At 47.5% G+C, this 122132-nt stretch overlaps 3 protein-coding genes and 2 pseudogenes across 5 annotated transcripts; 4 read left to right on the top strand and 1 right to left on the bottom strand.

Moving 5' to 3' along the window:
• Positions 1–12888: 12888 nt before the first annotated feature.
• On the top strand, positions 12889–16213 carry LOC129704355 (zinc finger protein 239-like; the record flags this gene model as incomplete). The annotated part of the gene is made up of 1 exon (XM_055647444.1): positions 12889–16213. A coding segment is annotated over one exon (549 nt), but the record flags the coding sequence as incomplete, so codon positions are not given.
• Positions 16214–19949: 3736 nt separating this feature from the next.
• Positions 19950–46499, top strand: LOC129703872 (zinc finger protein 850-like; annotated as a pseudogene).
• A 10477-nt stretch (positions 46500–56976) lies between these two features.
• Positions 56977–116027, bottom strand: LOC129704358 (zinc finger protein 271-like). The gene is made up of 3 exons (XM_055647447.1): positions 111497–116027; positions 72865–72878; positions 56977–59772 (listed from the first exon to the last, which is right to left on the bottom strand). The coding sequence occupies exons 1-3, from the start codon at positions 112572–112574 to the stop codon at positions 58594–58596; spliced, it is 2271 nt and encodes a 756-aa protein (XP_055503422.1). The 5' UTR covers positions 112575–116027; the 3' UTR covers positions 56977–58593.
• LOC129704349 (uncharacterized) lies at positions 79064–84480 on the top strand. 3 transcript variants are annotated; one of them, XR_008724714.1, is made up of 3 exons: positions 79064–80767; positions 82116–82243; positions 84225–84480. XR_008724714.1 is itself a non-coding variant. In XM_055647434.1 (3 exons), the coding sequence occupies exons 1-3, from the start codon at positions 80545–80547 to the stop codon at positions 83725–83727; spliced, it is 639 nt and encodes a 212-aa protein (XP_055503409.1). In that variant the 5' UTR covers positions 79064–80544; the 3' UTR covers positions 83728–83972. The 3 variants fall into 3 exon arrangements, 1 of the variants encoding a protein (XP_055503409.1); XM_055647434.1 differs by lacking the exon at positions 84225–84480 and adding an exon at positions 83363–83972 and having other exon boundaries at positions 82116–82166; XR_008724715.1 differs by lacking the exon at positions 82116–82243.
• Positions 100493–102623, top strand: LOC129704340 (zinc finger protein 239-like; annotated as a pseudogene).
• Positions 116028–122132: the final 6105 nt, after the last annotated feature.

Genomic DNA, 122132 nt, shown 5'->3' on the forward strand with positions numbered 1-122132 from the left:
GGCCTCAACTACCTTCTGTGGCAGAGAATTCCAGAGATTCACCACTATCTGTGTGAAAAATGTTTTTCTCATCTCGGTCTTAAAAGACTTCCCCCCCCCTATCCTTAAACTGTGACCCCTTGTTCTGAGATCTAAGATACCCCCTCAATCTTCTAAATTCTAGCGAGTACAAGCCGAGTCTATCCGGTCTTTCTTCATATGAAAGTCCTGCCATCCCAGAAGCTTTCAGACGCGTAGAGGTTTGATCGGTCGTAGAGAGAGACTATACAAAAATACGAACGAGGCAACACCTTAAAATTATAGGAAAACTCGAGGCCTAATGAGCTGTGCATGTAAAAAGTCGTAGAGTCGGGAACCCCCTCCACCTGAACGCAAAGACGCTGGAACAATTGAACTTTGGTGCGGCACAGCGGTAGAGTTGCTGCCTTGCAGCACCAGAGATCCGGGTTCCATCAAACCTCGGGTGCGCTCTGTGTGGAATTTGTACGTTCTTCCTGTGACTGAGTGGGTTTCCTCAGGGTGCTCCGGTTACCTCCCTCATTCTAAAGACGCGCAGGTCTGTGGATTAACTGGGGGATTCTGTAAATTGTTCCTACTCTGAGCGATGCTAAATTGGGATAGCATAGAACTAGTGTGAACGGGTGATCGTTGATCGGCGCGGGCTCAGTACGCCGAAGGGCCTGCTGTTACGCTGTACCCCTAAAACAAAAACGAAATACTAAAATTGTCAGTACCCGACTGATAAACGTAAGCTAAATAATAGAACATAGAGCAAAATAGTCCAAGACCTGGAGCATCGCCCCACAATGGCCGGCCATACACGATGCCAAGTTAATCATCTCTTCCTGCACATGATCCACATATTTTCCATTCCCTACATCTCTACAGTGCGCTCCATAATGTTTGGGACAAAGACCCATCATTTAGTTATTTGCCTCTGCACTCCACAATTTGAGATTTGTAATAGAAAAAAATCACATGTGGTCAAAGTGGACATTGTCAGATTTTGTTAATGGACATATTTATACATGTTGGTTTCACCATGTAGAAATGACAGCTGTGTTTATACATAGTCCCCCATTTCAAGGGATAATTGGGTTTGTCAAATTACAAATTGTCCATAGTGTATAGGACAGTACTACGGGGATCGCTGGTCGGCGCGGACGATTTGCGAAAGGGCCTGTTTCTGCGCTGTTTCTCTAACTTAAATCAAACTAATAATATCTCTGGTTACGCAAAATAACAAAGTGTCCAATAGACCTAGTCAGTAATTATCCCGTTTCAAACATACAATGTATTATCCAACGGGACCCGTTAAGTTATCAGAAAGCAAGAACATCCATTCCACAATTAAAGTACTTCATAGTACAATAAACACATCTTTCTCAACTGACGGAACATATATGGTAGGGAATTGAAGAATACAGTTGAACAGAGGGATCTGGGAATAACCGTGCATAGTTCCTTGAAGGTGGAATCTCATATAGATAGGGTCGTAAAAAAAACCTTTTGGTATGCTAGCCTTTATAAATCAGAGCATTGAGTATAGAAGTTCAAGATTCAAGATTCAAGATTCAAGATTCAAGAAATTTATTGCCATGTCAACAAGTTGATAGGAATGTGTCTTGGTTCGCTCTCAGACAGATACAATACAGTACAATACAACCACCACATACACCACAATAAATAATACAGACAATACCGTACGAAGGACAATATATACAGGAAGGACAGTACCCAGCAGCGTCATGTTAAGCGTAAGTGCAAGTGCAAAAGAAAGTGCAAATGTGATTAGTGCAAATTCAAATATCTGATGGCTTGGAGGTAGGTGCTGTCTCTGAAGCGAGATGTTTTACTTTTAATGCTTCTATATCTCCTTCCTGATGGGAGGAGATTAACGAGGTAATGTGCCGGGTGAAAGTGGTCTGCTATGATTTTTTTGGCCTTTCTGGTGAGTCTTGTTGAGTAAAGTGATGTCACTGAGGGAAGTCTGCTGCAACCGATGATCTTGGAAGCTCGGCGCACTATTCTCTCCAGCCGAGTCTTATCCTGCGAGGTTGTGTGACCATACCAGACAAGCATAGAGAATGTGAGTATGCTTTCTATGGTAGACCTATAGAAGTGGGTCATGGCTGGTCGACTGACCCTGAATTTTTTGAGCTGCCGCAGGAAGTAGAGTCGCTGGTGGCACTTACTGATTATGAGACTGGTGTTGAGCTCCCATGATAGGGATTGATGTATGGTGGTCCCGAGGAACTTAAAGGAGGTGACCCTCTCAACCACCTCTCCATTGATGAAGAGAGGGAGGAGGGGGATGGCCCTCTTTCTGAAATCAACAACCAGCTCCTTAGTTTTTGAGATGTTAAGTATGAGGTTGTTGTTCTCACACCACCTTACTAGCTCCTCTACTTCACTACGGTAAACGGTTTCGATGTTACTGGTAATAAGACCTGCCACAGATGTGTCATCTGTGGCAGGTCTTGTAATGTTAAAATTGTACAAGGCATTGGTGAGACCAAATCTGGAGTATGGTGTACAATTTTGGTCGCCCAATTTTAGGAAGGATGTCAACAAAATAGAGAGAGTACAGAGGAGATTTACTAGAATGGTGCCTGGGTTTCAACAACTAAGTTACAAAGAAAGGTTGAATAAGTTAGGTATTTGTTCTCTGGAGCGCAGAAGGTTAAGGGGGGACTTGATAGAGGTCTTTAAAATGATGAGAGGGATAGACAGAGTTGATGTGGATCAGCTTTTCCCTTTGAGAATAGGGAAGATTCAAACAAGAGGACACGACTTCAGAATTAAGGGACAGATGTTTAGGGGTAACATGAGGAGGAACTTCTTTACTCAGACTTGTAGGGCCGAGATGGCCTGTTTCCGTGCTGTAATTGTTATATGGTTATATGGTTATATGTTATATGGTTATACCTACATTTTGAGTGGTTTAAATGATCCGTGGTTGTAAATATGATTCAGTTAGCCGAGTTTAGTCACTACTCCAAGGACGGGAGTATGTAAGTTCCTATCCCTTAAAATATTAATGCTTTATGTTTTGTTTGGTTGCAATGTTCTCCTGAAACTGCATTTTGTATCTATCTCTCTCTCTCTCTCTCTCTGTGTCTATTTGTATGCTTGTGTGCGTCTCTGTGTGTGTGTGTGCAGGTGTGTGTGTGTGTGTGTGTGTGTGTGTGTGTGTGTGTGTGTGTGTGTGTGTGTGTGTGTGTGTGTGGGTGTGTGTGTGTGTGTGTGTATGTGTGTGTGTGCGTGTGTGTGTTTGTGTGTGTGTGTGTGTGTGTGTGTGTGTGTGTGTGTATGTGTGTGTGTGTGTGTGTGTGTGTGTGTGTGTGTGCGTGTGTGTGTGTGTGTGTGTGTATGTGTGTGTGTGTGTGTGTGTGTGTGTTTGCGTGTTGTTGTCTGCAGCGAATTTGGTGGCGATCGTGATCCTGCATCGAGGCAAATGCGGTCTCTCCAAGTGCATCACTCGCTACCTGCTGGCCATGTCAGCGACGGATCTACTGGTCATTATCACCGCTGTGATAATCAATAGGATCGGTGGGATTTATTTTCCGGGCAGTTTCCTGTCCATAACCCCAGTCTGTAGTCTCAGCCTCACATTGACATATGCAGCCAGGGTCAGTTCCGTCTGGTTAACGGTAACTTTCACCTTTGACCGGTTTGTAGCTATTTCCTGCCAGAAACTGAAAGCTGCGTATTGCACCGAGAAGACGGCAGCTGCCGTCATAGGAACGGTGTGTGTGTTGGGGTGTGTGATAAATATCCCGTGGTATTTTGTACTGGAACCAATGTATATCATCAACGACGTTCCATGGTATTGTAAACTGAAGGAAATCCGTTACACTTCGCCAGTGTGGACAGCACTGGACTGGTTTGACAGAATTGCAACCCCGTGTTTCCCGTTCGTCCTCATTTTGCTGCTGAACGCGCTGACGGTCAGACACATCCTGGCGGCCAGCAGAGCCCGCAGGAGGCTCTGGGCCCAGAGCAATGGACAGACTCAGAGCGACCCAGAGATGGAAAGTCGAAGGAAGTCCATCATTTTGCTCTTCACCATCTCCGGAAGTTTCATCCTCTTGTGGATGATGTATGTTGTACTTTTCCTGTACATCCGCATCACGAACGACTACACCTTCCAAAGCTACAGTGACCCCAAGTTTATTCTCCAGGAAGCAGGAAACATGCTTCAACTTCTGAGTTCTTGCACCAACACGTTTATTTATGCTGCGACTCAGAGGAAATTCAGAGACGAGTTAAAGAATGTGGTTCAGTGTCCATTTAGTACGCTCGCCAAATTATATACTGCAAAAATAAATTGAAATAATCAGCAAATAATGATTATGGCCTTCAATTAAATTGGCACAGAACTAGAAATTTAGAAGTTTAGAAGTATCAGTGCACTGGAGTTTGGAAGGATGAGGTGGGGGGGTCTTATAGAAACATATACAATTATAAATGGACAGGCCAAGCTACATGTAGGAAAAATGTTCCCAATGTTGGGCGAGACCAGAACCAGGGGCCACAATCTTAGAATAAAGGGGAGGTCATTTAAGACTGAGGTGAGAAAATACTTTGTGGCCAAGTCACTGGATGGATTTAAGAGAGAGTTAGAAGGAGCTCCCGGGGCTAGTGGAGTTAAGGGATATGGGGAGAAGGCAGGCACGGGTTATTGATAGGAGACGATCAGCCATGATCACAATGAATGGCGGTGCTGGCTCGAAGGGCCGAATGGCCTCCTCCTGCACCTATTTTCTATGTTTCTATGTACATTTACTTTATAAACAGTGATTATTTTTTTTGCGGGATGGAAGTATTTCCACGTTTTGTAGCATCTATAAGCATTTCACCATCTGTAAGTCCAGGAACAGTGCAGTGATTTCAAATGTATGGTGTCAATATCCCCGCTCCATCCGCCTTGTCCAACAACACATTTTGTTTCATTTTACTTGCATTTTATTATATTTGCATTGAATATTTTGCGAGAAAGATACGGCCCACCCTGTCCACGCCGCACACACCGGTTCTAGTTATTCCATTCTCTCATCCATCCTCTGCACAAACGGAACAATTTACAGAGGCCAATTCATCTACAACACTACACATCTTTGGGGTGCGGGAGGAAATCGAAGCATTCGGAGGAAACCCACGCGGTCACAGGGAACACGTACAAACTCCATGCAGAGAGCAGCCGAGCTCAGGATCGACCCCGGGTCTCTGGCGCTGTGAGGCAGCACCCCTACCCGCCGCGCCACTTTGTCCCTCTAACCACCACCTTCTTAAATGCGTTCATCAACTTGTTTCCTTTCTCCTGCGCGTTATCAGTACACTGATTTCGACAAAAAAATCGTTCGTTCAGTCCCAGTGTGGAATTCAAACGGGTGCTCACCATGTAGACACCAGCGGCCAGCGGAACCCATGGTACCCCGGCCCCGGGAGAGTCTCCAAGATGGAGAGACGGGAAAAGCCCACTGTCCGGGCACAGTTACCCGTGACCGGCTGTTGCGTCCAGTTATGAATGATGTACGGCATCTGAATCTCTGCCCTGAATGCAACTGCCTTATTTATCAGATTCCTGTCGTTCAGTGCATCAATTTTAATGAAGCAGACCTGCCCCCCCCCCCCCCCCCCCCCCCCACTGTTCTGCTGATCCGACCTGCTTGCTTTAACTATATTTGTCTCCATTTTATCATCTGTCATTCCAGTACTTTGGGTCTCATCCGCCGTTCGATTTGATTAAACACTCCGAAAGAGATGTAAGAAAGCTCCCTGAAAGGATATCAGTCATATTGTGGTATTCCTGCCCTCACTAGCACTAAGCACCTCGAGTAATCCATAGATCACAGCTCTTGCGGTCATGCTTTTAATCTCACGTCTAACATCCTCAACCCTTTTTCTACCTATGACATGGCTAGCAACGTGCACAGCGACCCGTAGCTGCTTTCCCCACACGACCCCCCACTAAGGTTTTTGCGCAGAAGCTTGTTTTTTAGTTTAGTTTCGGACCAGCATGGAGAATGAGATTAACGGAGACAACGAGGAGTTTTCTAATGTTTAATGCTGGAGTTCGATGAAGATTATAGGAACGAGTCAGAAGAAGTTTGGATGTACCTTATTGTTTTTCATCAACAATAAAGAATCTATTAATCAAAAGACTGTGTTTTGGAAGATTTGTCTGTGAAGAAGCTCTAAAGGTCTCTGACGGTGAGCTCGCGTGCGTATAAAGACATTCCCCTTAACCATGCAATCCATTTAGCGGCTGGAGTAACCTCTTAAACGATATAAAAATCTGCCGCTACATAGCCAGTCATTACAACTGTATTGTCTTGACCATCCCCTTCTGTCTATCTGAGTCAGTCATGGTGCAACAGACGTGACTGCTGTTGTTCCTCTCTGAAAGGCCATCCCTCCAACAGTATGGAAAACTATGTACCGGCTACCGAGGGAAACAGTCATAGGTAAATCCTGCATTCCCTATCCACCCCTTCTGCCTTTCTCGGTGGGCTCCCGACAACTCGCTGCTTGTACCTTCGAAGTCACCACGTCATTGAAGCAACGAAATTCAATGATTGCAACATTTTTTCCTTCGATCAAGGGAACTGCGATCTGATAATTACCCGATTTCTATGCCCTCTTCTCTTAGCCAAACATATTATCGAAATAGCGGGAGATTCAAAATCGACAGGGATGTTGCCAGGACTCGAGGGCCTGAACTACAGGGAGGGGTTACGTGGGCTAAGACTTTATTTCTTGGGGCGTAGTAGGAGGATGGGTGATCTTATAGAGTTGTATGAGAGGATTAAATAGGGTAAATGCACGGACCCTCTTACCCGGAGTTGGGGAATCGAGAACCAGAGGGTATGGGTTTAAGGTGAGGGAGGGGGGGGGGGGGGGGTAGGAGGGGGGAGGTAATAGGAACCGGAGGACAACTTTTTTACACAAAAGGTAGCAATGTTACAAAATTTTGAGATTTGAAACATCAAGTCTTCAATTTATCCCATCAGATAAAGCATAACAATAAGTTTAATTTGACACCTAATTCACTGTCATATCTCAAGTAATAAAAACGTTATGGCCATTTTCATACTCGGAAATTAGCATCTTGTTCCCTATTGATTTTCTATGGACATAACAAAAAAGCTGTGATCATGGACAGTCAAAAGCCCATAACCTTCTTAAAAATTAAGAGAACTGAATGAAATTTTCAGTTATCATAGATTGAACCATTCTGAAACAAATATAAAATAATCTTACTTGGATTACCTGAAATTAAAGCATATAATTAGTTAGTTACCCAATTGCAGCTAATTTCAAACTTCAATTACTAGATCTAAACATCTATCCATTTTTTAATAAATGATTAACATTTTAAATAGCCTAAGTGTCCAAATAATATTCACAAATAATTCACAATAAAACATGATTTTTAAATCTCATTTACATCAATTTATAGGCCAAATGGAAGGAATTTAGTGTTCAATTGCTGTAAGTCCATTTTAAATCGGCTTTCTAGTGGGATCCTGTGAACGCGCTGGTTTAGAACGTTCACATTGCGCTGGATTTGTGCCCTCAAATGCCCAGAAAAATACTGCGGGATATAAAGAGCCCAAAATGAGCTACTCGCTCATTTATACAGGGTTTATATACAGGGTTCTTAAGAAGCCCCTTTTAATGTAAAAATAAGGTACATACCTTTAATTGTTTGCTTTATAAAACCCTGGGGCTGCGAGAGGTCGCGGGTTTAGAGAGTGATTTTTAAACTACTATAACTATTATACAAGGGTAGTACCATAAAAACTAATAATACCTTTTGCGACGGGGTCTTTCAGCGATTTTTCGTTAATGATTTACTAGGCTGAACATTTTCGATTGCAACAGCCTAATAAAAATCGCGTTTTAAACCCGCCCCCTCTAAACAGCGCCAAAATCGCGCACACGGCCTGGGGCAGATTCTCAATGACGATTCAGGTAGGTTTTGTAACATACCTACAAAAGGGAGGTGGGCATATGGAACGAACTGCCAAAGGAGGGTAGTTGAGGCGGTTACTATCACAACATTAAAAAAATGTTTTACAGGTTTGGAGAGCTATGGGCCAAATGCAGGCAAACAGGTGGGGTTAGTATAGAAGGGGCACCTTGGTCGACGTGGGCTAATTGGGCAGAATGGCTTCTTTCGGCGTTGTATGACCCTATGACTTTATGAATCTACTCGACCAAGTGGAAACCGTTGGGTCCCCGTTCCCCCCCCCAGTAACCCCCCCCCCCCCCCCCCCCCCCCCCCCCCCCCCTATTCCTCTCACGACTGTCCACTTCTATATGATCCCCACCCATCCCCACCCCAACCCCACCCCTCTGCGCTCCAAGTAATAACGCTCTAGCTTGCTCAAACTTTCCCTATACCTCAGTCTTAGGAGTCCTGACGACATTGTGATAAATCTTCTCTGCGCCCTTTCCAGCTTGTTTTGCACATTTGCAGAAAAGCTGAGGAATAATCCAAACTAAGTTACATAATTCAAAAGGGTTACACTGGCAGAGGGTGCACACGCATAGACGCTCGCTTATAAAATGGAATACTAGGAGAGTGATTACAGTAGAGCATTTGTAAAACGCTACTAGAGATATAGATCACAAACTCAGCGAAGAAATAAGCCAAAGTGCTGGAGTTACTCTGAAGAAGGGTTTCGGCCCGAAACGTTGCCTATTTCCTTCGCTCCATAGATGCTGCTGCACCCGCTGAGTTTCTCCAGCTTTTTTGTGTAACCTGCTGGAGTTACTCATCGGGTCAAACAGCGTCTCTGGAGAACATCGATAGGTGGCGTTCCGGATCTGAACCCTTCCTCACAGACCAGTCTGAATAAGATCGTGACCTGAAACGTCACCTATCCAATGATTCAAAGATACTTTATTGTCACGTGTATCGAGGTACAGTAAAATGATTTGTTTTACATGGAACCCGATAACATCATAGAGCAGCCCTCACCTAGGCAGTACCAAAGATACTAGAAGAGCCTTTGGGCAGTACACACGTTCACCACGTGTCCAGTGCCCACAACGTTGCAAACGGTACAAAAGGCATAGAAAGTTGCATGTTCCGCAGAGATTAAATGGAAACAGATTTCGTGAAGAGTTCTTCCATTTTTTTGTGGTCTTGTCCCCATTTTGTGCAGAGAAAATGTGTCATGGCTGCAGAACACTCGATTCCTTTTGTGTCAGAAAAGTAAAAGGCAGTAAGTGATTATCACAATTACCTCCCAGAATAATATTACTATAGATTATACTATTATTTGTCTCATTTATGGTCACCTCGGTACATGGCTTAACAGGGATAAATTCAGAGAATGTTTCGACCTGAAACATTTCATTCTCTTTGTTTGTCCTGCGGATTATATCTCACTAGGTTAATTCCCAGGATGGCGGGACTTGAGTATCATGACAGAATGGGTCGACTGGGCTTGTATTCGCTTGAATTCAGAAGGAAGAAAGGGGATCTTATAGAAACATATAAAATTCTTAGAGGATTGGACAGGGTAAATGCAAGAAAAAATGTTCCCGATGTTTGGGGGAGTCCAGAACCAGGGGGTCACAGTATAAGAATAAGGCGTGGGCCATTTGGACTGCAGCAGGCAGTGAAGAAAGCGAATGGTATGTTAGCATTCATAGCCAAAGGATTTGAGTATAGGAGCAGGGAGGTTCTACTGCAGTTGTACAGGGTCTTGGTGAGACCACACCTGGAGTATTGCGTACAGTTTTGGTCTCCTAATCTGAGGAAAGAGATTCTTGCCATAGAGGGAGTACAGAGAAGGTTCACCAGACTGATTCCTGGGATGTCAGGACTTCCACATGAAGAAAGACTGGATAGACTCGGCTTGTACTCGTTAGAATTTAGAAGATTGAGGGGGGATCTTATAGAAACTTATAAAATTCTTAAGGGGTTGGACAGGCTAGATGCAGGAAGATTGTTCCCGATGTTGGGGAGGTCCAGAACAAGGGGTCACAGTTTAAGGATAAGGGGGAAATCTTTTAGGACCGAGATGAGAAAAACATTTTTCACACGGTGAATCTCTGGAAATCTCTGCCACAGAAGGTAGTTGAGGCCAGTTCATTGGCTATATTTAAGAGGGAGTTAGATGTGGCCCTTGAGGCTAAATGGATCAGGGGGTATGAGGAATGAGAGAAGGCATGCAACTGTAGTCAGGGCCAGGAGTAGTACCCGGTGTGCAGTGAGACCCAGGTTAGTCAACATGGGCCGTGTTTGATTATAATCCGATTTCCATACATGAATACACTAAGATCAGTCGTGCTGCGCGTGTTGACCAGAGCCTAGGCTCTACTGTGGAATGTAATTAGAAATGTAATTTAGTTTAACCTTATTCATAGCTAATCCAATTTAAAGCATATATATTGCATTCAAGTGCAAGTTAAAATACTCGCTACAGTATGCACCATATTGCACAATTTCAAGCTGCAAATGCAAAAGTCCAGTACCAATGGGAGGGGGGACACCCTCCTCCCACCCCCCCCCCCCCCCCCCCCCCCCGTCCCCGGTCGCTACGCTCCCTCGGGCTTGATCTCGCAATTTCTCACCCCCAACTCGCACCCAATCTTGGCAGCCTTGTAAATATCTGAATGAATTAAGTCATTCAACTGTCTAGTTTTATTCATCCCAAAAATAATTTTCATTCGCCCTTGGGTGAACCATTCACCAGTTTAAGAAGCACTGGCGTAAACTATTCCGTATGGGCGGCCATCTTGGTAGTGGCGGAACGAAGCTTCTGCGCGGCCATCTCGGTAGAGGCGAAACGTAGCTGACGCACGGCCATCCTGGTAGAGGACGCTCAAGGCGCATGTGCGTCCGCCCTGGCCGCGGCCCAAGTGGAGGTTGGATGTCGGGCGAGGTTTTGGGTCCCGGGGACTCGGGACATCGCGGACCGAACAAGTCTCAGCTTGCACACACACACAGTGAGTAATGGTACATTTCCGTTTTTTTGCAAGCAATTAACCCACACACACACACACAGCAACGCGATATGGATTAGGTAACGTATTAAAAATAAATATTAATGGTGGGATAAACGTATGCGACAAACAATCACAGAATTGTTGCGGCACGGGAGAAGGACCCTGGTTTTACAATTTTCAAAACGGTAATTCTGCCCCTCGAGCCTATTTTGCCTCATCGAGCAATTCTATTCCCCCATTGATTTCCCTATCGTCACATACGCGTCTATCAACATCAACCTGGCCCTCCCACTTGCCGCCTATCCACATTTACAATGGCTAACTATCCTCCCATCCATCATATATTCAGGATGTGGGAGGAAACCGGATCAGGCAGGAAAACAAACACGGTCACAGCCAGGGGGTAGGACAAAGTGCACCAGTGGTCAGGTTTGAACCCGGGTCTCTGGAGTACGAGACAGCTACACTACCCCACATTTGCTGTTCTTCCCCTGGTCAAGCTGATTCAGTCAGTCCTGTGCCCCCACTATTTTTTCCGTACTCTGACAAATTATTTTCCCCTAAAGCACCTCCCAAAGCCATTCTGCAGGCACTGGTCATTTCCATTTACTTTGCCCGAATAGGCTGAGAATTTCAGGTTGTGAAAGACACCTTATCTTTGTCCTAAAGTTGTAAATCTATGCCCCTTTGCCCTTGAACAGAAGGTAACAACATCCTATCTATTCTGAGACCAGAGTGTTTACATCAAACTGAGGGAGAGGTGGGGCCTTGTTTATTTTCTCCAAAACATACCACATCCAACACATCACATCACATGAGTGGTGCAGCTGCTAAAGCTGTTACCTCACAGCTTTAGGGATGTTTCAGGGTTCAATCCTGACCTTGGGTGCTGTCTTTGTGTGGAATTTGCACGTTCTCCCTGTGACTGCGTAGGCTTCCTCCCACAGACACGCAGGTTTGTAGGTTAATTGAAAAAGTACCCTGAGTGTGTAGGGAGTGGGTGTGAAAGATGGATGAACAGATGATTTGTGTGGGAAGGAACAGCAGATGCTGGTTTAAACTGAAGATAGACAAAAAAAAAAAGCTGGAGTAACTCAGCGGGACAAGCAGCATCTCTGGAGAGAAGGAAAGGGTGACATTTCGGGTCGAGACCCTTCTTCAGAATGGTTAGGGATAAGGGAAACGAGAGATATATAGACGGTGATGTGGAGAGATAAAGAACAATGAATGGATGATATGCAAAAAAGTAACAATGATGGTCGGCATTGATTCGCTGGGCTAAGGGCCTGTTTCCATGCTGTATCCCTAAACTATAGACTGAACTCATACAGCTTAATCACATGTTTCGTGTGGTGCGGCAACCAGACTAGGTTTAATAATACAATTCCAAGGAACTGCAGATGCTAGTTTATGTCAAAGATAGACACAAAATGCTGGAGTAACTCAGCAGGTCAGGCAGCATCTCTGGAGCAAATGGATGGGTGACGTTTCAGGTCGGGTCCCTTCTTCAGACTTGGGGGTCATAATAGATAAGACACCTGTTAAACATATCGACCTGTTTTCTGTGTGAAAATACCTGATTAGGACCTTCAAATTGTAACCTCATGCGCAAAGGCACAACAATGACAGCTGACACCAAGAAAGGAAATAATCCATCGTCAAACTCAAAACCGTGCTTGACTTCTGTATTCCCTTTGTAGGTTATTTTAAAAAGGAAACTTTGAAGACACAGAACTCAAACCAAACACTAATTTTGCCAAGATGCATTAAAGTCATGAATGTCGTCGGCCTTCGAATGTGGAGGACGGCGTGCTGGTCCGTGGCAAAGGATTCCAGTAAGTGAAACTGGGGGAGACTCTTGCGGAATAGTGAAGCCTCCCCTGAGCTCTCGGTGTGGAGAGCCATTTATATTATTAACCCTGTTTGAAAGCCTCTGCACCGTTCCCAGCGGAGGGGTGCCCCTCGGGGTCATCGTCCAACCTGGAGCCGCGCAAGGACTCTGACTCCACCGAGAAGCCGTACCAATGCAGGGACTGCGGGAAGGGATTCAACTGCCCGTCCCAGCTGGAAACGCACCGACGCATTCACACTGGGGAGAAGCCCTTCATCTGCCCCGTGTGCGAGAAGGGCTTCGCTCAGCTGTGCAACCTGCTGACCCACCGGCGGCTTCACACCGGGGAGAGGCCGTTCACCTGCTCCGATTGTGGAAGGGGCTTCACGCAGTCGTCCAACCTGCTGAGACACCGGCGCACTCATACGGACATGAGGCCCTTTCGATGCCCAGACTGTGACAAGAGCTTCAAGACCACCAGGGACCTGATGACGCACCTGGGCACACACACCGGGGAGAGGCCGTTCACCTGCTCTGTGTGTGCCAAGGGATTCACTCGGCCCTCTCACTTGCTGAGGCACCAGCAGGTTCACCTGCGATTGCTGGGATTTCATTCGCGGAACATGGTTCCCTGAAAGCGGCGCCTCCCAGTGGACAGGGTGATAAAGAAGGCTTTTGGCACGTTGGCCTTCATCAGTCAGGATATTGAGTACAGATTTTGGGACATTATGTTGCAGTTCTACAAGAGACGTTGGTGAGGCCATATTTGGTGTACAGGCACCTCGTGTTATACACAGTGGTTACGCACTTCAAAAGAGGTGGCACAGTCTCACAGCTGGCGGAATGACTGCCTCACAGCGCCAGAGACCCGGCCTCGATTCCGACCTCGGGTGCAGTCTGTGCACTTTTTGCATTTTCTTCCTGTGATCACGTGGGTTGCTCCAGTGTCCAGTGTCCTCCCCCATCCCAAAGGCGTGCGGGTTAGTAGGTTAATTGGCCCCTGTAAATTGCCCCCTAGTGTGCAAGATGTGAAAATGGGATAACCTAGGGCTAGTGTACCGGTGATAGATGGTCAGTGTGGACTCGATGGGCTGAAGGCCCTATTCCCATGCTGTATCCCTTAAAGCTAAAACTAAAAAACCAAAAAAAACTAATACAAAACCAGCGCGTATTTCAAATACAAGTAAATTAATGCATAACTGAAAGAACAGGCTTTGGTATTAATAAAATAAGCGTGTTATTCCAAAAATGCATAAATCAAATAAGCAAAATGTGAGGTGCCTGTATTGTGTTCAGTATCGGTTCATCCTGTTGCAGGAACGATGTTGTCAAGCTAGTGAGAGTGCAGAGAAATTTAACGGGGATGTTGCCAGGACTTGAGAACCTGAGTTATCGGGGGAGGTTGCGCAGGCATGAAGTTTATATCATGGCTGAAGGGTGATCTTGTAGAGGTGTATAAATAGGATGATTGCACAGTCTTTTACCCAGGTTAGGGGAATCTTGAGGTTGTAGGTTTAAGGTGAATGGGGTAAGATTTAATAGGAACGTGAAGGGCAACTTTGTCACCCATATGGTGGTGCATATATAGTATGAGCTGCCAGAGGTGATAGTTGAGCCGGGTGCTTTTAACAGCATTTAAAAGACATTTGAACAAGTACATGGATAGTAGAGGTTTAGAGGGATAGTGGTCGAACGCGTGCTAAGGCAACTAGTTTAGATGGGGCATCTTAGGTAGGCAACAGTGCTGGAGAAACTCAGCGGGGGCAGCAGCATCTATGGAGCGAAGGAAATCTTGGTCGGTATAGACAAGTTGGGCCTGTTTCCGTGATCTATGACTATGAGCCAAAAATACAGAACATTAAAGAAAGTACAGCATAGCAACAGGCCCTTCAGTCCACAACGTATGCTGTACATAATGCCAAGAGAAATTAATCTGGTCTGCTGCTTACAGTCAGAACTGATGTACATTTGTTCAGGAAGTGTACAAATGTATTCTTAATAACCATTATACAAGTAATTCTGCTGTAACATGTGTTTCCATAACGTTATTTGGATAAGTGGGGTACCACGAGGCTTGGTGCTGGGACTACAGCTATTTGCAGTATGCATTAATGATTTAGATGAAGGGATTAAAAGTGACATTAGCAATGACACAAAGCTGGGTGGCAGTGTGAACTGTGAAGAGGATGCTATGAGGATGCAGGGCGACTTGGACAGGTTGGGTGAGTGGGCAGATGCATGGCAGATGCTGTTTAATGTGGATAAATGTGAGGTTATCCGCTTTGGTGGCAAAAACAGGAAGGCAGATTATTATCTGAATGGTGTCAAGTTAGGAAAAGGGGAAGTACAACAAGATCTGGGGGGTCCTTGTTCATCAGTCACTGAAAGTAAGCATGCAGGTGCAGCAGGCAGTGAAGAAAGCTAATGACATGTTGGCCTTCATAACAAGAGGAATTGAGTATAGGAGCAAAGAGGTCCTTCTGCAGTTGTACAGGACTCTAATGAGACCACAGGTGGAGCATTGTATTCAGTTTCGGTCTCCAAATTTGAGGAAGGATATTCTTGCTATTGAGGCAGTGTAGCGTAGTTTCACGATGTTAATTCCCGGGATGGCAGGACTGTCATATGTTGATAGAATGGAGCAACTGGGCTTGTATACACCGGAAATTAGAAGGATGAGAGGACATCTTATCGACACGTATCAAATTATTAAGGGATTGGACACGCTAGAGGCAGGAAACATGTTCCCAATGTTGGGGGAGTCCAGAACCATGGGCCACATTTAAGAATAAGGGGTAGGCCAATGAGAACGGAGATGACGAAAAACGTTTTCACCCGGAGAGTTGTGAATCTGTGGAATTCTCTGCCTCAGAAGGCAGTTGAGGCCAATTCTCTGGATGCTTTCAAGAGAGAGTTAGATAGAGCTCTTAAAGATAGCGGAGTCAAGGGATACGGGGGGAAGGCAGGAACGGGGTACTGAATGTGGATGATCAGCCATGATCACAGTGAATGGCGGCTCGATGGCCCAAATGGTCTACTCCTGCACCTATAGTCTATTGTCTAAAACATGATTAATATATTAGGGAACATTATTTGGATTAAACTGACCAAATGGATCATTGTGTAATTTAGAATAGGAACTGGCAAACCAATTAAAAGTTACTTGAAAATTGACATGCAGAACAAAATGTCTGTCTTGTAGAGAGAACAGTCTTGGGGGGGAAAAGAGTTTCCTGGCAAAAATCAAACGCATTGTCTCTTAACACAGCTTGTCAGTTTCACCGCAAGTGATCATGGAAATTGACAAGCAATTGATTCTATTGATACTTGAGCTCTGATACTCGGTTAACAATGTAACATAGCTGATAGTGTTTATACCTTCAGTAATACAAATAAACTTCTAGCTCTTAACAAGATCTTTTGTATTTGAAAATCATGTTGCAGGAAAAATAACTCTCATTGCAAGTCTGAAACCCTCCGTCCCCAACCCCCTTTTCCCCATGGACTGGTGTTTTTGTGATGCCATGTGGCCTTTCTAAGGAAGGCAACCATTGAGCTATTGCAGTACTACCTATATGTGGGGCTAGATTTCCAAAAGTACATCAACTAAATTAGAATTGTATTTTGAAGAGAGACACAAAGAACTGCAGATGCTGGATTCTTTAGCACAATACAAAGTCTGGAGAAGGGTCCTGACCCAAAACGTCACCTATCCATGATCTCCAGAGATGTTGCCTGACCTGACAGGAATGTAATGCTGAGGCTCTATAAGGTGCTGGTCAGGCAGTGTGTGGAGTATTATGAGCAATGTTGGGCACCATTTCTGAGGAAGGATGTGCTGGCTCTGGGGAGGATGCAGAGGTGGTTTACAAGAATGATCCCAGGAATGATCCCAGGAATGAGTGGGTTAACATACGATGAACGTTTGACGGCACTGGGCCTGTTCTCGCTGGAGTTTAGAAGGATGAGGGGAGACCTCATTGAAACCGAATAGTGAAAGGCTTGGATAGGGTGGATGTGGAGAGGATGTTACCACAAGTGGGAGAGTCTAGGACTAGAGATCTTAACCTCAGTGTTAAAGGACGTTCTTTTAGGAAGGAGATGAGGAGAAATTTCTTTAGTCACAGAGGCTGTCGAGGACGTCAATTGATATTTTTAAGGCAGAGATAGATTCCTGATTTGTATGGGTGTCGGGTCACGGGGAGAAGGCAGGAGAATGGGGTTAGGAGTGAGAGATAGATCAGCCATGATTGAATGGCAGAGTAGACTAGATGGGCCAAATGGCCTAATTCTGCTGCTATCACTTATGACTTTATGATTCCAGCATTTTGCATCTTTCTTTGGTATAATCCAGCATCTGCAGTTCCAAGCTATTACAAAATACAAAGTGCTGGAGTAACTCAGCAGATCAGGCAATATCTCCGGAGGGAATGGACAGGTGACATTTCAAGGAGGGACCCTTCTTCAGACTGATTGCAGTAGGGGGAGAAAGCTTGAAGACGGGGAAGGTGGGGACAGTGATAGATGCAGGTGGGAGGGTTGAATGTTTCAACTTCACTTATGTGGACATTTAGTTCAGCTGGAACAGTCATTCAGGGCCATACAGAGTCAAATGGCTCCATCTCATCTCCCGTCACTGAAGTCCAAGCAGGAATCCTTCGTCCATGGTTCACTACTCCTTGCCTCAGGAGCAGAAGGCTGGTCGGGAGTCAGAAAGAAGGATGAGTGAAGCTGTAACTGTTGTTACATCGAAGAACAATCTGTCCCTCATTGAATGTGAAATGACAGCTTTAATTTTTCAGTCTGAAAATGACTGCTGATTATTCCGCAAATAGTATTCGGTTGACATTCCTGAGTCTACAAATTAAATACAAATATTAGTCCATTTGAAAAAAAGATAAATTCTTTTTTTTTCTCTTAAAAAAGGGGTTCAAGTTACTATCAAATGAGGAGAATATGGTAGGACCCTTTTAAAAGTGTACAACAGTCATTTAGCCATTGATCGAGTAAGTTCCTGGCACGTTTGCAAGAAAGGCTTCCTTTTCATAGGAAGATGCTGGTGAGCTGCCTCATGCCCAACAGTTCACTCGGTGAAATTCTGAATAGTTTCCGATACATCTAATGACACAAAATTCTGGAGTAACTCAGCAGGTCAGGGAGCATTTCTGGAGAACATGGATAGGTGATGTTTCGGGTCGAGACCCATTGGACTGATTGCATGGGGCAACCAGCCAATACTTTGGTCCCAGAGGCTTGTTGCCTGCAGTGAGTGACTCACCTCCTGATACCCCCACAGCTTATGTACCAACCACGAGGTACAATTTGTGGAGAATATTTACCTGGATAACTACAGCTTGAAGAAAATTCTTATAACACCATTTTCAGTGCAACAGTGGTGCTATGGTTGAGTTGCTGCCTTACAGCACCAGAGACCCGGGTACAAACCTGACTGCAGGTGCTGTCTGTCCAGAGTTTGAACATTCTCCCTTTGACCACGTCAGTTTTATCCGGGTACTCTGCTGTCCTCCCACATTGCAACAGACTACAGGTTTGTAAGTTAATTGGCTTCTGTAAATTGTCCCTCATGGATAGGATGCGAAACTGGGATAACAGTACTAGTGTACGGGTGATCGTTAGTCAGCGTGGACTCCGTGACCAAAGAGTCTGTTTCCATGCTAAAATCTCGAAACAAAATTGTCCAGGGAAAAAAAGCCTGACTGGTTGGCATCCAAAGTTTTCATTTCCTCCTATCACCAGAGCATCAGTCTGAAGAGGGCTCCCGACTCGAAACATCACCTATCCATGTCCCCCAGCGATTCTGCCTGACCCACTGAATTACTCCTGCATTGATTGTTTTTTTTTAATGTAAACCAGCATCTGCATTTCCTTGTTTCACCAGAGCACAATGGTTCTTATATTTCCTCTCGACAAATTGCGTTACAGTCACAAGCGTAGAGTATTACAGCATCACCTCACATCAAGAAGGGTAAACTTCATAAGTGATAGGAGCAGAATTAGGCAATACAACCCATCAAGTCTACTCCTCCATTCAATCATGGCTGATCAATCTTTTCCTCTCAACCCAATTTCTCCTGCCTTCTCCTCATAATCCTTGACACACTTATTAATCAAGAATCTGTCAATCTCTGCAAAAAATATCCATTGACCTGCCCTCCACAGCCATATGTGGCTGTGCATTTCACCACTCAGGGGGCTAGGGGGGAATATACCGAGGGAGGGGGGGAGAAAACTGATGATATCCCCGTACACTAGTTCCCCAGCAACACTGTGGAAAAATCTTCACCATACGTGTTACATCAGGTGAGGAGGACTGCTCATCACCACCTCCTGAAGGGCATTCGGGCAGATGTAGCAAATCCTGTCAAGATTCTGAAAAAAAAGCATGTTTTTTTACCTCAAGGCAGATGAGTTTATGACAATCATTTCACTTTGTGGTCATCACTCTGGAGCAGTTAAAACAAAACAGCCTGATCTACTTAGGTTACACAAAAAAGCTGGAGAAACTCAGCGGGTGCAGCAGCATCTATGGAGCGAAGGAAATAGGCAACGTTTCGGGCCGAAACCCTTCTTCAGACCCGAAACGTTGCCTATTTCCTTCGCTCCATAGATGCTGCTGCACCCGCTGAGTTTCTCCAGCTTTTTTGTGTAACCTTCGCTTCTCCAGCATCTGCAGTTCCTTCTTAAAGCCTGATCTACTTCATTTCTTGAATTTAAATATCCCAGTTGACATGATGGGATTGGGTCTCACATGCTCGTGTCAATATTGGGCAACTGGACACTCGCTTCAAAACTATTCTAATGTGATGATCAGGCACCCTTGAACATTCCGACAATGGCGTACACAGCAACCCAGAATGCATTGCGCCCAGGAAAGTCCTCTATTCGCAGCGTGGTACAGAGTGCGTCGGCGCGGAGAAGCGGCAGGACCGGAGCATGCGCAGGCGGTGTGTCCGTTCAGACGTCGACCTGGGCCGAGGTGAGTCTGGGAAGAGTTGGCGGGATAACCCTCGGGCTCTTTGGTTCGATGCAGGAGCGGACGCCCCGCGTAGAGCGGGCGCCTCTCAGGCCCGGGGAGTGAAGGTGATTCATCGGCGGCCGCTGCTCCGTGTCACCGGAGGAGCCAGGCATGCGCATGCGCAGCGCTTCGTCAGGTCACATCTCTGACGTAAGTGAAGCTTCCGGCCGAGAGGTGGCGCTGCGGAGCGAGGTCCCAACCAAAGATCTTTGGTCCCAACCAGAGATACCAGAGGGTCTTTGGTCCCAAACCAGAGAGAAGAGGAGTCAAGTGTTTCGTTGTCACACAACATAGTACTATGTGAACACCATAATAAACAGGAATTGTGGACGCAGCCCAGAGACCATCACACCGTCTGAAGAAGGGTCTCGACCCGAAACGTCACCCATTCCTTTCTCTCCAGAGATGCTGCCTGTCCCATTGAGTTCCTCCAGCTTTTTGTGTCTTCTGTTTAAATCAGCATCTGCAGTTCCTTCTTGCACATCATCACATAAACCAATCTCCTTCCATTGACTATATTTCACATTGCCTCGGCAAAGCCACCAACATAATCAAGGACGAGTCTCAACCCGGTCACCCCTTTCCCATCAGGCAAGAGGTATAGAAATGCGAAAACGCACACATCCAGATTCAGGGACAGTTTGTTCCCAGCTGTTATCAAACAACTGAACCAACATAGAACATAGAAAAATAGGTGCAGGAGTAGGCCATTCGGCCCTTCGAGCCCCCTCCGCCATTCAATATGATCATGGCTGATCATCTAAAATCAGTACCCCGTTCCTGCTTTCCCCCATATCCCTTGATTCCTTTAACCCCAAGCTAAATCTAACTCTCTTGAAAACATTCAGAGAATTGGCCATCGCTGCTTTCTGTGGCAGAGAATTCCACAGATTCACAACTCTCTGGGTAAAAAGGTCTTTCCTCATCTCAGTCCTAAATGGCCTACCCCTTATCCTTAAACTGTGACCCCTGGTTCTAGACTCCCCCAACATCTGGATCAATGTTCCTGCCTCTAGCCTGTCTAATCTAAGAATTTTATGTTTCCATAAGATTCTCTCAGAAGGGCCTCGACCCAAAATGTCACCCATTCCTTCTACCCAGAGATGCTGCCTGCCCATTGGAGTTACATCAGCATTTTGTGTCTGCCTACTATTTACCTCATTGGAGACTCTTGAACTATCTTTGATCAGACTTCACTGGCTTTTATCTTGCTCTAAACTTTAACCTCTTTATCATGTATATGTACACTGTTGATGGCTCTATTGCAATCAGGTAGTCTTTCAACTGACTGGTTGGCACTCAACAAAAGCTTTTCACTGTACCTTGGTACACATGACAATAAACTAAACTAAACTGAAAAAACACTGAAATAAAAGTGCAAAGACCAAAAATAATGCCCCCAAATATGTAGTTCAGAGCTTATTTGAAGGTTGTAGTGTATGACAGCCTGATGGTGGTTGGGTAGAAGGCAGGAACGGGGTTCTGATTGTGGATGATCAGCCATGATCACATTGAATGGTGTTGCTGGCTCGAAGGACCGAATGGCCTACTCCTGCACCTAATGTCTAGTGTCTAGTGACTTTATACACCACTGTAAGATCACCCAGCATCCTCCTACACTCCAAGGAATAAAGTCCTCGCCTGCCCAACCTCTCCCTATAGCTTTGGCCGTCAAGTCCTGAGAACATCATAAATTCTGTCTGCAATCCTTCTAGCTCATTACATCTTGCAGAAAAGTAGATGGCTGGTAGATGTTACCAGTAGCAAGAGTCTAGGACCAGTGAATACAGCCTCAGAATAAAAATACGTACTTTGAGGAGGAATTTCTTTGGCCAGAGCGTAGTGAATTTGTGGAATTCATTGCCACAGTCGGTGGTATCATTGTCATTGGGTATTTTTAAAGTGGCGATTGATAGGTTCCTGATTAGTGAGGGAGTCAAAGGTTACAGGGAGAAGGCAGGAGAATGGGGTTGAGAGGGAGAAATAGATCAGCCATGATGGAATAGCAGATCAAATTCGATGGGCTGAATGGCCTAATTCTTCTCATATGTCGTATGGTCTCGTGTGCATTCATAACTATTGGAATTTTATGTTCCAAAGGAAAATGGAAAGCTACTGCTTTATTTCTTACACTGTTCACTTGTTTTATAGGGCATCAGAAGGTGGAGGATTGGCTGGCACGAAGTCTAAACCGAGCATCGGAGGAAGATCAACGGAAAGGTGTAAAAATATTGTTGAACTTTGAGCGGTGGGAGGAGACATGTATATTGGTTCCGACTCGGAGGAGGAATTTCAAAGGTGTGTGTGTGAATGCCATAGATTCAAGTGGGAGACAGATTCTCTTCTGAGGTGTCTCAGAGTGCAGCAGGTGGAAGAAATAGTGAGCGATTACACAGCCGGAGGAGAGAACGCAACACCCGCGAGAGGGGGAATCATTCCTGTTGTTCTGCTTCCCGCGTTTTTGCTTCCCGCTGACGGTCCATCCTGGAGGAGCAGAGAGGAACCCATACCACGGAGAAACCCTGCAAGTGTGAGGACTGTGGGAAGGGGTTCAATTACCCGTACCAGCTGGAAACTCACCGCCGCACACACACTGGGGAGAGGCCGTTCACCTGCTCCGTCTGCGGGAAGGGGTTCACTCAGTCGTCCCACCTCTTAACGCACAAGCGGGTCCACACCGGGGAGAGGCCGTTCACCTGCCCCGTCTGTGGGAAGGGATTCACTCACTCATCCCCGCTCCGAACCCACCAGCTGATTCACACGGGGGAGAAGCCTTTCAAATGCTCCGACTGTGCGGACAGCTTTAAAAGCTCGGCGGAGCTGGTGAGGCACCAGCGGGTCCACACCGGGGAGAGGCCGTTCACCTGCTCCTTGTGCGGGAAGGGCTTCACCCAGTCGTCGGACCTGCTGACCCATCACCGGGTCCACACCGGGGAGAGGCCGTTCACCTGCTCCGTATGCGAGAAGGGCTTCACGCTGGTGGGCAACCTGCTGAGGCACCAGCGGGTCCACACCGGGGAGAGGCCATTCATCTGCTCCGTATGCGGGAAAAGGATTCACTCAGCACTCCAGCCTGCTGACGCACCGGCGTCTTCACACCGGGGAAAGGCCATTCACCTGCCCTGTGTGCGGGAAGGGATTCACTCAGTCGTCCAACCTCTTGACACACAAGAGAGTCCACACGTGACTGCAGAACCCTAAGTGTTGCTGGATCCAAGACTGAACCATGTTCCTTAGCAAAAGGATTTGAGTATAGGAGCAGGGAGGTTCTACTGCAGTTGTACAGGGTCTTGGGTGAGACCACACCTGGAGTATTGCGTACAGTTTTGGTCCCCTAATCTGAGGAAAGACATTCTTGCCACAGAGGGAGTACAGAAAAGGTTCACCAGACTGATTCCTGGGATGTCAGGACTTTCATATGAAGAAAGACTGGATAGACTCGGCTTGTACTTGCTAGAATTTAGAAGATTGAGGGGGGATCTTATAGAAACTTGAAACATTCTTAAGGGGTTGGACAGGCTAGATACAGGAAGATTGTTCCCGATGTTGGGGAAGTCCAGAACAAGGGGTCACAGTTTAAGGATAAGGGGGAAATCTTTTAGGACCTAGATGAGAAAAACATTTTTCACACAGAGAGTGGTGAATCTCTGGAATTCTCTGCCACAGAAGGTAGTTGAGGCCAGTTCATTGGCTATATTTAAGAGGGAGTTAGATATGGCCCTTGTGGCTAAATGTATCAGGGGGTACGGAGAGAAGGCAGGTACAGGATACTGAGTTGGATGATCAGCCATGATCATATTGAATGGCGGTTTGGCTCAAAGGGCCGAATGGCCTATTCCTGCACCTATTTTCTATGTTTCCTTCCAGTTTAGTGTATTATTGTTACGTGTACCAAGGTACAGCGAAAAGCTTTTTTATTGTGTGCTAAATCACCAAAAAAAAACTATACATGATTACAATCAACCCGTCCACAGTGTATACATACTGGATAAAGGACCTGAGAGGAGATTTTAGAAGGACATAAAAAGGCACAAAATGCTGGTGTAACAGCGGGCCATGCAGCATCTCTGGAGAAATAGGATGGGTGACGTTTCGGGTCGGAACCCTGCTCTCCCTCAGTATTGCATTATTATAGTAGGAAATGCTGCTGTTGAAATAAAGATTTAAAAGTGTGGAGCAATTGTAATAAAAGATAGCAGATTCACTTCTGGGACCAGCATGCAAAGAGTCGCCTGGCTTAGGTACCAACTTGGAGCTATCAAGTGTGACTAACTTCCAATGTCAGTTTTTCCATTTAACTATGGCAGGGATTCATATTTTTGAATGTACAGTGACCAAATGAACATGATTTTAACGGGTTTTTGTAAATTTTCATCTTTTCCCATCCAAATGATTACCTATCGGAAAGCAAAAAAAACTGCAGATGCTGCAAATACTTGGTAGATCAGGCAGCATCAGTGAAGAGAGAAACAGAGATGGCCTTGCATCAGATTATTAGACGGCACAGTGGCGCAACAATAGAATCACGGCCTTACTGCGCTAGAAACACGTTCGATACTGACCATGGGTGCTGTCTGTATGGAGTTTGTCCGTTCTCCCTGTGATTGCGTGGTTTTTCCCCGGGTGCTCCAGTTTCCTCCCACACTACAAAGACATACAGGTTTGTAGGTTAATTTGGCTTTGGTAAAAATTGTAAATTGTCCTTAGTGTGTGGGATATTGATAAACACGTTATTCGCACAACACATAAATCAAGCACGCTTTAAATGTGAGTTGCCTGTATTTATGATTGTGCTTGTGTACAGTATGATTTTACTGGATTGTATGCAAAATAAAGCATTTCACTGTATCTGGGTACACATGGCAATCAAGTACTGTGGCATTGAATTGAATTGCTTTCTTTTTAATTATGCTCCACAATTAAGATCCCAACCCTGCAATTATTAACAGTTTCTGCAGAGATTGTTTGGTAGGCTGGTTTAACGTGTTCCATAACCAGCCCCTCAAAGCACTGCAGATGCTGGTTTACACAAAAGGACACAAAGTTCTGGAATAACTCAACGGTTCACACAGTTGAAGAAGGGTTCTGACCCGAAATGTCACCTATCCGTGTGCTCAGTATATGCTGTCTGACCTGCTGAATTACTCCAGCACTTTATGTCCTCATTTAGCATCATGTTCAGCACAGACATTGTGGGCCAAAGGGCCTGTTCCTGTGCAGTACTGGTACATGTCTCCTGTCCCCATCTGCCCATCACCCCCCTCAGCTGGTTCCACCCACCTTGTTTCACCCCTTCCTTTGACCTCCCTATATTGGCTATCTGTCAATATATACATTATTATCTCTGCACTCTCAGTAAAACCCCGGCAGCCCCTTTACCCCCACAGAACCGCTAACAGGGACAAACCCCAACATCGACATTCTCTTGCATCACCTGCAACAGGTAAGCTCCCGCGGTTGCGCACCTGTGGCCCATAATCACACATAGGATGCTTTCTGGCGCGCTGCGCATTCTGGGTAAGAGCGCCGCCATTGTGGCAACCTGACAACCAGAGGTAAGAGAGAGAGAGAGAGACGGAGCACATGGTAGAGAAGGATCTGAAATAGGGTTTCGGCCCGAAACGTCGCCTATTTCATTCGCTCCATAGATGCTGCTGCACCCGTTGAGTTTCTCCAGCATTTTTGTGTACCACATGGTAGAGAAAGCTGGGTACCGGAAATCTTATGTCACATCCTGCCCCTGTCCTGGAGTGTATCGCCATTTTATTGCACTTTAAGGAAGATTTGAAGTTGGGAAGTTGTTTCCATTTATTCTTCCCTCCGTGTACAGTAGATCATCTGCATTCAGTCGGAGTTCTCAGCCGCGCGAATCGCGAAATTTGGGTGAGGGGCTAAATGCCCGCGAGGTGGTGTGATTGAACCCCATACCGTAAATCAGAGCAAGAGCAACGCTCCTGGGCCCACTGAGTTATTCCAGCTTTTGGTGTTTCTATCAGGCGTCAGAGGTTCTCCTACCAACGAGTGCAGGGGGAAGATGGGGGCTTGCAGCCGTCTGACACAAGACGGAAGAGGGAGAGAGGCGAGGATGTCTCAGAATCAGGATGAGTGGTTGTGAATGGGATATCTTGAAATATATCTCAATCAGGAACTAAGTGAGTAAAAACAAAGGCGGGATTTAAAGTTTAAGAAGGAACTGCAGATGCTGGAAAAATCGGAGGTAGACAAAAAATGCTGGAGAAGCTCAGCGGGTGAGGCAGCATCTATGGAGCGAAGGAATAGGTGAAGTTTTTTGGGTCGAGATCCTTCTTCAGATATTACTTATTACTTTTACTTGTATTACTTGACTTGCAGGAATACCAGGTTCAATGGCTTTTGGTGCAAACGGTTACACACGGCGAAATCGTTGTTGGGCTTGAGAAGGGACAATGCATATTTCCCCCTGGTCTTTCGGTAAAAGGAATTGGAAATAATGGTATCTCCTTCACTGGGACCTTGATCTACTTCGAAAGCCAACAAGCTCAGCATTTATCTTGCTTTGAAATCAGCAGGAACTGTGGCCCTATTGCCCTCAAGTGGAGAGCGTCCTGTTTAGGCCTGAAGAAGGGTTTCGGCCTGAAACGTCGCCTGTTTTCTTCGCTCCATAGATGCTGCTGCACACGCTGAGTTTCTTCAGCAATTTTGTTTACCTTCGATCTTCCAGCATCTGCAGTTCCTTCTTGAACAAACAACGTCCTGTTTAGGTTTCCTGTTTTGCCCTTGCCGGCAACTCCCCCTTGCCCAGAGTGCCAGGAATAGATTAAGCCACGTGTAGGTGTAGCCTGGATCAGTTAAGGACAGAGGATTTTGCTTCCCTGAAGGACATTAGTAAAAAATATTTAAAAGACGTTTGGACAGGTACATGGATACAGAGGGCTATGGGCCCAACGCAGGCAGGTGGGACTAGTGAAGATGGGGCATCTTGGTCAGCATTGGCAAAGTCGACCAAAGAGCCTGTTTCTAGACTGTTTCACTATGACTAGAATATCAGTCTGAAAAAGGATCTCGACCGGAAGTGTAGTCTGTCCAATTTCCCTGAGACACCCCCCTCCCCCTGCATTTAGTTTTTGTTCAAGATTCCAGGATCTGTAGTTCTTTGTGTCACATTAGTATATCAGGTGTTTTTTCAAGAATTCAAATGTGTTCCCATGACCACACAGAACACTAGCCTTTTTTTTGCATGTTGTTTTAAATTTGGTGATTTTAAACTCTGGTTGCTGAGGTGAGAATTTAAGTTGTATCTGCAGGACAACAATGTGATTCCTTGGGTCTGGGTTTCTATTTTTGTTGGAAAAAAGATCATAAACAGACATGTCTGTAGAATAATCATGGGAAGAGATAGGGTAAATGCACAGAGCCTCTTACCCAGAGTGTGAGAATCAAGAACCAGGCATAAGGTGAGGGGAGGGGGGAGGGGGTTATGGAATGAACCTCAAAACCAATGAGTTTGAGGCAGGTACTATCTTAAGAAATATTTGGACAGGTACGTGGATAGGAAAGGTTTAGGGAGATAGGGACCAAACGCAGGCAGGTGGGTCAAGCGTGGGATGGGTATGTTGGGCGGGTCCACACTGCGGAGAGGCCGTCCACCTGCTCCCTGATCGGGAAGGGCTTCATCCATTCCTCTCACCTGGTCAGGCACCAGTGCAGCCACACAGGCGAGTGACCCTTCCCCTACTCCGAGTGGCTGGACTATCTCTCCCTCCTAACCCCATTCTCCTGCCTTCTCCCATAATCTCTGACACCCGTACTAATCAAAAATCTATCTATCTCTGCCTTGAAAATATTAGTAGGGGTGACAAAGGTTACAGGGAGAAGGCCGGAGAATGGAGTTGACAGGGAGAAAAATAGATCAGCCATGATCGAATGGCAGAGCAGACTCGATGGGCCGAACGGCCTAATTCTGCTCCTATGTCCTACGGTGACGGTCAGCAGAGAAGCTGTGGCCAGAAGGGCCTGTTTCTATTCTGTACAACTCTGTGAATAAGTGCAGTTCACCAGTGATAATGTCTGACAGCATTGTCCCCATTTCGTCCACACAGGGAGAAGCCAAGCGTGTGTTGTGCCGAGGGAGAGGAACCAACCGAGTGTCGAACCTGGAGAGCCTCGAGGACCCTCGCACCCCGTGGAAACCGCACCAATGTGGGGACTGCGGGAAAGGGTTCAACTACCCGTCGCAGCTGGCGGTCCACCGCCGCATCCACACGGGGGAGAGGCCGTTCCCCTGCACCTTGTGCAAGAAGAGGTTTGCCTCGGTCTCGGCCCTGCTGATCCACCAGCGGGTCCACACCGGGGAGAGGCCGTTCACCTGCCCCCTGTGCGGGAAGGGTTTCATCCATTCCTCCCACCTGGTCAGGCACCAGCGCTGCCACACGGGCGAGCGGCCCTTCCCCTGCCCCGAGTGCGGCAAGGACTTCACCCAGTCGTCCCACCTGCTGATCCACCAGCGAGTCCACTCCGACGAGAGGTCCGTCAAGTACCCAGACTGCGGGAAGAGCTTTAACAGCCCCGGAGAGGTGAGGATCCAATGGCCAGGCACTTGCCGTCAGGGTCGGCAAGATCGGCACTGCCAACCCGACTAAAATTATGAAATGGCAATTATTAAATATAAATAGTAACGGCATGGGAGAATTATGCCTATCTAAGAGATCGATCTCTTAGGTGGGCATAATTCTCCGTGCCTTTCAACCGCAGCACTTGTAACACGCGAGGGTCTGTGCAGCCCACGTGCCGTCAGTGCTGCTTCAAGCCGTCAATTTCAAGCGGGGCTGTACTGCGCATGCGCAGCGCAAGTTTCTTGGCGGGTTTTTCACATATGGATTGACGTTATTTAAGTAAGTAAGTAAGTTTATTGGCCAAGTATTCACATACAAGGAATTTGCCTTGCTGATCCGCCCACAAGTAACAACATGACATACAGTGACTGTTACGAATGACTCAGAAAACACTAAACATTAATAATAATAAAACATTAATGATAAAACACCATCGATCAGGCATGTGAACCAACAAAATAACAGATCAAAGGGAGGCTACAGATTTTTGGCTGTTGAGTAGAGCAACTACTCGTGGATAAAAACTGTTTTTATGTCCGGCTGTGGCAGCTTTGACAATCCGGAGTCGCCTTCCAGAGGGAAGTGATTCAAAGAGTTTGTGGCCAGGGTGAGAGGGGTCAGAGATGATCTTGCCCGCTCGCTTCCTGGCCCTTGCAGTGTACAGTTCATCAGTGGAGGGAATTTTAAGAGTATCTTAGGAAACAAAGAGTGAAGAATGGAGCTTGTGTACCAATAACGTGGTAAGTACATATCTTGGTGCTTTATGTTTTTAAATACCGTATTTCCCGGAGTGGAGGTAGAGCTCCTTTCACAGTGTTTGGAGAGTCTGGCCCGGGGTAAAGTTGCAGGGAGGGCAGGGGCGTTGTGAAGGGGAGGGGATCGGGGCCAGTAACCCACTTGCGACGCTCCGGGCACGGAGCCACCGCATTGTGGCCGGGGAGCGAATTAGCTCGGGTGGCTGCGAGTGGCCACCTGGACCAGACAGCCCAGCCCCTCCTGCCGGTCCCCGCTCGCCTCTGGCAGTGTTCTCCGTCTGAAAACCTCTCCTGCCGCTCGCCGGCCTCACCCATGTCAGCCGCTTCCCGCAAATCCTTAAATTACGACAGCGCGCTTAAGGGACTAATTGAGGTTACGTGGCTGTCGGAATTTAGGGATTTGCCGGAAGCGGCTGACATGAGCGTAGCCGGCGAGCGGCAGGTGAGAGGTGTTCAGTCGGAGAGCATTGCCAGAGGTGAGCGGGCTGGCAGAAGGCGCTGAAGTGGCAGCCAGTTCTGCTGTCGGGTCCCGGAGGCCGCTCGCAGTCACCCGAGTTGCTTCCTTCCCCGGAAGTGGCGGCCAGTTCTGCCGTCCGTGCCCGGAGCGCTGCGGCAGCGGTGAGTGAGTCTGACATGATCTCCGACCCCCTCCTCCTCAACACTCCTGCTCTCCCCGCATCTTTAACCCCTGGCACAGACTCTCCACACGCCGTGAAAGGAACTCTCCCTCCAATTGGTTCCTTGAATTATTATTGTCATTCAATAAGATGACAACTGATTCAACGTCCCGCTGTGCTCCTGTTTTTCCCACCATCTCTCCACCTGCTTTCATCCTCCGTCCCCCCCCACCCATTCAGTAATTAAAAAATGAAGATTTAGAAGCCTTGGGGAAAATTGAATTGTTGCTTATTTTTATTTTTTACGGAGAGAACAATCTGCGCATGCGTGGTATAAGATTTTTTTTTTTAAAAGCCGACTGACTGCCTACCTTGAGTAATTTATCACTGCCACCGGCAGACCCACACCGGTGAGAAGCCCTTCGGCTGCTCGCACTGCGGCAACCGCTTCGGACAGTCGAGCGACCTGCTGATGCACCAAACCTGCTGAAGCACCAGAGAGGAAATGTACAGTTTAAGTAATACAAGAAATAAATGAATAGTATGAAGGGTCCTGACCTGAGATGTCGACAGCCCAGGCCCTCCACTATGCTGCCGGACACTCTGAGGGCCTCTGATAGACCCCCTACCCTGGGAGAAAGACTCTTAATTGTAAGCCCATTCTAGGCCCCTCATAATCCTTTATAGTTTTATCTGGGCACCCTCAGCCTCTTGTGTTCCAGTGAGAAAAAAAAAACAGTCTTAACTAAGGGTCCCAATCCGTACCATCTCCAATACATAGAGTCGTACAGCACAGAAACAGGCCCTTCGGTCCAACCTCCCCATACCGACCAAGATGCCCCATCTACACTAGTCCCACCTGCCCACTGTGTACTTTTGTAGAGTATTATCTGATTTGATTGGGCAGCATGGAGAACAAAGCTTTTCACTGTACCCCGTTACGCATGACAATAATAAACCTATTTGGTCTCCTAATCTGAGGAAAGACATTCTTGCCATAGAGGGAGTACAGAGAAGGTTCACCAGACTGATTCCTGGGATGTCAGGACTTTCATATGAAGAAAGACTGGATAGACTCGGCCTCCGTCCCCCTTTGTTTAATCATTCTGTATTTCCTGATTATTCAGTATCTTCTCTCTTTCTACTTTTTTCTTGTCTTTTCTCTTTATTTACAACTACTACGGTCTGACGCAAAACTGCATTTCGTTGTACTGCTACTTGTATTTGTGCGATGACATTAAAGTTGAATTGAATTGAATTGAATTGAATTGTATACGCTAGAATTTAGAAGATTGAGGGAGGATCTTATAGAAACTTACAAAATTCTTAACGGGTTGGACAGGCTAGATGTAGGAAGATTGTTCCCGATGTTGGGGAAGTCCAGAACAAAGGGTCACAGTTTAAGAATAAGGAGGAAATCTTTTAGGACCGAGATGAGGAAAACATTTTTCACACAGAGAGTGGTGAATCTGTGGAATTCTCTGGCACAGAAGGTAGTTGAGGCCAGTTCATTGGCTATATTTAAGAGGGCGTTAGATGTGGCCATTGTGGCTAAAGGGATCAGGGGGTATGGAGAGAAGGCAGGTACAGTATACTGAGTTGGATGATCAGCCATGATCATATTGAATGGCGGTGCAGGCTCGAGGGGCTGAATGGCCTACTCCTGCACCTATTTTCTATGTTTCTATATATTTAAGATGAGAAGGATGAGCTTTAAAGGATCTGTGGGTATTTTTTTTACGCAAAGAATGCTTATGGTATAAAATGAGCTGTCTAGGAAGTGGTGAATGAACAGTAACATTTGAGAGGCAGAATGTAAAAATAAGGAACTGAAGGTGCTGGTTTAAAATGAAAATAGACACAAAGTGCTAATTTATGGAGTTCCCTAGCCTGGAACTGTGTCTGGATCCCAGGTGAGTCGATGGTTCCGGTCCCTTTCTGAGGAGAGGGTCCCGATTTGAAATATCACCAATCCATATTCCCCAGGCATGTAACCTAACCTGCTGAGTTACTCTAGCATTTTGTGTATTGTTTTTACATTTAAGAGGCATCTAGGCTTCAATTAGCAGGTTAAAGGAGGGTATGGAATTAATCCAGGCAAGTTGGATTGGTATAGATAGGTAATTAGACGATTGATATTAGAATATAAAAGAAAGGATGTACTTTAAATTTACTAGAATGTTGCCTGGGTTTCATCAACTAAGTTACAGAGAAAGGTTGAACAAGTTAGGGCTTTATTCTTTGGAGCGCAGAAGGTAAAGGGGGGACTTGATAGAGGTTTTTAAAATAATGAGAGGGATAGACAGAGTTGACGTGGAAAAGCTTTTCCCACTGAGAGTAGGGAAGATTCAAACAAGGGGACATGACTTGAGAATTAAGGGACTGAAGTTTAGGGTAACATGAGGGGGAACTTCTTTACTCAGAGAGTGGTGGCTGTGTGGAATGAGCTTCCAGTGAAGGTGGTGGAGGCAGGTTTCTTTTTTTATCATTTAAAAATAAATTGGATAGTTATATGGACGGGAAGGGAATGGAAGGTTATGATCTGAGCGCAGGTATATGGGACTAGGGGAGAATATGTGTTCGGCATGGACTAGAAGGGTCGAGATGGCCTGTTTCCGTGCTGTAATTGTTATATGGTTATATTATATGGATGTAATGCTAAGGGTTTATAATGTGCTGGTCAGGCCACATTTAAGGTCATAATGTCATAAGGGATTGTAGTAGAAATAGGCCATTCGGCCCATTAAGTCTGCTCCACCATTCAGTCAAGGCTGATCTATCTCTCCCTCCTAATCCCATTCTCCTGCCTTCACCCATAACCTCTGACACCCGTCCTAATCAAAAATCTATCTATCTATCTATCTATCTCTGCCTTTAAAATATTCACTGACATCTGTGGCAAAGAATACCACAGATTTACCACCCTCTAACTAAAGATCACCACACTCTGACTGAAGACGGTGCAATTAATTTGGAGTATTGTGAGAATTCTAAGAAAGGATGTGCTGGTGTTGGAGAGGGTCCAGAGGAGGTTTACAAGAATGATCCCGGCGATGCTTGAGTTAATGTATGATGAGCGTTTAACGGCCCTGGGCCTGTACTTGGTGGAGTTTAGAAGGATGAGGGTGGATCTCGTTGAAACCTACCGAATAGCGAAAAGCCAAGATTGAGTGGATGTGTAGAGGATGTTTTCAGTAGTGGGAGAATCTAGGACCCGAGGGCACAGCCTCAATAAAGAATGTACCGTTAGAATGCATATGAGGAGGAATTTCATCAGCCAATGGGTGGTGAAACTGGAATTTATTGCAACAGATGGCAGTGGAGGCCAGGTCAGTGGGTATTTTCAAACCTGAGTGATAGATACGTTATTAGTTGGGGAGACAAAGGTTACAGGGAGAAGGCAGGAGAATGGTGTTAAGTGGGAGAAAAACTATGATCGAATGGCAGAGCAGACGCGACGGGCCGAACGGCTTAATTCTGCTCCTATGTCTTATGGTGACGGTCAGCAGAGAAGCTGTGGCCAGAAGGGCCTGTTTCTATTCTGTACAACACTGTGAATAAGTGCAGTTCACCAGTGATACTGTCTGACAGTATGTGTCCCCATTCCGTCCACACAGGGAGAATCCAAGCCGGTGTTGTGCCGAGGGACAGGGTCGAACCTGGAGAGCCTCGAGGACCCTGGCACCTCGCCGAAACCGTACCTATGTGGGGACTGCGGGAAAGGGTTCAACTACCCGTCGCAGCTGGACGTCCACCTCCGCACCCACACGGGGGAGAGGCCGTTCCCCTGCACCGTGTGTAAGAAGGGGTTTGGCTCGGTCTCGGCCCTGGTGACCCACCAGCGGGTCCACACCGGGGAGAGGCCGTTCACCTGCCCCCTGTGCGGGAAGGGTTTCATCTATTCCTCCCACCTGGTCAGGCACCAGCGCTGCCACAGAGGCGAGTGGCCCTTCCCCCGCTCCGAGTGCGGCAAGGACTTCACCCAGTCGTCCCACCTGCTGAAGCACCAGCGGGTCCACGCCGACGAGGAGCCCGCCAAGTGCCACGACTGCGGGAAGAGCTTTAAGAGCCGCGAGGAGGTAAGGAACCACCGGCGAGAAGCCCTTCGGCTGCTCACACTGCAGCAACAGCTTCAGACAGTCGAGCGACCTGCTGAAGCACCAAACCTGCTGAACCACCAGAGAGGAAATGTACAGTTTAAGTAAACCAAGAAATAAATAAATAGTACGAAGGGCCCTGACCCGAGATGTCGACAGTCCAGGCCTCCACTCTGAGGGCCTCCAGCACTTTGTTTTTATGGTTTAGATAGACTCCTACGCTGGGAGAAAGACTCTAATTATATGCCCAATCTAGGCCCTTTATACTTGTATCTTTGCACCCTCAGCCTCTTGTGAGAAACAAAATAACACACTCTAACAAAGGGTCCCAATCCATACCATCTCCAATACAGAGAGTCGCACGGCACATTAACAGGCCCTTCGGTCCAACCTGCCCATACCGACCAAGATGCCCCATCTACATTAGTCCTACCTGCCCGCTAATAGCATTTATGTGTAGTATTATCTGATTTGATTGGGCAGCAAAGCTTTTCACTGTATCCCGTTACACATGACAATAATAAACTTAAATCTTTAAGATGAGAAGGATGAGCTTTAAAGGGGGTCTAATTCTTTATCAGTTGGGGTGACAAAGGTTACAGGGAGAAGGCAGGAGAACGGTGTTGAGTGGGAGAAAAATAGATCAGCCATGATCGAATGGCAGAGCAGACTCGACGGGCCGAACGGCCTAATTCTGCTCCTATGTCTTATGGTGTCAGAGAAGCTGTGGCCAGAAGGGCCTGTTTCTATTCTGTACAACTCTGTGAATAAGTGCAGTTCACCAGTGATACTGTCTGACAGTATGTGTCCACATTCCGTCCACACAGTTAGAATCCAAGCACGTGTTGTGCAGAGGGACAGGGTCGAACCTGGAGAGCCTCGAGGACCCTGGCACCTCGCCGAAACAGTACCTGTGTGGGGACTGCGGGAAAGGGTTCAAGTACCCGTATCAGCTGGACGTCCACCTCCGCACCCACACGGGGGAGAGGCCGTTCCCCTGCACCGTGTGTAAGAAGGGGTTTCCCTCGACCTCTGGCCTGCTGACCCACCAGCGGGTCCACACCGGGGAGAGGCCGTTCACCTGCCCCCTGTGCGGGAAGGGTTTCATCCATTCCTCCCACCTGGTCAGGCACCAGCGCAGCCACACGGGCGAGCGGCCCTTCCCCTGCTCCGAGTGCGGCAAGGAATTCACCCAGTCGTCCCACCTGCTGAACCACCAGCGGGTCCATGCCGACGAGAAGCCCTTCATGCGCCCCGACTTCTGGAAGAGCTTTAAGAGCCCTGGGGAGGTAAGGATCCGCTGGGCAGCAAAGCTTTTCCCTGTACCCCGTTACACACGACAATAACAAACGAGAAGGATGAGCTTTAAAGGGTCTGTGGGTATTTTATTTACACAAAAAATGGTTATGGTACAAAATGAACTGTCAGTGAATGAACAGTAACATTTGAGAGGCAGAATGTAAAAATAAGGAACTGCAGGTGCTGGTTTCAAATAAAAATAGACACAAAGTGCTAATTTTTGGAGTTCCCGAGCCTGGAACTGTGTCTGCATCCCAGGTGTGTTGACGGTTCCTGCCCATTTCCTAGGAAGGGTCCCGATCTAAAACATCACCTATCCATATTCTCCAGGGGTGTAGACTAACCTGCTGAGTTACTCTAGAATTTGGGGTATTGTTTTTACATTTAAGAGGCATATAGGCTTGAATTAACAGGTTGGAGAGGGATATGGAATTAATCCAGGCAAGTGGAATTGGTATAGATAGGTATTAGTCGATTGATATTAGAATATAAAAAGAAAGGATGTAATGCTAAGGGTTTATAATGTGCTGGTCAGGCCACATTTGAGGTCATAATGTCAAAAGGAATTAGGCCATTCGGCCCATCAAGTCTACTCCACCATTCAGTCATGGCTGAACCATCTCTCCCTCCTAACCCCATTCTCCTGCCTTCTCCCCATAGCCTCTGACACCCGTACTAATCTATCTATCTCTGCCTTAAAAATATGCACTGACCTGGCCTCCACAGCCTTCATGTGGCAAAGAATTCCACAGATTTACCACCCTATATCTAAAGATCACCACCCTCCGACGAAAGGTGGTGGAGTTAATTTGGAATATTGTGAGCCCTCATATCTCAGAAAGGATGTGTTGGTGTTGGAGAGGGTCGAGAGGAGATTTACAAGATGTTCCCGGGGTGCTTGAGTTAATGTACGATGAGCGTGGGCCTGTACTAGGTGGCGTTTAGAAGGGTGAGGGTGGATCTCGTTGAATCCTACTGAATAATGAAAGGCCAAGATCGAGTGGATGTGGATGTGGAGAGGATGTTTCCAGTAGTGGGAGAATCTAGGACCCGAGGGCACAGCCTCAATAAAGGATGTTCCTTTAAAACGCTTTCTCACGGGGCGACTTGACGCAAGATGTAACCAGAGTGAAGTGGTCGTGGTCTAGCACGATATCACACGATATAACGGGGGGTAGATAAAGAGCTCCCACGTTACTCGGCATATCTGTTATTTGTGCGAGTGACTTGTCCGTCTCCCGAGCTTTCCCGTTAAATCTTGAATGAACATTGTGAACTGTGAAGTGTGACGTGGCACAAATGATGTCACTTTTTTTTTCACACACTATAAATATCCTCCCTTGGTTGAATTGGCTCATTTGGAGACATGCCTGTACTAATGCCGTGACTTTACTGCAGGAAGACGCCACATTACTTAGACGATGTTAGTTGCGCCCAAGTTTAAATTTCCAACGTGTGTTTCAGAAGTACCACAGATCCCCACCTTTATAAATTTCTATCTGGCAGTGTTTTCTGTCTCAGAAATTTCAGCCCTTTGTCTATATTTGATGACAGTAACTACAGACAAAGGGCTGAAATTCCTGAGACAGAAAACACTGCCAGATAGAAAGTTATAAAGGTGGGGATCTGTGGTACTTGTAAAGAGTCAGCGCAGAATCCTTGATAATCAAAAACTGTCTGAATCAGCAAGTTAGACACAAAATGCTGGACTCACTGTAACTCAGCGGGCCAAGCAGCATCTCTGGAGAAAAGGAATAGATTCCATTTTTGGTCGGGACCCTTCTTCGGGATGATTGTAGGAGGGAACTGGAAGCAAGAAAAGACCGGGACAAATCAGGGCCAACAACAGATGACCTCAGCAGGGTATTTTGAAGAGTGGTCCCGACCCGAAATGTCGCCTAACCCTTTCCTCCAGAGATGCTGCCTGACCCACTGACAGATGGCGCAATGGGCTAAGTGTTCGGCTGGCGACCGGAAGGTAGCCGGTCCGAATCCCGCTTGGAGTGCATACTGTCGTTGTGTCCTTGGGGCAAGACACTTCACCCACCTTTGCCTGTGTGTAAATGTAATGTAATTATGTGAAGCACTTTGGGGTCAATGCAAGTTGACTAAAAATGTGCTATATAAATAAGATTATTATTATTATTATTATTACTGAGTCACTCCAGCACTTTATGTCTATATTTGGTTCCCTGATAGGTCAATTGTTGGCTAGGGATAGTGTGATCCCAAGAGGGGACCATCGTTGCAAACTTGGCCTGGTTAACCGACATTTACTGCATGGGGGAGGGGGGGGGGCAGGAGGGGGTGGGGGCGGGGGAGAGAGAGAGAGTGTAAGTTACCTAAAATCAAATAAAACAGTGGAGGCCAGGTCAGTGGGTATTTTCAAACCTGAGTGATAGATACGTTATTAGTTGGGGAGACAAAGGTTACAGGGAGAAGGCAGGAGAATGGTGTTGAGTGGGAGAAAAACTATGATCGAATGGCAGAGCAGACTCGACGGGCCGAACGGCCTAATTCTGCTCCTATGTCTTATGGTGACGGTCAGCAGAGAAGCTGTGGGTAGAAGGGCCTGTTTCTATTCTGTACAACTCTGTGAATAAGTGCAGTTCACCAGTGATACTGTCTGACAGTATGTGTCCCCATTCCGTCCACACAGGGAGAATCCAAGCCGGTGTTGTGCCGAGGGACAGGGTCGAACCTGGAGAGCCTCGAGGACCCTGGCACCTCGCCGAAACCGTACCAGTGTGGGGACTGCGGGAAAGGGTTCAACTACCCGTCGCAGCTGGACGTCCACCTCCGCACCCACACGGGGGAGAGGCCGTTCCCCTGCACCGTGTGCAAGAAGGGGTTTGGCTCGGTCTCGGCCCTGGTGACCCACCAGCGGGTCCACACCGGGGAGAGGCCGTTCACCTGCCCCCTGTGCGGGAAGGGTTTCATCCATTCCTCCAACCTGGTCAGGCACCAGCGCAGCCGCGCATGCGAGCCGCTCATCCCCCGCTCCGAGTGCGGCAAGGACTTCACCCAGTCGTCCCACCTGCTGAAGCACCAGCGGGTCCACGCCGACGAGGAGCCCACCAAGTGCCACGACTGCGGGAAGAGCTTTACGAGCCGCGAGGAGGTAAGGAACCACCGGCGAGAAGCCCTTCGGCTGCTCACACTGCGGCAACAGCTTCGGACAGTCGAGCGACCTGCTGAAGCACCAAACCTGCTGAACCACCAGAGAGGAAATGTACAGTTTAAGTAAACCAAGAAATAAATAAATAGTACGAAGGGCCCTGACCTGAGATGTCGACAATCCAGGCCTCCACTATGCTGCCTGACACTCTGAGGGCCTCCAGCACTTTGTTTTTATGGTTTAGATAGACTCCTACGCTGGGAGAAAGACTCTAATTATATGCCCAATCTAGGCCCTTTATACTTGTATCTTTGCACCCTCAGCCTCTTGTGAGAAACAAAATAACACACTCTAACAAAGGGTCCCAATCCATACCATCTCCAATACAGAGAGTCGCACGGCACATTAACAGGCCCTTCGGTCCAACCTGCCCATACCGACCAAGATGCCCCATCTACATTAGTCCTACCTGCCCGCTAATAGCATTTATGTGTAGTATTATCTGATTTGATTGGGCAACAAAGCTTTTCACTGTATCCCGTTACACATGACAATAATAAACTTAAATCTTTAAGATGAGAAGGATGAGCTTTAAAGGGGGTCTAATTCTTTATCAGTTGGGGTGACAAAGGTTACAGGGAGAAGGCAGGAGAACGGTGTTGAGTGGGAGAAAAATAGATCAGCCATGATCGAATGGCAGAGCAGACTCGACGGGCCGAACGGTCTAAATCTGCTCCTATGTCTTATGGTGACGGTCAGCAGAGAAGCTGTGGCCAGAAGGGCCTGTTTCTATTCTGTACAACTCTGTGAATAAGTGCAGTTCACCAGTGATACTGTCTGACAGCATGTGTCCACATTCCGTCCACACAGGGAGAATCCAAGCACGTGTTGTGCAGAGGGACAGGGTCGAACCTGGAGAGCCTCGAGGAACCTGGCACCTCGCCGAAACAGTACCTGTGTGGGGACTGCGGGAAAGGGTTCGACTACCCGTCGCAGCTGGACGTCCACCTCCGCACCCACACGGGGGAGAGGCCGTTCCCCTGCACCGTGTGTAAGAAGGAGTTTCCCTCGACCTCGGGCCTGCTGACCCACCAGCGGGTCCACACCAGGGAGAGGCCGTTCACCTGCCCCCTGTGCGGGAAGGGTTTCATCCATTCCTCCCACCTGGTCAGGCACCAGCGCAGCCACACGGGCGAGCGGCCCTTCCCCTGCTCCGAGTGCGGCAAGGAATTCACCCAGTCGTCCCACCTGCTGAAGCACCAGCGGGTCCACGCCGACGAGAAGCCCTTCATGCACCCCGACTTCTGGAAGAGCTTTAAGAGCCCTGGGGAGGTAAGGATCCACTCGGCAGCAAAGCTTTTCCCTGTACCCCGTTACGCACGACAATTACAAACAAGAAGGATGAGCTTTAAAGGGTCTGTGGGTATTTGTTTTACACAAAAAATGGTTATGGTATAAAATGAATTGTCATAGGAATTTAAGAGGCATATAGGCTTGAATTAACAGGTTGGAGAGGGATATGGAATTAATCCAGGCAAGTGGAATTGGTACAGATAGGTATTAGTCGATTGATATTAGAATATAAAAAGAAAGGATGTAATGCTAAGGGTTTATAATGTGCTGGTCAGGCCACATTTGAGGTCATAATGTCAAAAGGAATTAGGCCATTCGGCTCATCAAGTCTACTCCACCATTCAGTCATGGCTGAACCATCTCTCCCTCCTAACCCCATTCTCCTGCCTTCTCCCCATAGCCTCTGACACCCGTACTAATCTATCTATCTTTGCCTTAAAAATATGCACTGACTTGGCCTCCACAGCCTTCATGTGGCAAAGAATTCCACAGATTTACCACCATATATCTAAAGATCACCACCCTCTGACGAAAGGTGGTGGAATTAATTTGGAATATTGTGAGCCCTCATATCTCAGAAAGGATGTGTTGGTGTTGGAGAGGGTCCAGAGGAGATTTACAAGATGATCCCGGGGTGCTTGAGTTAATGTACGATGAGCGTGGGCCTGTAGTAGGTGGCGTTTAGAAGGGTGAGGGTGGACCTCGTTGAAACCTACTGAATAATGAAAGGCCAAGATCGAGTGGATGTGGAGAGGATGTTTCCAGTAGTGGGAGAATCTAGGACCCGAGGGCACAGCATCAATAAAGGGTGTTCTTTTAAAGCGCTTTCTCACGGGGCGACTTGACGCAAGATGTAACCAGAGTGAAGTGGTCGTGGTCTAGCACGATATCACACGATATAACGGGGGGTAGATAAAGTTCCCACGTTACTCGACATTTCTGTTATTTGTGCGAGTGACTTGTCCGTCTCCCGAGCTTTCCCGTTAAATCTTGAATGAACATTGTGAACTGTGAAGTGTCGTGGCACAAATTATGTCACTTTTTTTTCACACACTATAAATATCCTCCCTTGGTTGAATTGGCTCATTTGGAGACATGCCTGGACTGATGCCGTGACTTTACTGCAGGAAGATGCCACATTACTTAGACGATGTTAGTTGCGCCCAAGTTTAAATTTCCAACGTGTGTTTCAGAAGTACCACAGATCCCCACCTTTATAAATTTCTATCTGGCAGTGTTTTCTGTCTGAGGAATTTCAGCCCTTTGTCTATAGTTACTGTCATCAAATAGAGACAAAGGGCTGAAATTCCTGAGACCGAAAACACTGCCAGATAGAAAGTTATAAAGGTGGGGATCTGTGGTACTTGTAAAGAGTCAGCGCAGAATCGTTGATAATCAAAAACTGTCTGAATCAGCAAGTTAGACACAAAATGCTGGACTCACTGTAACTCAGCGGGCCAAGCAGCATCTCTGGAGAAAAGGAATAGATTCCATTTTTGGTCGGGACCCTTCTTCGGGATGATTGTAGGGGGGAACTGGAAGCAAGAAAAGACCGGGACAAATCAGGGCCAACAACAGATGACCTCAGCAGGGTATTTTGAAGAGGGGTCCCGACCCGAAATGTCGCCTAACCCTTTCCTCCAGAGATGCTGCCTGACCCACTGACAGTTGGCGCAATGGGCTAAGTGTTCGGCTGGCGACCGGAAGGTAGCCGGTTCGAATCCCGCTTGGAGTGCATACTGTCGTTGTGTCCTTGGGGCAAGACACTTCACCCACCTTTGCCTGTGTGTAAATGTAATGTAATTATGTGAAGCACTTTGGGGTCAATGCAAGTTGACTAAAAATGTGCTATATAAATAAGATTATTATTATTATTATTATTATTACTGAGTCACTCCAGCACTTTATGTCTATATTTGGTTCCCTGATAGGCCAATTGTTGGCTAGGGATAGTGTGATCCCAAGAGGGGACCATCGTTGCAAACTTGGCCTGGTTAACCGACATTTACTGCATGGGGGAGGGGGGGGGCAGAGGGGGTGGGGGCGGGGGAGAGAGAGAGAGTGTAAGTTACCTAAAATCAAATAATACAATGTTCATAATGAACACAGACACAAAATGTTGGAGTAACTCAATGGGTCGGGCAACATATCTGGAGAAAATGAACAGGTGGCGTTTGTGTCTATCTTCGGTAAAAACCAACATCCGCAGTTCCTTCCTGCACAATGGATCTCAGTGTCAGTCTCTGACTCCCGTTGGCAGGCCATTCGGCCCACAGCCCGCCCAGCGATGACTAACCCATGTCACAGGGGGATGGTGTGAAGGCGGAGTTAGACAGAGCTTGATTAATGTTACGGTTGGGGAATGGGCCATAATATGGCCAGGGAAACGCTGTTATTCGTGACGCCCCCTCCGCCCTTTCCCAGCTGTTCTCAATCGCACCCCTGGCCACACAAAAATTTATACTTTAAGAAGGACTACACGGAACATTTAAACTCCGAACGCTTCTAACAGAGTGAGCCATGCGAGCACTTTGATCATTCTCCCTGTATTTGCATTTGACAAAATAGTCGGAAAAAAATGTTTAAAAGTGTTCATACCATTTGCTATGCCTAATTGGCCCTTCCTTCTGCGAAAATAGTCTGATATTCGTAGGTGAAATGTCACCAACAATAATTGATTCTATTATTAATTGACTAATAATTGATTCTATTAGCGGAAAGATGCAATTCTGATCTAATATTATCAATGCCTCTGTCTTTGGAAGCAACACCAGCAATTTATTAAATCTGACTACATGCGGCACAGTGGTAGAGTTGCTGCCTCACAGCCCCAGAGACCGGGGTTCGATCCTGACCATGGGGGAGAGAGAGAGAGTGTAAGTTACCTAAGTTACCTAAGTCAGATCTGGGAAAAAAAACATAAAAAGCTGGAGTAAGTCAGCGGGTCAGGCAGCATCTCTGGAGAAAAAGAATAGGTGGCGATTCGAATCGGAACCCTTCTTCAGACATCCTAATCGGAATTGAGTCTGAAGATGCGTCTCGTCCCGAAACACCACCTATTTTTCTCCAGAGATGCTGCTTGACTCGCTGAGTTACTCCAGCTTTTTGTGTCCGTCTTCGGTTTAAACCAGCATGTGCAGTTCACTCCTTACACGGGTCTCTGGAGAACATTGATTGGTAGCGTTCCGGACCCTGCTTCGGAAAGGCATCGATCGCTAGTCGGCGAGGACTCCGAGCTGTATCTCTCAAAGAAGTACATGTAAAAAATTTCTCACGAACCATAAAACTGCGGGACCTTTCAGTAAAGTCCCTTTTAAAGATTATAGTTATTTTCTTAACATAACTCATGAATAAGTTGATGTCCATATGCGGATGCAAATCTTTATTTTTTAAATTCAATCCCACAGAAGACAATTTTTACTCACCTTCTGTCCCCTCTGTCCAGCTTCCGGGTTTGCCGTTCGCAGGAGTTCCCACGGTAACCGCAAGAGTTATATCGCACGGTTCATATAATGTTGCAATGCTCAACCACAAGTGTACAAGTCACTCTTGGAGAAATTCAAGCTGGCTTGAATTTTCTCCCGAGTCGCCAAGTTACACGATTACCTGCCGTTAGCGCCACGGTGGTCCACGAATGCCGTACTGTTATCGCACGAGGTTCCCACGATGTTAAGCTCTGGTTAACTCTTGGGTATCGTTGCCCCGTGAGAAAGGCCTATTAGAATGGAGATGAGGAGGAATTTCATCAGCCAGGGGGTGGTGAATCTGTGGAATTTATTGCCACAGGTGGCGGTGGAGGCCAGGTCAGTGGGTATTTTCAAAGCAGAGGTTGACAGGTTCTTTATTAGTTGGGGTGACAAAGGTTACAGGGAGAAGGCAGGAGAATGGTGTTGCGTGGGAGAAAAATAGATCAGCCATGATCGAATGGCACAGCAGACTCGATAGGCCGAACGGCCTAATTCTGCTCCTATGTCTTATGGTGACGGTTAGCAGAGAAGCTGTGGGTAGAAGGGCCTGTTTCTATTCAGTTGAACTCTGTGAATCAGTGCAGTTCACCAGTGATACTGTCTGACAGGATGTGTCCCCATTCCGTCCACACAGGATGAACCCAAGCACGTGTTGTGCCGAGGGAGAGGGTCGAAACTGGAGAGCCTCGAGGACCCTTGCACCTCGCCAAAACCGTACCAGTGTGGGGACTGCGGGAAAGGGTTCAACTACCCGTCGCAGCTGGATGTCCACCTCCGCACCCACACGGGGGAGAGGCCGTTCCCCTGCACCGTGTGCGGCAAGGACTTCACCCAGTCGGCCCACCTGCTGAAGCACCAGCGGGTCCACGCCGGGGAGATGCCCTTCAAATGCCCCGGCTACGGGAAGAGCTTTAAGAGCCCCGGGGAGGTAAGGATCCACCGGCAGACCCACACCGGCGAGGTGCCCTTCGGCTGCTCACACTGCGGCAAGAGCTTCGGACAGTCGAGCGACCTGCTGAAGCACCAGAGAGGAAATGTACAATCAATAATTAAAAATCTATCTATCTCTTCCTTTAAAATATTCACTGACTTCTGTGGCAAAGGATTCCACAGATTTACCACCCTCTAACTAAACATCACCACACTCTGACTAAAGACAGCGCAATTAATTTGGAATATTGTGAGCCCTCCGAACTAAGAAAGGATGTGCTGGTGTTGGAGAGGGTTCAGAGGAGGTTTACAAGAATGATCGCGGGGATGCCTGAGTTGATGTTTGATCAGCGTTTAACGGTCCTGGGCCTGTACTCGGAGGAGTTTAGAAGGATGACGGTGGATCTCGTTGAAAACTACTGCATAACGAAAAGGCCAAGATCGAGTGGGTGTGGAGAGGATGTTTCCAGTAGTGGGAGAATCTAGGACCCGAGGGCACAGCCTCAATAAAGGATGTACCTTTAGAATGGAGATGAGAAGGAATTTCATCAGCCAGGGAGTGGTATTTTCAAAGCTTAGATTGGTACATTCTTTATTAGTTGGGGTGACAAAGGTTACAGGGAGAAGGCAGGAGAATGGTGTTGAGTGGGAGAAAAATAGATCAGCCATAATCGAATGGCAGAGCAGACTCGACGGGCCGAGCGGCCTAATTCTGCTCCTATGTCTTATGGTGACGGTCAGCAGAGAAGCTGTGGCCAGAAGGGCCTGTTTCTATTCTGTACAGCTCTGTGAATAAATGCAGTTCACCAGTGATACTGTCTGACAGTATGTGTCCCCATTCCGTCCACACAGGGAGAATCCAAGCTCGTGTTGTGCCGAGGGACAGGGTCGAACCTGGAGAGCCTCGAGGACCCTCGCACCTCGCGGACACTGTACCTATGTGGGGACTGCGGGAAAGGGTTCAACTACCCGTCGCAGCTGGACGTCCACCTCCGCACCCACACGGGGGAGAGGCCGTTCCCCTGCACCGTGTGCAAGAAGGGGTTTGCCTCGGCCTCGGGCCTGCTGACCCACCAGCGGGTCCACACCGGGGAGAGGCCGTTCACCTGCTCCCTGTGCGGGAAGGGTTTCATCCATTCCTCCCACCTGGTCAGGCACCAGCGCAGCCGCGCATGCGAGCCGCTCATCGCCCGCTCCGAGTGCGGCAAGGACTTCACCCAGTCGTCCCACCTGCTGAAGCACCAGCGTCTCCACAACAACAACAACAAGCCCGCCCAGTGCCCCGACTTCGGGAAGAGCTTTACGAGCCCTGAGGAGGTAAGGAACCACCGGCGAGAAGCCCTTCGGCTGCTCACACTGCGGCAACAGCTTCGGACAGTCGAGCGACCTGCTGAAGCACCAAACCTGCTGAAGCACCAGAGAGGAAATGTACAGTTTAAGTAAAACCAAGAAATAAATAAATAGTACAAAGGGTCCTGACCTGAGATGTCGACAATCTGCCCTGACACTCTGAGGGCCTCCAGCACTTTGTTATTATGCTTTAGATAGATCCCTAACCTGGAAGAAGGACTCTAACTGTATGCCCAATCTAGTTCCCACATAATCCTTTATACTTGCATCAGTGCACCCTCAGCCTCTTGTGTTCCAGTGGGGGAAAGAATAACAATCTAACAAAGGATCCCAATCCGTACCATCTCCAATACAGAGAGTCGTACCGCACAGTAACAGGCCCTTCGGTCCAACCTGCCCATACCGACCAAGATGCCCCATCTCCACTAGTCCTCCCTACCCGCTGATTGCATTTGTGTATAGTATTATCTGATTTGAGTGGGCAGTAAAGCTTTTCACTGTACCCCGTTAGGCATGACAATAATAAACCTACATTTGTAAGATGAGAAGGATGAGCTTTAAAGGGGGTATGAGGGTATTTTTTATGAAAGAATGGTTATGGTATAAAATGAACTGGCATAGGTAGTGGTGAATGAACAGTAATATTTGAGAGGCAGAATGTAAAAATAAGGAACTGCAGGTTCTGGTTTAAAATAAAAATAGACAGCAAGTGCTAATTTATGGAGTTCCCTAGTCTGGAACTGTGTCTGGATCCCAGGTGTGTCGAAGTTTCCGGCCCCTTTCCTAGGAAGGGTCCCGATCTGAAACATCATCTATCCATAGTCTCCAGGGGTGTAGCCTAACCTGCTGAGTTACTCTAGCATTTGGGGTATTGTTTTTACATTTAAGAGGCATCTCGGCTAGAATTAACAGGTTGGAGAGGGGTATGGTATTAATCCAGGCAAATGTGATTGGTATAGATACGTAATTAGACGATTGATATTAGAATATAAAAAGAAAGGATGTAATGCCAAGGGTTTATAATGTGCTGGTCAGGCCACATTTAAGGTCATAATGTCATAAGGAATTGGAGTAGAAATAGGCCATTTGGAGAGGGAGTTTAATGTCCTGGGCCTATGAAACATCATTCAATGGCTGATTGAACTACTCTCCCTCCTAACCCCATTCTGGGACAAGCACACACCAGGCATCACACAGGCGGATCAGAGGAGACCTGACAGTAAAAGTTAAAAAAATGATGAGCGATGAGCGGCAACAATAGGCTAGGCAGTCACAACCTTTTTCCTCGGGGTGGAAATGTCAAAGCCCAGAGGCTTCATGCCCCTGTCCCACTTAGGAAACCTGAACGGAAACCTCTGGAGACTTTGCGCCCCACCCAAGGTTTCCGTGCGGTTCCCGGAGGTTTTTGTCAGTCTCCCGACCTGCTTCCACTACCTGCAACCTCCGGCAACCACCTGCAACCTCCGGGAACCGCACAGAAAAACTTGGGTGCGGCGCAAAGTCTCCAGAGGTTTCTGTTCAGGTTTCCTAAGTGGGACAGGGGCATTAAGGTTAGAGGGGCAAAGTTCTACTTTTAAACAGAGGGCGGTGGGTGCCTGGGGTGGTGAGGTAGATATGGTAGTGGCACATGAGGCTGCTTTAGATAGGCATATGGATTATGCAGGGACTGAAGGGATGTATATCACGTGCAGGCAGAGGAGATTAGTTTAACTAGGCATCGTGTTCATTAAAGGACATTCTGTTCCTGTGTTGCACAGTGGTTCTATACAAAAGGACACAAAGTGCTGGAATAACTCAGAGGGTCAGGCAGCATCTCTGGAGAACATGGATAGATGCTGTTTTGGGGCCAGAGTCTTCTTTCGACTGATGAAGCCGACCGATGATTGAATCAGTCTGAAGAAGTGTCCTGATCCGAAACGTCACCTGTCTACATTCTCCAGGGATGTTGCCCGTCCCGCTGACTTACTCTAGCATTTTGTGTCTTACATATTTTTTTCCAAGATTCCAGCCTCTGCTGTCTCATGTCATAAATAGAAACATAGAAAATAGGTGCAGGAGGAGGCCATTCAGCCCTTCGAGCCAGCGCCGCCATTCATTGTGATCATGGCTGATCGTCCCCTATCAATAACCCGTGCCTGCCTTCTCCCCATATCCCTTGACTCCACTAGCCCCTAGAGCTCTATCTAACTCTCTCTTAAATCCATCCAGTGACTTGGCCTCCACTGCCCTCTGTGGCAGGGAATTCCATAAATTCACAACTCTCTGGGTGAAAAAGTTTTTTCTCACCTCAGTCTTAAATGACCTCCCCTTTATTCTAAGACTGTGCCCCCTGGTTCTGGACTCGCCCAACACTGGGAACATTTTTCCTGCATCTAGCTTGTCCAGTCCTTTTATAATTTTATATGTTTCTATAAGATCTTCCCTCATCCTTCCAAACTCCAGTGAATACAAGCCTGGTCTTTTCAATCTTTCCTCATATGACAGCCCCGCCATCCCAGGGATCAATCTCGTGAACCTACGCTGCACTGCCTCAATCACAAGGAATCACAAATTAATTTTAATATTGTTTCAAGATCCATAGAAATGGCCAAAATCTCTAATTGATAATCTTTGATTGACAGCAAGAAAAGAGGGCCATTAAATCTCTCAACTATTAAACACCAAGTCGTAGTAGACCCATCTCAGTCATGACTGACCATGGGTGATGCATCCTGGTCGGATGCAAGGCCGGGGGATGTCATATGGAGGACAGGCTGTTGCCCATGCAGCACGTCCCCCCTCTCCACGTCGCTGATCGATCCAAAGGAACAGCAGGCCCGTTACAGTTTGACACCAGCACCGTCGCAGGAGCTGCCAGAGCGAGGTTGCAGACAATGACGAACTGCCTTAGGGGCTCCGGATTTTCTTGAGGTTTACTCCTGGAGCCTTTTCCATGACTGGATATGGCCACAAGGCAGTGGAGGTTTTAATTCAGAGTTTTCCCTCTCCTAGATGGACTGCCTTCCCAGGCTGACGAGCCCCATCTGCCCGAGACTCGTGGGGGCGGGAGCGTCTACCTGCCCGTGCAGGTCTACAGCACCTGCCCACTGCCCATTTACTGCCTTATAAACCAACCTCTACTTCCTGAGAAGTTTATGGAGAGTCGGTTTGTCAAGGAGGACTCTCTCTAACTTCTACAGGTGCACAGTAGAGGGCATGCTGATCGGTTGCATCGTGGCTTGGTTCGGCAACTTGAGCGCCCTGGAGAGGAAAAGATTACAAAAAGTAGTAAACACTGCCCAGTCCATCATCGGCTCTGACCTTCCTTCCATCGAGGGGATTTATCGCAGTCGCCACCTCAAAAAGGCTGGCAGTATCATCAAGGACCCACACCATCAATTTCAGAAACACATCCATCCCTTTATTAAGCATCAACTGCATCGCCATATGGTTGAGAGAAATATCTTCACATATCTTCACACACTCATCTCCCTGCTACCTTCAGGTAGAAGGTACAGGAGCCTGAAGACTGCAACAACCAGGTTCAGGAATAGCTACTTCCCCACAGCCATCAGGCTATTAAACGTGGCTCGGACAAAACTCTGATTATTAATAACCAATTATCTGTTATTTGCACTTTATCAGTTTATTTATTCATGTGTGTATATATTTATATTATGGTATATGGGCACACTGATCTGTTTTGTAGTAAATGAGTCTGAAGAAGGGTTTCGGCCCGAAACGTTGCCTATTTCCTTCGCTCCATAGATGCTGCTGCACCCGCTGAGTTTCTCCAGCTTTTTTGTGTAACCTTCGATTCTCCAGCATCTGCAGTTCCCTCTTAAACACTGAACTAAACTGGGCCTGGAATGCAGGTGAGTTGATGGCCCCCGGTCTGGGGAAGAGGCGAGGATCGGCAGAGTCGACGGGTCGGAGTGCAGGTGAGGGTGGGGGCCGGTGGCAATGGCAGACGTGGTCTGGAAGCGGCTGGTCAAGCTGCGTGGTGGCGGCAGAAAGTCCGCTATAAACGAAACCTGTTCTAAAGAGGTCCATTAAAACACGGGATTGTGACAAGGACAGGGTGGCACAGTGACAGAGTTGCTGCCTCATAGTAAAATAAACCAGAGTAAGATCCTGAGGACGGGTGCGCTGCCTGTACGGAGTTTGTACGTTCTCTCCGTGACCCCGTGGGTTTTCCTCGGGTGCTCAGGTTTCCTTCCACACGTCCGAAGACGCACAGGTTTGTCGGTTAATTGGCTTTGGTTAAAAACAATTGTAAATGGTCCCTAGTGTGTAGGATAGTGCGAGTGTGTGGGGTGATCGCCGGTCGGCACGGACTTGGTGGGCTGCACGGCCTGTTACATAGAAACATAGAAATTAGGTGCAGGAGTAGGCCATTCGGCCCTTCGAGCCTGCACCGCCTTTCAATATGATCATGGCTGATCATCCAACTCAGTATCCCGTACCTGCCTTCTCTCCATACGCTCTGATCCCCTTAGCCACAAGGGCCACATCTAACTCCCTCTTAAATATAGCCAATGAACTGGCCTCGACTACCCTCTGCGGCAGAGAGTTCCAGAGATTCACCACTCTCTGTGTGAAAAAAGTTCTTCTCATCTCGGTTTTAAAGGATTTCCCCCCTTATCCTTAAGCTGTGACCCCTTGTCCTGGACTTCCCCAACATCGGGAGCAATCTTCCTGCATCTAGCCTGTCCAACCCCTTAAGAATTTTGTAAGTTTCTATAAGATCCCCTCTCAATCGCCTACATTCTAGAGAGTATAAACGAAGTCTATTCAGTCTTTCTTCATAAGACAGTCCTGACATCCCAGGAATCAGTCTGGTGAACCTTCTCTGCACTACCTCTATGGCAATAATGTCCTTCCTCAGATTTGGAGACCAAAACTGTACGCAATACTCCAGGTGTGGTCTCACCAAGACCCTGTACAACTGCAGTAGGACCTCCCTGCTCCTATACTCAAATCCTTTTGCTATGAAAGCTAACATACCATTCGCTTTCTTCACTGCCTGCTGCACCTGCATGCCCACTTTCAATGACTGGTGTACCATGACACCCAGGTCTCGCTGCATCTTTAATAACTGACTCTAGCAGTTTCCCCACTACCGATATTAGACTAACTGGTCTGTAATTCCCCGTTTTCTCTCTCCCACCCTTCTTAAAAAGTGGGGTTACGTTTGCTACCCGCCAATCCTCAGGAACTACTCCAGAATATAAAGAGTTTTGAAAGATTATTACTAATGCATCCACTATTTCTGGAGCTACTTCCTTAAGTACTCTGGGATGCAGCCTATCTGGCCCTGGGGATTTATCGGCCTTTAATCCATTAAATTTACCCAACACCACTTCCCGGCTAACCTGGATTTCACTCAATTCCTCCAACTCCTTTGACCCGCGGTCCCCTGCTATTTCCGGCAAATTATTTATGTCTTCCTTAGTGAAGACGGAACCAAAGTAGTTATTCAATTGGTCCGCCATATCCTTGTTCCCCATGATCAACTCACCTGTTTCTGACTGCAAGGGACCTACATTTGTTTTAACTAATCTCTTTCTTTTCACATATCTATAAAAACTTTTGCAGTCAGTTTTTATGTTCCCTGCCAGTTTTCTTTCATATTTTTCCTTTCCTAATTAAGCCATTTGTCCTCCTCTGCTGGTCTCTGAATTTCTCCCAGTCCTCCGGTATGCTGCTTTTTCTGGCTTATTTGTACGCATCATCCTTCGCTTTGATACTATCCCTGATTTCCCTTGTTATCCATAGATGTACTACCTTCCCTGATTTATTCTTTTGCCAAACTGGGATGAACAATTTTTGTAGTTCATCCATGCTGTCTTTAAATGTCTTCCATTGCATATCCACCGTCAACCCTTTTAGAATTAATTGCCAGTCAATCTTGGCCAATTCACGTCTCATACCCTCAAAGTTACCTTTCTTTAAGTTCAGAACCATTGTTTCTGAATTAACAATGTCACTCTCCATCCTAATGAAGAACTCAGCCATATTATGGTCACTCTTGCCCAAGGGGGCACGTACAACAAGACTGCTAACTAAGCCTTCCTCATTACTCAATACCCAGTCTAGAATAGCCTGCTCTCTCGTTGGTTTCCATTCCATTATCTAAGTCTAAATACTTCATGATACCATTAAAAAAAAAACTATTGCACAGGTGAATGTAGGGCTTATGATAACGCATTGGTGATCATTTTCCAATGTTCTATCGATTCCAGGATCAGTTCCTGTGGATTGGAGGGTAGCTAATGTGATCCCACTTTTTAAGAAAGGCAGGAGAGAGAAAACAGGGAATTATAGACCAGTTAACCTGACATCAGTGGCAGGGAAGATGCTGGAGTCAATCATAAAAGGTGAAATAGCGGCACATTTGGAAAGCAGTAGCTGGATCGGTCCGAGTCAGCATGGATTTACAAAGGGGAAATCATGCTTGACTAATCTTCTGGATTTTGTTTTGAGGATGTAACTAGGAAAATGGACAAGGGTGAGCCAGTGGATGTAATTTACCTGGACTTTCAGAAAGCATTTGATAAGGTCCCACATAGATTAGTGGGCAAAATTACAGCACATGGTATTGGGGGTGAGGTACTGACATGGATAGAGAATTGGTTGGCAGACAGGAAACAACGAGTAGGGATTAACGGGTCCCTTTCAGAATGACAAGGCAGTGACTAGTAGGGTACCGCAGGTTCGGTGCTGGGACTGCAGCCATTTACTATATACGTCAATGATTTTGATGAAGGGATTCAAAGTAACATCATCAAATTTGCAGATGACAGAAAGCTGGGTGGCAGTGTGAACTGTGAGGATACTATGGGGATGCAGGATAACTTGGACGGATTGGGTGAGTGGGCGGATGCATGGCAGATGCAGTTTAATGTGCATAAATGTGAGGTTATCCATTTTGGTGGCAAAAACAGGTAGGCAGATTATTATCTGAATGGCGTCTAGTTGGGAAAAGGGGAAGTACAAAGTGGTCTGAGGGTCCTTGTTCATCAGTCACTGAAAGTAAGCATGCAGGTACAGCATGCAGTGAAGAAAGCTAATGGCATGTTGGCCTTCATAACAAGAGGAGTTGAGTATAGGAGCAAAGAGATCCTTCTGCAGTTCTGCAGGGCCATAGTGAGACCACACCTGGAGTATTGAGTGCCGTTTTGGTCTCCAAATTTGAGGAAGGACATTCTTGCTATTGAGGGCGTGCAGCGTAGATTCACAAGGTTAATTCCCGGGATGGTGGGACTGTCATATGTAGATAGAATGGAGCGGCTGGGCTTGTATACTCTGGAATTTAGGATGAGAGGATATCTTAGATTTTGAAGGGATCAGACACACTAGAGGCAGGAAACATGTTACCGATGTTGGGGGAGTCCAGAACCAGGGGCCACAGGTTTAAGAATAAGGGGTAGGCCGTTTAGAATGGTGGCGAGGAAAATAATTTTTACCCAGAGGGTTGTGAATCTGTGAAATTCTCTGCCTCAGACGGCAGTGGAGGCCAATCATCCGATGCCTTCAAGAGAGAGTTAGATAGAGCTCTTAAAGATAGCGGAGTCGAGGGATATGGGGAGAAGGCAGGAACGGGGAACTGAATGTGGATGATCAGCCGTGATACTTAGAAACATAGAAAATAGGTGCAGGAGTAGGCCTTCGAGCCTGCACCGCCATTCAATCTGATCATGGCTGATAATCCAACTCAGTATCCTGTACCTGCCTTCTCTCCATACCCCCTGATCCCTTTAGCCACAAGGGCCACATCTCACTCCCTCTTAAATATAGCCAATGAACTGGCCTCAACTACCTTCTGTGGCAGAGAATTCCAGAGATTCACCACTCTCTGTGTGAAAAATGTTTTTCTCATCTCAGTCCTAAAATATTTCTCCCTTATCCTTTAACTGTGACCCCCTTGTTCTGGACTTCCCCAACATCGGGAACAATCTTCCTGCATCTATCTAGCCTGTCCAACCCCTTACGAATTTTGTACGTTTCAATAAGATCCCCCCTCAATCTTCTAAATTCTAGCGAGTACAAGCCGAGTCTATCAAGTCTTTCTTCATATGAAGGTCCTGACATCCCAGGAATCAGTCTGGTGAACCTTCTGGTGTACTCCCTCCATGGCAAGAATGTCTTTCCTCAGATTAGGTGATCACAGTGAATGGTGGTGCTGGCTCGAAGGGCCGAATGGCCTGCTCCTGCACCTATTGTCTAAACCCTTCAATCTCACCCCCCCCCCCCCCCCCACTACCTCCTGTTCCCACACACAGTGCCACCAGGTGGCAGACCCTCACAGGTAACTACAAAGGGTTTATTGATAAGTAAGCTTTCAACAGAAACAATGCTTTAAACAGACAGCAAGTGATAAAGCTTGGGTTTACAATACTTTTGTGGAATTCACAGCATCTATTCCGAAACGACAAAGAAAGCAAAGGTTTCCATTTAAAATCCTCCACCCACCCTCCGTCCAGCCGTGTCAGGGCGAGGCAAGGTCCACCACTGGCCTGCGTACAAACGCTGGCGCCGTGCCCGTCTCACACGCTCTAGGCGAGGGTGGAGTCACCGTACTCACCCCCCCCCCCCTCCCCCCCCCCCCTCCTCCCCTTTCAACTCTAAGGCCACACTGGAGGGAAATCAGACCTCACAGAAACCCTCAGCCCCCGGCCGGTTTCATTGCCCTGCTCATCGGATGGGGAGGATCAGTTCAGGTCGAGAAAGCTGGGACAGACACCAATGGTCCTCAGGAGACAGGCAAGGCAAGATCGATGGAGAAAACACAGGGAGTGCGCGAGGCACAGAGTCAGGCAGCACTTGTGGCGGGGGGGGGGGGGCAGAGGGTGGGAGAGAGAGAGAGACAGGGAGGGGGAGAGATGGAGACCGATAGGGGGGGGGGTGAGAGCGAGAGAGAGGGGGGAAGAGAGAGAGGGGGAAGAGAGAGAGAGAGAGGCAGAGGGGGATGGATGGAGAGATGGAGGGGGGGAGAGGGATTGACAGGGGAAAGAGGGATAGACAGGGGGGGATGGATAGACAGGGGGCGAGAGGGAGAGAGACAGGGGGGGAGAGGGAGAGACAGAGGGGGAGAGGGAGAGACAGGGGGGGAGAGGGGGAGAGGGAGAGAGGCAGAGGGGGGGGGAGGGAGAGGAGAGAGAGACAGAGGGGGGAGAGGGAGAGAGACAGAGGGAGAGAGAGAGAGACAGAGAGGGGAGAGAGAAAGATAGAGAGAGAGAGGGAGAGAGGGAGAGAGAGGAAGAGGGAGGGAGGGCGAGAGAGAGAGAGAGAGAGAGAGAGAGAGAGAGAGAGAGAGGGGAGGGAAGGGAGGGGAAGGAGAGAGAGAGGGGAGGGAGAGAGAGAGAGAGAAGAGGGAGAGAGAGTCATAGACGGGGAGGGGGAGAGAGAGAGAGAGAGAGAGAGAGAGAGAGAGAGGGAGAGATGGAGAGGGGAGAGAGGTAGGGAGTTAGAGAAAGAGAGTCAAATGTTACAGGGAGAAAACAGGGGAAAGACAGACCAGCCATGATCGAATGAACGGTCTAGCTCTGTTCCTGTGTCTTACGGTCTCATGAAAAGGTGGTGAGTTGGGGCAGAGGGAAGGCTGGCGACAGGGCAGGGAGAGGGGAAACAACACAACAGCATTATCGCCCCATCTATTGTTTCTATTACAGGCTCCCTCTCAGTATCCCCAAGGCCCCCTTCTCTCTCTCTCTCGAGGCCCCCCCCCCCTACCCTCTCACACTCCTCTTTCTGTTGCTCCTCGTGACTCCCAGTAAAAGCTCGTTTGCCAGAGACATCCTCTTCCACACCCCCCCCCCCCTCCCCTCCCCCACCCCGTCTCTCCACATATGCTGCCTGACCAGCCGAACATTTTTCCAGCTCCTCAGATTTCCTCATCGTTATTGATTTTTAGTTTTTAGGTAGAAGCAAAGAACCGCAGATGCTGGTTTCACCCAGAGATAGACACAAAGGGCTGGAGTAACGTAACGGGTCAAGCAGCATCTTGGGAGAAAAGGGATGCTTGACGTTTTGGGCCGGGGCCCCTTCTTCAGATTTTTGTTCCCACATAAAGAAAGAGGTGACGTTTGGCTTACTCAGAAGCTTTGGTGGAGAGTGTGGGGTCCAAGTTAAGAGAATCATACCGATTTGGGAGAGAGACCCCCCCCCCCCCCCCCCCATCCACCAAGCTCTCTCCCCACCCCACCCAAACCCCAGTCTCGACAGGGACTTCATTCACAACCCAGGCTCGGGACCAGATTCAACAAAAGGGAAATCATCTACAATATACAGAGATCCTTAAAAATAAAAATTAAAAAAAAAAAAATCAATCTACTCAAAAGACAGACCTGACCCCATCTAGGACTCGCACCCTACAGCAAAGAATTACATCGGAAATCCAAAATCCCAGCGGACATCGGAGAAACGATCCGAGTCGGACCAGACACCCGGGGTCATTCTTGGCTCCACATACTCTCTCTCTCCCCCCCCCCCGCCCCCCCCCTTCCTCCTCCCCTCCATGGACGCCAATCTCACCCGGAAAAAATGGGGGGGGGGGGGGGGGTAATAATCAGAGAACTCCACAGTTTCAGTCTTCAACCTCCACGCCACCTGCCAAGAGAAAGTCAGTTACGGGAGTTTCCTCGATCGAAGAGGTTTCTGGCCGATGGCGTTGATTCGATGGGTCGAGGGGGGGCGCACCCCGTCCCTTCAGCTGTGGCAACAAACAGTCAGTCAGTCAGTCCGCCGCTCCCCGCTGGTCCGTAGCTCGACGCCGTGGTCCGTCTGACATCCCCGACTTTGAGAAATCTCGCTCGAGAAAAAAGTTGCCCCCCTTGGCGTCAGAAAACAAAATTAATCGAGGATCCGGCTGTTGCGGGAGGGGGTTCGGGTGGAGCGACGGGGTCAGGATCTTCACACCCCCTCCGTCTCCTCCTCCTCAGCCGTTACCCGGAACCCTCGGAGTTGTCCGCGTGCAGGCGCCCCCTTGGCCTGGGCCCGAGTGGGCGTGAAGCTCCACGCCGGCTCCTTCCACCTGGGTCCTGCGGAAACGAGTCACCAAACACCCACCCGAGGGACCAGGGGCAATTGCTTCACCCCCCCCCCCCCCACCCCCCCTCTCCCTCAACCAGGGAGGGGAAATCTATCCCCACAAGGGAGGAGGATCATGAGTGCCCGAGGGGTGGGGAATACCTCTCCCCTCCCCTCCAACCCCCCGCAGGGGAAGGGAGAAGGCCACCAAGGGAGGGAGAAGTGCCAGAGTTGAACGGCGGGAGGGGTGGTGGCGGCCATTGACAGAGTCGTGTTACGGGGCATATCAAGGCAACGCAACTACCCGTCCCACCCATCTGTTCTGTGCCCCCCCTCGGCTCGACGGTCCCCTACTAATCCCCCGCTCACATCAACGTTGCCCTTGGGGGAGAGGGGTCCAGAGCCAAGTGCGGGAAAGTCACGCCATCATGGGGTCACTGGTGAGGGAGCTGCTCGTGTGGATGTATTGGGGGGGGGGGGGGGGGGGGGGGAGAGGGAAGGAGTGAGCTGGGAGGATGGCAGGATGAGAGAGTTGGTGGTGATAAGAGGGGGGGGGGGGGTGGGGGAATAGGTGTGGCAGTGGCAGGAAGGCAGAGTTGAGGGCAAGTGAGGAAGGTTGAAATGGGGGGAAAAGAGGAAAGAGGAAAGGGTGTGAGGAGGAAAGAAGGGAGACGTCAGAGACCAGAGAATTGGTGAGTGGGGCGAGGGAGATTGGGGGGGGGGGGGGAAGGGATAGGAAGAAGGGACTGAATGGGGTAGCAATAAGGGATGTGAGACCTATCCATGTTCTCCAGAGATGCTGCCTGACCCACTGAATTACTCCAGCACGTTGGGTCTATTTTTTTAAAAAGGATGATACAGCACAGAAACAGGCCCTTCGGCCCATCGACCCTGTGCCGACCATCAACCACCCATTCTACTCTAATTCTACACCGATCTTTGTCACCCCCTCCCCACAAGTTCCCATCGACTCGACTCTACCCCTCAGCTTGAAGGCCGGGGGGGGGAGTTCACTGCAGCCATTTGACCCAACGCCTCTCGCCCGCCTATGGGAGACCCAATGGCGGTGTCACGGGGAGGACATGCAGACTCCACGCCGGCAGCGACCGTGAGCGGGATCCAACACGGGGGTCCCGGAGACGGTTGGCAGCTACAGACCCCTCAACTCCCCCACCTCCAATGGTGTGGGCTTCTAGATTGCAGGCAGAGGAACCCAAGGAGATGAAGGCGGGGAGGGGATGGAGAGGTCAGGGAAGGGCAGGAACGATGGAAAGAGTTCGAGGTCAGGCAAGTGTGAGGGGGGGGGGGGGGTGGGGGGAAGAGCAGGGCTGGGAGGGATGGAGGCGACGAGGGGTTTGGGAAAGGCAGAAGTGAGGGGCAAGGTTCAGGAATGAGGGGAGAGGGGCAGGGTTCGGAGAAGGGCAGGGCAGGGCAAGAGTGAGCCGATTCAAATCCAAAGACAAGCCAGTTCCGTTCGAGTTGGGCACAGAAGATCAAAAATCACAAACAGACCAGCAGATTCCTTGTATGCGAATACTTGGCCAATAAACTTATTCATTCATACATACATTCATTCATTCACTCATCCATTCACTCATTCATTCATTCAGAGAGGCTGCAGAGGAAAGGGGAAGTGGTTCAGGGGGAGGGCATGTGTGGAGGTGCTGGTGAGAGAGTTCAGGGCGCTGGAGTGAGGGGGCGATGCGGGCGGGGGAAGAAGCGTGGCGGGAGATACAGGGGAGGCGCTGTGGGCGTAGCACGAGGTGAGAGAGGGGATGGAAAGACGCAGGTGGGCGAGGGGGTAGGGAGAAGGAAGGGCGGGTGAGGGAGAGAAGCTCGGGTATGGGGGAGGATGCTGGGAGAGGGCAGAGCCGCAGAGGAGAGAGGGAGAACCCAGGGGGGAAGGGTGCGGGGGGAGGAGTGGGATGAGGGAACGTGTGCAGAGGGGGAGAGCGGGGGAAGTGAGAGGGTGATGGTGGAGGAGAGGGGGCAAGGAAGGGAGAGGAAGAGAGAGGGCAGAGGAGAGGGGGAGGTGCAGAGAGGGGTGTTGTGGTGCGGGAGTGACGGGGGAAGCGAGCAGGAGTAGGAATCAGGCCAGTTCCTCTCCGCTCTCTCTCTCTCTCTCTCCGCCTCCCCCTCTCCCCCAGCGCCCGTCTCTCTCCCCCCCCTCACACGTGGACGCGTTGGTGCCGCAGCAGGTGGGAGGAGCGGGAGAAGCCCTTGCCGCACTCGGAGCAGGAGAAGGGCCTCTCGCCGGTGTGGATGCGCTGATGGGTGAGCAGGGAGGAGGACTGGGTGAAGCCCTTCTCGCAGACGGTGCACTGGAAGGGGCGCTCGCCGCTGTGTACGCGCAGGTGCCGCAGCAGGTGGGACAGGCAGGTGAAGGCTTTGGCACACACGGAGCACTTGAAGGGCCTCTCGCCGGCCCGCGAGGGGCGGCCCGTCAGCAGGAGCGAGGCCGAGGCCGGCCCGGGGTCCAGCATCTCGCCCGGGGCCGTGTCGGGGCTGGCGCCGACCCCGGGCAACCCCGTCACCAGCGACGACCCTCCTCCTCCTCCTCCTCCTCCTCCGCCGCCTGCTCCTCCTCCTTCGCCGCCTGCTCCTCCGCCGCCGACCGTCCCTCCCTCCTCCTCTGCCGCCTCCGCCTCCTCGTCAGGGTAGTGGACGGGGTTGTTCTCGGCGTGGACGTGCTGGTGGGCGAGGAGCAGCGAGAGCTGGGCGAAGCCGCGGCCGCAGATGGAGCAGCGGAAGGGCCGCTCGCCGCTGTGGCTGTGCTGGTGGGTGAGCAGGTGGGACGACTGGGTGAACTTGCGGCCGCAGATGGAGCAGGCGAAGGGGCGCTCGCCGGTGTGGACCCGCTGGTGGGTGAGCAGGTGGGGCGAGCGGGTGAAGCCCTTGCCGCACAGCGAGCAGACGAAGGGCCGCTCCTCGGTGTGGAGCCGCCGGTGGCGCAGCAGGGTGGACGAGTCGGTGAAGCCCTTGCGGCAGACGGGGCAGGAGAAGGGGCGCTCGCCGGTGTGGAGCCGCTGGTGCCGCAGCCGGTTGGAGAGCTGGGTGAAGCCCTTGCCGCAGACGGAACAGCTGTAGGGCCTCTCGCCCGTGTGGACCCGCTGGTGGGTGAGCAGGTGGGAGGAGCGGGTGAAGCTCTTGTCACACACGGGGCAGGTGAAGGGGCGCTCGCCAGTGTGGACCCGCTGGTGCACCCGCAGGTCGGAGGAGCGGGAGAAGCCCTTGCCGCACACCACGCAGGCGTAGGGCCGCACGCCCGTGTGACATTTCCGGTGACTCTCCAGCTCCGACTGGGTGGCAAAGCCCTTCCCGCAGTCTCCGCACTTGAAGGGCTTCTCCTTGATCTGCGTGCCCTTTTCCTTCCCTGGCTGGGCCGCCGCTGCCACCGCCTTCGAGCCTTTCTTGTTGTTGTTGGTGTTGGTGTTGGTGTTGTTGCCCCCGCCACCGACTCCTCCTTTGCCTCCGACTCCTTCCCCTCCACCTCCACCTCCTCCCGCGCCTCCATTTGCGCCCGCCGCCTTCCATCCCCGGTGAATGGCCTCCTTCACCGGCCCGCGCCGCCTCCTCGCCGATCCTCCGTCCCGGTGACACTTCTCCCCGCCGCCGCCGCCCCTGCAACGGCAAACATTCCACCCCGGGTCAGAAGCCGCAGGCGAAAAACCGGCGCACATCACAGAAGCCCATTAGTCACGGGAGCAGAAATAGGCCATTCGGCCCGTCGAGTCTACTCCGCCATTCTATTGTGGCTGTTCTTTCCTTCCCTCTCAACCCTATTCTCCTGCCTTCTCTCCATAGTTGAGGCCAGTTCATTGGCTATATTTTTTAATTTCGTTGTACATGGTTCATGTTACAATGACAATAAAGAAACTATTCTATATTTAAGAGGGAGTTAGATGTGGCCCTTGTGACTAAAGGGATCAGGGGGTATGGAGAGAAGGCAGGTACAGGATACTGTTGGATGATCAGCCATGATCATATTGAATGGCGGTGCAGAATCGAAGGGCCGAATGGCCTACTCCTGCACCTATTTTCAATGTTTCTAGTGATGCCCGCACTAATCAAGAATCTGTCAACCCCTGAAAGGGCCATTTCCACGCTGTATGTCCCCGCTAGAGCACAGTCCCGGGCTACAATCTACCTCATTGGTGACCCCTGGACAATATTGAATTGGACTGCAGATGCTGGTTTAAATCAAAGACAGACAGAAAATCCTGGAGTGACTCAGCTGGACAGGGTCTCGACCCGAAACGTCACTCATTCCTTCTCTACAGAGATGATGCCTGTTACTCCAGCATTTTGTATCTATCTTATTTCTTTTATCATGCATCCCTGTACGCCGTGGATGGCTCGATTGTAAACATGCAGATTTGCCGCTGATCGGGGTTAGCACACAACAAAGGTTTTACACTGGACCTCAGAGAACGTGACAATAAAATGAAATAAACATCAACATCTGCTTTAAAAACACCCAATAACCTGGCCCGTTTGCACCGTAATGGTCTGGATACCTGGAATAACTGATTCTATACACAATAAATAAGAATACAATAGAAACATAGAAAACAGGTGCAGGAGTAGGCCATTCTGCCCTTCGAGCCTGTACCGCTATTCAATATGATCACGGCTGATCATCCAACTCAGTATCTTGTGCGGTTGTAGCTAGCTCCTCCGAAAAATTTAGCCCTGTTAGTTTGCCAAAATATAACATTTACTGAGAACAACTGACCTGATGAAAGGGGCAAGAATGGGAAGACGAGACGCAAACAAGAAAAGAACTGCTGAACAACCCGAAAACGAAGAGAACACGGACAGCTCACCTACAAAGGTACGAGAGGGGGAAGCTAGCTACAACCCGCACCAGAAAGATGTAGAGCTCCTCTTAGCCACTGTTTTGGAGGAGATATACGGGACTTTCGCAAAGACACAAAAGAACAGCTAACCGATATTAAGGGCGAGCTCACCAGTGTTAATCAAAAAATAGCGGAGGCAGAGAAACGGTTCGAAAAGGGTGGAAGACTGTGTGCTAAACGTGTAGCAGGTGCTAGCTAAGACGATAAAAGTGATGAACCAGCAAAACAAGCGACATGACCTAGAAGGGCGATCGAGACAGGAGAAAATACGGATATATAATGTTCCCGAAGGAGCTGAGGGGTCGTCTATGGTGGACTTTGTGGATAAGCTATTGCGGGACACACGTGAACTTCCACCCACCACGGAGTTTCACATCAAGAGAGCGCACCGAATGCTCGCCCCGAAACCGCCCACGGAGACCCAAGAGATAAACCACGATCAATAATAATCAGATTTGTCCGTTACAAAACGAAAGAAGAGATTTTGCGCAAGGCCTGGGGAAAGAAACAAGTGTTTTTGAATGAGAGACTAATATACTTTGATCAAGACGACGCCACAGCTGTGTTACAGAAGCAAAAAGAATATTCTGAGGTGAAGCGGGTGTTAAAGCAGAACAAGATCCGCTTCCAAACTCCGTTCCCCACCAAGTTGCCAGTATTTTACGATGACGAGACACGGCTGTACCAGAAGGTGGACGAGGCGACCACTGGCATGAGGAACAGAGGACTGCCCGTCAGAGTGACCACACCAAGCAACTGTCCCGCACTGCGTGGGAGATGGTGGGAAGATCAAGACCGCAGGGGACGGCCAAGGAGCAGGACATGGTGGAGAGACTACGGGCCTTTAGAAGACAGCCCTCGTCTTCAGAAGAGCTTTCGTATGATTTGAGTATAGGAGCAGGGAGGTTCTGCTGCAGTTGTACAGGGTCTTGGTGAGACCACACCTGTAGTATTGCGTACAGTTTTGATCTCCTAATCTGAGGAAAGACATTCTTGCCATAGAGGGAGTACAGAGAAGGTTCACCAGACTGATTCCTGGGATGTCAGGACTTTCATATGAAGAAAGACTGGATAGACTCGGCTTGTACTCGCTAGAATTTAGAAGATTGAGGGGGGGGATCTTATAGAACCTTACAAATTTCTTAAGGGGTTGGACAGGCTAGATGCAGGAAGATTGTTCCCGATGTTGGGGAAGTCCAGAACAAGCGAGTCACAGTTTAAGGATAAGGGGGATGTCTTTTAGGACCGAGACGAGAAAAACATTTTTCACACAGAAAGTGGTGAATCTGTGGAATTCTCTGCCACAGAAGGTAGTTGAGGCCAGTTCATTGGCTATATTTAAGAGGGAGTTAGACGTGGCCCTTGTGGATAAGGGGATCAGCGGGTATGGAGAGAAGACAGGTACGGGATACTGAGTTGGATGATCAGTCATGATCATATTGAATGGCGGTGCAGGCTCGAAGGGCCGAATGGCCTACTCCTGTACCTATTTTGTTTCTATGTTTAAGTTATGGATAACTTTAAAAATGTAGGTGAACTGAATAGAACTTAAAAATCGACAGTGCTTTATTTCATTAGTTACGTTCAATTGTTTTTCCCTATTTAAACGAAGATAAATACAGGGGAGGAATGCACAGGGAGGTGTGTTCTGCATTTGTTTTGTTTTGGATGCTGCAGTGGGGGCGCTCAGCTCACAGATGAGAGAGGCTCTCCCCCACAACTAAGCTTTTTCTCAAGCCTAGCCCAGGGTCATCCACAGGAGACCCCGACCTTGGAATCACGCCTTTGTTTTTTCATATGTTGCTGTGTTTTTGTCTGTTCAGGGAGTAGATTTGTTATGCCTAATTTCACCGTGTTACCGGTACACAGAAAGTTAAATCCAAATGGCTACTGGCAAGGTAAAATTCATTTCTTTTAATGTGAATGGACTGTTAAACCAAATTAAATGCAGCAAAATGTTTAACTAAAGTGAGGAAAGAACAAGCCCATATCATATACTTACAGGAAACCCATCTCAAATGACAAAGAACACAAAAAACTTCTTTTTTAAAAAAAGGGTTTCAGTAAACCTCGTTTTCTCCTCATATATATCGGGGTGTAGGAGAGGAGACGCTACTCTCATCTCACGCAAGTTAAATTCAGAGAAAGTATTTGAAATGAGTGATAAGGACGGTAGATTTATTTTAGTAAGGGGGAAATGGTAAATGGTAGGGAATTGAAGAATACAGTTGAACAGAGGGATCTGGGAATAACCGTGCATAGTTCCTTGAAGGTGGAATCTCATATAGATAGGGTGGTAAAGAAAGCTTTTGGTATGCTAGCCTTTATAAATCAGAGCATTGAGTATAGAAGCTGGGATGTGATGTTAAAATTGTACAAGGCATTGGTGAGACGAAATCTGGAGTACGGTGTACAATTTTGGTCGCCCAATTATAGGAAGGATGTCAACAAAATAGAGAGAGGTCAGAGGAGATTTACTAGAATGTTGCCTGGGTTTCAACAACTAAGTTACAGAGAAAGGTTGAATAGTTAGGTCTTTATTCTCTGGAGCGCAGAAGGTTAAGGGGGGACTTGATAGAGGTCTTTAAAATGATGAGAGGGATAGACAGAGTTGATGTGGACAAGCTTTTCCCTTTGAGAATAGGGAAGATTCAAACAAGAGGACATGACTTCAGAATTAAGGGACAGAAGTTTAGGGGTAACATGAGGGGGAACTTCTTTACTCAGAGAGTGGTAGCGGTGTGGAATGCGCTTCTAGTGGAAGTGGTGGAGGCAGGTTTGTTGGTATCATTTAAAAATAAATTGGATAGGCATATGGATGAGAAGGGAATGGAGGGTTATGGTATGAGTGCAGACAGGTGGGACTAAGGGAAAAAAGTTGTTCGGCCCGGACTTGTAGGGCCGAGATGGCCTCTTTCCGTGCTATAATTGTTATATGGTTATTATATGGTTATATAGATGGGAACCAAGTTACGTTGTTGAATGTATATGTACCTCCTGGAACCGATTTTAATTTCTTCCAGAGAATCATTAATATCATGATAATGGAAACGGAAAGCCTTCTTATTTGTGGGGGAGACTTAAATATACATTTACAACTAGAGCTAGACTGTAGGCCTGTAGAAAAACTCATGATACAAAGTCTTTACATAGGAAAGTCACAATTATTTTTAAAGAGGTCGGTTTAATTGATACATAGCGGGACCTTTTCCCTAATCGAAGGGATTACACCCATTACTCGGCCCCACACTCTCTATACACAAGAATAGACTATTTTAGAACATTTGGAAAGGATAAAGACAAAATACACACCTGTGAATTGGAACATTAGATTTAAGTGACCATGCACCTATTTACCTATCTGTTGATTTCGACCTACGTCCAAAAAATGCTACATGGAAACAGAACTCGAGCCTACTCAATGATCTTAACTTTTAAGGAAACATAGAAAATAGGTGCAGGAGTTGGCCATTCGGCCCTTCGAGCCTGGACCGCCATTCAATATGATCATGGCTGATCATCCAACTCGGTATCCTGTACCTGCCTTCTCTCCATACCCCCCTGATCCTTTTAGCCACAAGGGAAGCCATCTAACTCCCTCTTAAATATAGCCAATGAACTGGCCTCAACTACCTTCTGTGGCAGAGAATTCCAGAGATTCACCACTCTGTGTGAAAAATGTTTCCCTCATCTCGGTCCTAAAAGATTTCCCCCTTATCCTTACTGTGATCCCTTGTTCTGGACTTCCCCGACATCGGGAACAATCTTCCTGCATCTAGCCTGTCCAACGCCTTAAGAATTTTGTAAGTTTCTATAAGATCCCCCCTCAATCTTCTAAACTCTAGCGAGTACAAATCGAGTCTATCCAGTCTTTCTTCATATGAAGTCCTGACATCCCAGGAATCAGTCTGGTGAACCTTCTCTGTACTCCCTCTATGGCAAGAATGTCCATCCTCAGATTAGTAGACCAAAACTGTACGCAATACTCCAGGTGCGGTCTCACCAAGACCCTGTACAACTGCAGTAGAACCTCCCTGCTCCTAAACTCAAATCCTTTTGCTATGAATGCTAACATACCATTCGCCTTCTTCACTGCCTGCTGCACCTGTATGCCTACTTTTAATGACTGGTGTGCCATGACACCCAGGTCTCGTTGCATCTCCCCCTTTCCTAATCGACCACCATTCAGATAATAATTAAACAAATTAAAGAACAAATTCAAAAGGAGATAAGTCTATATTTAGAACTCAATGATAACGGAGAGGTCTCTCCCCCTATTTTGTGGGATGCTTTGAAGGCTGTTCTAAGAGGAAAATTTATAGCAATATCTTCATATAAGAAAAAAGTAAGGAATAAAACATTTGGGGACTTGCAAAATAAGTTGAAGGAACTCGAAAGGAAACACAAATTGATGCTGGCACGGAATACATTGGAGGAAATTAGAAATGAAATGAAATCAATAATCCGGCTGCATAAAATATCAAGAAAAAGTGAATGTTCCTTAAACAGAGGCACTATGAAAGTGGTTCTAAATCTATGAATGTATTGGTGTGGAAACTTAAAAAAAAAGATGGCTGAAAATACAGTTCACAGAATCAGACACCCAAGAACAAAAATATTGAAAAGTAAATTAAGTGAAATTCAGGAAGCCTTTGAAGTATTCGACAGAACTCTGTCTTCTGAAGTTCCAGGAGGTAGCCAAACGCATTCCTGAATTCCTTAGATTTGCCTACCTTAAATGAAGAACAAAACAAGATAATGGCTGGAGACATAACAGAGGGTGAATTAAAAATTGCAATTAGTAGGCTCATGCTGAGCAAGTCGCCAGGATCTGGTGGTTATACGGCAGAATGGTACAAGGAATTTAAAGAGGAATTAACCCCTGTTATACTCCGTACGTTAAACTGGGTCTTAAAACAGGCACAAACGCCACGGAGCTGGAGGGAGGCAATTATCTCTCCTATACCAAAAAAAGCTAAAGATAAAACAGGGTGTGGGTCATTTAGACTGATATCAGTTTTTAATGTAGATTTTAAATTATTTACTTCTATCATGGCCAAACGGATAGAACAGTTCTTGCCTAAATTAATACACAATGGCCAGACAGGGTTTATTCGGCAACGTCAAACATAGGACAATATACGACGGAACTTTACATATTGTGGACTACTTTCAAGAAAAAAAATCGAAGCAATAGTGATAAGTGTGGACGCTGAAAAGGCATTCAACCTGTGAACTGAAACTTTCTCTATCGAGTTCTACATAGATTTGCCCTGCATGACACTATCCACAATCAGTACCCCGTTCCTGCCTTGTCCCCATATCCCCTGCCCATATCTTTTAAGACCCCTATCTAGCTCTCTCTTGAAAGTATCTAGAGAACAGTCCTCCGATGCAGAGAATTCCACAGACTCTGTGTGAAAAATTGTTTCCTCATCTCTGTTCTAAATTGCCTTCCCCTGATTCTTAAACTGTGGCCCCTGGTCCTGGACTCTCCCAACATCGGGAACATTGTCCTGAACACGCTGCCAGGGGTGGTGGTGAAGGCAGATATGAAAGTGATGTTTAATCGGCCTTTAGATGGGGACATGAATATGCAGGAAATGGAAGGATATGGATCACATGCAGGTAGAGGAGATAAGTTGAACTTGGCATCATGCTCAGCACGGACATTGTGGGCTGAAGGAACGTTGTCTTGTATTATGGAAACGAGCAGACCCTTAGGGCCCTCAATCCCACAATACCCAATGTAGCCACACCCCTTTAGAACATAGAACAGTACAGCAACAGGCCATTTGGCCCACAATGTCTGTGCTGAAGACTGCACCAGCCAACTCTCAAAATGCCCGCACTTCATCCATATTCCTCCATTCCCTGCATATCCAAATGCCCATTTAAAAACCTCTCCAAGTCCCTATCGTATCTGCCTCTACCCTCCACCTCTGGCAGGGCATTCCAGGCACTCACGAACCATGTGCAAAAAAAAAAAAAAAAACCCACACCGGCAAAAGGACACAAAGTGCTGGAGTAACTCAGCAGGTCAGACGGCGTCCCTGGAGGACATGGATAGGTGACGTTTCAGGTCAGGACCCTTCTTGGTTAATCTCTGGAACTCTCTGCCACAGAAGGTAGTTGAGGCCGGTTCATTGGCTATATTTAAGAGGGAGTTAGATGTGGCCCTTGTGGCTAAAGGGATCAGGATGTATAGAGAGAAGGCAGGTACAGGATACTGAGTTGGATGATCAGCCATGATCATATTGAATGGCGGTGCAGGCTCGAAGGGCCGAATGGCCTACTCCTGCACCTATTTTCTACGTTTCTTCATACTTTAACACACAAACATTTCCTTCAACCATTGGCCCTCTCTCACCTTCAAGCTGTGTCATTTAGTATCTGATTATTCCATCCGGCATGGGGGGAAAAATCTGCCTGTCCCATCGATGCCTCGCTCTATATGGTTCTATATGAGTGACTCTACCACTGTGCATGGCGGCAAGGAAGCAATCAGACAAGTAAATCAGTCTGAAGAAGGGTTTCGGCCCGAAACGTCGCCTATTTCCTTCGCTCCATAGATGCTGCTGCACCCGCTGAGTTTCTCCAGCAATTTTGTGTACCTTAAGTAAATGGATAGGGCAGGTTTGTAAAGATATTGGCCAAACGCAGGCAAGTAGGGACATGTCGGTCGGTGTGGGTAAATTGGTCCGAAGGGCCTGTTTCCACACTGTATGTCTCCATGACTCTATGGCAGGAGAATGGGGTTGAGAGGGAAAGATAGGTCAGCCATGATTGAATGGCGTTCTTTTAGAAAGAAGGTGAGGTGGAGCTTTTTTAGTCAGAGGGTAGTTAATCTGTGGAACTCATTGCCACAGAGGGCTGTGGAGGTCAAGTGAGTGGATCATTTTATGGCACTGATAGACAAATTATTGATTAGAAAGCTGGTCAAGGGTTATGGGGAGAAGGAAGGAAAATGGGATTAGGAGATAGCGATCAGCCATAGAAACAAGGTGCAGGAGGAGGCCAATCGGCCCTTCGAGCCAGCACCGCCATTCATTGTGATCATGATTGAATGTAGACAAAAATGCTGGAGAAACTCAGCGGGAGAGGCAGCATCTATGGAGCGAAGGAATAGGTGACTTTTCAGGTCGCGGCCTATGGCGGAGTAGACGCAAAGGGCCGAATGGCCTAATTCTACTCCTACAACTTGTGAGTTTGTGAAGGGCAGAGTAGACTTGATGGGCCGAATGCCATAAATCTGCTCCTTTAAATTTGTGACAACTGTAACCAGTCTTTAAAGCCAAGCAAAATGTTGACGGGGGGGTGGGAAGGGAAAACAAGGCCTGCGTTTCTGTAGCGGCCCTGGATTAGCCAGCATGGATGGCTTCAGTCAACAAAATGGGTTCTTGTGGCAGTCACCAACACAACAAATGAAGTACGGCAGTCAGACTCGAGCACAGCAAGATGTCGCAGATACAACAGCGATAATGACCAGTTAATCTAATTCTAGTTATTTTAGCAGAAAAATAAATATTGTCCCCTGCGGTTTAGTAACACAGTGGTCAGGGTGTCGAACAGACTTTGTGAAATGTGCACCAGTGAACTGGCCCAGGCACAAATACCGTGGCAACTGTTGAATTAAATTCTTCATTAATTAGGTTTGGATTTCTTTTTAAGCAAGCTAACAACAGAAAATGCATCTGTAAAACTATAGGAAGGTAGACACAAAGTGCTGGAGTAACTCAGTGGGTCAAGCAGCAGCGCTGGAGAAAAAGGATGGGTGATGTTTCGGGTTGGGACCCTTCTTTGGACTGCAACCGAAGATGGACGCAAAGTGTCGGAGCGGATTCGTTGGGTGGACAAGTCAGTTTCCACACGGTATCTCTAAAATGCATTAAACTAATAACTTGTCCATGCTCGCCAGAGATGCTGCCTGACCCACCGAGTTACTCCAGCACTTTGCATCTGCAGTTCCTTTGGTAGACAGAAGGTGTTGGGAGTAACTCAGTGGGTAGTAACCCAGTGGAATAACTCAGCTAGCATCCCTGGAGAAAAAGACAGTCTGCAGAGGGGGGGAGCAGTGAGAGAGAGAGGGTCTCACAGAACTGATTGATGCAAAAGGATTTGAGTATAGGAGCAGGGAGGTTCTACTGCAGTTGTACAGGGTCTTGGTGAGACCACACCTGGAGTATTGCGTACAGTTTTGGTCTCCAAATCTGAGGGAGGACATTATTGCCATAGAGGGAGTGCAGAGACGGTTCACCAGACTGATTCCTGGGATGTCAGGACTGTCTTATGAAGAAAGACTGGATAGACTTGGTTTATACTCTCTAGAATTTAGGAGATTGAGAGGGGATCTTATAGAAACTTGCAAAATTCTTAAGGGGTTGGACAGGCTAGATGCAGGAAGATTGTTCCCGATGTTAGGGCAGTCCAGGACAAGGGGTCACAGCTTAAGGATAAGGGGGATTCCTTTAAAACCGAGATGAGAAGAACTTTTTTCACACAGAGAGTGGTGAATCTCTGGAACTCTCTGCCACGGAGGGTAGTTGAGGCCAGTTCATTGGCTATATTTAAGAGGGATTTAGATGTGGCCCTTGTGGCTAAGGGGATCAGGGGGTATGGAGAGAAGGCAGGTACGGGATACTGAGTTGGATGATCAGCCATGATCATATTGAATGGCGGTGCAGGCTCGAAGGGCCGAATGGCCTACTCCTGCACCTAATTTCTATGTTTCTATGATTCACAGAGTTGAATATTTCAAAGCAGGCACATCTTGAGGAGATTTTGCAGTGGGGCAGACAAAATTTGTTGGGAGAAACAGCAGATGCTGTATTATCACAAAGGGGGAGCAGTGAGAGAGGAGCCAGGTTCACAAACTCCGGGAGACACAGCCTGGTACCGACCTCCCGACCATCGAAAGGTACTTTAGACTTCAGAGACACAGCGAGGAAACATGCCCTTCCTGTCCGCGCCGACTAGCATCACATTGGGGACAACTTACAATTTACAGCAATCAACGAACCTGCACCCCTTTGTAGTGCGGGATGAAACTGGGGCACCTGGAGATACTCTCCCTAGACTAGAAAAGTCCTCTCCACATCCACTCTATCTAGGCCTTTCATTATTTGTTAGGTTTCAATTACATCTCCCCCCCCCCCCCCCAGCCTTCTACACTCCAGCAAGTATAGGCCCAGAGCTTTCAAACATTGCTCATACATTAACCCAATCATCCCCGGGATCATTCCCATTTATTAGGGTTTATGGGATCTCAGCCCCACCGTCCCCCCTTTCCCCTCTCCAGCTGCATTCCTCAACTCGATTGAGGGCAGCAGAGCAGCGTAGCAGGTAGAGCTGCTGCATCAGCGCCAGAGACCCGGGTGCGATCCTGACCCCGGGTGCTGTCTGTGTGGAGTTTGCACATTCACCCCTGTGACCGCCTGGGTTTCCTCCCACAACCCAAAATCGTGCAAGTTTGTAGGTTAATTGGCCCCTGTAAAAATTTCCACAGTCACAGTATCATGCAGCAGTAACACAGGCCCCTTCAGCTCAACTTGCCCCATCGACACTAATCCCACCTGCCTGTGTTTGGAAAACATCCATCTCAATCTATCCTATCCATGTTCCTATCTAAATATTTCTTGTACCTGCCATTGTCATTGTACCCGCCTCATCTATCTCCTCTACCTGCTCCTTCCATATACCTACCATCTTTGTGTAAAAAACTGCCCCTCAGGTACCTTTAAGTCTTTCGCCCCTCACCTTAAACCAATGTCCCCTGGTTCTCGATTCCCCAATTCAGGGTAAGTGTGTATTTATCCCCATAGTTCCCACATTATCTTATACACACCTGTAAGATCACCCTCATCCTCCTGCTCTCCAAGAGATAAAGTCCAAGCCTGCCCAACCTCTCCCTATAGCTTAGGCCCGCCAAGTCCAGGCATCATCCTCGTAAATCTTCTCTGCACCCTTCCCAGCTAAACAATATCTTACCTAGAACAGGGCGACCAAAACTGAACACAATACTCGAAATTTGACCTCACCATTGTCTTGTCCAACTATAACAAGATCGCCCAACTTTTATACTTCAGTTTAGTTTGGCGATACAGCGCGGACACAGACCCTGCAGCCCACTGAGCTGCCCCAACCAGCATCCCCGCACACCAGCAATGTCCGACACACCAGGGAGAATTTATAATTCTTACCGAAGCCAATTAACCTACGTCTTTGGAATGTGGGAGGAAACCGGAGCATGCGGAGAAAACCCACGTGGTCACAGGGTGAACGTACAAACTGCGTACAGACAGCACGGAATTTGTAGTCAGGATCGAACCTGGGTCTCTGGCGCTATGAGCAGTAGCTCTACCGCTACGCCAACAGGACGCCCTTATATTCTTTGACATTTCCACCCCTTGAAGAAAGTTCTGACTGTCTGCCTTCTCTATGCCTCCCATCTTATGTACTTCTCTATGTCGGGTCTCCCTTCAGCCAAGGCAGCAACTCCACCCCTGCACCACCATGCTAATGGGAGCGTGTAGGGAGTGGATGAAAAGGAGGATAACACATAACTAGGGGCCTGGAGGCAGATACGGTGAGAATCGTTTGGCCATCTTGCCACAATCATGGGCAGCGCTTCATACTCTTGAGGATTAAACTTGAATCCCGTAATGTTTAATCCCGTAATCAGGCTAAACATGCCCGGCTGTACTAACCCACAAAGTCAACGACTTGGACAACTGCATTTCCTGTTTTTTTATATTGATCAGGCTGTGTTGCTAGCGGCAAGGGCAAAACACCGGATCACACAATGCAACTGCGACCCACTGCACATATGCCTCAGTCAAATATGACGGAAAATGGCTGCGTGCTCCGAGTGCCTCGTCTGACCAGTTATTGCGAATATTTTGGTCGATTATTGCCACGTGCAAGCGAGGTACAGTATCAATCTTCTTTTGTTGCATACCATCCAGTCTTCAAAAAAACGCTACACAATTATAATCAAGCTATTCACCGTATACAGCCACGGTATAACGGACATAACGTTCAGCGCAAGTTAAAAACCAGTAAACTCTGATTAAAGATAGTTCGAGGATTTCCAAGGAGGTAGATGTGCGAGCAGGACCGCCCTCATAAGTTCTAGGAGCAGAATTAAGCCATTCGGCTCATCAAGTCTATGCCACTCAATCATGGCTGATTTAAATTTCCCCTTCAATGACTGAATGGTGATGGGCTAGATGGGCTGAATGGCCTAATTCTGCTCCTATCACTTATGACAAAATTCTCCTGCATTATCAATGCCCGCCCATTCTTCTGAAACGTCAAGTCAAGTCACATTTATTTCTATAGCACATTTAACAAACAACTCTCGTTGGCCAAAGTGCTTTACATTTGTTATAAGAATAGTATAAACAAACAAACTACATACATATGTACATATAGCCCTCGCTCAGAGGACGTCAGGAAAGGCTTGGGAGTATAGATAAGTTTTTAGTCTCGACTTAAAGGAGTCGATGGAGGGGGCAGTTCTGATGGGAAGGGGGATGCTGTTCCACAGTCTAGGGGCTGCAACCGCAAAGGCGCGGTCACCCCTAAGCTTATGCCTAGACCGTGGGGTATTCGGCAGCCACAAGTCGGCCGATCTGAGGGACCTGGAGGTGGAGTGGTGGGTGAGAAGACTTTTAACGTCGGCTTCAATAAGACAAATACTTCCTTAGAAAGCTTAGGAAACTCGGCATGTCCGGCACAACTCTCACCAACTTCGACAAATGCACAGAGGAAAGCGTTTTGTCAGCACGGTGAGGGAACAGCACCATCCAAGATCGCAAGAAACCACAGACAATTGTGGTCGCAGCCCAAGCCGTCACACAAACTAACCTCCCTTCCATCGACTCCTTTTACACCTCACGCTGGCTCGGCAAGGCCACCAGCATAATCAAGGACTAGTCTCACCCCGCTCACTCCCTCTTCTCCCCTCTCCCATCAGGCAAGAGGTATTGAAGTGTGAAAACACACACCCCGGCAGAGTCAGGAACAGTTTCCTCCCAGCCGTTATTAGGTAACCGAACCACCCTACCAACAACTAGAGAGCAAGCAGTCCAGAGCTACTATCCACCTCATTGGAATATCTTTAATCGGAATTTCCTGGATCTTATCTTGCACATTATTATGTATCTGTGCACTGTAGATGGCTCAATTGCAATCATGTATTAGAAAAGAGGTGCAGGAGGAGGCCTTTTGGCCCTTCGAGCGTGCACCACCATTCATTGTGATCATGGCTTCAGAATTAAGGGACAGAAGTTTAGGGGTAATATGAGGGGGAACTTCTTTACGCAGAGAGTGGTGGCGGTGTGGAATGAGCTCCCAGTGGAAGTGGTGGAGGCAGGTTCATTGGTATCATTTAAAAATAAATTGGATAGGCATATGGATGAGAAGGGAATGGAGGGTTATGGTACGAGTGCAGGCAGGTGGGACTAAGGGGAACAAAATTTGTTCGGCATGGACTTGTAGGGCCGAGATGGCCTGTTTCCGTGCTGTAATTGTTATATGGTTATATGGTTATATGGCTGATCATTCACAATCACTTACCTGTACCTGCCTTCTCCCCATATCCCCTAGAGCTCTAACTATTGCCTTTCTGCTGACTGGTTAGCTCGCTACAAAAGCCTTTCACTGTATCTCGGTCCAGGTGACAATACACTAAACTCAAACTTCTTGCTTTTCTGAACTCCATGAGTGTAAGCAATAACCTGCCAAACAGTTCCATACATCCATCTCTCCATCCTTGGAACCTACCCTGCATTGCTTTCAACTTTTTTTTTTAAATCTAGGGATAAAGCATGTAAACAGCCCCTTTGGCCCTCCAAGTCCGTATGGAGCCTGTCTGGCTCTACCAGTTGGTAGACACAAAACGCTGGAGTAACTCAGCGGGACAGGCAGCATCTCTGGAGAGAAGGAACGGGTGACGTTTCGGGTCGAGAACCTTCTCTACCAGTTGTGCCGCCGCATCGCTCTTACGGCACAGGAGCAGCCTCAGGCCATTCGGCCCATCGAGAGATGCACAGTAGCACTGCAGCAGAGTTGCTGCCTTACAGCGCCAGAGACCCAGGTTCGATCCTGTTTACGTTCTACGTTTCGAGTTTCTACGTTTTCCCTGTGACCGCGTACATTTTCTCTGTGAGCTCTGGTTTCCTCCCATATACCAAAGACGTGCAGGTTTATAGGTTTCGGTAAGTTATAAAATTGCCCCCGGCGTAGGATGGTGTTAGTGCAGGCAGTGATCGCTGGTCGGCACGGACTCGGTGGTCCAAAGTGTCTGTTTCCGTGCTGTATCTCTAAAATCTAAAATCTAAGGAGTCTGCTCTGCCATTTGATGATGGGTGATCTATTTTTCCCCTCTCGATCCCATTCTTTTGCCCCGAGACATAGAAACATAGAAAATAGGTGCAGGAGTAGGCCATTCGGCCCTTCGAGCCTGCACCGCCATTCAATATGATCATGGCTGATCATCCAACTCGGTATCCTGTACCTGCCTTCTCTCCATACCCCCTTATCCCTTTAGCCACAAGGGCCACATCTAACTCCCTCTTAAATATAGCCAATGAACTGGCCTCAACTACCTTCCGTGGCAGGGAATTCCAGAGATTCACCACTCTCTGTGTGAAAAATGTTTTTCTCATCTCGGTCCTAAAAGATTTCCCCCCTTATCCTTAAACTGTGACCCCTTGTTCTGGACTTCCCCAACATCGGGAACAATCTTCCTGCATCTAGCCTGTCCAACCCCTTTAAGAATTTTGTACGTTTCTATAAGATCCCCCCTCAATCTTCTAAATTCTAGCGAGTACAAGCCGAGTCTATCCAGTCTTTCTTCATATGAAAGCCCTGACATCCCAGGAATCAGTCTGGTGAACCTTCTCTGTACTCCCTCTATGGCAAGAATGTCTTTCCTCAGATTAGGAGACCAAAACTGTACGCAATACTCCAGGTGTGGTCTCACCAAGACCCTGGTGACCTTTGACATCCTCACTAATCAAGAATTCCCGCTATAAAAACACCTAATGAGTTGTGGAAATTAATTCCACGATTCACCACCCTCTGGCTGAAGAAATCCCTCCTTAAGCACTTCCTTGCTGAAACATGAAAGACCACCATTAGGTTCTCCAAGTGTGGTCTCACCAGTGCAACACCCTGCAAAATTCCATTAAAAGGCTGCCCTAATTTTACACTCCACTCAAACCACTCTGTTTTTATCTCATCAGCAAAGGACAACCTTCCATTGGTCTTCCAAAGGACTTGTTGTATCCATTCGCTTGTACTGCGCGTCAGGCACAAGCTCCCGATGTACGGCAACATCGTGTAGTCTTGCTCCATCAATATAGTAACTAACTTTTTCATTCTTGCTTTCAACGCGGCTGACTTTGTACTGTTTTTCGCTTTTGACATCAGGGGCCATTTTCTTGTTCACACACTCAAGCCATCGAAAACCCCTGGAAGGATTTGTGAGAGGCCCAGCGCAAATTGGAGGAACAGCACCTCATATTTTGCTTGGGCAGTTTGCAGCCGAACACTATCAATATTGATTTCTCTAACTTCAAGTAACCCTTGCTTTCCCTCTCTCTCCATCCGCTCCCCATCCTTGGTCTACGACTAATTCTACTGTCCACCTGATTAAATATTTCTGATTATATGCCTCGTTGTCACCTTCTCCTCAGCTAACAATGAACCATTCGACATTTCCATTTCAGCATCTGCTTTGATCTGTTGTTTTCACACCTTCCCCTTCCATATCGCCAGATACCCTCTCCCCTAACTCTCAATCTGGAGATGGGTCTCGACCCAAAACGTCACCCGTCCCTTCTCTCTAGTCCGACTGAATTACTCCAGCATTTTGTGTCTATCTGCGGTGTAAACCTGCAGTTCCTTCCTCCACAAGGATTCTTGTGTTCCTCTCACAATAGAGGTGAACACAGTCACACAGCTGGTGGACCCGCTGCGTCACAGCGCCCGAGATCCCATGGGTACTGTCCCTGCGTGGCGTTTAGGTTTAAGTGTATTATTACTGTCACGTGAACCGAGGTACAGTGAAAAGCTTTGTCCTACATTATACCCAAACAGATCAGATACACCGTACATAAATACAATCAGTGCAATCTCATACAATAGGCAGAGCAAGGTCGAGAACAATTAGCATTTGGGCAGCACACCGGGGGGGCTGCTGTCTCACAGCATCATAGAATCAGTTTACACATTCTCCCTGTGTGATCGCCTGCGTTTCCTACCACATCCCAAAGACATGCGGGGTTGTAAAATTAACCCCCCCCCCACCGCTCAGTGTGTGGGGAGTGGATGAGAAAGCGGGATATAGAGTGCATGGAGCATCGATGTTCGGCATGGAGTCAGTGGGTCACAGGGCCGGTTTCCATACTGTATCTGTATCTCAAAACAAGACCTCATTTCAAACAAAAAAATCTCATGAGCAATCTCAGACTGAATAAGTGTCTTGAAACGAAACACCATCTGTCCATTCCGTCCCCCAGATGCTGCCTGACTTACTGAGTTTGATTGATTGAAAGATACTGCATGGAAACTGCAGGGATTTGGAAGGAAACTGGGGCATGTGGGCAATGTACAGATATGTTGGTTATTCGGCTTCTGTAAATTGTCCTTTGTGTGTAGGATGGTGCGAGTGTCTGGCGCGATCGCTGATTGGCACGGACTTCGGCCGAAGGGTCTGTTTCCGTGTTGTACCTCCAAAGTCTAAAATAAAGTATACAGTATACTCTGCACTCTGTATCTTTCCCTTTGCATACCAATTGTACTTGTGCTTGACTATTTAGGAATAGTTGCTGGTTTTGGATAGCATGCAAAACAGTTTTTTCACTACATTTCAATGTATGCAACAATAAGAAGCCTAACCTTTCTGTCTTAAAGCGTATATTAAACCCTAGATCTGTGACAGGGAAGCTCACCCTTTGTAATCCACTGAATTAAATTTAAGATCATTCTGTTCAAATCTCAGGCACTGACTTGACTCGATTACCTTCTGACATAGCGGAGAATGTTTCAGCCACTTAGCTACAGCCAGCACAAGAAGTTGGATGTACACAAAAATGCTGGAGAAACTCAGCGGGTGCAGCAGCATCTATGGAGCGAAGGAAATAGGCAACGTTTCGTGCCGAAACCCGCTGAGTTTCTCCAGCATTTTTGTGTACCTTCGATTTACCAGCATCTGCAGTTCCTTCTTAAACAAGAAGTTGTATAGTTTGTCATCGAGTGCAAGACTGTTCAAAAGACCAGGGTCACAGGGAACAGGACAGGACACCAACCTCTGTCCTAGGTGCAGCAAAGATCAATTATTACGGCGAAGATAGACACAAAATGCTGGAGTAACTCAGCGGGACAGGCAGCATCTCTGGAGAGAAGGAATGGGTGACGTTTCGGGTCGAGACCCTTCTTCAGAATATTAGGGTGACCCGGTGGCAGTCACTGCCTCGCAGTGCACCTGGGTTCGATCCTGAGCACGGCTACTGTCTGTGCAGAGATTGTGCATTCTCCCTGTGATTGTGTGGGTTTTCTACGGGTGCCCCGCTTTCCTCCCAACATCCCAAAGACGGGAAGGTTTATATGTTCATTGCTTCCGTAAATTTGCTCCTAGAGAGTAGGATGTGGAGGTGGGATAACGCAGAACTGGGGGTCAGGTAATCGAAGGTCAGCGTGGACCAAAGGGCCGGTTTTCACACTGCAACTCTAAACCGAACTATCAACAAGGTTCCTCAAAAAGCAGTGGGACCTGAATTGTCGTTTTAATTACAAACACACTGAAAACAGGTGAATGTGTCCCTTTAAAGCAGTGGCCTGGTTATACAATCTGCAAATCCAGAACAAAAATGAGCCCAACAGAATTCTCAGAGATTGAGGTCATAAGAAACCAAAGTAGGCCATTCTGCCCCCTGAGCCTTCGGTTAGATTAGGTCTGACCTAACCTTGCTCCATATCTCCTGACATGCTTACTTGACAACAATCTATCAGCTTCTCCCACAATGATGCTCCAATGCTTGTTCAGTTCGGTTTTTTTTGGTTTTTTTTTAAAAAGGTGGGGGGGGAAACAATCTTCCATATCTCCATTCAACATAAAAAAGAGACAGACAAAAATGCTGGAGAAACTCAGAGGGTGAGGCAGCATCTATGGAGCGAAGGAATAGGTGACATTTCGGGTCGAGACCCTTCTTCAGACTGATGTGGTTTCTCCAGCATTTTTGTCTACCTTCGATTTTTCCAACATCTGAAGTTCTTTCTTAAATATTAAATGGAGACTACTTGTAAATAATCCAATGACGAGTGACAGCCTTAAAACAGATGACCCCCTCCCACACGCTTGAAAGCAGGAAGCAGAAATTCTGAATGGCCTGGATAAAGTGGATGTGGAGAGGATGTTTCCACTGGTGGAAGAGCCTAGGAGCAATGGGCACAACCTCAGAATAAAAGTACATAAGTTTAGGAAGGAGACGAAGAGGGATTTATTTATCCAGAAGGCGGAATTCATTGCCACAGACAGCTGTGGAGGTCAAGTCTTTTTGTATGTATAAAGAATGATTGACGGGTCTTGATTAGTAAGGGTGTAAAATGTTACAGGGAGAATAGGGTTGAGAGGGAAAGGTAAACAGGCACGATTGAATGGCAAGTAGACTTCTAAATTCATAAGTGATAGGGGCAGAATTAGGCCCTTCAGCCCATTGAGTCTACTCTGCCATTCAATCATGGCTGATCCATCTTTCCCTCTCAATACCATTCGCCTGCCATAATTCTCAACACCCTTACTAACCAATAATCCGCCTTCAACAATACCCAATAACATTACCTCCACAGAGTTTGTGGCCATGAATTCCACAAATTCACCACCCTCTAACTATAGAAATTCCTCCTCATCACCTTTCTAAAGGTACCTGTTATTCTAAGGCTATGCCCTCAGGTCCTAGACTCTTCCGCTAATGGGAACATCCTATCCACATCACGCCTTTCATAATTCGGTAACTTTCAACAAGGTCCCACCCTCATCTTTGTAAACGTGACTCGTTGGGCCAAATGCTGCTCCTATGACTTCTGAACTTAAGCACCAAGCACTCACACATATGCACAGGCGGGAAGAATCGTCTGTATACTTTATACTACAAGAGCCAGTTGCGGTCCCTTCAACTGACAACAGCACAGACTCTGACCCTTTAAGCACCAAAAGGACAGATAATGCTGAAGGAACTCAGTGGTCGAGCATCTCTGGGGAACATGTTCTCCAGAGATGCTGCCTGAACTCGCTGAATTACTCCAGCGCTTTGTGTCCTTTCGTGTAAACCAGCATCTGCAGCTCATTGTTTCTACCTATTAAGAGGCAGTCGCACAGTGACTGAGAGCAATGCAGACCCCCTTCAACAGATAGCAATGCAAGACTCTGGCTTTTTAAGAACCAATTGCACAGAGGTCTGCCCTTTGGAGGGAAATAAACAGGGTCTAACCCTGCACAAATCTGCCTCCTTGCTAGGCATAAGGCGCAGGTCTGTCTCCTTATCAGTTATAAGCACAAGGGCCGGCTCTTTGGAGGGCCACAAGCCCAGGGACTGTCCCTTTAAGAGCCGGACCCTCCCCCACTCTGCAGCCTTAACCGCCCTGAAATCCCAGGGAAAAAAAAAAGGAGATGAATCCTCACAAACCGCAGGCTGCAGATTTCTTCGCAGATTGCAATAAAACTCCCGATCTATTTTCTTTGCAAATTGCAATGCACGTTGTGCGAGGAAATAAAATGTCCGTGCGATGCAGAAGGGACGCGGCTACCCGACCCGAATCGGCTCCTCCAGGGCTTCAGACAAAGAGACACTCGCCTCACCGACAACGAGCTGGCTGGTACCGGGCCCGCCCCCTCGCCGCTCTCATTGGCAGCCGGGACAATCATCGTATTCCCCGCACTCCCATTGGCCGCAACCTGCGTCAATCATCGCGCCACTCAACGTAAGGCGACGTGCCTCACGCTGCACGCCTGCGTCACGTACGCCGCCCGGGTCACGCACGCAAGCCGAGCCAGACTCGACCATCGGGCAAATGAGCCGTCCCCATCGACGGGTTCACACGCGGCAATATTACAACGACAGCGGTAGATGGCGGATTTCTTTCATTTCGCATTCCCCCGCTGTGGATGGAAACGGCGCCCGAAAACCCCGTGGTCGAAGGGCGAGTAATGGCTGAGTCGCTACCCGGCGTGCCCCGCGGGCGTGAAACCGCTCTATGCGACCCATTTGTTTATCGCCCCCTCCCGCCAATGGCCCCTCCCCAGCTTACTTACTTCGAGTGACGACCAAGAGGATTGCGCCTCGCGCGGCGGAAGGCGGTCTTGCCCGCGATTCTGGGCGACCGCTGCGCACGCGCGGAACCAGGATATCAGGCGCATGCTCAGAGACGATGCCGAGCGGCTGCGAAATGGAGGTCAGCAGACGCGTGTCTGCAGCAGGTAGGCGATGGGTCGGGGGTTGAGATGCGATGGGTCGCTGAGCGGCTCGCGTCGTGCAACTCATCAACTTCGGCTGCGATTCCAGAGCCGCGTCGGATGTTGGATGTTGTGTGTATGTGTCAGTGGGCGCGGCAAGCGACAGTTGTTTTCCTTCAAAAACCCGGCGTTGTGGGGTTGCCAAGGAAACCGGCCACCATCTTATTTGGAATTCATAGGAGAGGTCCGAGATGCGCATGCGCATGCGCAGCCGCTGTCGGCGGCGACTCCTGGGCCGGATGCGCGTGCGCAATCTCTTGCTGATGCTACAGCCTTTTGTCACCTTATAATAAAAGCATTAAATGTTGCAAGCATCCTGCGCGTGGGGGTTCATAGCAAAGAGTTAATGTCGCAAATTAAAGATCCTCAATGGAATTATTCTATTTGTTCTTGTCTTCATACATGCTGCCTGACCTGTTGAGTGTTTTCAATATTATGTTTTCCACAGTTGCTGGCCGAGCTGCTGAGTTATTCCAGCACTTAGAGTCATAGAGTGATGCAGGGTGAAAACAGTCCCTTGGCCCAACTTGCCCCAACTTGCCCGGTCAACATGACCCTGTTTAGCTGTCTAGCTAGCTGGGACATCCCGCATATTGGGCTAAATTGGTTTGTCCATTATGGGACCACCCTGGTTCCATATTGGACTGCTACTTCGCTGTAATCACTGAGGGCACGCTTACAGCCAGATCCTAGATATGATACAACAGCGTGCGTGTGTGTTGCATGTGCTGTTGACGCCATGCACGAGTGATTCACATGTCATCCAATCACAGGCCCACTTACGTGCATCAGTTGAACACTATATTTTGCTAATTCCTGCCAAAACAAAAAGTTTCAGTGACGTCTGGTGTTGTTCGGTTGATTTGTCATGTGCAAATATGGATAAACCTGCAAAAAAGAAAAGGCTGTGTGGCTATAACAAGCAATGGGAAGCAAAAAATATGTGGATTAAGCCTGTAAAGCGATAGCTCGACGTAAGCCTTCTGTACTTTATGCCGTTGGGAATTCTCAATTGGCCTTGGAGGTGAGAATGACCTAATTCAGCATGCTTCCACATGCTTGCACAAGAAGGCCGCACTAGCTAAAGGTACAAGCAATATTGGTGCATTCTTCGTGATATCTACTGCGGTAAATGACAAAATCGCAGCAAGTGAAGCCTCGTATGTGTAACTTACAGTTAAACACAGACTCAGTTACAACTGCACCGACTGTCTTGCTAAGCTCAATAGTGCTTTGTTTAATGATTCAAATGTTTTAAAGAAGATGCACTTGGGAAGAACAAAAGCTGAGATTATTACAATTAATGTTTCAGGACCAAATACTGTGCGGGATATTATGGATGATCAGTCCCTGACCGAAGAAGGTGAGCCCACGTAGATCTCAATTGCCACCGATGCTTCAAACAAGGGAGATATTTCTCTGTGTCTGATGGAGTGCAGTGTAAGTTACTTGACTTTTATGAAGACAGTGATGAAACTCCAAATGGCATACATCAAGCTCTGATGAGCTGTCGGGAAAAGTATGAACTGGGTATTAGACACGTCACACCCTATGCAGAAGATAATGCCAATGTAAACTTTGGAAAACACCACTCAGTTTACCAGTTATTGAGCAGTGCCAACAATCACATTCTGAGCTAATTGCCCAGCTCACATAGCTCATAACGCCTTCAAGCACGCCTGTGATGAGCTGTCCGTGTATATTGAGACATTTGTTCTAAAGGTCTACAGCAGTGGTTCTCAACGTGGGGCGTACGCCCCACAGGGGGGCAATTTGATTTTTAAGGGGGGCAATTGAGCGCGACTGAGGAGGTCTGGGTCCAAATTTTCGATTTTTATTTTTTAGGATTTTCCATCAGGTAAACATATGTAGTTTATGTTTCAGATGTTATTTTGAGTAAATAATTTTTTGGGGGTAAAAAAGGTCTTTATTGTGTAGTTATTACATAATACCGTGCCATCGCACCACATGGGGGGGGGGGGGGGGGGGGGGCATCAGGATTTTAGAGGTGATTAGGTGGGGCATGGCCAAAAAAAGGTTGGGAACCACTGGTCTACAGCCTTTAAAGGTCTGCTTCCCGAAGAGAGGAACTGCGTTGATTTTTCTCCCTGTGTTGACATTGAGTGGTGTGAAATTTGTACACGATGGCTCTCTCTTCATTCAGCTGTCGAACATCTCCTGCAAAGCTGGCCAGCTCTTGAGTCATACTTCAGGTCCCTTGATACCTGTCCTGTGGACTGAAGAGGAATTTGAGGATGAAGAACAAACTGGAGATACTGCCATTTATCTGTGCTTTTTCCACAACGTGGGATGTGTTTTTGACCAACTCGTAAAAAACCTGGGGGAAACAAAGCTCTGCATCACATATTTTTACGAGGAAGTCCGAAAGTTCAAAATGCAGATGCTTCAGCGGAAACAGGACAGCTTTTTTTGGATACCAGACCAAACAGCTGACGGACAAACAAGTGCCAGCACAAAGGTCCAAGCAGCAACAGGACTTTGGGAAGTTCTATGAATCTGTCATTACACACATTGACAAGTGGTTTGCTTTCTCACCAGAAAATGTGATGTTGAAACTGAAACCGATCGGCCTCTATAAGGACCTCTCCTTCACTAACCTGGAGCAGGTGGTGGCTGCCCTCAAAATGACAGAGACCGTCAATATGGACCAACTCCATGAAGAGTTTTGTGCTCGCCAGGAGGAAATACAGAAAGCCAGACAGGATACCACAAAATCCACCAGTGAGAAGTGGGTGGCTGTTTTCCAAAACATAGGGAAAGCCAACTTGATCAACATGTTCAGGATTGTCCCATTTGTCCTCAGTGTGCCAAGCTCAAATGCCTTTGTCGAGAGAATCTTCTCTCTGATGGCCATTAAATGGTCAGACTCAAGAAACAGCACTCAAGATGCAGCACAGAGCTGATCAAAAATGAACTTAAAATATCTGTGAACTGTGACTTGTCATGTAAGGACTTCTCTCTGGCTGTGCAAAAGGACAAAGGACTGCTTGAATCAGTCAAGAGCAGCAAGAAATATTGGCAAAAGTGGACGTTGAGTCCCCCCCTCTTTTGCTGTGATTATATGTCTACTGAAAAGACACATAGAGATAGGGTTATTTGCTGTTAGTTCATGTCTGACTGATAGATTATACAAGATACAAGATACATTTAATTGTCATTTGTCATATGCTCTGTATAATATGCATAATACAGTGACTGTGGTGGCATGTCATTCCACACGTGACTGTGGAGTGACTGTGACTGGAATGACAGTGACACGATAATACACGTGACTGTGGTGGCATGTCATTCCAAAAGAATGTTGGTGAACACTGGCAGGTTCACAGTCACTGAGATTAGTTTTTTGTTCCAGTTATATTGAATTGCTGGAATTTTAATTGCCCTCCCTTGTTCCCTGCAGGTGAGTGCTGGGCGGTTCACCCAAGGGTCATGAAGGAAGCAAAAGTCTGAAGAAGGATCTCAACCTGAAACATCACCTATTCCTTATTCCCAGAGATGCAGCATTACCTATTTTGTGTTTATCTTCCCTGTGGAACATCACTGGTCACAGACCTCCAATTAGAATAACATCTATTTATAAGCCGGTTCTAAATCTATGCTACCAAGTCTGCATGGATCCCGTGCATCTTGGTCTTCTGGATTAGTTTACAACAAGGGACTTTTATAAAAAAGCTTTCAAAGATCCACGTAGACAACATCCACATCTTTTCCTGCCATGTGTATTGAGGTCATGTGGACAAAGCCATGTTGCATGCTAACCACAGCGGAAAGACAATACATGTTACAGTTGAGCCATCCACTCCCAATAGGCATCCTATCACTGATGTGAGACTCACCAGCCTTTACTTTTCTGTACTATGTCCCCTACCCTTCTTGAGATAGTCCGATGATCTCCATTGAGGTAGATAGTAGTTCCGGACTGCTCTCTAGTTGTCGGTTGGATGGTTTTGTTGCATGCTAACCACAGCGGAAAGACAATACATGTTACAGTTGAGCCATCCATAGTTTACAGATATATGATAAAGGGAATAATGTTTAGTGTAAGTTAAAGTCCGATTAAAGATAATCCGATGATCTCCATTGAGGTAGATAGTAGTTCCGGACTGCTCTCTAGTTGTCGGTTGGATGGTTCCGTTGCCTGATAACAGCCGGGAAGAAACTGTCCCCCAATCTGGAGGTGTGTATTTTCACAATTTTCACACTTCTATATTTTTGACAGGTGGGAGAGGGGTGAAGAGGGAATGGCCAGGGTGTGACTCATCCTTGATTATGCTGGTGGCCTTGCTGAGGCAGCGTGTGGTGTAAATCCAGTCAATGGAAGGGAGGTTAGTTTGTGCAACGGTCTGGGCTGCATCCACAATTCTCTGCAATTTTTGCAGTTCACTAACCATGCTGTGGTTGTAATGGAGCTGTTCCCTAACCATGCTGTGATGCATCCCGATTAATTTTTTTCCAGGGTGTATCTGAAGAAGTTGGTGAGAGTTGTTGGTGACATGCTGAACTTCCTAAGCCTTCTAAGGAAGTAGAGTCGTTGGTATTCTTAAACAAAATAAATACACTGGCTGCTCTCCACTCCTCTGGTATCTCGCCTGTGACTGCAGAGGATGCAAAGATCTTCGCCAAGACACTTGCAATCTCATCTCTTGTCTCTCAATAAGCTGGGAGAGTTCCAGTCGGCCCCCTGCGATTTATCCTCCATAATGCTCTGTCTTTGATCTTAACCCAAAGAAATAATGGAATTTGATTGCTCAAAGGTAACAAATTCCCTAATCTGACTTTTCAACAGAAGCCTTGTATCCCTTTTATTATCACTCTCTCCTCAGTTAGCTATGGGGCATTATGGCCTCTGCCCTCCCTGAGGCTGTCTGTTGCCGGCCCTGATTTGTTCTGGCCTTTTCTCACCTTCACTTTATTCCCACCTCCCACTCTACTTTCAGTCTGAAGAAGGATTCTGACCTGAAATGTCACCTACTCTTTCTCCAGATATGCTGCCTGACCCACTGAGTTACTCCAACATGTCCATACCCATTGACACTAGTTCTCATTATTCCACTTTCACATCTACTCCCTACACATTAGGGGCAATTGTACAAAGACCAGTTAACCTACAAACTTTCTCATCTTTGGGAGAGGCCCTGAAAGGCCAATTGTTGGCCAGGGATGGTGTGGTTCCCATGAAGGATACATTGGTGCAAACTGTGGAACTGGTTAACTGACTTGGGGGAGGGGAATAGGCGTGAGGGAAGTATATGTAGAAGCTAGTTAAAATTTGAGAATTACACATTCATCCGCCTAGGTTGTGACCAGCTTAACAATTTTTTGTCGCTATACAACTGGCTTCCAGTCAGGTTTTCGACCACACCACAGCACTGAGACTGCTCTTGTTAAGGACTTCAATGACATCCACTTAATTACAGACAATGGCAAAATCTCAGTCTTGGTATTATTGGATCTCAATGCTGCATGTAGGAAGTGGCCAATTCGGAAACTCTAAGCCGCTGAGTGTGTTCTTTCGTTCCGACATCGGAGCTTCGATCAACCCGGCGAGAGGGCCTGAAACATCGGGCCGTCTGTAGCGGCGACTGCGGAGGGCTCAAAGGCTCCGACCACGGGTGGACAATGAGGAAGATGACTGAACTTTATTGCCTTCCCTCACAGTAGGAACGTTTATTCCGCTGTGTGGGGATGTTTACGTTAAACTCTATCGTGTATTGTGGTTATTTTAAAATTCATATGGCTGTATGGTAACTCAGATCTCACTGTACCAATTGGTTCATGTGACAATAAATGTAACTTGAACTTGGACATTTGACACGGTCGACAACACCATATTACTAGACCGATTGGAAAACTGGGTTGGACTTTCTAAACTGGTTTAAATCCTACTTAAAGAACAGGGACTACTTTGTGCCTATAGGTAATTACACAAAGAGAGCAGACAAATATGACATGTGGAGTTCCCCAGGGCTCTATTCTGGGGCCTCTTCTGTTTAACATCTACATGCTCCCACTGGCTCAGATTATGGAAAACAACAAAATAAGTTACCATAATTATGTAGACAACACACAAATTTACATAACCATATCACCAGGGGATCATGGTCCAATCTGAATACTGAGTAAGTGCATCGAACAAATCAATGATTGGATTGCCAAAATCTACTTTAATTAAACAAAGACAAAACTGAGGTAGTTGTTTTTGGAGCCAAAGAGGAATGATTAAAAGTCAGTGTTCAGCTTCAATCGGCAATGTTAAAAACCACGGAGAAAGCCAGAACTCTTGATGTAATCATGGACTCCGACCTGAATTTCCACAGCCACCTTAAGACAATTTCTAAGTCAGCCCACTATCACCTTAAGAATATATCAAGGGTTAAAGGACTTATGGTTCAGCAGGATTTGGAAAAACGTGTCCATGCATTTATCTTCAGTAGACTTGACTACTGTAATGCTGTCTTAACAGGTCTCCCTAAATAATCGATTAGACAGCTGCAGCTGATTCAGAATGTTGCTGCTCGAGTCCTCTCTCAGACCAAGAAAGTGGATCACATCACTTCAGTTTTGAGGTCTTGCAGTCTGGCTTCCAGTCTGTCAAAGAATTGATTTCAAAATATTACTGTTGATTTATAAAGCACTGAATAGTCTAGGGCCCAAATACATTTCTGGTCTTCTGCTACATTATGAACCATCCAGACCTCTATGGTCATCTGGGACAGGTCTGCATTCTGTCCCCAGAGTCAGAACTAAACATGGAGAAGCAGTGTTTAGTTTTTATGCACCACATATATGGAACAAACTTCCAGTAAAATGCACGTCCGCTCCAACTCTCAGTTCTTTTAAATCAGGGCTGAAGACTTTTCTGTTTGTCACTGCTTTTAATCACTGTTAATTTCAATTAAATTAATTATTTATTCATTTCTAACACTGCACTGTAATTTTTATTCTTGTATTTTATACTTGGCTTATTCTATTTTACCTTGTTTTTATTTTCTGTCCTTTTTAAAGACTGTTTTTAATTGCTTTTGATTGCTTTTTAATGCTTTGTGTAAAGCACTTTGAATTGCCTTGTTGCTGAGGTGCTATATAAATAAACTTGCTTGCTTACACATGCAAAATATGAGGTGCTGTTCCTCCAATTTGCATGTGGCCTCTGGCATTGGAGGAGGCCCGGGACAGAAAGGTCAGTGTAGGAATGGGAAAGTAAGTTAAAGAGGTTAGCAACCGCCAGACCCAGTAACCCTTGGCCTGAGCACAAGTGTTCAGTGAAACTGTCGCAGATTCACCAAAGATTATAGAGCAGAGCGATCTTTGGTTGACACGTTGTCTCACCGATGTACCGTAGCCCACATCGGGGGCACTGATCTGGTTGTTCATCTTTTTCATATAGAGTCATACAGCGAGGAAACGGGCCCTTTGGCCCAACTTGCCTGTGCCAACCAACATGCTCCATCTACATTAGTCCTACCTGCCTGTGTTTGGCCCATATCCTTCCAAACCTATCCTGTCCATTTATCTGTCCATTTTTTAAAGCAGAATAACTTCTTCAACTGCCTTCTCTTGCAACTCCTTCCATATACCTACCACCCTTTGTGTAAAAAAAAGGTTGCTCCTCAGGGTCCTATTAAATCTTTCCCTCACCCACCTTAAACCTGTCCTCCAGTTCTTTAAAAAACATGCCAAATCTGGCACTATTATTGCAAAATTTTATCGTCGCAAAGGCCTCCTTTTATCCTTCTGTTTTATGATCCTGAGTATTGCTCAGTGCCTCTGACCATACAAAGTGCTGGAGGAGCTCAGCGGGTCAGGCAGCATCTGTGGAGGAAATGGACAGAGGACTTTTCAGGTTGGGATCTTCCTTAAATGATGGAGCGGTGGGGAGGAAAGCTGGAGAAGAGACGTTGGACAGGACAAACCTTGGCAAGTGATGGGGGGAGATACAACAGAATGGGGTGGGGGGGGGGGGGGGGGGGGGGGTGATTGGCGAATGTTTGTAGTAAATGACAAGCCCAGAGGTGAAAAGGAGACGAAAGGGTGTTGGATAATGAGAGAAAAGGAGGAGTGAGATGCAAAGCTGATGAAATGGTATGGGGAGCAGAAAGAAGGGGTTAAAAGGGAGATATGAGACTTGAGGGTAGGAGATGAGTGTACGGGGAAGGAGAAAGGAGAAGAGGGGGGTGGGTTGAGAGATGGTGGCAGAAATCTATGTACTGTGGAGGGGGAGGGGGATGGGGATGAATTACGTGGGGTAGAGGGATTATTACTTAAAACTGGAGAATTCAGTGTTCATATTGTTGGCTATATAAAGTGTCGTTCCTCCAGTTCTGAGTGTGGTTTGGCAAGGATCTGTAAGTTTAGCAGAACTTGGCAATCCTGTTCTATCATGGAGTAACCTCAATAAATGCAACACTTGCTATGTTAATCTATAATGATGTTCTTGATCATCTCTACTGTTTAACTTAGTTTAGTTTAGAGATACAGAGTTGACCATGATCACTGGAACACTAGTTCTATCCTACACACTAGGAACAATTTACAGAAGCCATTAACCTACAATCCCACACATCTTCGGAATGTGGGAGAAAACTGGAGCACCCTGTGACAACCTACGTAGTCACGGGGAGAACATACAAACTCCATACCGACAGCACCTGTAGTCAGGATCGAACCCGGGTCTCTGGTGCTGCAAGATAGCAACTCTATCGCTCTGCTGCCGTATGCAACTGTTCTAATTCTCCATTCAATTTTGGATTATTTTATTTCTTTGCAAAATATGACTGCCTTGTCAAGGAATTGATTGCGCAGGTTTAGCAAGATATAGGTCCTGGAAATACCTCACAAGAATTATAATGAAGGTTGATGGCGAATCACATTGAAATTTCTAGCCAGATGTTGAAGGAAACAAAAGCAGAGGTGCAGAGGCAGAATTCCAGAGTTTAGGGCCTTAGCAGCTGAAGGCACAGCCAGTGATACTTGTTTGGAGATGATGAGTGGGGCTAGCCAGTGCACACTAGCTCCCTCTGGGGTTGGCTGGTAGCAGGTGCAGGTGGCATAAGTGAGACAGTGTGTCAGTGCTGAATATCTCTGTACCTGTAAAATTCTGATCTTTGATGTGTATTTATTTGTGTGTGTATGTTTGTGTGTAATCACATCTTCGTGAAAAAACACGCGGTAACGGTAAATTTTTTATATATATTCCCGTAGAGATTTTTCCCCTGGAGTCCCAAATCGCCTTATCTGAAAATTTCATGCTTTATTTCTCGAGTTATTAATGAAGATGTTCAAAAATCTGACAAAACTTTGAATTTAAAAACAACTGTCTTTCGCTGATGAAGTCACAATGGGTCTGCGTGCCTGTTTCCTCGCGCTGCAAGTGACGTCACCCCTCCCTCCTTCCCCCCGTTATTCAAAAGACGCAGCCGGGGATGAAATTGGCCTGTCGACTGAAGACCAAAGATCATAGCTGAAGACGGCGACAGCCCAACTTGCAGTCCTTTCATCGATGCTCGCTCGCTCGTCCGCCGCCTCGCTCGGGGTCCTCGTGTCAGCGCATGGTGGGGGAGGTTGCTGCCGCTCTCTGCCTCTGCCCTCTGCCTCTACCCGCTTCCTCTGTCCTTGGTCTCTGCCCCTGCCCTTGCCCTCTGCTCCCCTGCCTCTGCCTGCCTCTGCCCTCTGCCTGCCTGCCCTCGCTCTCTCTACCCCCCTCCCTCGCCCTCCCTGCAAATTGGGGGCTATGCGTGAGTGGATAGGGTGGAGGATGGAGTAAAAGGAGTGAATTATTAATATTAATATAATATTAAGGGGGGTGGTTAGTGTGTTTGTGGGGGGGGGGGTTGTGTGTGTGTGTGGGGGGGGGGGCAATGGTTTACAGTGTGTGTGATGCCGCGGGCTCTGTGCATTGAGGGGATGGGACCCAACGGGTCCCACTTGGTCTAGTAACCTTTATAAAAGGAGATGAAGAAGAATTTATTTAGAGGGTGGTGAATCTGTGGAATTCATTGCCACAGACGGCAGGGGGGGGGGTGGTCATCAATAGATATTTTTTAAGGCGGACAGATTCTTGATATAATATGATACGATAGAGAGTGGTGAGTCTGTGGAATTCTCTGCCTCAGAAGACGGTGGAGGCAGGTTCTCTGGATGCTTTCTATATAGGGCTCTTAAAAATAGCGGAGTTAGGGGATATGGGGAGAAGGCAGGAATGGGGTACTGATTGGGGTTGATCAGCCATGATCACATTGAATGGCAGTGCTGGCTCGAAGGGCCAAATGGCCTACTCCTGCACTATTGTCTATTGATAGAACTTTATTCATTCCCAGAGGGAAATTGGTCACTTGAAATTAAAATTAAATTAAAAATGAAAAAAATAAAAATAAATAAGCGACGGCTTGCTGGCTGCCGAGTGCATAGTGCCTTAACCGGAGCAAACAAACAAACGAAGGCGGGCTTATCCCTTTGGCAGAGGATTCTAAAACTAGAGTGCCCCCTAGGCCGGGTCCCCCATTGATCTTCACGGCAGTCCCCCCAGGCCAGGTCCCCATTGTCTTCCCCCCCTCCCTCCCTCACGCTCATCGACCGCTGATTGCGGGATGATTGCGAGGCCCCTCCGCAACCTCGGCTTCCGTTGCCGTTGAGGCTCCTGCTGCTGCCGAGGCCCCACCACCGCCTACGCCAAGGCTCCTGCTGCCGTCGCCGCTGAGGCTCCTTCGGCACAGACAGTCCTCAACACCCGGCTATTCAGCAGTCCCCTGGGAAGCCGAATAAGGGTGTCGGGGGTTATGGGGAGAAGGCAGAATGGGGTTGATAGGGAAAGATACATCAGCCATGTTTGAATGGCCTAATTCTGCTCCTATTACTTATGAACAGCAAGTCGTCCAGGGATGCTGCCTGGCCTGCTGTATTACTCCATCACTTTGTGTCTTTTCTACAGAATACAGGCTGTTGTGTTGATGTTTGACTTTCAAACCTTCCTAGATGCTGGAGGTCTGAAATGAATGGAGTTGCAAATTGCTGGCGAGCAAGAAGCACGTTTCAGCCCTTGATTTGTTTTACTTGGAGCATTGAAACAGGCCCTTCAGCCCATCGAGCCCACGCCAACCATTGATCATCCGGCCCACCGAGTCCACACCGCCCATCGATCGCCCCATCACAAGAGTTCTATGATACCTCACTTTCTTGTTCACTCCCTACCCCCATGGAAAATTTACAGAGACCAATTAATCTACAAAATCGTGCAAGTTATTAGGGTGTGGGTGGAAACCGGGGCTTGCAGTTACAGGGAGAACATCGAGGTCACGACAGAACCTGGGTCACTGGTGCTGAGAGGCAGCTGTGCCACAAAGTAGTGGCGGGACCATGAGACTAAAAGTCTGATGCTCTCTCGACTGCGCTACCCAGGCCACGACCCAGGTTCTTATAGAATATTTTACTGCAATATTTTTCCTTTTTAATATTGTTCACTATCTCACTTATTTATTTTCTTCGTAATTGCTTCTGTCAGTGATTGCAGGAGTGGGGAGACAGCAATAAAGCTCGAGGAGTGGAAGGGCAGGGCAAAGATAAGCAAACAATTGGCTGTGGAGGCCAAGTCAATGGATATTTTTAAGGCAGAGATTAGCAGATTCCTGATTTGTACGGGTATCAAAGGCTAAAAGGAGAAGGTAGGAGAATGGGGTTGAGAGGGAAAGCTGGATTGGCTATGATTGAATGGCAGAGTAGACTTGATGGGCCGAATGGCCTCATTCTACTCTTATAACGAATTCATGGGAGGGGGGGGGGGGGGTGATTGAAAAGCAGATGGTCAGACAAAGGCCAGAGATTAATTACACACAAGGTGTGAGACAAAAGGATTGGAGAGTCATGAATTGTGAAGCTAGGTACAAATTGTGTATCTTTGGTAAGGAATGTAGGTGGAGAGGAGAGATAGGTCAGCTGGGGAGATAGAGTGGGGGGAAGGGGGGGTTATAAGGGAGAAAGGGGAGGGGAGTTATTAGAGGCCAAGACAGTGAACAGGAAGAGCCTATTTACCTTGGCAGATATGGGATTGTAGTCATTGCTGAAGGAATTGGAGGGATAGAATTCTCTGTATCCTGTAAAGGGATTTTTCTTCCCTTCGTCTCCTCACAATTTCGTTTTGATCAAATCAGTGTCCAACAGTGACATCCTTCCAACTTGAAAAAGTCCAATTTATTCTGTCTTATTATGCGTTCAACTGCACTGTCTTCCAATTTCCTGCCTTGCTAGCACATTGCACCAGGAGTCATGGTGACATTATAACCCTAGAGATCCTGACGTTTAGCTAGTTAGTTTAGTTTATTGTCACGTGTACCGAGGTACAGTGAAACGTTTTTGTCAGCGGAAAGACAATACATGATTACAATCGAGCCATTAACAGCGTATAGATACATGATAAAGGAATAATGTTTAGTGCGAGGTAAAGTTGATTAAAGATATCCGCGGGTGTCAATGAGGTTCTACCTACTCTTTGCAGGACCTTGTGTGTGTGTGTGTGTGTGTGTGTGTGTGTGTGTGTGTGTGTGTGTGTGTGTGTGTGTGTGTGTGTGTGTGTGTGTGCGTGTGTGTGTGTGTGTGTGTGTGTGTGTGTGTGTGTGGGGGTGTGTGTGTGTGTGTTTGTGTGTGTGTGTGTGTGCTCTCTCTCTCTCTCTGTCTCTTTTTATTCCCCTTTTCCAAAGACTTTATTCAGCAAAAATGCATAGTACAGCACATCAAAAACACATTCAGAGGTTACAATACATCAAGCAATCATTATACAGGTAGTACAATGATACAGTCATTATTTACAATGCTCTTGATCCCATTTTTAGTTTTTTAGAGCTACAGTGTAGAAACAGGCTCTTCAATCCACCACGCTGAAAAGCGATCATCTCTGCACTAGTTCTATCCCGTGCACTAGTGACAATTTACAGAAGCCAATTAACCTACAAACCTACATGTCTTTGGAGTGCTTAGTTTAGTTTATTATTGCCATGACCAGTGGCCTGGGAAGGGAAAGCAATCAGGACTGGGCAAACGAGCTAAACCTGCTTTTTGATAGATTTGATGGTGGGGCCTCTGCCCCCTCCCCCCCTCCCCCCCCTCCCCGGGTGTCTGTGTTACCTCCATCGATCAGCAATATCTTTAAAACTGTGAAGGAATTTAAGCCTCTACAGTTGGACTTAAGCTCCTAACCTTCTGATTCAGAGGCAGGGAATCTACCAACTAAATCACAGATGATTAGCAAAACTTCAGGCAGCACAGTGGAGCTGGTAGATTTGCTGCCTCTCAGCAGTTCGATCCTGACCTTAGCTGACTGTGTGTGGAGTTTGCACGGTCTCCCTGTGACTGCATGGGTTTCCTCCAGTTGCTCTGCTTTCCTCTCACAACCCCAAAGACATGTGGGTTTGTAGGTTAATTAATCTATGTAAATTCCCCGTTGTGCAGATGAAAAAGTTGGATCACGTAAAACTAGTGTGACTGGGTGATTGATGGTTGGTGTGGGCCGAAGGGTCAACCTCCATGCTGTATCTCTAAATGAAATTAAAGTTAACTTTCAGAGTCATGCAGTGTGGAAACAGGACCTTTGCCCCAATTGCCCATGCCAACCAAGATGCCCCATTTATGCCAGTCCCACCTGCCCATGGTCGACACCCAAAACATCACCTTTCCATGTTCTCCAGAGATGCTGCCTGACCGGCTGAGTTACTCCAGCACTTTGTGTCTTTTTGCATATTAACTATCATCTGTAGTTCCTCATTTAAACATTTTAATCATTTTGTAAACTCCTTCCAAACACAATTATGCCACCAAAATAGAACAAGAAATCTCAACCAACAACACTAGAACTGTCTGGAAAAAACTTCAGGAAATCACCGACTACAAAAAGAAATCCACCCCCATCCCTGATAATGATCACCAACTCCCAGATAAACTGAACACTTTCTATGGCAGGTTTGAACCGTCTCCAGTCCCTCCACCATCGTCCCCCTCTCCTCTTCCTCCCCCTCCATTCCACATCCAGGAGGCCGAGGTGAGGACTACCTTCAGGAGACAGAAGAAAAACAAATCTGCAGGCTCAGACAACATCAGCCCATCAGTGCTCCATCATTGTGCAGCAGAACTGGCCCCTGTGTTCACCAACATCTTCAATTCCTCCCTCTGCCAATGTTCAGTGCCCCAGTGCTTCAAACAATCCACCATCATTCCTGTGCCCAAGTCTAACACATCATCCTGCCTCAATGACTACAGACCGATTGCCCTTACATCTGTGGCCATGAAGTCATTTGAGCGCATTATTCTCGCTCACCTCAAAATCAGCACTTCCTCCAACATGGACCCACATCAATTTGCATATAGAGCCAACAGGTCAGTAGAAGACACAGTCAACCTGGCCATCCATCACACTCTGCAACACCTGGAAACCGCCAACACGTATGCCCGCATCCTGTTCATGGACTTTAGTTCGGTATTCAACTCAATCAATCCGGTTAAACTCTTCCATAAATTAACGGACATGAACATTGACCCCTGCATCTGTCACTGGATCTACAGGTTCCTCTGGAACAGACAACAGAGGGTGAAGATACATAACACCATATCTCACCCTCTGCACCTCAGTACAGGAGCCCCTCAGGGCTGCGTCTTGTCACCCTGGTTATTCTCACTCTACACAAATCAACTCACTTCCCAGTACAGTTCAGTTAAAATATATAAATACGCAGATGACACAACCATCATAGGTCTCATCTCGAACAATAACGAAACAGATTACCGCACTCAAACACACAAAGCAGTCACTTGGTGCACAGATAATAACCTCCTACACAACACATTAAAAACACACGAACTTATCATTGATCTCAGACGTAAGGCACAACCCAAGACCCCCCCTACTCATCTCAGGCGAACCCATATCCACCACTGACTCATTCAAATTTCTTGGCACTCATATAAGCAATAACCTCAAATGGAAAATCAATTCAGATTACAGCTGCGGACATTTATAGCAAAACGCCAACCAAAGACTTCATCGGTTTCTCCGCCAGCCCTCCACCGAAAACGTTGTCAGAGTGCTGGGAAGATCATCAAAGACCCCTCACACCCCAACCATGGACTGTTTGCCCTCCTCCCATCAGGGAGGCGGTACAGGAGCCTCAGGTCACGTACCAGCAGGATGAGGAAAAGCTTCTATAACAACACAATCACACTGCTCTATACTCGGAGTCCCGACGATAGATTTCTCTGGTCCCTCCGTCCCCCTTTGTTTAATCATTCTGTATTCCCTGATTATTCTGTATCTTCTCTCTTTCTATTTTTTTCTTGTTTTTTTTCTCTTTATGTACAACTACTACGGACTGACGCAAAACTGCATTTCGTTGTACTGATACTTGTATTTGTGCGATGACATTAAAGTTGAATTGAATTGAATTGATTTATAAAAAAAGCCAACCAAAGACTTTTCTTTCTCCGCTAGCTCAAGAAGTTCAGAGTGAGGAAACATCTCCTAATCCGTTTTTACACAACCATCATCCAAAGCATGCTCACTTCATCTATAACAGTCTGGTACAGCAGTTTAGACACTCACTCCCGAAATAAACTACAGCGCATTGTTAACAAAGCATCCAAAATCAGCACTCCCCTCCCATCAATAGAATCACTCAATATCAAACGGTCCGTGTCAAGGGTGAAGAAAATCATTTCTGATCCCTCCCACCCAGCTCACTACCTCTTCCACCTGCTGCCGTCAGGAAGGCGCTACAGCTCACTGCCCGCCAAAACATCACGATTTAAAAACAGTTTCTATCCACATGCAATTCGAATTCTGAACACCCTATGACAACATCACATAGCCACCTCGTGCATGTACTGTATACGGTTTGTTGTTGTGTTTTTATGTTATGTTTGACGGGAATCAGCCTACTGTATAACATCCTGTACTGAACCTGAATTCCACCAGTTTGACTGTGTGGTCATTAAATAATCTAATCTAATATAATCTTTTACAGGGTTTGAAAAATGGGGGATTTGCCTGTGGGAATACATCAGCTTTGCAGTGCCCCTCAGTTCAACAGCAGCTGAACCTCATCGAGCTTTGGACGTGGAAAGAGAGATGCTTTCCCGTTCAAACTTTGTGCAAGAATCCCAAGCCACAGTGTGATCAGCATGGCATTGGGACTCGTGGGGGTGGTAATAGACAATAGGTGCAGGAGTAGGCCATTCGGTCTTTCAAGCCAGCACTGCCATACAATGTCATCCACAATCAGTCCCCGTTCCTGCCTTCTCCCCATATCTTCAAGAGCCCTATCTATTTCTCTCTTGAAAGTATCCAAAGAACCGGCCTTCACCACACTCTGAGGCAGAGAATTCCACAGACTCACAACTCTCTGTGTGAAAAAGTGTTTTCTCATATCCATTCTAAATGGCTTACCCCTTATTCTTAAACTGTGGCTCCTGGTTCTGGACTCCCCCAACATTGGGAACATGTTTGTTTCCTGCCTCTAGCGTGTTCAAACCCTTAATAATCTTATTGTATATGTTTAAATAAGATCCTCTCTCATCCTTCTAAATTCCAGCGTATACAAGCCCAGCCGCTCCATTCTCACAACATATGACAATCCGCAGACCGCGGCTTCAGGCTGCCGCAGGCCAGCGATCGGAGCACTCCCTTCTAGCGACCCCCAGCGAGGGCTCGCCCACTCCGCGATGAAAAGTCCGCACTACGCCCGCTGCTGAAGCTCTGGGCCTGTCTCTGGGAAAGGCTGCACCAATCCTTGGTGTTAGGCCACGAGGAAGGCGACATGGAAAAAGCCGCCTCTCCACCCCCCACACAAGACACACCGAGAGACATTAAAATACATATTTGGACATACTAAAAAAACAAAAAAAGTAGAAATGACTAACACGCTGCTGGCAGGGCAGCTGTCTTGCAGCGCCCCCACCGCTATTGTACCGCTGCTGGCAAGTTCATTTCACTGCACTTCATTGTGTATGAGATGAATGAATCTGACCATTGACTATTGACTACTATTGAACCAGCCAGTCTGAAGAAGAGTCTCGACCCGAAACTTCACCTATTCTTTCGCTCCATGGATGCTGCCTCACCCGCTGAGTTTCTCCAGCATTTTTGTGTACTTTCGATTTTTCCAGCATCTGCAGTTCCTTCTTAAACACTGAGGAACCCATGCCGCTTTCTTCAGTCATTGAGGTTTGCAAAGAAAAACAACTACAGTAATCCTTGTAATTACAACCTATTTTGGTTGTAGCGGACTGTCTTTAAGAGCACAGGTTTCTAGTTATACCAACGAGGCTATTGCCAGCAGCGAGGCATTGACAAGCAATCGCTTTAATCGACGCTCAACTATATTAAACAATGTAACAAACAGCCTTTAGTATTATTAGCTTGCAGAACAATACGTGTTTTAGCTGTTAAAAATATCTTGGTATTTGAAAACAACTCGTTGTTGCACGGATTGACCGCTACACGGTTGGAGCGAATCCCATACTCGGTTATAGCGGACAATCGACAATAACAGACACCATTCCCCCCAGGTCCATTATAACGAGTGTTTACAGTATTAATCGCAGTTGGAAACTTGTGCATCATGCTGGGGACTTCACCTGCTTGGTGTCTGGATGTGGTTTTCTGATTTATGCTTCTGTTGTCTTCAGATGAAACCACCTCAATGTTCTGTCTGGATAAATGATAAGCTGTCCAGTAACCTAACAGTGCATGCACACTGGAGAGGGGCTCCTACAATTAACCTACACGCTTGTATGTCTTTGGACAGTGTGAAAACAATTTACCCTTTGCTTGTGAGTTGAAGCAGGGAAAAAAATTGTTTGTCCGTCTTGTGGAAAGGTTGGATGGTGCCCACCCAGTCGCCAGACTAAATGGGACGCAAGTGGATTAACACCAGGGAGGGGCCGTTCACCTGCTCATTATTCTCATTTACCAATTTCTTAACATCTTGCCCTGTTTGAACATTTTTTATTTTGTTTGGATATGTGGGTATCATGGGTTATGGAGAGAAGGCAGGAGAACGGCGTTGAGAGGGAAATATAGATAGAGCAGCCATGGTTGAACGATGTAGATTTGATGGGCCGAATGGCTTAATTCTGCTCCTATGATTTAAGAATTTACAAAGGTGCAGCATGGAAACAGGCCATTTGGATCCAAGCCCACTGAGTCCACGCCACTTTATCTATCCACATAGAAACATAGAAAATAGGTGCAGGAGTAGGCCATTCGGCCCTTCCAGCCTGCACCGCCATTCAATATGATCATGGCTGATCATCCAACTCAGTATCCTGTACCTGCCTTCTCTCCATACCCCCTGATCCCTTTAGCCACAAGGGCCACATCTAACTCCCTCTTAAATATAGCCAATGAACTGGCCTCAACTGCCTTATGCGGGAGAGAATTCCAGAGATTCACCACTCTCTGTGTGAAAAAAGTTTTCCTCATCTCGGTCCTAAAAGATTTCCATTTTATCCCTAAACTGTGACTCCTTGTTCTGGACTTCCCCAACATCGGGAACAATCTTCCTGCATCTAGCCTGTCGAACCCCTTAAGAATTTTGTAAGTTTCTATAAGATCCCCCCTCAATCTTCTAAATTCTAGCGAGTACAAACCGAGTCTATCCAGTCTTTCTTCATATGAAAGTCCTGACATCCCAGGAATCAGTCTGGTGATCCTTCTCTGTACTCCCTCTATGGCAAGAATGTCTTTCCTCAGGTTAGACCAAAACTGTACGCAATACAGTGTGGTCTCACCAAGACCCTGTACAACTGCAGTAGAACCTCCCTGCTCCTATACTCAAATCCTTTTGCTATGAATGCTAACATACCATTCGCCTTCTTCACTGCCTGCTGCACCTGCATACCTACTTTTAATGACTGGTGTACCATGACACCCAGGTGTACCATGACACCCAGGTCTCGTTGCAGCAGGCACCTTCCATTGTGGAAATTGGAAAACAAATCTCAGAGGTTTTTTTGAGAAATACACAGAGGAACTTATACCAAGCGAGTCATCTCCAAATCTGTATATTCAGTGGGACACGGGAGGGGAAGTATTTAATCGTTTTAATTAATAATTTCCAGCTGTTTTCCAACTTCATCAGCTTATTTATTCATGTGTGTATATATTTATATTATGGTGTATGGGCACACTTATCTGTTTTGTAGTAAATGCCTACTATGTTCTGTGTGCTGAAGCAAAGCAAGAATTTCATTGTCCTATACAGGGACACATGACAATAAACTCACTTGAACTTGAACTTAATGGACAGAAGAAATTGGTTTCTCAAGGGCTGGGAAACACAGACACACACACACATACGTTTTGCTTCAGAGGAGCCTTAAACAACCGGGGGCGCTGATACGGTGATAGGACTCTAAGCAGCGAAGACTGAGAGCAGAGGAACGGGATAGAGGGATATGGACCAAAGGCGGTCAGGTGAGACTGGTGCAGATGGGGCATGTTGGTCGGCAGGGGTCGTACTGTTTAACTCTATGAAAGGGTTCCTTCATTCACAAGTATTGATGGGATAGAATGCCTGCATCAACTTTCCCAGCGCCGAGTTCCAACGTCTCCAGATAAGAAGGGTGAAGGAGGAAGCGTTTAAAACGTTAAATAGGACAAAGAGAGGGGGGGAGCGCGTTGCTCTGTCAAGGTCAGGCCGCGGCAGACACGCACACTGCATTGCGCATGCGCCACCTTAGTGCAGTTCCGCGCATGCGCCGCCCTGAGCCTCTGCGACGCCGCCGGGGTTCCAACATATGGCGCATGCGTCGCTCCCGACAGACGTACTGTATCGCGCATGCGTGAATCCTCAGCCCACCCCGGGCCGGTGCTGGATCCTCGGCCGCCGATCAGCGGATCCCCCGGTACCGTCCCAGCGCCGCACCCGCAGGCTCTCTGGAGCTCGCCATCGATTTCCCCTCGCAGCCGCGGCTGCCCCTCGGATCGGCCCCCGCTCCGGCCTCGACGTTGATTAAACCCGCACCCCGGCCGCTCAGCCGCTGTGAGTGTGAGTCCCTGCTTTATCCTCCCCTTCATACGCCCAGTGTAATAATATATTGACACATGAGTTATATTCCTCCCGCAGTGATGAACCCCTTTCACTGTCCCGACTGCGGGAAAAGCTTCAAGCTACCCAGTGACCTGCAGAGGCACCAGCGGGTTCACACCATGGACAGACCGTTCACCTGCTCCGTGTGCGGGAAGCGATACACCCACTTATCCCACTTGCTGATCCATCAACGGGTTCACACCGGGGAGAGGCCGTTCATCTGCCTGGAGTGTGGGAAAGGATTCACTCGCTCGTCCACCCTGGTGACGCACCGGAGGGTTCACACCGGGGAGAGACCGTACATCTGTACCGAGTGCGGTAAGAGTTTCATTCGATCGTCCAACTTGGTAATACACCGGCGCATTCACACCGGGGAGCGGCCGTTCATCTGCACCCAGTGTGGGAAAGGATTCACTCAGTCGTCTGACTTGGTGATACACCAGCGGGTACACAGCGGGGAGAAACCGTTCATCTGCTCCGACTGTGGCAAGGGATTTATCCGGACGTCTGCCCTGGTGATTCACCAGCGTCTTCATTCGGGAGAGAAGCCGTTCATCTGCTCCCAGTGTGGGAAGGGGTTCATCAGGTCGTCGGACCTCGTGACGCATCAGCGAATTCACACCGGGGAGAAACCTTTCACCTGCCCCGTATGTAGAAAGGGTTTCATTCAGTCGTCTGACTTGCGAAGACACCAGCGAATCCACACCGTGCAGAGGCCGTACATCTGCCCCCAGTGTGGGGAAGGTTACATTTACTCATCCAGCCTGATGACTGAGCCGCAGCAAGTTCACGCAGAGGAGAACCCGTTCACTGGCACAGACTGTGGGCAGGGGATTCACTCAGTTATCCAACCTCTTGACACCTGAGCGGATTCACAGCGGGGCGAGGCCTTTCAGCTGCTCCGAGTGTGGGAAGCGATTTGGTTGGTCATCTAGTCTATAGACCCACCATCGACTTCACACCAAGGATTTCACACTGGGAAGAGGCCGTTCACCAGCTCTGAGTGTGGGGAGGGATTCACTCGGTCATCCCGCCTACTGAAACGCCAGTAAATCTACTGCAGGGAGTAGCTAGGCACTTGCTCCAAGCGTGGTGTGAGATTTACTTGGTTATCCAAGCTGCTGAAATCCCAGCGAATATGCCGCATGTGAAATAGTTGAATATCGCAGCCACTGTGACACCAACAGATGTTGGTATCTGCAGTTGGTAAGAATTAGGTTAGAATTCTAGTTATCGTTAGTGCCATAAGACATGTAAGCAGAATTAGGCTATTCGGCCCATCTAGTCTGCTCCACCAATCAATCATGGCTTATCTACTTTTCCCTCCCTACCCCATTCTCCTGCCTTCTACCCGTAACCTTTGACGAATTTACCAAGAACCTACCAATCTCTGCTTTAATTAAAAAAACAACGGCTTGGCCTCCACAGCCACCTGTGGCAATGAATTCTACAGACTCACTACCTGCTGGCTAAAGAAATTCATCCTTATCTCCATTCTCTTATGTCGTTTTATTCTGAGGCTCTGCCCTCTGGTCCCAGACTCTCCCACTATGGGAAACATCCTCTATGCACCCACTCTATCTAGGCCTTTCATTGTTTGGTAGGTTTCAATGTGATTCACCCCTCATCCTTCTATGGCATGTGGGGTTTGTTCCTGGAATGTCAATAACCACTGGCTAGAATTTAATATTTTGCACCTGTGCTAATAAAAAAAAATTGTTAAACAGACAATCTCTGGCATTCAATTGTCTCTGCAATCCACAGTAGAAAATGTGGAAACAAAACACTGCAGGTGGTGATACTAAAGATAGAAACAAGGTGCTGGATGAACAGGGGGATATGGGGCAAACGCAGGCAGGTGGGAATAGTGTGGATGAGATATCTTGCAGGGCATAGGCCACTTGGGCCGAAGGGCCTGTTTCTGTACTGTATGACTCTATGTATCTTTTGGGAAGGCAGTTTGCAGCTGCAGATGAGGAGTGTTGACCCAGATACGGCAGTTCAGTGAGCACAGTTGCTCAAATCATCGTGGTTTCCTGTGGGACCACTTCATGTGTTTGGAAAATGGGGCTGAACATCAATCAGGCTGTTTCCCAGATGCATCAGCGGGATCTGGTGGTGCCTGGAAACAGAAACCATTGCAGTAAATCTTTCCTAGATGCGCCGAGTAAACTTGTGTTTAAATGCCAATGTCAGGTGATTATGCAAAGACATAGTGTGAATGGGGAGAACCTGATAGTTTACTTGGGTGGCATTGTGGCACAGCTGCTGCCTCACAGCTCCATAGTCCCGGGTTTGATCCTGACCTCGGGTGTTGTCTGTGCGGAGTTTGCATGTACCCCCCTGTGGGTTTTCTCTTGGTGCTCTGGTTTTCTCCCACATCCCAAAGACTGTTCAGGTTTGTAGGTTAATTGGCTTCTGTAAATTGCCCCTAGTGCGCAGGATGCGAAAGTGAGATAACTAGTGTGCGTGTGATGGATGGTTGGTGTGGACTTGTTGGCCCAAGGTGCCCATTTCCATGCTGTATCTCTAAACTAAACTAAACTTGAGAGGGAAAACGCTTCCAGTGGATCAGGTGGTGTCGTGTGATCATGACTGACCAGACCCAGAGAAGATGCTCAAAACTGCTTTGGGGGGCATGGGGGTGGAGATGGAGGGGTGGGAGTAGAGAGGGGGGGGGGGGGGAGGGGAGTAGAGAGGAGGGGAGTAGAGGGGGGGGGGGGGGTAGGGTAGAGGGGAGGGAGGGTCGAGAGATGGAGGGGTAGAGTGGGAGGGACCCCTCCCCAGGGAGGGGGCATCTCCACTCCACCCCTCTCTATCTCCCTCCTCCGCTACTCCCTCCCTTGCTACTCTACCCTACCCCCCCCCCCCCCCCCCTCTGTGTGTGTGTGTGCGCACTTTTGTTTGGCCATGGTTGTGGGAACAGTGTAAAATTTGTATTTAAAAGTTATTAGCCATGCAGCAGCCGTCTCTGAAACCCTCTACCTCAGAGAGTAGACACTCAAGGAACTGCAGGTGTTACAATCATGAGCACAACACAAAGTGCTGGAGTGCACATTCCATCAGCCAGCCTTTGTACTGTATATAGACACACGGTGCTGGAATAACCCCACGGGTCAGGCAGCATCTCTGGAGAACAATGATAGGTGATGTTTCAGGTCAGGGTTCTTCTTCAGACTGGGGAAGAGTTCAGACCCAAAACGCCACCTATTCTTTTTTGAAATATGATAAGTTTTAATCTACAATTTGAGAGGGAGAAGGATAAATCGGAGGTGTCAGTATTACCATAGAGGGGGGAGGGAAACAATGGGGGCTGGGAGTAGAGTGTTTATTACGGGAATGATGCCATTAAATCTTAGCCCTCTCAGCTTAAACCTATGTTCTCTGGTTCTCGATTCCCATACTCTGGGTAAAAAAAATGGTGACTCAAAGTTGTGTCACAATGACATCTCTCACTTATTTCATTTCTATAGTGAAACAGCTTTGAATCAGGTCAGTGTAAAGGGCTAATATGTTTTGACCACATCTGCAACAAATGTTGGCTGATTGAGGAACTCAGACTGAAAGAGGACAACCTGGAGTCTGAGCTTAAATCGCTGCACCACAGGGATGGGAAGAATTATCTGGACGCTGAGTTTCTGGAGGTTGTTATGCCCGCTACAGTAACTGCTTCCAACGTGGTCTAAGGTGACGAAGTCTGAATTGGTAAGATTTTAGGGTCCATTATAAAGGATGAGATTACTTAGAAGTTTATGATAAACTAGGTTGAAGTCAGTGTTTAAGAAGGAACTGCAGATGCTGGAGAATCGAAGGTACACAAAAAAGCTGGAGAAACTCAGCGGCTGCAGCAGCACCTATGGAGCGAAGGAAATAGGCAACGTTTCGGGCCGAAACCCTTAATGTTGCCTATTTCCTTCGCTCCATAGATGCTGCTGCACCCGCTGAGTTTCTCCAGCTTTTTTGTGTAACTTAGGTTGAAGTCAGCATGGTTTTGTGAAGGGGCGATCTTGCCTGACATATCTGCTGGAATTCTTTGAACAAGTAAATAGCAGGACAAAGGAGAGTCAGTGGATGTTGTTTACCTAGATTTTCAGAAAGCCTTTGATAAGGTGCCACACGTGAGGCTGCTAAGGAAGATGAGAGCCCATGGTATCAAAGGGCAGATCCTAGCATGAAAAAGCAGGTTGCTGGATGGCAGAAGGCAAAGAATAGCAGTAAAGGGGGCTTTTTCTGGTTGGCTGCCAGTGACAAACGGAGTTCTGCAGGGGTCAGTGCTGGGGCCGCTCCTCTTACCATTGTACATTAATGATTTTGATGAGGAGATTGAAGGCCAAGTGGATGATACGAAAATAGATGGTGGGGTAGGCAGTGTGGAAAAGGCAGTGGAGAGGGTCCAGAGGCGGTTTAGATTTAGTTTAGAGATACAGTGTGGAAACAGGCCCTTTGGCCCACTGAGTCCATGCTGACCAGCAACACTATCTTAAACACACCAGGGACAATTTTACATTTCGACCAAGCCAATTAACTTACAAACCTGTACGTCTTTGGAGTTTTGCAAGAATGATCCCAGGAATGACTGAGTGATGTTTGATTGCACTTGGCCTGTACTTGCTGGATTTAGAAGAAATAGGGGGGACCTCATTGAAACATACCGAATAGTGAAAGGCTTGGATAGAGTGGACGGGGAGAGGATATTTCCACGAGTGGGAGAGTCTAGGAACAGAGGTCATAGCCTCAGAATTAAAGGACGTAACTTTAGGAAGGGGATGAGCAGGAATTTTGCACAAGAGTGGGCGCAGAGGTCTTGATAGGAAAATGATGAGAGGGATAGACAGAGGTTTTCACTGAGAGTAGGGAAGATTCCTCATGAGAATTAAGGGACTGAAGTTTAGGGGTAACATGTAACTTTAGGAGTGGTAGGGTGTGGAATGAGCTTCCAGTGAATGGAGGCAGGTTCTTTTTTAGTCAATTGGAGGGTTATATGGGGAAGGGAATGAATCTGTGGAGTTCTTTTCGCCACAGAAGGTTGTAGAAGCTGCAACTGATATTTTTAAGGCAGAGATTGATAGATTCTTGATTAGTACTGGTGTCAGGGGTTATGGGGAGGAGGACAATAGGGTTAGGAGGGTGAGATGGAGCAGCCATGATTGAATTGTGGAGTAGACTTGATGGGCCCAATGGTCTAAATCTGCTCCTATCACATGACCCTTATGACCTTGACCAGTCTGAGATGTATTCTAGTTTTGTCATGTTATAAGGCCTTCACAATGACAGAATTGCTCTATTTGGTTCAATGTTATTGCTAGAAGCTGCTAACTACTAATAGAGAGATTTTAGTTTAGTTGAGTTTAGAAATAGTGTTAGAAATACGGCCCACTGAGTCCGTAACGAGAGACGATCCCCGCACACCAACACTTTCCTACACACGCTAAGGACAATTTATAATTTTATCAAGCCAATTAGCCTACAAAACCTGTACATCTTTGGACTGTGGTAGGAAACCGGAGCACCCGGAGAAAACCCACACAGGTCACGGGGAGAATGTACAAACTCCGTACAGACAGCACCCGTGGTCAGGATCAAAGCCCTGTGCTGCCCTGTCCCGAAGGTTTTGCCTGCAGCTCCCTCACTACAGCCCAGGCCGGGAGCGCTAACTAACATCACAATGTCCCCCTGGATATACAGAACTCCTCCCCCCCCCCCACCGACCTCATGTGACGCACAGTTGCACCACTCTGAAGCTCCTGCTCAGCGGGATGCACCAATTCCTTCTCTCCAGTGATGCTGCCTGTCTCACTGAGTTACTCCAGCATTTTGTGTCTATCGTCAGGATGTACCAAGGCTTGGCATGTCTCCTTCCCACCTCCCCACGGAAACTCTCGATTTCTTCCCTTTGGGTGAAAATGTCCAACACCAGATGGCAAAGCTATAAGGTAAGTGGGGGAAAGTTTAATGGATCGACAGATAGATACAAGTTTAATGGAGGTGTCTAGGGCAAATTCTTATTACACAGAGAATGTAGGTGGGTCCTGGAACGCATTGCCAGGGATGGTGGTGGAGGCAGAGGCAAATAAGAGGCTTTTTTTAGATAGGCACATGGAAGTGCAGGGAATAGAGAGATATGGAGCACATGCAGGCAGGTGAGATCAGGTTAACGTCATCATGTTTGGCACAAACATTGTGGTTCAAAGGTCCTGTTCCTGTGCTGTACTGTTCTATGTTTTATGCTCATTGTTCTCCCAACTTCTCTCTGCAACGGTTTCTATTTCCAGGTTCCTGGTGTGTTTGTTCAGCCCCCATTTTCTAAGTCCGGCAGGAAACCACAATGATTCAAGCGACTGTTGTCACTGAACTGCCATATCTGAATCAATGCTCTTCTTCTGCAGCTGCAAACTGCTTTCCCCAAACAGTCCAGGAAAGTCGTGCCACAAAAATGCTTCCCAATTCCTTCATCTATAAAGTCTTCCGCGCATCGTCCACAGAGCGCAGAGGATTATTGGGACACAGCTACCAGCCTTGGAGGGCATCTACCACGCACGGTGCCTCAGGAAGGCCGTCAGCATCCATAAAGATTCCTCACACCCTTGTAATGGGCTGTTCAAACTACTTCCCTCCGGCAGACGTTACAAGGGCTTCTACGCCCGAACCTCCAGACTCAGAAACAGCTTAATTCCCAGTTATAGCGGCTCTGAACCGGTCCTGCTGAGTGCCCCCATCCCACCCGGACTGTCTCCCTCAGATGGTCACGTCGCACCGTTTATTTATTTATTTATTTTTGGACATCGGTTGGAAGCTGCATACCAAATCTCGTTGCACTGATGTGCAATGACAATAAAATATATTATTATTATTAAAGCTGCTTCTGGTCAGATGCATTGTAATGGGTTTGTATTTTTGACGGGTCTTAGTTTATTTTATTTTATTATTATTGGTTTAATTTAGAGATACAGCATGGAACCTCTTCCGCCAACTCAGTCCCTGCCGACCAGCGATCACCCATACATATCCTACACACAACGGGCAATTTACAGAAGCCAATTAGCCCTCAAACCTACACGTCTTTGGAGTGTGGGAGGAAACCAGTGCACTTGGAGAAAACTCACGTTTGGGGACCAGGCCTGCGAGTGGTGGAATATTGCGTTGGTGGATCAGGCCTCCCCAACGGGTCCCAGTTGGTCCAGTATGTATATAAAACTATAATGTAGAGAAAGGAATGTACATGGAAGGGGAGAGCAGAGAAATGGGTGCGAGTCCAGATTGGGCACAGGGAGGAATGGAAAGGAGAGGGTTATATAGGGGGCAGAAGGAAGAGAGAGGAGGGTATGTAGCTACCTAGACTGTGAACATTCAACCGAGTCTGAAGAAGGATCCCAACCCAAACCATCGCCTCTTCACATTACCACTTTGTATCCTTCAATGTTCAAACCGTTGGGTTGTAAAGTTAAAGATCTAAACCCCAGATATGGCACAAAACTCACGATCCCCACTCTCCGATAGTAAAACATCATTCGGCACAAGGCAGTGCAGGACCACCAGGTATTCCAGACAATTTGTTTAATTAATAACCAACATACTTTAAATACACTAGTTCTTAGACATTACACAGTATTATAATACATTTCCCGGGAACCAGGGCCCCGTGTGAATGACAGGGGTTGCGGCAAACGGCAACCAGCGAATCAGATACCCAATCATTGCAGCTCCGATTTATTTTGCTGTTTATTAAAGCCATGTGGACTTCTTAGGCTGATCCAGCATTTAATTGCCATTCCTCGTTCCCCTTGAGAAGGTATTGGTGAGCAGCCTTCTTGAATAGTCATTCAGGGGATGTTTACCCGAAGACCAGATGAACCTCCAGGACGCAGAGAGGGACGCGAACCATGGTTTTGTCTTAAACCAACTCAAGTGACTTTAAGTGACTTAAACTGTAGGAACATTTCTGGAAATCCTGCTCTGGGAAAGTCCCAACAAGCTTATTAGTTCAAAGGAGCAGAATGAGGCCATTCAGCTCATCGAGTCGACTCCGCCAGTCAATCATTGCTCATCGATCTTTTCCTCTCAATCCCATTCTCTTGACTTCTCTCCATAACCCTCGACACCTTAATCAAGAATCCGTCAATCTCCCTCTTATAAATTCCACAGAGTCACCACCCTTTGAGCTAAAGAAATTTCTCATCTTCATTCTACATGTACATCCTTTTATTCTGAGGCTGTGCCCTCTGGTCCTAGACTCTCCCACTAGTGGAAACATCCTCTCCACGTCCACTCTATCCAGGCCTTTCACTACTTGGTAAGTTTTAGTGAAATCCCCCCCTCACCCCTCAAAACTCCAGCGAGAACATGCCCAGTGCCATCAAATGCTTATCATACGTAATACACATGCTTCACACTCTTCCGACGCACAAGCCAGTTTTGCGTGCACTCCCTCCAAGTGGCTAGGATCCAGGACTGTGAGCAAATATCATCCAGCATGGAAAGTGGCCCTTCAGACCATCTCCTCCATGCCAACCAAGATGCCCCATTTAAGTCACATTTGCCTGTGGTTGGCCCATATCACTCTAAACCTTTCCTATCCACGTACCTGTCCAAAAGTCTTTTAAATCCTGTCAGAGTATCTGCCACAACTATCTCCTCTGCCAACTTGTTCCATTTATCCACCCTCGGGTCCTATTTACATTTTTCCCTTCTTACATTTAAACTCATGTTCTCTGGTTCTTGATTGCCCAACTCTGGGTAAAAGACTCTGTGCATTCACCCCATCTATACCCCTCATGATTTTATACTTCTCGATAAGCTGCTGCCTCCTGCACTCCAAGGAATAAAGTCCTACCCTGCCCAACCTCTTCCTAATTATGAGGAAAGACTGGATGGACTTGGTTTATACTCTCTAGAATTTAGAAGATTGAGAGGGGATCTTATAGAAACTTACAAAATTTCTTACAATACAGGAGGATTGTTCCCGATGTTGGGGAAGTCCTAAAAGCAAGGAGGCCCATTGAAACCGAGATGGCAAACATTTTTCTCAAGAGTGTGAATCTGTACTATTTCGTGGCTAGGGGATCAGGGGGTTGGAAGAAGGCAGGTACGGGACTGATCTTGCCATGATCATATTGCAGGCTGATCAAAAATTTCTATGTTTCTATGAAAGCACACAATCCTGGCTCCAAGTGTTTTCCTCACTATTTCAGCAAAACTCTTATACCAATTTGAACAGTAAACAGTAAACGTGTGTGTGGTTGAAGACTCTGTATCCAGCTGGTGGATTTTATTTTTAACTGAAGATATATTGCGGCTGGGAAAATGATCACAAACCTTTCTTTCTGAAAATTAGTTTTGAATCATAGAGATATTCAGCATGGAAACTAGGCCTTCAGCCCACCGAGTCCATCGATCACCCATTCACACTAGTTCAATGTTATCCCACTTTTGCATCCACTCCCTGCATACTAGGGGCAATTTACAGGGAGAACGTACAAAATCCATACACACACCCGTAGTCAGGGTCGAGCCCAAGCATCTGGTGCTGTGAGGCAGCTAGTCTACTGCTGTGCCACTGTGGTTGTGTTGGACCAAATATTGATCACCTCTCGCCTTGTCCTTCAGTTTGCTGTATATCCAGTTGGAACCCGAGCAAAACTTTCAACCAGGAGGCATCGACAAAATGAAAACCGCCACTGCAGGAGTTGAACAGCAGTGTTATATTTAAGCAAAGCAAATAAAGGGAGCAGGAAGACCGAACTAAAGAGTATTCAGCAGTTCATAGAAACATAGAAAATAGGTGCAGTAGTAGGCCATTCGGCCCTTTGAGCCTGCACCGCCATTCAATATGATCATGGCTGATCATCCAACTCAGTATCCTGTACCTGCCCTCTCTCCATACCCCCTGATCCCTTAAGCCTCAAGGGCCACATCTAACTCCCTCTTAAATATAGCCAATGAACTGGCCTCAACTACCTTCTGTGGCAGAGAATTCCACAGATTCACCACTCTTTGTGTAAAAAATGTTTTTCTCATCTCGGTCCTAAAATACTTCCCCCTTATCCTTAAACTGTGTCCCCTTGTTCTGGACTTCCCCAACATCGGGAATAATCTTCCTGCATCGAGCCTGTCCAACCCCTTAAGAAATTTGTAAGTTTCTATAAGATCCCCCCTCTTATAGAACCCTGGAGTTCAGTCCAGACTCCGATCAACACCTACAGGGAAAGTTTGATTGTCTCTCTCTGAAGCATCTGAGGGATCTAGCGGATATGCCGGAAATCACAAGGTGTTGAGACACAAGGAATTGCAGATGCTGAAATCCTGAGTCAAATACAAAGTGCTGAAGGAAGTCAGTGGGTCAGGAAGCATCTGTGAAGGGCATAGACAAGTGGCATTTTGCGTCAGGACACTTCTTCAGACACATTCTCAGCTTTATGCATAGAGCATTAAAAACCATACAGTCAGTCCAGATACTGAGTTCTAGTCCAATCATCATCAGGTTATGAAAATAAGGAGAAACATTGTGGTAGTGATCAGCAACAAAGTCCTATTGCTGCTCTCCTCTTGCCCTCTCGCTAGAGTTTCAGCAACGGTGAAGTTTAAATATCTTGCATCAAACTCACTTAACGCTGGTGTCTCAGGAGGTTGGATGCGTGAGTGAATCCCTTCCCGCAGTCGGTGCACGTGAACGGCCTCTCCCCGGTGTGGATACGCTGGTGGATCTCCAGGTTGAAGGAGCGAATGAATCCTTTGCCACACTCGGAGCAGATGAAGGGCCTCTCCCCAGTGTGGATGCGCTGGTGTCTCAGCAGGGTGGACGACTCGGTGAATCCCTTCCCGCATTCCAGGCAGATGTACGGCCTGACCCCTGTGTGGATGCGCTGGTGCCTCAGCAAGGTCGCCAAATCGGTGAACCCCTTCCCGCACTGCAGGCAGGCGAACGGCCTCTCCCCAGAGTGCATGCGCTGGTGAGTGATCAGGTGCACCGCCTGAATGAAGCCCTTCCCGCACTCGGAGCAGACGAAGGGTTTCTGAATGGCGTGGACCCGCTGGTGGATCAGCAGGTGGGTGGACTGAGTGAACCCCTCCCCACACTGAGGGCAGATGAACGGCCTTTCGCCGGTGTGAACCCGCTGGTGCCGCTGCAGGTTAGAGGAGCGGATGAACCCCTTCCCGCACTCAGAGCAGCTGAACGGCCTCTCCCCGGTGTGGATGCGTTGGTGAGTCAACAAGTTGGATGAGCGGATGAAGCCTTTCCCGCACTCGGAGCAGGTGAAGGGCCTTTCCCCGGTGTGGATCCGTTGGTGCCTCAGCAAGGTCGACGATTCGGTGAATCCCTTGCCGCACTCGGAACAGGTGAACGGCCTCTCCCCAGAGTGCATCCGCTGGTGGGTGACCAGGTGGACGGCCTGGCTGAAGCCCTTGCCGCACTCAGAGCACACAAAGGGTTTCTCCCCGGTGTGGACCCGCTGGTGGATCAGCAGATGGGTGGACTGCGTGAATCCCTCCCCGCACTGAGTGCAGATGAACGGCCTCTCGCCGGTGTGGATCCGCCGGTGCCTCTGCAGGTTGGAGGAATCGATGAATCCCTTCCCGCAGTGAGGGCAGGTGAACGGCCTCTCCCCGGTGTGCGTCCGCTGGTGTTTCAGCAGGTCGCTGGATCTCTTGAAGTTTTTCCCGCAGTCGGAGCAGTGAAAGGGGTTCATGGCTGCGGGAGGCAGCAGTGAGCAATCGGGAGGGTAAAACGGGGAACTTACTCTCGGTCACACAGCCTTCCCGGCCTGACTGAAGCTCCGGAAGCTCGACGGCAGGAGGGAGTTGAGCGTCGGGGCTGCGGTTTAAACCGACACCAGGCCCGAGGAGCAGCTCCCGTCTGGGCGGAGAGTCGCTGCGAGCCCCGGAAACACCGCTGTACTGGGCAAAGATCTTAGAGCACTGGGTCTGGGTCAGTCCCGGACCTTCCTCTTCCCGCTCTCCATCCACGCTCCGCACCCGAAAATCCGCACCACTTCCTCATCCCCAGGGTGCCTCGCAACACCCCCCAGGAAGGCTGATAGAGTGCTTTCATGCGCGCGGTGCAGAGTGGGTAGCAAAACGGCCATTAAATCCCGCAAGCCAGTCCGCATTCCATTTCTGCAGAAGCACAAATGTCTCCAAAACCCAAAACAATAAACGCTGCATGGATACTTCACGTACAAACGAAAAGAAAAACGCCAGAAGCATTCAGCAGCCTAAATTGCTGTGTAGTTAAATTTAACCTTTTAGTGACTAAAATAGGCAAAAGAATAGGTGACTTTCGGGTGGAGACCCTTCTTCGGACTCCACCCGAAACGTCGCCTATTCCTTTTACCTATTTGTCACCTTCACCTCAGCTAACTGAACTATTCCACATTTCCTTGATCAACTTCTGCTTGTTTACACCTGTTGTTTACAACTTTTCATAGAAAATAGGTGCAGGAGGCCATTCGGCCCTTCGAGCCAGCACCGCCATTCATTGTAGTCATGGCTGATCGTCCTGTATATAGAAACATAGAAAAATTTCCTTCCATATCTCTAGTCACCCTCTCCCCTGACTCTCAGTCCAAAGAAAGGTCACAACCTGAAACGTCACCCATTCCTTCTCTCCAGAGATGCTGCTTGTCCCGCTGAGTTGCTGCAGCATTTTGTGTCCATCTTCGGTGTAAACCAGCATCTGCATTTCCTTCCTGCACACCTGTTCCTTTTCTCCAGAGATACTGTCTGACCCACTGAGTTACTCCAGCTTTTTGTGACTATCTTGGAGTGTTCAAGGTCATTTCACCAAGACACAGTCACACAGCTGGTAGAGACATTACCTCCCAGTGCCAGAGACCTGAACTTGATCCTGACCTCACATGCAGCTGTGTATAAGTGTGCTTATTCTCCCTGTGAATGTTTCTTGTGGGTGCTGCAGTTTCCTCCCGCATCCCAAAGACGCGTGGGTTTGTAGGTTTATTGGCCTCTGTTAAATTGCGCATAATGTGAAAGGAGTGCATGAGGAAGTGGGGGAAACATAAAACTAGTGTGAACAGGTGATCAATGGTCAGTGTGGACTCGGTGAGCCGAAGAGCCTGTTTCCATGTTGCGTCTCTAAAAGAACCTAAAAGAGGAAAAGTTAGAAAAGTGAAGAAGGGTCCCTACCTGACCTGAATCTCTGAGATGCTGCCTGATTTTTTGAGGATGTAACAAGTAGAATGGATAAGGGAGAGCCAGTGGATGTGGTGTATCTGGACTTTCAAAAAGCCTTTGACAAGGTTCAACAGAAGAGGAGCTGATGCACCTTCCTCATGAGGACAATAGTACAGGTGCCGCTGCATGCTTAGCAATTCATCAGACTATCCCTTTCTCACGGGCAGCACAGTGGCGCAGCAGTAGAGTTGCTGCCTCACAGCAATAAAGACCCGAGTTCAATCCTGACCTCGGGTGTTGTCTTTACAGAGTTTGTACGTTCTCCCTGTGACCGCGTGGGTTTTCTCTGGGTGCTTCCACAATCCAAAGATGTGCAGATTCGTAGGTTAACTGGCTTCTGAAAATTGTCCCTCATGTGTAGGACAGAACTAATGGACGGGTGATCACTGGTCAGAGCGGATTTGTTGGGCTGAAAGGCCTGTTTCCACTCTGTATCACTCAACTAAAACTAAACCAATACTAAACTAAAGAAACTATAGCTTTAGAGTATAGAGTAAAACTTTAAACAAAAGCTAAACTAAAACTAAACTAAAGGAAAACAGTTCCCAAAACAGCCTTATCTTGCTTGTTCTGTGGCCAAGCTCGGCTGACAGAGGTGAGTTGGCAACACTACTTTCTCAAAATTGATACTGACCAACTGCTGATTATGTGACCCTTCTTCACTGTGTTTCTTTTATGAATTCCCAACATCTCTCTCTCTCTAGTCTGCAAAGTGCCCTTCCAGAGGCCTGTCGGGATACCTGATGTATCTTCTTTGGTTACATCCGTCCATCCATTTTCCACCTCTTTCTTATTTTCTGTTTCTGTAACATAAAACCTCTCCTGATTCCTCACAGAACAAGTGTGAACAGGTGATCGATGGTCAGCAGGGACACTTTGGGCCGAAGGGCCTGTTTCCACGCTATATCTTTAAACTCTATATGTATCCTGTTACATATCTGATGCCTGGAACATGTACAGAAAGCTTATCTGTCTCTCCCATTTCTGATATCACTGCACAAATGTCATCAATATTTAATCAGCACTAAGTTAAGACACGCAGATCTTTGCTTGATGAGATTCCTGCATCAAGTGAGACTCCCGCCTCTTCCCCAGCCTCTCCCCTATCACCACTTTTCTTTGTTCATTGCTCTCTCTCCGTGAGTTCCCATGGCACGGTGACGTGGTCTTCACTATCCCATCTCCCCATCATAATTAATAGAGAGAGAGAGCGCAATTCCTTCCTCACCCACCCTGAGATTCCATCCAATCCCTAAACAGTCAGAGATGGTCTGGCACAGGAACAGACCCTCTGGCCCACAATGTCTGTGCTGTCCTGAACATGTTGCCAACATAAACCAATCTCCTCTGCTTGCCAGATCATATCCATATCCTTCCATTCCCTGCATATCCATGTACATATCCATAAGCCTCTTTAATGCCATTATCATGTCTACCTCCACCACCACCCCTGCCTAGCCAAATAAATTCCTCCTCATTTCCATTCTTAAGGTACATCCTTTTAATCTGAGGCTGTGCCCACTGGTTCTAAACTCTGCCGCTACTGGAAACATCCTCTCCACATTGCCTCTATCTAGGGCTTTCATTATTTGGGAAGTTTCAATGAGATTCCCTTCTCATCCTTCTAAACTCCAGCGAGTCCAGACCCAAAGCCACCAAATGCTCCTCATACAACAATCCCCGGGATTATTCTTGCAAACCTTCTCTGGACACTCTCCAACACCAACATTTTCTTCCTCGGACATGAAACCAAAATCAGCCCACAATATTCTAAATGTGGTCTGATCAGAACTGTAGAAAGCTGCAGCATCACATCCTTGGTTTTACATTTGGATATGACAAAACATTCTCCTAGACAATAGACAATAGGTGCAGTAGTAGGCCATTTGGCCCTTCGAGCCAGCACCGCCATTCAATGTGATCATGGCTGATCATCCCCAATCGTTCCTGCCTTCTCTCCATATCCCTTGACTCCGCTATTTTTAAGAGCCCTATCTAGCCCTCTCTTGAAAGCATCCAGGGAACCTGCCTCCACCGCCCTCTGAGGCAGAGAATTCCACAGACTCCCGTTGCACATTTGGAGAACACCACTGTGGTGGGCAGGAACAATGATGAGAGGAGCACATGAATGAGATTCATCTCTCAGTAACATGGTGTGAGACACAATCTCTCCATCAATATCAGCAAAAGGCCAACTGGTCGTCGACTTCAGGAAATGAACTGGAGTACACGTCCCAGTCGGAATCAATGACTGAAGTGGAAATGTTCGAGAGTTTCAAGTTCCATGGTGAGTCTCACAAATAATTTGTCCTAGTCTAACCACATTGGCGCTCTGGCCAAGTTCGCACAACAACATCTCTACTACCTCAGAATACAAAGGAAAGTCAGCATGTCTCCAATGATTCTAACCAAGTTCTACAGATGCTCCCATAAAGATCATCCCAGTGGTAGAAAGTGACAGAGACCCAGAGACAGCATCCAGAGGAAATCCATGCAGTCACAGCGAGAATGTACAAAGTCCATACAGACAGCACCCGAGGTCAGATTGAACTCTGACCTCGGGTGCTGTCTGTATAGACGTTGTACATTCTCCCTGTGACTGTATGGATTTCCTCTGGATGCTCCAGTTTTTTTCCACACCCCAAAGACGTGCTGGTTTGTTAATATTAATTGGCCTCTGTAAATTGTCCAGAGGGTGAATGATAGAACTAGTATGCGTGTGATCATTGGTTGGTGTGGACTCAGTGAGCCGGAGAGCCTGTTTCCATACTGCATCTCAAAACTAAACTATTGGGATGTATCATGGAGTATAGTAGAAATAAGGAACTGCAGATGTTGGTTAATACACAAAAGGACACACAGTGATGGTGGTGGGCCTGATCTCAGACAACGACGAGAAGGCCTACCGGGAGGAGGTGGCTGATCTAGCACTCTGGTGCCAGGATAACAGCCTCCTCTTGAACATCAAAACAACGAAGGAGCTGATCATGGACTTTATGAGGGCACATCATCCGAGGACGTACACTCCATTGAGGATAAATGGGGATCCTGTGGATAGGGTGAACTGTTTTAAATATCTGGGAGTCCACATCTCCGAGGATATGACATGGGCATCACACGCCTCAGTACTCGTGAGTAAGGCAAGTCAGCGCCTTTACCACCTCAGGCAATTGAGGAAATTCAGAGTGTTTCCGTGGATCCTTCAGTACTTCTACGCAGCTGCGGTGGAAAGCATCTTGTCCGGAAATATTACCATCTGGTTTGGGAATTTCTCTGCCAAGGACAAGAAGGCTCTGCAGAGAGTAGTGCGTTCGGCTGAACGCACTATGGGAACTTCACTCGCCCCGCTGCAGGAACTATACAACAGGAGGTGCAACTCCAGAGCAAATAAAATCATGGGAGACCCCTTCCACCCCTGCAACGGACTGTTCCAGCTGCTATGGTCAGGCAAACGCCTCCGTTGCCATGCGGTGAGAACGGAGAGGTTGAGAAGGAGTTTCTTCCCAGAGGCCATTCGGACTGTAAACGCCTATCTCACCAGGGACTAACTCTACTGAACGTTTTTCCTTCCATTATTTATTATGTAAAAGAATATGTGTGTTATGATTGTGTTTATAATTTGTTTGGTTGTTTGGTTGTTTGTCTTTTGCACAAAAGTCCACGAGCATTGCCACTTTCATTTCACTGCACATCTCGTATGTGTATGTGACAAATAAACTTGATTTGACTTGACTTGACTTAACCCAGCAGGTCAGAAGGGTCCCAACCTGAAACATTATCTTTCCATTTTCTACAGAGATGCTGCCTGACCCACTGAATTACTCCAGCATTTTTTGTCACTTTGGCATAAGCCAGTATCTGCAGTTCTTTGCGATTACAATAAATTCTTTCCCAATAGACCCAATAGATATCAGACTTTTGAACGGATCACTCATAAGCTGAGGATGTATTCCTGATCTCTGTCAATCTCATTGCAGCCCTTGTACTTTTTTATCTGCACTTTCTCTGTAATTATAATACTATATTCAGCATTCTGCTTTCATTTTTGCATTTTGTATTCATGCATGGTTTGATTGTATTCATGTACGGTATGATTTGCCTGGAGAGCAAACAACGTTTTTCACCGTATCTTCAGTACATATGGCAACAATAATAAACAAACCAAATCAAACCTTTCCAAAACTCCAGGGGGGCAAAAAAAATGTCCTTTGTAACTGAAAGTGAATGGCACGTTGGCCTTTATAACAAGCGGAATCGAATATAGGAGCAAAGAGGTCCTTCTGCAGTTGTACAGAGCCCTAGTGAGACCACACCTGGAGTATTGTGTGCAGTTTTTGTCCCCTAATTTGATGAAGGACATTCTTGCTATTGAGGGAGTGCAGCGTAGGTTTACAAGGTTAATTCCCGGGATGGCGGGACTGTCATATGCTGAGAGAATGGAGCAGCTGGGCTTGTACACTTTGGAGTTTAGAAGGATGAGAGGTGATCTCATTGAAACATATAAGATTGTTAACGGCTTGGACACACTAGAGGCAGGAAACATGTTCCCGATGTTGAGGGAGTCCAGAACCAGGGGCCACAGTTTAAGAATAATGCCCCTGTCCCACTTAGGAAACCTGAACGGAAACCTCTGGAGACTTTGCGCCCCACCCAAGGTTTTCGTGCGGTTCCCGGAGGTTTTTGTCAGTCTCCCGACCTGCTTCCACTACCTGCAACCTCCGGCAACCACCTGCAACCTCCGGGAACTGCACGGAAACCTTGGGTGGGGCGCAAAGTCTCCAGAGGTTTCCGTTCAGTGTTCCTAAGTAGGACGGGTATAAGAAGTAAGCCATTTAGAACAGAGGAGGAAACACTTTTTCTCACGAAGAGTGGTGAGTCTGTGGAATTCTCTGCCTCAGAGGGCAGTGGAGGCAGGTTCTCTGGATGTTTTCAAGAGAGAGTTAGCGGAGTCAGGGGATATGGGGAGAAGGCAGGAACGGGATACTGATTGGGGATGATCAGCCATGATCACATTGAATGGCAGTGCTGGCTCGAAGAGCTAAATGGCCTACTCCTGCACCTATTGTCTATTGAAGCCTTCTACTCCTGATAATATCCTTGTGAAAAGAAAACTGTACTGGAGGCTATTCAGCGGGCTCAGGCAGTATCTCAGGAGAACATGCATAGATGTTATTTTCGATCAGGACATCTGGCTTCACAATTTTCTTGTCTTCCTTTCTCTGGCTTCACAATTGCAACACTTAAATCTTTTTGTCACACAACTTTTTTCCACTGGCCTTGTCTAATCAACTGCCCACCAACCCACAACCCCCACCCCCTCACCCACGTCCACTTATACCTGCCGGTCATTCCCCTGCTCTTCTTCTCTTCTAGCTTAAGATAAACACAAAATGCTGGAGTAACTCAGCGGGACAGGCAGCTTCTCTGGAGAGAAGGAATGGGTGATGTTTCTGTTTGAGACCCTTCTGCAGACTGAAAGTCACGGGAAAGGGAAATGAGAGAGAGAGAACAATGAATGAAAGATTTACAGAAAAATAACAATGATAAAGGAAACAATCCATTGTTAGCAGTTGGGTGGGTGAGAACGAGAGGTTGGTGTGACTTGGGTGGGGGAGGGATGGAGAGAGAGGGAATGCAGGGGTTAACTGAATTAGAGAAATCAATATTCATACCACTGTTGTAAGCTGCCCAAGCGAAATATGAGATGCTATTCCTCCAATTTGCATTTAGCCTCACTCTGACAATGGAGGAGGCCTAGGACCGAGAGGTCAGTGAGGGAATGAGAGGGGAAATTCAAATGTTTATCAATGGGTGCAGGAGTTGGCACCGATGCAGTCGCCAGTCAGATGAAGGGTCTTGATCCGAAATGTCACCTATCACGTCATCAATAGTTACTCCAGCACTTTGTTTTTTTTTTGTAAACCAGCATCAGCAGTTCCTGCTTCTCCAAAGATGCTGCCTGACCCGCGGAATTACTCAAGCACTTTGTGTCGTTTATTGCAAAACCAAATTCTGCAGTCCCTTATTGCTCCAGAGTTGCTGCCTGACCTGCTGTTACTCCAACACTTTGTATCTTTGGGCACATTCTTTGGGCACATTCTCACTCGTTGTGGGATTAAGTGATGACTTGTAAAACATGCAGGAGCCTGCAATAATTCTGCTCCCCGTTCTCCATTCAACTGCCGGGGGGGGGTCTATGATCTTTGGGGGGGGGGGGGGGGGGGGGGGGGGGGGGGGGGGGCACATTCTCACTCGTTGTGGGATTAAGTGATGACTTGTAAAACATGCAGGAGCCTGCAATAATTCTGCTCCCCGTTCTCCATTCAGCTGCCGGGTCTATGATCTTTGGGGAAGGAGGGGGGGGGGGGGGGGGGGGACTGATAGCTTCCTGCTGGTCCAGGTACCGGAAATAAAGCCCCATACATGCGCACCAAAGATCTAAGATCTTTGATGCGCACTGCCCACCAAAGATCATCGAGCGGAGCTGCCCACCCCTCGGCGCAGAATCTTCGAGAAGTCCGGCAGCAGGTAGGCGATTGCTGGCAAAGAATCTTTGATTGCTGGGGCTGGAAGTTAATGCACGTCGAGCCCGGGGAAGCAGCACACACCAGATGGGTAGGGGCAACAGAAAGAGTAGTAGCTCCGGAAACGTTAGGACAATCCAGATGCCCACCCTCTCTCCCCGCCAGCGTTCCGTGGCCACGCTCCTCACCTTGGGCCTCGCCCGGGATCACTGCCAAAGATACTGGAGGAGGTCCTCTCGCATCTTTGTGCTCTAGTATCCAAAGATGCTATAGGATCTTTGGTCACTGCGTCGCCCCGATCCGGGGAACGACGCATGCGCGCCACAGCCACTGTGGTAGAGTAGAGCGGTTTCTGGTGCGCTGGGATTATGGGTAATGAGCCGGCCATTGATTCCACTAATACCCATTCCTTCTCTCCAGAGATGCTGCCTGTCACACTGAGTTACTCCAGCATTTTGTGTCTACCTTCGATTCCACTAACACCATTGCTCTGCCTCATAGGTTTGACCTTTCGGCCCGCAATGTCTGTGCCGAATAGGATGTCGGCTTAGAGTATACAAAAAAGTGATGGCATTTGCTGATACACACAAAAGGACACAAAGTGGTGGAGTAACTGAGTGGGTCGGTTTAGTTTAATTTACTATATTGTTACGTTTACGGAAATGTAGTGAGCTAACCCGTCAGTGGGAAGACAATACATGATTACAATCAAGCAAGTTACAATGCACAGATACATAATAAGGGAGTTTAAGAAGATCATTGTTAAAATAAGAAATGTTGCTGGAGTAGAAATGTAAAAGTGTGGAGTGATGGTAATATGTGATTGCAGATCCACTTCTGTGACCAGCACACAATCGCTTGGGTTGGGCGTCATCTTGGAGTTTGATTTTCAGGCAGCATCTCTGGAGAACATGTATAGGTGGGCTTTTCAGGTTGCGACCCTTCAACAGACTCGGACTGACCCGAAACGTCACCTATCCAGATTCTCCAGAGATGCTGTCTGGCCTGCTGAGTTACTCCACCACATCATGTCCTTTTATGATGCCAGGTTAAACATACCTCCTCTGCCTCATGTGATCCATATCCTTCCATTTCCTGCATGTCCTATGCCTATCTAAAAGCCTATTAAATGCCTCTTCCGTATCTGTCGAGTCTGAAGAAGGGTCCCAACCTGAAAAGTCACCTATCCATGTTCTCTAGAGATGCTGCTTCACCCGCTGAGTTACTCCGGCACTTTGTGCCCTTTTTTTGTAAACCAGCATTTACATTTTCTTGTCTCTACTGCTGTATCTGTCTCCACCACCACTCCTGGCAGCGCATTCCAGGCACCCAGTGTAATAAAAAAATGCCCCATACATCTTCAAACTTCGCCCATTTCATCTTAAAACGATGTCCTCTAGTCTTTGAAATTTCTTCCTTGGGGGAATAAGTTTCTATATGTCTACCCTAGTCACTTCCTCAGGATAGAGTGGAAAGGACAGATTGGAATTAATGTGAGTTAGTTATGCAGCCAAATGTTAAGTAAGTCAGGCA

Source organism: Leucoraja erinacea, chromosome 15, assembly GCF_028641065.1.
Source record: "Leucoraja erinacea ecotype New England chromosome 15, Leri_hhj_1, whole genome shotgun sequence".
In the NCBI taxonomy this organism is placed as follows: Eukaryota; Metazoa; Chordata; class Chondrichthyes; order Rajiformes; family Rajidae; genus Leucoraja; species Leucoraja erinaceus.

Coding starts and splice junctions, on each gene's coding strand:
- LOC129704349 (XM_055647434.1), top strand. CDS start 80,545: ATGCGACCCATTTGTTTATCGCCCCCTCCCGCCAATGGCCCCTCCCCA. Junction 80,768..82,115: donor CAGACGCGTGTCTGCAGCAG/GTAGGCGATGGG, acceptor TTAATGTTTCAG/GACCAAATACTGTGCGGGAT. Junction 82,167..83,362: donor TCAGTCCCTGACCGAAGAAG/GTGAGCCCACGT, acceptor CTTTCTCACCAG/AAAATGTGATGTTGAAACTG.
- LOC129704358 (XM_055647447.1), bottom strand. CDS start 112,574: ATGAACCCCTTTCACTGCTCCGACTGCGGGAAAAACTTCAAGAGATCC.